Raw genomic sequence first — 144179 nt, 5'->3', positions numbered from 1 at the left:
TACTAAAATACCAGCATGTGACATTTGCTTGTGGTAACTTCTTATTCTGGAGTGCTATGGACAGTACTATAAACTGAACCCATAAAGCTGTGGAAGAGGATTCTGTACCTGTGAAATGTCTGAGGTGATGTGTGCAAGTGGATGCATGCTGGAGACCTCGCTACCTGGGATCAAGTTCCCAGCTGTGTGATGTTGGTCAAACTGCTTGTGTCCTCAGGGCTTCTCCTCCTGCTATTCAGGTGAGTAGCAATAATTGCTACCTCATCTCCTTGCTCTGAGGATTAAGAGGTTTAGCATATCAGACATTTCTCAGTGTCTGGCAGATAGTAGGGTTATTCGTGTGAGCTCTGGTTAAATGGTCTCTTCATTCTCATTGGTTTTGAAGAGAATGAAATGAAGATGAAACGAATAATAAGATCAGTCTACACTGATATGAAAACCAAGCATGATCAGGCTAAACCTCTGAAAGAAACCAGTCTCAATAACTGTACCTCAAGAAACAGGGTGGCGTGGGAGCAGAGATTGGAACTTGTGTACCATCCCCACAAGACAAGAGTGATGACTTGCACTGACAAGCTGAGGGAATGCAGGACCTCAGGAGAGGAGAATGTGTTAGGGTGAAGTGATTTTTGGAAGGGTTGTAGGGTCTAATAAATCCTTCCTCAACATTTGCCTTCCCTCTATAGTATGAATTCATGTACCCAGTATAGACGATTAATCAAAATTCACTTCTGTAAGAACTGGATGGAGGTGGGGGGAGGGAAAGAAAAAAAGTGAGAGAGAGAGGAGGAAAAGGAGAGATGGCAGGGGAAAGAGAACACAAGAGGAGAAAGGACACACATACATGCACACACATACATGCACACACACACACACGGGGTGGCTGCCATTTGTCCAACCAATAGACCACTGTGCTTCTATTAACAGAGGCCAAATGTTCAGCAAAATACAGTCAGGAAATCCTGCAGCTGCTGTTCAAATAGTACCTTATCCTGTGAGGAGGAGTTCATTTGCTAAGATCTCCCTTTCCTTGGCAGAGGCTGAACTAAATGCTCATGGACAATGTGTCTTGAAGTTTTTCACTATGAGCCTTGATGTTTTATCAAGAAGCCACAGTATTTCTTCTTCCTTTTTTAAAATTTAAGTTAGAAACAAGCTTGCTTCACATGTCAATCCCAGGTCCCTCTCCTTCGCCTACTCCCCACCCTCCCACCAAAGGCCCCCAGTACCCCACCCAATCTCCACTCCGATCCCTAGGGAGGGTGAGGCCCTCCATGGAGGATCTCCAGAGTCTGTCATTTCATCTAGAGCAGGGCCTAGGCCCTTCCCCAAGAGTCCAGGCTGAGAGAGCATCCCCCATTGTGGGATGGGCAGCCAAAGTCCATTTGTATGCCAGCGATAAATACTACCCAAGGCCCCATAGATTACCTAGGCCTCCTCACTGACACCCACATTCAGGGGTCTGGATCATTGCCTCTGAAGAATTTCTTCACCACTAGCTTCAGATTCTTAAAGGATCAAGTCTAATTCAGTTGTTTCCCTAACTACATCTTACTAACCAACAAAATGCACAGCTGTATGATTTATCTTTGCAATGGATAATGGACATTGAAATAAGCATATGTGTGTGTAATTCTCTATATAATTAATTTTAATAAGCATTCTGAAAGATATGTCTTGTTTCTTACTCATAGGTGGGAAAAGAGATATACTAGAAATAAGAAAATTATAAAATATTATCTACAAAATGGGACCTTCAATACATAGGACTGTAGAATTGGAACTCATCATCTTTTGTTTGTTTTCTGACTAGTCTGAATGTACTCTACTGATGCTCTTGGTGTGGGAATAGTTTAATGCTGCTATGAAACTTAGCTCCAGAGAAAAGAGGGAATCAGCAATGGCCAGGGTACAGTAATCCAGTAACCAAACACCACAAAGGAACTGGCTGAACCCCAAAGTTAGAAATGACTAATATCTTGGATTGGATCACACTGCTGGACAAGTAGGTGCCCCTTCCTCTGGCCAACCAGGGTGATGCCGGGGCCAGCACAACCCTTCCCCCACATCTCAGAGCCACACTTGCTTTCATACTAAAAGGAAACTAGGGTGTCAGGAATGAAACAGAATTTGAGCCTTGGCATCAGACATTGCTAGGTTTTGTATTCCAAACTGTGTTAAAAAATAGCTGAAGCAATCTACCAGGTTCCTATTTTATGTAAAGTACATATGCATGTAAGAAAGTTCACATGTGTTGACATCAACAATAATGGAAAATACCAGCATGGTATGAAGAAAAGACCTCTTGCTGTCACTTGCAAATGACCATGAATGAGAAGGTGGGAAGGGAAGTGTCACAGGGCAGGCTCTGTTGCTATTTGGCAGACTTCAGAATAGTGTTCTTTGACCAACTTCTGGTTCTTGTCCTTAAAGATAAATTTAGGCTCAAATAACCAGGCAGTAGCATTGGAACTGAAGAAGTGGCTGCTTGTGTGGAAAAGCATAGGAGGGTGATCCATGGACCAGAACAGCCAACCATGGGTAGAATTCCTTCCTGAAGATACCAGGACCACTGTGTCTCTCCCCCAGAATTTTATAGAGGGAAGTCATTTAAAGAGACATCTTTTGGTTATTCGCTACAGGACTCCAGTGCTTATCTTAACCCAAAAGTCAGCTTCCCATCCAACGAAACCAAGAGGCAGTGTGGCAGAGACTGGAAGGAGGTGGCATCGTCTCCAGCAGTCTAAATGTGTGAACAAATTCAGAATGTGGAGAATGGTTGAACACTTGCCCAAGTTGTCATCCCATCACCAATGTCGTAGAAAACTGATGTCATAGTGGGCAAGTTTTGTTCTGTGGTACAGCTTAGTTAGATACTGGATCAGAAAAAAGGAGATTATAAAATAGCCAAAATATAGGCTCCATGGAGGTTGAATACTTGGGAGATTCTGGACTTCTACAATGATTTTGAAATATTTATGTGTATCTAATAAAACATCTTGGGGATAGGACTCTGGTCTAAACACAATATTCACTTATGCTGCATACATGGAATTTCATGAAATGCAATTGCATAATGTGGAATTTTGCATCTGCATTGTGATACTGGGGCTTAACTTGTTTTGGACTCTGAGGTGCTCTGCATTTTTAGATGAGGGATGTTCAGCTTGTACTGTATAATGGCACAGACTTTGTGTTAAGTTTCTCCAGTGGTACTGATGCTGTGGTTGTGGAGAAGGATGGCTGTATTCTTGGGAAATAACCATTAAGATATTCCACAGTGAGGTCTTACAGTTACAACTTGCTGTCAAATTGTTCAGAGGGGAAAATAGCTTGGAGTCTATAGAGAAACACAGCAAAAATATTAACAGCGTGTGGATCTAAGTGAAAAGAATGCTGGTGCATCATGGGACTGTTATTTCAGTGTTATTAAAGGTCTGAAAATTTCCAAACATCTGTGACAGCACCTTTTTATTTGTCCTCCTCCTCCTCCTCCTCCTCCTCCTCCTCCTCCTCCTCCTTCTCCTCCTCCTCCTCATTATCTTCATCATCATCGTTCCTCTCTATGCACGGGTGCGTGTATATGGAGGCTAACTTCTTTGGTTTCTTCCCACCTTGTCTTTTGATATACAGTTTCTCACTTAGGCCAATGAGCTGAAGGGTTCCACCATCAGTGCTTCTCAGTGCTGGGGTCACAGGTACCCACAACCACACTGGCTCTTCTGTGGGGGCCAAGTATCTGAACTTATGCTTGGAAGAAAAGCCTTCTATGAACTAAATCATTTCCTCAGTGAAATGCATCTCTGTGAAATGCCAAGTGCAAAACTCATCTAATAGATCAGCAGGTATCCATTTGTGTTTCAGGACAAGTGTCTAATCTTGCCGTGTCTTATCTACTCTTTAGTTGCATTTAGTCTTTTTGTGAGAAATGGTTAGCCCCGTATATTCAGCACACTGAAACTGTTATACTTTTAAATAGTGAATTTGGCCCAGCGGTGGTGGCACATGCCTTTAATCCCAGTACTCAGGAGGCAAAGGCAGGCGGATTTCTGTGAGTTCGAAGACAGTCTGGTCTACAGAGCTAGTTATAGGACAACTAGGGCTGTTACACAGAGAAGTTCTGTCTTGAAAAACCAAAATTAAAAAAAAAAGTGAATTTGATTTTGAATGAATTTTAATCAATTTTTAATGAATTTTACTTCCATGCATACCATTTTAAATGAAGTACACTTCGACAAGTTATCCTTTAGAAGGTACAAACTTTTTTTCTTTGTCACACTCTCTTTTGAAAATTTGCATTTCCAAATTTCTTTCAGGGGATGGTGGTGTCTAAATGCATGGTGCTCATGCTTTCCTTGCAAACAGCCACTAGATGGCAGTGCTTCAGAACGTTGCTCAGTTGGGAAGGAAGAGCAGCAACCCTGACCAAGAAGGCGTCATTGGCAGAGAGAGGTTAGCTGATATGATACTGTCTGTGCTTATTATTCCAAAGCTTTGGAATGAAAACTTGGAAGATGGACTGAGGAAATAGTGATCTGAGTTGTCCTTGTTATAATCGCTCGCCTAGAACACCCAGTTTCTAGAAGCAGTTGTCTCTTGGAACTCGTATTTTCCTGCCTGTCCAACACAGTTTTTCTGCATCTGTCCGCGTTGTTGCGCATGAGTGCACTGACTTTATCTGACATTTATGTCTGTTACCATGGGCCATTAAACTGATTACTTGTCAAATTTAAAGTCTCTTTATGACTTAAACTGTAAACACACGGTAATACATATTCTTCCTTTTTAATGTATCTACAGAGTTGCAGATTTGTGGGTGTCTCTCTTATGCTTTGATTAATGCTCAAAATCAAAGTAAAATGTTCTTTGTTTCTAATCATGAAGTATGTTCTAATATCCATAGCCATCAATGTTAATATTGGGCATTCACACTCTAAAAGAAAATTCCAGGGTGTCTGTGACAAAGCAAAGCAACATGACTTCAGTCCTGAGTCCTCTCAAGACTGAATTCCAGAGGAATCTAATGGAAATAAAACTCGATGACTCTGTGGCTGTCTTTGGATAATCTTCAAAGGGAGGCTATAGATCATCGTAAATGTCTGAGAGAGTTCAGTGCTGGTGAAGCCGAACCATTGCCCGAAGGCAGTTAGCAGGCAGTTACGGGGCCTTCTCCTGAGTGTGGCCTCTTTCCCATCAATCTACTCACAGTCTTGCCTCCAGTGTGGCTTGGGAGCGGCTCTTTCCAAGGCCGCACTGCAAGCTGATGTCGGGAGAAGCATTGTTTGGGTTCTCTTCCTTGGACAGCTTCCAGATAATTCTTCCCCAAATGGTAAGATCCTTGGGCACGTATATTTGAAGGATTATCTTTTTTAGCATAGTGTGACCTTTCCGTTATCCAGAGCTCAATGAATTGCCAATGTTTACCTTCCACTTGGTGAAACCACAGACTGGATGGACCCCTTGTTCTCTCATCAGGTCACCCGAGAGAACAGCTTTCCACTGTGTGAAAATGCGGAGGTGTACTTGGAAACTTGGGCTTGGACTGCTACCGATCAGCTCAGCTCATCACAATCAGCCGTGGAGGTTAGCTTGGGTCTGGTCCTTTCAGAACTAGAGGTTTTTTTTTTTTTTTAGGATAACAGATGAGGTGAAAACAGTGTTTTTAGTGGTCTGGAGAACGTGAAACACAGTGCAAAAGCAGCTGCTTTCATTTCAGTGGGACTTCATGCCAACCCTGCTGACTGAGGTGAGTTCTGTTTTGTAAACCAGAGTGATACCAAACTTGTAACTTCCCTGAACTGCCTGAGTCATGGTTTCCCAGTGCTGGCTGATAGATGATTGTCTCATTCCCTTCTTAACATGTTTACAGCTCTGTGTTTGTACATACAGCAACTCTGGGCATCGTCTTGTGTGTCCTTCTTGCAGTCTTGATGTCTATAGAGACAAGTCATTGGCACATTTTCATTAAGAACAGGGTGTCATAGAGTACCATTGGGTGGTTTGGGGTGACTTCTATCTGTGTTGCCTCACTCATGACTCTGAAAACACAAGGGTGAATGTGACTTTATCTGTAACAGACTTACAAAGGCCCAGGAAAATATGACGGGAACTTTTTCCAAATGGGGTTCTATGAGCCTGCTTCTAGATACCATGGCATTTGATTCATGTCATGAAGAATACACTGCATTTTAAAATTCACCTTTGGTATGGTGGAAATTTAGCCAGAAGTAGCTGTAAGACCACAAGGAAGGAGATGAGATGGTGTGTGGGAAGTTTTGATTGTCAGTATTCCTGATGAACACAGGTTAGAGGGTTGGGTGACTGGGCTGGAAGCACAAGGTATGAAAAAAAAACCTCAGGGAATTAGTTTGAGGCTCATGTTAAGATGGCCAGGCAGACTGTGCTAAGGGCTGTCTGTAAGTATTTGTCATTATCTGAAGAGCATGAATTGGACCTGTCTGAATGACTAGCAGTCGTGAGACACTCAATGAGTTGCACACAGTATACTAGTGTGGCTACGCGTTATTCCTTTCCTTTTCCAGTTCTGTGGAATAGACAGGATCACCAGTCTTTCTGAGATAGAAACACAGAGGATTTGGGTGATTTACTAAAGGCCTCTCACATACATAGAACCAGAAACTCTGTGGAAACTGAGCTCACACCCAGGAGACCAGGCTGCCAAAGGCAAGCTCAAAACCAGCACCCTATTTAGGGCCAATACTGAAGTAGAGAAGTCCTGAAGGGAGCAGACTGCCAATCTCAATCTCTGAGTACTCATGTGACAGGAAATCCTCAAGAGAGACATGGAAACACAAGAAGCAGATGAAGAATACAAGAAGGATACAAGAGCATCTAGCCTTGATAGTGAAGCAGGAGTCTGCTATTCATATGTCCCAGTTACAGATCCCCTTGCATTCCCTCTGCATCCTCCCTACACTGCTCCTGTGTGCTAAGCTGGTCTCTTCAGTGCTCTAGGTGAGACACCCCCAGGCAGAGTCAAGGGAGGATGACATTTTTCTTTTTTTTATTAAAAATTTTATTTTTAAATTTAAATTCAAATTAGAAACAAGGTTGCTTCACATGTCAATCTCACATCCCTCTCCCTTTCCCTTCCCTCCTCCCACCCCCTCCCACCACCCACCCAATACCCCCTCCTTTCCCCAGGGAGGGTGAGTTCTTCCATGGGGGTGTCCATAGTCTGTCATTTCATCCAGGACAGGGCCTAGAACCTCCCCCCCAAGAGTCCAGGGTGAGAGTTCATCTCTCATTGTGGGATGGGCACCCAATGTCCATTTGTATGTCAGGAATAAATACTGGTCAACTACCCAAGGCCCCATAGATTGCCTAGGCCTCCTCACTGACACCCCCATCCAGGGGGTCTTGATCAGCCCCATGCTGGATTCCCAGGCATCAGCCTGGGATTCAAGAGCTAACCCTTGTCAGGTCAGCTGTTTCTGGGGGGTTAAACCAGCCCAGTCTTAATCCCTTTGGTCATCAGTCCTCCCTCTCTGTTACTGGCTTTCTTGAGTCCAGCTCAGTGCTTAGCCATGGGAGTCTGCCTCTGCCTCCATCAGCTACTGAATGAAGGTTCTGTTTCCCTGAGTCTCTCGCCATGGGATTGTACGCTGGCACTCCCCAGATCTATGTCTAAAATCCATCTATGAGAGAATACATGCCATGTTTCTCTTTTTGTGACTGGGTTACCTCACTCAGGATGGTTTCTTCTAGTGTCATCCATTTGCCTGCAAATCTCAGGATTCCATTGTTTTTTTTCTGCTGAATAGTACTCCATTGTGTAAATGTACCACATTTTCTCTATACACTCTTCGGTTGAGGGACATCTAGATTGCTCCCAAGTTCTGGCTATTGCAAATAATGCTGCTATGAACATAGTGGAACAGAAATCCTTGTTGTATGAATGGGCATCTTTTGGATATATGCCTAAGAGTGGAGTTGCTGGATCTTGTGGTAGGTTAATTCCCATGTTTCTGAGGAATCTCCACCCTGATTTCCAAAGTGGCTGAACAAGTTGGCACTCCCACCAGAATGGAGGAGTGTTCCCCTTTTACCACATCCTCTCCAGCATAAATTGTCATTGGTGTTTTTAATTTAACCATTCTGACAGGAGTGAGATGGTATCTAAGAGTTGTTTTGATTTGCGTTTCCCAGATGGCTAAGGATGTTGAGCACTTTCTCAAGTGCCTCTCAGCCATTTTAGACTTCTCTATTGAAAATTCTCTATTTAGTTCTGCAGCCTACTTTTTAATTGGATCCTTTGGTGATTTGGAAACTTGCTTCTTGAGTTCTTTGTAAGTTTTGGAGATCAACCCTCTGTCAGATGTGGGGTTAGTGAATATTTTTTCCCATTCTGTGCATTGCCTTTTTGTCTTGCTGACTGTGTCCTTTGCCTTACAGAAGCTTCTCAGTTTCAGGAGGTCCCATCTATTAATTGTTGAACTCACTGTCAGTGCTACTGGTGTTATGTTCAGGAAGCTGTCTCCTGTACCAATTCATTCAAGGGTACCACCCACTTTCTCTTCTAAGAGGTTCAGTGTGGCTGGATTTATGTTGAGGTCTTTGATCCATTTGACTTAAGTTTTGTGCATGGCGATAAACATGGATCGATCCGCATTCTTCTACATGCCAGCCTCCAGTTATGCCAGCACCATTTGTTGAAGATGCTTTGTTTATTCCATTGTATATTTTTGGCTTCTTTGTCAAAGATCAGATGTTCATACGTGTGTGGGTTATTATCAGTGTTTTCACTTCGATTCCATTGGTCTACCTGTCTATTTTTGTGCCAAGCTGTTTTCAGATCTATAGCTCTATAATAGAGCTTGAAGTCAGGGATGGTGATGCCTCCGGATGTTGCCTTGGTGAACAGGGTTGTTTTGGTTATCCTGGGTCTATTGTTTTTCCGTACAAATTTGATTATTGTTCTTTCAAGGTCTGTGAAGAATTGTGCTGGGATTTTAATGGGGATTGCATTGAATCTGTAGATTGCTTTTGGCAGGACTGCCATTTTTACTACATTGATCCTACCTATCCAAGAGCATGGGAGATCTTTCCATTTTCTGAGGGCTACTTTAATTTCTTTCTTTAAAGATTCAAAGTTCTTGCGATACAGGTCTTTCACTTGTTTGGTTAGCGTTACCCCAAGGTATTTTATGTTGTTTGTGGTAATTGTAAAGGGTGATGTTTCTCTGATTTCTTTTTCAGCCCTTTTATCATCTGTATATAGTAGAGCTACTGATTTTCTTGAGTTGATCCTGTAGCCTGCCACTTTGCTGAAGGTGTTAATCAGCTGTAAGAGTTCCCTGGTAGAGTTCTTTGGGTCATTGATGTAAACTATCATATCATCTGCAAATATTGAAAGTTTAACCTCTTCTTTCCCAATTTGTATGCCCTTGATCCCCTTTTGTTGTTGTATGGCTCTGGCTAGAACTTCAAGTACAATGTTGAAAAGGTATGGAGAGAGTGGACAGCCTTGTCTTGTTCCTGATTTTAGAGGATTTACGTTGAGTTTCTGTCCATTTAGTTTGATGTTGGCTGTTGGTTTACTGTATATAGCTTTCATTATGTTTAAGTATGTCCCTGTTATCCCAGATCTCTCCAAGACCTTTATCATGAAGGGGTGTTGGATTTTGTCAAAGGCTTTTTCAGCATCTAGTGAGATGATCATGTGATTTTTGTTTTTCAGCTTGTTTATATGGTGGATTACGTTGATGGATTTTCGTATTTTGAACCATCCCTGCATCTTTAGGATGAAACCTACTTGATCGTGGTGAATGATTGTTTTGATGTGTTCTTGGATCCGATTTGCCAGTATTTTATTGAGTATTTTTGCATCAATGTTCATGAGGGATATTGGTCTGAAGTTCTCTTTCTTAGTTGTGTCTTTGTGTGTTTTGGGGATCAAGGTTATTGAAGCCTCGTAGAAAGAATTTGGCAAAGACCCTTCTGCTTCTATTGTGTAGAATACTTTGAGAAGAATTGGTATAAGCTGTTCTTTGAATGTCTGGTAGAATTCTGCACTGAGGCCATCTGGACCTGGGCTTCTTTTGGTTGGGAGACTTTTGATGACTGCTTCTATTTCCATAGGGGTTATAGGTCTATTTAAATTGCTTATCTGTTCTTGATTTAATTTTGGCAAGTGATAGCTATCCAGGAAGTCCTCCATTTCCTTTAAATTTTCGAATTTTGTGGAGTACAAGTTTTCAAAGTATGACCTGATGATTCTCTGAATTTCCTCAGAGTCCGTTGTTATGTTCCCCTTTTCATTTCTGATTTTGTTAATTTGCATGTTCACACTCTGCTGTTTGGTAAGTTTGGACAAAGGTTTGTTTACCTTGTTGATTTTCTCAAAGAACCAACTATTCGTTGCATTGATTCTTTGTACTGTTTTCCTAGTTTCTACTTTATTGATTTCAGCCCCCAATTTGATTATTTCCTGGTGTCTACTCCTCCTGGGGGAGTTTGCTTCTTTGTGTTCTAGAGCTTTCAGCTGTGCTGTTAATTCTCTAGTGTAACTATTCTCCAGTTTCTTCATGTGAGCACTTAGTTCTATGAACTTTCCCTGTAGCACTGCTTTCAAAGTGTCCCATAGGTTCACGTATGTTGTGTCTTCATTCTCATCGAATTCTAGGAAGTCTTTATTTTCTTTTTTTATTTCTTCTTTGACCCAGGAATGGCGCAGTTGTGCATTATTCAATTTCCATGAGTTTGTAGGTTTTCTGCAATTTGTGTTGTTGTTGTATTCTAATTTTAAAGCATGGTGGTCTGATAAGATGCATGGAGTTATTCCAATTTGTTTGAAGCTGCTGAGGTTTGATATGTTGCCAAGTATGTGGTCGATTTTTGAGAAGGTTCTATGTGGTAGTGAGAGGAACGTATATTCTTTTTTATGTGGGTGAAATGCTCTATAGATGTCTGTTAATCCCAGTTGTGTCATTACTTCTATTAGACCCTTTGCTTCTTTGTTGAGTTTCTGTCTGGTATTCCTGTCTAGTGGTGAGAGTGGTGTGTTGAAATCTCCCACTATAAGTGTGTGGGGCTTTATATGTGATTTAAGTTTTAGTAATGTTTCTTTTACGAATATGGATGCCTTTGTATTTGGGGCATAGATGTTCAGGATAGACACTTCATCTTGTTGGTTTCGCCTGTGATGAGTATGTAATGAGCTCCTTCATCTCTTTTGATTGATTTTATTTTAAAGTCTAATTTGTTAGATATTAGGATTGCTACCCCTGATTGTTTCTTGGGTCCATTTTTGGAAAATTTTTTCCCAACCTTTAACTCTGAGGTAATGTCTGTCTTTGAGGGTGAGGTGTGTTTCTTGTATGCAGCAGAAGGATGGGTTCTGTCTTCGAATCCATTCTGCTAGCCTGTGTCTTTTTTTTGTGAGTTAAGGCCATTAATGTTGAGGGATATTAATGACCATTGACTGCTCATTCTTCTTTGATTTGGAATGGTTGTTGTTGGTGGAGTTATGTGTGGAATTTCACCCCTTTGTTCTTTTGGCTGTTGGTAGAAAGAGATTCTCTAATGCCTATGATTTCTGGTTGTAGTTAACTTCCTTGGGTTGGATTTTTCCTTCCAAAACTTTCTGTAGGGCTGGGTTAGTGGATACATATTGCTTGAATCTAGTTTTGTCAAGGAATATCTTGTTTTCTCCAGGATGACATTTTTCACATCTTAACCCACGGGTTGCTGTATCAGTTTTCTGGGATCTGTATTATTTTACTAAATCAATTTCTCATGATTATTACTTCATAATCATTCTTTTGTATACTGGCTTTGCTTTTTAATCACAGGAGAGACTTCATATTTATCCCAGAGTTTTAATGTTTTTAGAAAAGACCTGAAAACCAGAAAGAAAATAAAAATGCTATTTCTTTTAGCTTGGGAAGTTGATATTTTCCACTTAGAACCATCAGTTTGTAATTTGTGGCTCATCCATCACCCAGGACCACACAGCTTCCTTCTTTGCCAAGGTTTGCTCTCATGTAATATAGTCACAGGAAAAACACCTCTCACGATAAATTTTTGTGACAGAAGTTGTGCTCAGAACATTTAATTATGTGTTCATTTGTGTCTCACTTTATTGAATTAGCCTAGCTTTGAGAATTGATATCATTGTGACAGTACTGGCAATGACATGTCATTGGTTCATAGGACTTTTTGCTCATTTTTGTTTACTTTTTTGAGACCATGATTTAATTACAAGCTTTAATTACAAGCTCTTCCCCTTCTCTTTCCTGCCTCCAAACACTCCTATATTCCCCTCCCCACTCTTCTTCAAATTCATAGACTCTTTCTTCATTGTTATTATATTTGTATGTATATTCCTGAATGTGACCTGTTGAGTCTATATAATGTTGCTTATAGGTATATTTTCAAGGCTGAACTGTTGGGCACAGGACAACCAGTTGGTACATTCTTCCTGGGGAAGACTACATCTCCCACTCCCAGGTTTACTTAGCTGTCTGTAGTTCTTTGTGTAAGACTGAGGGCTTGTTAGCTTTTCTCTGTCTAGTTTGGCATGCTAGTTGGTGTCACCTTTGTTGAGCTCATGTTTGAGTGGCCATGTTGGGAATACTTTACACGTATAGCTTCTGATGCTACTGAGAGACACAATCTCATAGCAAATTCCCTGATGCTGTGGTTCTTACACTCTTTCCATCCATTCTTCTGCAATATTAGCAGATTCTTATGTATAGGATTTTCTGTAGATGTGTCCATTGGGATTGGGTTCCACAACTCTGGGTGGTCTCCTGTTGTGGAAATATGTACCACACTCCCACTTGTCTGTGGTTATGAAGACAGATGTTTATAGAAAGTTGTTAAAGACTTTCTGGTTTAGTAAATTAGTGGATATATTGTCTCTTCTAGTAATCACGATTTCACTGGCACTGAATAATTATGTTTTAGTACCAAGCATGGTATCCCTCTTGCTGAGGGTCTCTTAAGTCTGTGAGAGAGCTATTGAGTTTTTGCCTTCTAACTCATTGGAAACTATCCAGAGAAAACAGAAAGTCCAATAATGTAAATACACTTGACACTAATAATTTCTGAGATAATAGAAAGTGTCATGAAATTATATGGCTACATGGTGTGATGAAAAGGGGTTACTGTTCATCAAGTATATAGATGTAACTAGTCTTGTACCAGTAACCTGCTTGTAAACTATATTAATGCAATGGTGGCCCAAATCCTATGGGAGTAACCAGTCACTCTTTGACTGGATTGAAGGCCCAAGCTATGATCTAAAACTCATACCTGACATTGCTAAAGTAGTCAAGGACTGGAGACTAGATAGGTCATAGGCCTATGGGAAAACCTAATATTATTATTCTCTTAAAGGAACATAGCAACATAGTGACTCCTAATGATACTGCTACACCTGTAATCCAGGGAAACAATGAAGCCTCTTTAGAGAAGTTTCCTCTTTTAGTAGATGATAATTAACACAAGGACTCACAATTGAAAAATATGCAGAGAATAAGAGAATTTGGAGCACCCATTCCTAAATGGGAAGTCTTCAAATTCCTCTCCTTAAGGCTCAGGAATCTATGAAGAAGAGGAGTCCAAAAGACTGTAAGAGCCAGAGTTGGTTATAACTTCAAGGAAACAGCCTCATCCAGATACAACAGGATGGATGGCCATGCAAACTCACAGAGTCCATGGTAGCATGCACAAGATTGATACAGATTCAAGTCAGACAAAATTACAGGACTGAGAAGGGGGAGTAGATATGTCATCCCACATAACCAAGGATCTATACCCAGTGAGAAAGGAAAAATCAGTTTTCATCAATAGAGTATCTCTGGATACTTGATAGAGTAAACCACACCCCATGGCAGACCTCATGTCTATGAGTGGTCACCACAATACAGATGCTCATGTTTTGCTTTATTTTTTTGGTGGATTTTTAAATTTTGTTTTGTTTTGGCATTTCTTATTATGCTGATCTTTTACTTGTTTATTTTTATTTTCAATTTTTGGGTTGTGTTTTGAGGGGAGAGAAAGGCAGAGACATAGAATTGGGTGGATAGGGAGATGGGGAGGCTATGGAAGGAGGTGTAGGAATGGAAGAACATGATCAAAATGTATTGCATAAACGTTTTAAACAGCTGGGCTTTGGTGGAAACACCTTTAATCCCAGCACTCGGGAGGCAGAGGCAGGCAGATCTCTGTGAGTTTCAGGCCAGCCTGGCCTACAGAGTGAGTTTCAGGACAGTCTCCAAAACAATACAGAGAAACCCTGTCTCAAAAAACCAAAAAAAAAGTTTTAAACAAAAATTTAAAAATGAAAAGAGGTTTAAATTGTTCTTGAATAGGTGCCTTATGGAAAGTTGGGAAAAATAGAGGAATTGGGCAGTTGGCACTAGACAAGCCTGTAGGTGACTGAATTGATAAAGAATGTTAATTGAGCATTTCTTTAGTGACAGTCATTCTATCTCACTGCTGTTACATCTGCCTATGTGATAGAAGAGAGATTTTTCCCAGTTTTGAGAAATCATTGATGGCATTACACAATCAGTAAGATCCTGATTTGGGGCCTATGGAGATGGCTCAGTGGGTAAAGTGTTGTCTGTGCCAGCATGAGGACCCAAGTTTGATATACCCAGCATGCATGTAAAGGCCAATCAAGGTAATATGTATTTCCATCTGTAGATGGTGGAGCAAGGTAATCCTAGAGCTGGAGAGGCAGAGACAAAACCTTTTTTGGCTGGACAGTCTAGATGAATTTACACATTCCATGTTTAGTGACATACCTTGTCTCAGAATATAAGGTTAAGAATGACCAAGGAAGATGCCCAACTTTGATCTCTGGCAGCCATGTGTAGGCATGGACACTCACACACTCACATACACTTTTCTACATGGACGTACACTTCCCCATGGAGATCCAGGTCTTTTTTGTTTGTCACCAAGCTTTATTTCCTTGAGTGACTGACAGCAGCACTCACATTTACTAGTGTAACAAGGTCCTTAGCTTTAGACAGGGTTTTATCTCTCATTTTAACCCCACTGCCTCTCAGTGAAGCATGAGAAAATGATGTTACCATGCTGCAAGGAAAATCCAAAGGTCAAAACGTTCTGTGGGCATTGGTGTTTGCCTTGGATTCTTCCTGAATCCTAAGACTGCTCACAGAACCCAGGGATTGATGGTTATGGTCTTGGCAAGAGTGAACTGACATGCCTCACTCTTTCTACCTAACCCATAGAGATAAAGCCATGTAGCCTTTTATTTACATAAGTGTGTTGTGAACACAGTCAACACTTTTCTTGAGTCATTGTAGTTGGCTTCCATTTCTGTATCTATGGTTTCCCTAACTGTGGGCCTAAAACATGGGAACAGTATGTTGTTATTTCTAATGTGTACCATGTAATTAAAGCCATTACAGTTGCACGGTACTTAGCATGTGTAGACAATTTTTATTTCCTAAGGAATATACTATTATGCAGTGCAACAGCCATTTACATAGCATTTATATTTTGTCACTTATGATAGTCTAGAGACTAGTTAAAATACACAGGAGGATTGCCTAGTTTATATGAAAATGCCACCATTTTATGCAAGGGACTCCAGCAACTGTGGATTTTGATATGGGGGGTTGTCTTAAACACAATGTCTCTGGAAATTAAGGAGCAATTATCATGTAGAAATAATTGGGTTCAGGAAAAGTCAAATGCTGGAAACAGGACTGGGAGTCACAGAGCTCAGGTTCCTGTTCATCATCAGCCAATTATCTAGAGCTGGTGTCCAGGCCATTCATGAAGTGCCTGAGTGTCAGGTAGTACAGTACATATAGGTTAACTTCTGCATCCTCACTCTCCTTTTCAAGTAACAGCCATGCCTCATCTGATAGGATGGAAACTCATTTTTCTGTTCTTCCCATTGATGGAGCTTCACCAAAGAGGAGGAACCTTTCCATGGACAGACGGTAAGACCTTTTCAATGTTTTCTGCTTTATTGACCCACACAGTCTTTTCGTTTTTCTCAGTTGTTTCCTGTTACATTAGAAGTTGAGTGCAGTGTGACTTGATGCTGGCAGTGTTGATGGCTTCACAGATAGAGATAGGGAAATAGAAGCTGCTTGAAGAGTACCACACAAAAGGAAAGCTGAGCCTGGAAGAGAATGGTTGCATGTAGAGATTAGTGTTCTCTTGTGCTTATCTAATTCACTAATGATGCAGGACAGTTGTTCACTGTGTCATATTCCCTTTGCTCTGATACCTGTTCTCTTTTCTATCCCGTGAACATTTACAGGAAAAGAGCATCATTTTAAGAATTTGTTTTTCTTCCTATTTTCCATTTCAGGATAGTCACTTTTATCCCTGAGCTCCAAAGAAAGGGTCCTCACTCTGCTTGTAGTGATGCAGGTAAGTTGCTAAGCAATGTACAGCATCAAAGTTATTACCAAGTGAAGGTACAGAGCCAAAGTAATAAGCTTTGATTGTGTTTGGAGCCTATGACACTCACAGATTATGTTTGCTGGCAAACTCTCTATTAATGAATTGGAACTTCTCAGTTTTCCCTGTAGGGCCCTGTTAGTCTTCTAAGTTAGGCCGATGGTCTTGTAAAGAAGTCTTTTTTAAAAAGCACCTTGAATTACAACAAATTAAGATATCTCAATGACATCAGCTATAACAGTTGTTGCATTTTGCTGAGCAGAGTGCCGGCTCTTCAGTGGATTGCATGACTGACACAGCGGAGGCAGAGCATGGCTTGGACTTTGGAGTTTGATGCACTCATAGTTCTATTCCAGTTAAAACGGTGTCATAATTGATCAGATGTGCCACAAGTGTCTTTTAAAGTTACTATTCTAATTATTGCTGTATATTAGTTATGCAAATCTTCCTCTTCTCCCTTCTCCTCAATATCCTGAAAAGCCCCACCTTTCCTGTGTGCCCTGCCATTCCTGTTCTCTCTCTCCAGTGACCACTATTCTAAAGGTCTATTTAGTGGCATCCACAAACAAGTGAGAACTCACTGTATGTGTCTTTTGGTACTTGAAGTGTTTCACTCAACATTATGTTCTCCAAGTTGCATGCATGTTGCTGCAAATGACAGGATTTAATTCTATTACACCATGTGAATTTGCTGCATTTTAAAATCATTTATCTGCTACAGGGAACATGGGTTGGTTTCATATTTTGCTGATTGTAAAGAATACTATAGTAAATATATGTGAGAATGCATTGTTTTAGTGTAAAATTTTTATGTACATTGACTACACAGCTAGTAGTTGGGGTTGCTGGATGAAGCAGCAGTTCTGTTCCCAGATTTTCTATAATGGCTACACTTACTTACATTCCTACCAATAGTATCACCCAGGAAATTTGCAATTTTCAACTTAGCTGACTTTTTAGAGTTGTCTTTTTTCCTTATTTTCTACACTATTCAAAGAACGGCATTTATTTCAGCATTTGTGACGATTTTATTTCATGACGACAAAGGGAAGAATGAACAGTTCCACCCTAGCTGGCAAGTGTGCTTGGTTATCTAGAGCAATAGGTGCCACACATTGAGAGTTTCCAAATCTCCCCACTTCCTGTTATTTTCAGTGTACCTTATACTAGATAGAGATGATTGATATTTAATAACAAGTCTTAATAAATCTTTATTATTCTAGAAATTAAATTGATAGATTAAAGACATCCCCTAAAAATAAAATGCATGAAAGAAACATTTCAGTGGGTGCCTTGGATCAGGATCTTGTGTTCATCACTAGTCTTGAGATGGCTAGGTGTGTGTGTGCGTGTGCGTGTGTGTGTGTGTGTGTGTGTGTGTACAAGTTCTTGAGTGTATTGGCTGAGAAAGTGACTGAGTATTAGGTTTGTAACATGTAAGTAAAGCTTTGGTCTTAGAGGTGTAAAATATGAAGGATTCACATCTGAAGGTTAGCATTTGTTCTGGCCAGTTTTATGTCAACTAGATACAAGCTAAAGTTATCTGAGGGGACAGGGGTCTCAATTAAGAAAATGACTCAATAAACTGCTATAGATAAACCAGTATATCATTTTCTTAATTAGTGATTCATGGGGGGAGAGCCCAGCTCGTTGTGGGAGTGGCCACCCCTGGCTGGTAATCTTGGGTTCTATAAGAAAGAAGGTTGAAAAGGCAGTGGGGAGCAAGCAAGTAAGCAGCACTCCTCCATGGCCTCTATATCAGCTCCTGCTTCCAGGTTCCCACCTTGCTTGAGTTCCTGCCCTCACTGCTTTTGATGATGAACTGTTATATGGAACTGTGGGTGACATAAATCCTTTCCTCTCCAAGTCTCTTTGGTCATGAAGTTCCATCATAACAATATTAATCTGAACTAAGACAGCATTTAAATTTGAGGGCTGGATTGTCTCAATATATTTAGTTCTGGCTCAGATGTATATTTTCTAAGGGGAAGCTGTGAGAGTTTGGTAGCTTACCTTCCTGTCTCTTGTGTATGGATGGCAGAGGCCTGTATGCCACACCTGGCTGGATAAGGTATATAGTTGGGCTGCATGTGATAGGCCCTTCACCACTCCAGAGCTATTGGAAATTAAAGAAGCTAAAACAGAGTAAAAAGCTTTTTGATGAGTTTGAAATGTTTGCAAATTAAATCATTGGTACTTCAGGCAGATCCTCAACTCTGATGTACTGTGATTGTGTTACCCAAAAATAATCCTACAATTTATCTACAACATCAATTTATCACACGGTAGTTGATATAACTTAGTAATGGAATAGATGCTTATAACAGCCAGATGAAAATATTCTTTCAAAGCTAAGATTATCTCTAGTTGCTTGTACCTACTCATTTGGTAGAGCATTCTCAATTTCAGAATGTTCATCTGAGTGAAGACTGAAGTCATTGGCCTATCAGCCAATTCACTATGGGTCACTTGATGGGAGGTGGAACTGACAGACATCCCAACAACCTCTTCTCAGAGAAACAAAGCCATGGATGATTTCTGATCGGCTGCAGAAGAAAGCCTAGATGAAGTACAAGCTTAATGTGAAGAAGGGAGATGGTCCACAGCACCTTACACTGAAAACCTGTAACCATGTGTAGGTCATGCATAAAGACCACCTGGGGAACCTTGGCATATGTAATACCCAAGGATCTCCCAAGTACATGAGATCTGTGGCTTTTGGAATCAGTTGGACTCGTGCATTTTTACAAAGTTCTCCTGGTAATATTCTCCTACAGTGGGGTTCAAAGATATCCTCTGAGGTGCTTCTAAAAGCTGTTTATGTACCTTCATCCATCTTCATTCTACAGAAACTTGTGTGGTTTCTGTCTGATGGAGGCAAATAAGAAAGACAAATATAAGAGAATAGGGAATTACTAGAAAGATTTTTATTTCCTGGTAGATAGGAACAATCATTTGGAAGTAAATGGGAAATCCATCAGCCCTTTCAATGAGAAATGGATGTAAAAATGAAATCGTATTTTCTAGGTTCATTTCAAGCCCATACCTCCTATGTTCTTACTGTAGCTCTGGTGATTTCTGAACCTAAAGTTGAGTAGAAAGCAACAAAAGAAGTGCTCCTCCCTGGTAGTTAAAGAAGGCTATGGATGGCACTACCATCTCACACTTGGTGACTAAGAGGAGGCTGCAGAAAGACTTGGGTTGACTGGGGATGTTGGTTGCTTCTGCAGCTTAAACTTCGATTTTCTCTCTAGCTCCGGTGACTGTAAAAGCAAAGGCAATCTCTTAACTCCTGCGTCCTCTATGAGTTCCATCATTGTATTCAGTTGTATCAATGTGTTGAGACAGTTAGATTGTATCTGGAAAAACAGGAGGGAAATCAAAATGTAACTAGAGACTTTCTTCTTTGGTTTGAGAGAAGCCTTCCTGCCAGCCTGGTTCCAGAGCCACATCAGTCCCAAATAAACACACAGGAGGCTATATTAATTATGAATCTGTTGGCCTTGCTTGTTTCTTACTGGCTAGCTCTGACTTAAGTATTTATCCCATAATTGTTAATCTAAGTATTTCTCTTACCGGAGAATAGTTCCGGGCTTCCTACCCCATGGCGTTACATCTTGACTCTGTGTTTCTCCTTCCCAGAGTCCTCCTGGACTCCTAGTCTCAAAGAAAAGGCTTCCCTTTACAGTGCACTTTCTGGTCAGTGTTTGATACAACTTGAATCACAGATCCCATGACCTTTTTAGTGCCACTGTGCATCCTATGCCAGGAGGTGGGAGAGTTCAGGAAAGCTGGGTGTGGGAAATTATAGGTCACACTCTCCATCATCTTCTAGCCTCTCACTGTACCAATCTAAACCCTTATCTGCTCCCTCCCAAGTATAATGTGTGTGCATGTGTGTGTGTGTGTGTGTGTGTGTGCACGTGCCAATGAATACATAATCAGAGGAAGAAAATCTTAGAACTTTACACTAGTGACTTTGAAGAAGCATCAGTCATTGTGATGCCGTGTGTAGTAAATAGAAATTCCTGAACTTTTACTTCACAAATCATCACTATTCAAAATAAGCATTCCGTGGCTCTCTTCTGACCTCATTTATGAAGTTGGAATTTTTTAGTTTGTCCATTTCTGAACTCTTCCTCCTCTCCCTTTGGAAATAGTATTTCAACTCAAAAGTCAGCTTTTCAATTACATTTTGCTAATAGTTCATCAGAGGAAGGGAACTGATGTACGTTGAATTTTTTTCTTCCTTGCTCTCAAAGCAAATATGTTGTGGCAACTTAGGCTGCAGGGCACTCACAGCCCACATGTAACTCATTAAGGCTCCATTAAGTGACTTTTATATTGAAGTTGTTTGTGTAGCCAGTGTTTGTATTTCTCTAGCTGATGATTTATCACAAGCTACGGTAGCACTCCCTGTAAGATTCATGCAGGCTGTGGGTTGTGACTCAAGACTTAGCTGTGTTTCTTTATGTCCTGAGACTCAGGTCACCTGGATGGAGCCTATCTGGTTTGCATGGAAGTTTCCTGACTGCTGTTCCAGAAGGAAATGTCCTTGTAAAGGAAAAGTTTGTAACATAATCAGTTCTAAGCACAGGAATTTAAGAGCAAATTAGTGGCTTGCTCTCTTTGTCGGAAGAAGGGAGCTGAAATGCTATGCTATGCTTTCATTTGATGGACTTAGCAGATTTAGAAAAATGCAGTTTACACACACCATTGCAGCTGTAAAGCTCTTATTCACACACATAAATTCTAAGCGCACAGAACAGGGCTTTGAGCCGAGCAGAATGAAGACTGTCTCTTTATAAAATGTTCAAACCAGGTCCCTAAAGGTTAAAGGGCTGGGTCTTCATCCTAGTGGCAGTTGCCAGCTTTCTAAATAGGTAAGACAGAATTTGAAAGTAACTTTTTTCTTCAAAGTCATGTCTTACGTGATGTTCTTAGTTGCCATTTTTAGAAGTTTGAATTCCCCTGGGAATTGGTGTACAGGCCTCAAAGCGGATTCGGGAACACAATTTACTTTTGTCTTGTTTAAATGGACTCCTTATTGATGGGGGAAGTCCTGTGTATATGTCAATAAAGCACTGTTGGCCAATAGGGAATCAAGATAGGTGGGACTAGGAGTCCAGGAGGACCCTGGGAAAGAGAAGCACAGGAGTTGAGATGTAACGCCATGGGGTAGGAAGCCTGGAAACTTCTCTGGTAAGAGAAATACTTAGATTAACAATTATGGAGTAATTACTTAAGTAAGAGCTAGCCAGTAAGAAACAAGCAAGGCCAACAGCTTCATAATTAATATAGCCTCCTGTGTGTTTATTTGGGACTGATGTGGCTCTGGAACCAGGCTGGTGGGAAGGCTTCCCTTTACACCTTATTATAATAATCTCCTGTATTTCAATGTAATTTAAAATCAGTATTAAAGCGTACAGCTTGATGTGTGTCTCGGAGATGCAGTACTTATACTCCATAATTTGTTGTTTGGTTTTGAAAGCTGTAGTGCTTGGTTCTTTATTAGAACCCTTATGTCTTCTTATCCCTGGTTCACAAAAGTGTAGAATGCCAGATTCCCCCACCCTCTCTTGTTGATCAAACTGTTGGGTTGGATTGCTATCTGTTTTACTTCCCAGATTTGTATGGTTGGGAGATTACAGCAAAACTCTGAGATATCTTTACAACCTGTTAATTGATACATGGGTATGGACACTGTCAGAGTCATTTTTGAACTTTCCTAGACAAGGCCCAATCACCACTGTTTTCGAGGGTAAACTGAATCACAGGTGCTGAAGGAATCCTGAAGAGGGCAATGGATCTACTGGAACTGGATCCAGTAGAACATTGAATATCCAGTAGCTTGTAAGTTCCCTGATGTGGGTGCTGGGAGTTGAACCTGGGTTATCTGCAAGAACATTAGTACTCTTAACTGTTAAGCCACCTTTTCAGACACTAAGATGGAAACTGTTATACAATATGAGAAAAAGTAACTGATAATCTTTTCTGTGACAACTGCTATTGATACTTCAGTGTATTTCTCCCATGTGTGTGTCATTCTCTCTCTCTGATCTTTCTCTGTGTTTAGTTCCCTTTGATTCTCCTCTGTTTTTATCCAAATATTAATATTATTTTTCTCTTTTCATTGTTTGTTCAATCTTTCCTATAAAATTATAAAATGAGTATTTCTTCTTGATTTTTTTTTTGGTTTTACGAGACAGGGTTTCTCTGTATTGTTTTGGAGGCTGTCAGACCAGCCCAGTCTCGAACTCACAGATTTCTGCCTGCCTCTGCCTCCCGAGTGCTGGGATTAAATATTTTCTTGAAATTTTTTACTGAGATGTCTTATTGCCTGATAGTTGACTTTTATTTTGGCAGATGGTTAAGTTGATTTTTAAATAATATTATGATGGACACCTTTGTATATTAATATGTAATTGAAGTTGTGTTTCCTCAGCCGTGGCATTACAAGACAAAAAATAATGCCTAATTTTTGTTTCCACTGGTAGCTTTCTCAAATTAATTAATTCCCCTTAGACTTTGTGTTTTGAGATGAGTGATTCAAGTCTTTTGGATACATTTTCAAAAATTATTATTACTTAAATGATTTTTAAATTTAATATATCTTGACCATATTCTTCCCCTTCCCCAAGTCCTTCTAAATACTCTCCCTTCCCCACTCACCCAACTTTGTTATTTATTATAAAAGAAACAAAATCCCAACACAACAACAAAACCTCCCCAAACCAAGAAAACAAAATAAAACTACACCACAAACACACAAACTCATGAACTTGTTACTAACTAAAAGCACATACAAAAAAACCAGGAAATCCACTATATGCTGGTCCACAACTACTGAACGGTCCTGAAGTGTATGCAGTGACACCCTACTGGAGAAAACTGATTTTTCTTTTCCCAGGAGCATATGGTTAGTTCAACTGTTAACTTTTTGGGGGCGTGTTTTGAAAGCATGCCACAGCAGCCTTTGATTTTTCTGAGTTGTCACAGGATTCTTGGTGACTTGGAACTCTCTTTGTATAAAGGCCATGGGCATAGATCTGTCCACACAAGCTTGCGTATTTTATTTACAGTGAACATGGAATGACCAAAAGCCAGTTTACAAATATTTAACTTTCAAAAAATCTTAACGAAACTATCAGAGGTTTGAGTTTGTCATCTTAGGAGGACATAAGACTCTCCAACTGTCTTTTGGTGTCTGATGTAGGATTGTGACCAAAGGCTGCCGGTCTAAGATGCTCTGCACCAACTGTCAGGGGTTTATTCAGACTAAATATTCCAAGAGACCTCTGAGATGAAAACAAGACTCTACAGAACCATTCTCCCCCCCTTTAGACTCATAAGGTTGACAAAACCAGGGACAAATGAGTGATTTTGTTTTCATGTCTGTTTTTGAAAACTTGCCTGTCATGGTCACCAGAAAGTAACTGTGAGCTTAGTGCTGTTCTCTTGTCCAATCAGAGCCTCCCTCCTGATTCTTTCGAGAAGTGAGACATCCATAGCAATGACAGAATGCCCAAGACATTTTCAGTAAATTCATCCCAAGTATTTACATGGATTATAATCACACCACTGTGGTAGCAATGGTTATGCAAAGCGTGGGTGGCCAGTAGTTGGCCCACAGGCTGCCACCACGTCCTCCTAGTGCCAGAGAAGGCATCTCAGTGATTCCCTGAGTCAGCCGCTGAGAATCTTCAGTAGGGAGGGCCAGAACGCTCAACAAAATGTGTTGGAAACTGTTTGCCATTTCTTCCCCAAAGAAGACATAAACAAAGAGATCTTTGTTCATTTTTCAAATCATTTTAAAATTATATTTTACCTAAGCACATATATTTATTCTTATTTAATTTCACACATGTATGCAATGTAATTTGATCATATTCATCCCCATTTCCACTCTTCAACTCCTTCTGGACCTCCTTCCCCAGTGTCCCTTTCCCAATTTCTCGTCTTCTTCACTTTCAATCCTTTAAGTCACTGATTCCACTGTTGCCCATATGTATATGTTTGTAGTCATCCACTGGGGCATGGACAGTCTACAGCGGGCCACATCACTGAACAAAACTGAGTCTCCTTCTCCCACCCACCATTTAATAGCCATTAAATGGGGGGTGAACCCCTCCCCATTATTTTGGGTATGTTTATAGAACAGAATTTGTTGAACCTTATAGCATATCAGTGGCATTTCTCACTCATAGCTCAAGGGTACAGTCCATCATTGCAGAGAAGAATGATTGCAGGGGTTTAAGGAGACAGGTCATGTATCCTCAATCAAGAAGCAGAGATGGATGAATTTTGATGCTTAGCTTACTTTCTCCTTTTTACTCAGTTCAGGACCCCAGCTTATGGAATAGTGCCACTAACATTTACAGTGACTCTTTCCATTCAATCCACTCAGAAGAAATTTTTACAGAGACCTGCTCAGAGTTTATCTATCTGGTAATTCTAGATTCTGTCTCAATGACAACCACCATTAACTATCACATGTGGTAGTCTCATTTTTGTTGAAAAGTAAACACATTGCTTTCCACAGTGATAGCACATTTTTTTTATTCTCACAAATAGTACACAACACTTACTGAGTTTTTACATCCTTGAAGTGCTGGCTACTCTTATGTCAACTTGACATAAGCTAGAACCATCTGAAAGGAGTTAACCTCAATGGAGAAAATGCCTCCATAAGATCCAGCTGTAAATTTGGCCCTGTCATCCAGATGGACTTTGAGAGCCCATTCCACGTGGAGGGATGCTGTCTCTGCCTGGACACATGGGGGAGGGCCTAGGCCCTGCCCCAGATCATGTGACAGACTTTTGAGATCCCCCAACAATGGCCTCACCCTCTTTGGAGAGTGGAGTGGGGATTGGGGAAGGGGTTAGGGGAGGGTTGAAGGGGGACAGGAGAGGAGAGGAGGGAGAGGGAGCTAGGATTAACATGTGAAGCAAACTTGTTCCTAATTTAAATTAAATTAAAAAAATAAATTTAAAAAAGATCCAGCCGTAAGGCATCTTCTTAATTAGTGATCAACGGGGAAGAGCCCATCCCATTGTGGGCGGTGCCATCTCTAGGTTGGTAGTCCTGGGTTCTATAGGAAAGCAGGCTGAGAAAACCATGAGGAGCAAGCCAGTAAGCGGCTCCCCTCCATGGCCTCTGCATCAGCTTCTGCCTCTAGGTTCCTGCCCTAGTTGAATTCCTGTCCTGACTTTCTTCAATGATGAACAGTAATTTGTAAGTAGAAGCCCATTAAACCCTTTTCCTCCCCCAAGTTGCCTTGGTCATGGTGTTTTATCACAGCAATAGTAACCCTAAGTAAGACACTTGCTAACTAATTTTTATATTTTAGAGTCACCATCTGAATTTTCAGTGGTTTCATTGTGGGTTAGATTTGTATTTCACTAATTATTATTAATGTTGAGCATTCTATTTTCTGCACTTACTGGACCACTAGTAAGACGGGTCTTCTCAAGTTATTATTATTTCGCGGGGTACTTGTGTTGTTGAATTTCAGGAGTTCTCTAAGTATTCAGACATATGCCTTGCAAGCATTTCTCTCATCGTGTGGGGTGAGCTCTCACTTGCTGAGTGTTCCTTTGCTGCACAGCTTTAAGTTTCATGCTGTCCCATTTGTCTGTTCTTGTTTCCAATGCTTATGTTTCTTGCCACTATATCCAACAAACCTTTGTATCTTACTTGGGACTTATATTGTTGTGCTAAAACACTAAAAGCAGCTGGGAAAGGACAAGCATTAGTTTATTTCACCTTAGACTTCCATACCACAGCTCATCACCAAGGAGGTCAGGGTAGGAACTTAAGGCACAAGAGCCAGGAGGCAGGACTGACGCAAGGCTGGAGGAGTGCTGCTTACTGTCTTGCTCTTCATGGTCTGCTCAGTCTGCTTTCTAACTACCCAGGACCATCTGTCCAGGGGTAGCACTGCTCCCAGTGAGCTGGGCCCTCCCTTAACAATGATTAAGAAATGCACTACAGACTTGCAAATAGACAAATCTTTTTTATTTTTATTGAAATTAGAAACAAGCTTGCTTCACATGTCAATCCCAGCTTTCTCTCCCTTCCCTCCTCCCTTGTCCTCCCCAAGACCCCAACCCTCCACCCAATTCCCACTGCACTCAAAAGTCTGTTATATCATCCGGGGGAGGGCCTAAGCCCTCCCTCATGTGTCTAGGCTGAGAGAGCATCCCTCCATGTGGAATGGGCTCCCAAAGTCCATTCGTATGCCAGGGTTAAATACTGATCTACTACCCGAGGCCCCATAGATTGCCGAGGCCTCCTCATTGACACCCAAATTTAGGGGTTCTGGATCAGTCAACAGGCAAATCTTAAGGAGGTATTTTCTCAATTGAGAGTCCCTTTTCCCCTATGACTTCAGCTTGTGTCAAATTGGCACAAAAGTCGATAGCATACATTGAAAAAAACCAGAAGGTTTCTATTCTAGGTTTTATATTATATTCCACAGGATTATGTTTTTGCCTTTGCCAGTACTACATAGTTGTGGTCATTTTGTTTTATAATTGTTTTGTGTATGTGTACATATATGTGTATATGCAAATATGTATATAGGTGAAGGCTAGAAGTTGACATAGGTTATCCTCCTAAATTTCTGTTGTTATTGTTATCATCATCATTTTTATTTGAGACAGTATTTTGCTGAACCAGAATTCACCGACTCCTTTAGACTAGCCAGCCCGCAAGCCCCAGGATTTCACCTGTCTCTACCTCTCCAGTACTGGGCTTGCAAGCATGTGCCTCTGAGTCCAGTTTTTTTAGGTGGTGCTGGAAGTTTCCTTCATGCCCATAGGCTTATGTGGCAAGTTACCCACTGATTGAGCCATAAGACCTAATGAGTCTTAGTTTTCAATGCTAAGATTGAACCAAGGGTTTGAGTAAGCTACAACCCTACACCTCTAGGAAGTTTGGAATTATGGTTGCATGAGGTCTCTGCCTTTGTCCTTTGAAAGATTGTTTCAACTTTCACTATGTCAAAACCAGTGCATTATGCCCATAATCTTTATGACCATATCAATCATGATGTATAAGCCACAGCCTCCACATGCATGTACATGTAATCTATGGAACTTCTTCTTACTATTAGCAAAACGGAGAAAATCAAACATGAAGCAAATGCAGTTTGCAAACTGCAGAGAGATACAGTGACCCCATTATCTCCTCCTCTTCCTTCTAACCATTTATCTTTAAACCTAATCCATAGAGTGGCTCTTTTCCATCTCCACATGCCAATATGAAGCATCACAGTAGACTCTCCTGGGTAATGAATAGTCCTCATCAGTTGGAAACCCATGTGACACCATATGTTCAGTTGCACTCTAGAGCTTCTGCCCTGCTGCTCAGGCCAGCCTGCAAAGCTGAACCATGAGTTGGGTAAATGCTGTCTCTCCTTTGTCAGAGAAGTGGCCAGCATTCCTCTCTCACCAGAGGCTGTTGGCAGCTGTGGGATTTGAAGGTGGTCAGGTTTCGCTCTCCTGGGAGACTTGTAGTCTGATGCTGGCTCTCTCTGGTGTGGCAACTTCCAAACAATTGTCATATGTATCCTCATCCCGAAGACTCTGGAAGTTCAGGCCATTACCTGCATAATCACATCTTCTCATGTCATTATCTATATAATCACATCTGAGCTTCATCCAACATTGTTTTCCTCCTGTCTCCCAAACTCTAGTGAAGATGTAGCCCGGGCATCCATAACACTCTCTCAGCTCCCTCTTCAAATGCCATCTAAGGAAATGGAAAACAACTGGAACAAATAAAAACAAAATGGAGCCTTGCAACTTGAGCCTACATAATCCCAACGAATGGTGTCTTCTGTTACACAGGAGGGGAGGAAGGGGCCACACTCCTCTTGGTGTGTTTTATACTCTTGCTTTTCCAAGTGTAGAACTTGTATAGGAACACCTGGGGCTTGTTCGTTATGAAACCACTGAGTGATTGACAGATTTTTCTTCTGCACAGTAAAATTTGAGAAACACATATCAAACACAGAATGGATGGCACCTATGAAATGGACCAGAAGTCTCTACTGAGGTCAGAGAAGGCTCCCACTTTCAGCATGCTGTTATGTATGTCACAGTACAGGACTACAGACAATGAAACAGTGAGGCAGGAAATGCAGAAAAATGAATGAAAAGCTCAGATGAGGTGGCAAGTTAGCAGCAGGCTGGGGCAGATGGGGGAAGCTTGAGAGGCTTGGAGAGCAAGGGCTGCTTCTGCTGGCATCACGCTGGCGTTTGGAGTTTGGGTTGCAGCTGTTTTTCACTTAGAGTCCTGGTTGCATGTCGTTCTTTCCATCTTTCCCTAATTGCTTTTCCTACCCTGTCTTAGTCTCCACTCTCCTGACCTCTGATGCTGCGTCAGCAGCTTGGGCTCTTTATTTGTTTAGTTCCTGTGATTCAGGGACTTCTTTTTGTAAACTTGGTAAACTTTTCCATATTTCCAGTTATATTGTTAGTGGGTTTGGAGCATTTTTTCCATTTATAGAACCCTTGTTGAAACTGTGGAGTCTTGGACCTGTTAACTATTCAGCTATTTGGTTTAAAAATATGGCATATGTGTATGTGTCTCTGTGTGTATGTATTTGAGAGCAAGTTAAAATAATTACAAAAAAAATTTCCCTGAATTAGATCTTGGTTGGGCGAGCTAAATAAAACTGCAATTTGTCGTCGGCTGATGCTCACTCGTTACCACATATTAAGAACATATGCATTTTAACACTTTTGTTTCCTTTAATTTAAACTGACTTATCTGAAAAACTTTGGGCTGGACTTATTTCTGCATGCCATCTGTTACCACGGGATTTTTGACCACTCTGTTTGGCTCGGGCACAGAAAGCACAGTTAATTTCCCCATCACTCTTCTGAGCACAGCTATTAATATTGCCATTTGTCAAGTCAAAGTTGTTTCATTATGTTAACTTTTGGTTAAAAGGTAATCCATTACCTTGGAATTCTTGGTACCCGGAGATACCTAAAGTAAACAAACACCAGTGACTTCTGTTCTGTACACCTCCCTGTTGAGCACTCATCTGTTTAGATGTGGAGCTAGCAAACACTGAAATGTCACAATTTCCACTTTGGTTTTTTTTCCCATTCTCCCATAGTATTGAAGACTAGTCTAAAGCAAAATTATGCAAGTGGTCTTTTGTAATAGAGCCTTCGTATTATAAAATACTTGTAGATAAGAGTGGCAGACATTTCCCGTATTTCCCTCACCGTTTTCTCCTATTGGTAACATTTTGAGGTAATTGTGGCACAGCACAGCTATCACAGAATGATTCCTCGGTGGCATTGCTTCATCACAGTACCAAAACTAGTTTTTTTTTGGGGGGGGGATTCCACTTTGCAGACCTCATTGCGCTGGAGTGCATTCCTCCACAGCTTCCCCTGACTTCAGTAGCTTCTATGTGTTTTCTTCACCTCTGTGGAACTCCGTGGAATGCCTTTCATCTCGTATGCGTCTGTTCTTTTTAATCACTCTTAGCTAAAAATTATGAATTGTTGAGAAGACTAGGATGAAGGTGAAATATCCTTATTGCATCCATAAGGCAGTTGACAGTGAAATATTCTTATTGCATCCATAGGGCTGTTGACAGTGTTTCATGAAGCTCACCATGAAGCAGGTAGCCTTGCTCTACTGCCTAAGGTGGTACCTACCAGGGAGCGTTTCCTTTGTAATATTTGCCCCTTATAACCTACTATTCACACCATGACCCCCTTCCTACTCTGAGTGGAGAGTGGTCCCCTTTCCTGCTTTGATATAGGTCTCAGGTAAACTTCTGGGAATATTATATTCAACTAAGAGATCATGTCAGTATTACTTCCTTTTCGAGGATATTGCAGAACCCAGCATCTTTGTCTGTTTATTTGCTGCTATAGTGGAATATCTGAGAATGGATGATTTGTAGAAAACACAAGTGTATTTCTTATAGTTCTAGAGGCTGAGAAATCCAAGGTTGTCCCAGTCAGTTTATGTCAGCTTGACACAGAGTCATCTGAGAAGGGGGGAGGGGCTGAGTTGAGAAAATGCCTCCCTAAGATCCAGTTGCAGGCAAGCCTGTCGGGTATTTTCTTATTAGTGATTGATGTGGGATCACCCATTCCACTTTCTATAAGAAAACAGATGGAGCAAGCCTTAGTGAGCAAGTCAGTAAGCAGCATCACTCTGTGGCCTCGCAATTCCTATTATGCTTGACTCCTCGTCCCACTCTCTTAGTAATGGGCAATGGGGGGAACATGAGCTGAAATAAACTTGTCCCCATGGCATTTTATCACAGCAACAGAAATCTCAACCAGGATAAAGGTCAAGTGAATTTTATTTGGCAATGACCTTCTTGCTGTGTCATTTGCAGAAGAGTAAGAAAGTGTGCCAGTGAGGAGAGAAGGGCAGGAGGTTCAACTTGTCCTTTCATGAGAACTCATTCTGTAGATAACTAATCCATTCTCCTGGTAATGGCATTAACTCTTAGGGCAGAACATTCATGAACTCATTTTCTCTCACAGATCTCATCTCCCAACAATGCCGCATTGATAATTAGGTTTCCAACACATGAAGCCTGTGATGCATTCAAATGACAGCACCAGCCAATGTCTAACGACAGTTATGGAAGGGAGGATAAGCTTCCTGTTAAACTGATTTCAGCCATCAAGAAGACTGGCAGACAGCTCGGCAAAAGTCTAATCTTTCTTTGGCTTCCAGACAGGCCTGGGAGGCAGGAAAAGAGCAGGGAAGATGGTGCTTTGTTTTCCAGAACGGTCGATGCCATTTCAATTAGTCTGTTGCCTTTTCCTTTTAGTGAAGTGGGCCGTCCTGCTACAGCTAATATCTAATGCTTTCAAAACAATAAGTCATGGCTTGGGGCTTGGTCTAAGTAAAGTCAACTTTCCATTTGAGAGAGAAGCAGGGTGGGGTCTGTGGGTGCAGGATCAGGTTTCCCAGCAGGAAAAGAATGTCTTGGAGATATTTGCCATACATTGTCATTTGATGTTGAGGCAGCGACTCGTTTAGACCCAGACAGTGCTTTGTGCCATGTGCATGGCTGTTTGCTGAGGTGGCTGCTTGCTTTCTGCTGTCCTGTCACCCTTCTTCTTAATTAGTAGGGTAGCTTTCAATCTTGTCTCTCCTGATTTTTCTTTTGCTTGACACTGTAGCAGATGCTTGATGCCCCACACTATGGCCAAAAACATCCCAGAGGCATGTGCTACAAACACTCCACTTCATGCATTTCTCTGCCTGCATGGAACTCTTGAGCAGCAAGGATCAGCCAAAAGGCAAAGCAGTTGGTTCCACACGAATGATGTTTTCCCAATAAAGACTTGGAGTCCATGGATAATCACCCCACCTTCCTTGCCCCTCAGAAGGTACAATCTCATGCCAAGATCTATACTGTCATTATCTAGTAGAATCTTCTTTAATACTGGTATGGTCTATCAGCTTCCCTGGATAAGGCTCTCATACAATAGCTTGTAGCTACATGTAGCCATGGAGCGCTTGACATATGACTAGTGTAAGTGAGATTGCAGTTGTTCAGAGGTTTCCCAGAAGGACTGAGTGACAATTGCCCATTGTGGCCATCTATATATGGTACTATTCCCCTGGCAGACTTTTCTCCCCCCATCTCACTTCCTGACTTTTCTGTACTTCCCATTATTACTTCCCAAATAAACTTTGGGATTAGCACTCCCCCCTTTGTGCAGAGACTGCTTTGAGTGGACTTGAACCCCCAAATTATGGTCACTTTCTCCTAGTTCTCTGTCTCTCATCTAGCATATCTGACCTTTTGTCTCTCCTGCTTTTTTATTTCCTTGCCACTGGTTATACAAATCTCTTCATGGAAGCTTTCCCCTTGAATAGCAGAGGCATAAATATACTGCTATGGTGAGCAAAAACGAATCCTCAGCCGTCGGCTCTCATGCTCAGAGGTAGCCCTCTGAAACGCTGGTGTACCCTAGAGAGGAGACACAGAGAAAAATCCCTTTATCCTCCCTATTTGGTGGCACAATCACCGGAATCCATAGAAATCAAATTATCTGCAACTCTGAGATTTTGCTGGAGGCCAGCTTCGTGTCTTAAAGGGAAAGAAAATGATACACAGAAATATAAATGGCTGTCGTATATGTTTTTTTCAAGGAAGACTAAAGCAGTTCACTTGCTCAGGAAGATGTAATACTTTGTTTCTCACTACCCAGAACTCTCTATTTGCTCAGAACTGAGTCGTGGTGCAGGAGAAATGCTCTCCCAAGTAGGCTCGGCACAGATAAGGTAAGGCTATGGGAGCTTCAAAGCCCCTTGATGCTCTTCACACATGTACCTGCTTTCTAGTCTAGTCAGGTCTCACTGACAAGAGCTTGGTGTTCTGCCTGCAGTAATTTCTGGGTCTATGGATTTCTTTTTCATTTTCTTCTGATCTTCTGAAACAAAGACCTTCTAATTCAAAGCTTTCTATGAAGGTGGTACTGGAAGCTTGAAGGTCAGTGTGGGATGCCTGAATCCCAACATGGGAAGCTTGGCCAGCCAATGAAAAACAACTCCCAGGAAGCATTTTGCTGTTGCCTGAAGGATAATAACAAAATGAACAAAAGATATGTTACTTTTGAAGGAATCTAGGATTTTCTTCCATATTCCTTATTTATTCTGACTCCATGATTGGAAAGAAGTAAGCAAAGTCCTCATTATTCCAAGGTATGACTTTACACGTAGAAAATCCTCAAGAGTGTACAGACAAAATGTAAAAATTAATGAGTATATTCCCAGGTACCTTAAATTCTGTTTATTTATAAAAGCATGCTTTTCTATACCTCAACAGGAAAAAGGGAGAAAATAGGAAATCATTTTTTATTCTTTTCTCTAGACAGAGTTTCTCTATGACTGTGGAGGCTTTCCTCTTGTACACCAGGCTGGTCTCAAACTCACAGAGATCTGCCTGCCTTGGCATCCTGAGTGCTGGGATTAAAGGCGTGTGCCATCACTGCCCAGCAGGAAATCAAATTTAAAGTGTACATTTATATATCTGTTTCCTCTAAATTGAAGTGTTCTCTCTTAAAAGAAACAGGGCAGCCTGTGATATTCAGAAAGGTAGGAAACTCACAAGACTTGGGACATTCATTACAGTTACAGCTGCTGCAAGGCTCCCCCCAAGGTTATATGAATGGTAAACAGTTGCCAGGGAGAGCAAGTTTGCTGGTAGAATTTTCTGAAAATTGGATAGGGAGGTGAAGGGATGCAATTGCTTTTAAGTAATCTATGGGTGAAGTAATTCTTCATCCATTCTTCTGTAAGAGACTTAATTGTTTACCAACCTAGACATGAGCAGGCTCTTTGGTCTCTTAGTGTCCCAGCTAAGACAAACACAAATGATCATTATTCCTCAGGAGAGTTCATCCAACATGTTTTATAGACATAGAAGCATCAAAAACAACAAAGAAGATTTGATAAAATATATGAGAGACCTTTTCAATGAAACCTAAAATAGTATGTAAAGAAATCAAAGATTTTACACAAAGAGTGTTCATCAATTTAATGGTCTGGAAAACTTCATATTATTAAGCCATAATTTTATCTGGAATTTCCATAATATGTAATTTATGTAACATATATTTTCATTTATATATACATTTGAAACACAAAAATGGTTGAAATAACAGATCCATGGGCTTTCCACATAGAGAGAGAGAGAGAGAGAGAGAGAGAGAGTGTGTGTGTGTGTGTGTGTGTGTGTGTGTGTGTGTGTGTGTTTATGAGTGCAGTGCTTGTGAAGACCAGAAGGGGATGTCTGATTCCCTGGAGATAGGGGTACAGACAGCTGTGAGCTGCCTTAGTGTTCTTAAGTGCTCAGCTTTCCCCAGCCCCTATTAATCATTTTGAGACAGAATCTCATGTATCCCAGGCTGGCCTTGAATTCTACATGTAGCCTAAGCTGACTTGACTTCTGATCCTTTTGCCTCAGCTTTCTGAGTTCCGGGATTACAAGCCCTTGCCATCATGCCCAGCTAGATCTCAATTTCTTCAGGTTAGACACTGTAGATTTTTTTTGTTCCTCTGGAAGTGACGAATGGGAGAGAGATAGAGAGCAGAGAGGTGGGGGGAGGGAGGGGGGAAAAAGAGGGGAAACGGAGGGGGTGGGCGAGAGAGGGAGTAAGAGAGAGAGAGAGTGAAAGAGAGAGAGGAAATGAGAGAAAGGAAGATTTTTTCTTATGAGGAATTTATGCTATGCTATGGATGTAACATATTGTTTTTGAAGTTGGTACTGAGTAGCATATCAAATGTGTATACCACTGAACTGAATGAAAGGAAGAACAGATTCCTTTGTCAACTTTAAATCTCTGGTAGAGGCAAGGCTTGGAATAATGTCAGTTTCAATTCTCTCATAGTATAAAGGGAAACATACACCCCATTTACCATTTCAGGGAAAGTCTGACTAAGATACACTTAGACATGGACCCTCAAAAGGATCCTACCACATTTTCATCTGTCAAATCACAGCAGTAGGGGCCTTCGGTAGTAGATCAGTATTTATCCCTGGCATACAAATGGACTTTGGGTGCCCATCCCAAAATGAGAGATACTCTCTCAGCCTGGACTCTTGGGGGAGGGCAGAGGCCCTTCATTGAACGAAATGACAGATGCTGGAGATCCTCCATGGAGGGCCTCACCCTCCCTGGGGAACAGAGAGGTGATTGGGTGGGGGCCTGGAGGGCGGTGGAGGAGGGGAGGGAGAGGGAACTGGGATTGACTTATGAAGCAAGCTTGTTTCTAATTTAAATAAAAAGATTAAAAACAACAAAACAAAACAACACAGTATCTTAGTGTTCTGTGATTTACAATGTTGGTCGAACATTGAGATCACACATGCGCCTGAAAGTCTGTAAACATTGAATGTTCTACACGAGAACTTCTGTATCTCTGGAGCACCCTTCAGTGGACATCCATGAACAAAGTGCTGAGCATTTCTATATTATTAACTTGTTTATGTAGAAAAATCTGTGGATGCTAGGTATGGTGGCACATGCCTTTAAGTTCAACACTCAGGAGGCCAAGGCAAGTAGATCCCTATGAGTTTGAGGTCAGCCTGGTCTGCATAGTGAGTTCCAGGTCAGTCAGAAATATATAGTGCAACCCTGTCTCAGGAAAAAAAGAAGAAATTTGAGGATAGAACAATCATAGTAAGTCTACTATGCTGTCATTTTTATTGGTATATGCTCATTATATATGGTGATGGGTTTCATGAAGGCATTTTCAAACAAGCATATCAGGTCATCTCATCGTGTTCAGCTTCGTCCTGTCTACCCCTGCCCTTTCAGTTGTTAGCTACCTTCATTTACCAGACAGCTTCATTTCTGTTTTTGTGACAGATATTCATAAATTATATATTATATATAATATGTGCACAGATGCACAAAAAATATTCAACCTTTGTCTTTCTGAGTCTGACTTATTTTGCTTAATACGACAACCTGTAGTTGAATTAGTTTTTCTGCAAACATCATGATTTTATTCATTATGGCGAAATCTAACTCCACTGTTATATGTGTACCCCAATCTCCTTCATTTGCATATCTGTAAGGGACACCTAGGCTGCTTACATGACTTGGCTGTTGTGAGCAGTGCTGCAATAAACACATATGCAGTGTGTTGTCTCAGAGTCCTTTGGGTACAGACCCAGGAGAAGTATAAGTGATCCTAGGGTAGTTCTGTATTTTAATTGTCTGAGGGCCCTTGAAATTAATTTCTGTGGTAGCTACAGTAACCTACCAATCATGTTTCCCCTTTCCTAGCCACTCTGGCTAGGGTAAAATGGGATCTCAATTTAGTTTTAGTTTTTACTTCCTTGATGAGTAAACAGGTCCTCCATCTGTTTCAGAATCACCTATACATATCATTAGCTGGTTCACCGCTTAGATAGGTTTTCTGATACTAATTTCTTATGTATTTTTAGGCAGTAGCCTTCTATCCGCAGATGTATCGGTAGGAGGGTCTTCTCCCTTTCGTTAGACTGTCTCTTCATTCAATTATTTGTTTCATTTGCTGCAAAGAAGTTCTTGAATTTCTTGCAACCTGTTATCACTTCATTTTATTTTCTCAGTTACTGGAGTCCTTTTTGGAAAGTCCTTGCCTTGACCTGTATTTGGAAGTGTTTTCTAACAGATTCAGTCTTTTGGTTCTTTCGTTAAGATCTCTGATTTATTTTAAATTGATATTCTTTTTAGAACAAAATGTAAGGCTCTTGAGTGGTTCTGGATATTGCTCCTCTCCTTTTCATCACAGGTAGAGTCTGTCATCAGGGTCCAAATGTTAGTTACGGCTCTCTCTAGTGTCCCTCCTTAGCTCTACCTCAGCCAGTTATACTGCATTTCTCGGAGCGTTTTCTCCCTGGTTTGTTTGTATTTCTTTTCTTCTGTAAACTAATTTCTATTTAAATTAAAAACATTATTTTACATACCAATATTGTTTTTATATGCCAATATTGTTTTTTTATATGCCAAGTTATTTGTAAAGTATTTATATTAGTCATTCATTGATCTATAAGAAAGTTTGGTTCTACTAATATTATTGGAACACTTTGAGGGAGCATTGCGATTGAAATGTCCCCCATGCCACATTTATCTTGCAGGTCCTGTCTAGCCTGTAATGCTGAGCTCTGGTGCAGCCTGGCAACTCCGTCTTTTAAGCCCAAATTTCCTGCATTCACTCCAGTTCTCAGACAGAGCCCAGTTCCTACACCCAGTGCTTTGGTCCAGTCTAAGGAGCCCTGCCCACATTTTCTAATCAATCAGGCTGTAATATAGAATATTGAGAAATCTCAAACTAGCATATGCTGTGATTAATGTGCAGCTCTGAAAATGAAAAAAACAAAGGCAATTCTGATCCCAGGAAATACATACTACCATTTTTGATATTTTGAAAAAGAATGTTCCCCATACCGTCATAGATTTGAATGCTTTGCCATCACAGACCAAGGACCAGGATGTATGGCCTTGTTGGAGGAAGTTTCTGGGAGTGGGCTTTGAGGGTTCAGAAACCCATGCCCATCCCAGAGTCTCTCTTTTCCTGCTGCCTGTGAAATTGGTTGTAGAACTCTCATCCACTTCTCCAGCACCATGTCTGCTTGTATACTGCCATGCTTCCTGCCATGATGATAACGGGATAAACCTCTGAGACTATGAACCTTAATTAACTTCTTTCTTTTATAAGAGTTGCCATGGTCATGGTGTCTCTTCATAGCAATAGCACATTGATTGACTAAGGCACTAATTTAGGCAGATAGGAGAATTACCAGCTCAAAACAATGGAATAAACAAATCACAGTTTGCTATAATTGAGTATACATTATTAGATGAGTATTTAAATGTCAACCCTGACGTAACTTTCTTCAGCAAAGGTATTTATAAAGAGTTTGTGTTGCTTGTATAAAAAGAGCACTTGGTATCATTAAGTAAGTTGAACATCATAAATGACTGAAATAATTGTCAAGTGTCTGTCCAACTCTTATTACATCCATTTGTTTCTAAACTCCTTTCTATACTGACAAGTGAACTTTACACCAAATCCAGCATTCTGAATGAATACCACTTGAACTTCATACCAAATCCTATATTCTGAATGAACAACATGTGAACTGAGGTTTTTTTTTCAAGATTACTTCAAAGTTTACATACACATAAACTGAGACAAAGTCACACATTGTAACTCAAAATCATCCACACTTATTTTTGAGAATGTTCCCATTAAAAAAGGAATAAATATGCAATTCCATTGAATGATTATTGCCCCTAGTTAAGAAACTCTGTGACTTCCAAGTACTGTAGACTATATTAACAAGAATAACTATTTATTGGTTCAAAGGACTATCATTTCTGCTTTAGACTGGGTAAATTGCAAAAACTGTTTCATGAGTTTTGCATAGGTTGGTTTGACCTAAACTTTCTTGAACTCCACTTGTCTCTAAGCTTCAAAGTTTCTTGCTTTTAAAACTTGTTTACTTTCAACAAAATGTGACTACTTTCTTCAAAGTAAACAGGCAGGCTATAAAAAGCCTCATAAGTCATTCCTTGGATTTAGCAAGCTCTCACAAAACAAAAAACCCTAATGGGTTCAGCGTTCCTGATTCAAGGACATGCAGATTGAATTTCCCTTAGAGTACACATGAGCTGAAAAATGAAGGGTGAAAGTTGTTGGCCAATTGTACTTGAGGTTTTGTGGGAATTCAGACCTTTAGAAAGGCACCAGAGATGCCATTCTAGCCTCAGACTCAACTAGGTTTCCTGGGACAGAGTAAGTTCCTCAGTGTCGCAACTGATGCATGTAGGCAGCTTGAGATGTCCCTATACATGTTGTACAAATCTCAGTTAAGGCCAAGGGCAAGTCTATGATGCAAGCTAGATAATTGCTTCCTTTTCATGACCATATCAACAAACATTATGTATTGCCCAAGATGGGAAAGCTTTGTCTTTGATATTGTTACAAGAATAACTAAATCATCATGACCTCCAAGTAGGCAAACGCAGTGCAGGTGACATGTATCCCTAGTTTAAACAGTTTCCCACAATCATACCATCCATAGCTATTTTCGGAAGCAGGGATGCACATAAATAAGTCATTTTCCCAGAGTCACAGCATCGCATAATTATTTGAATGAGACTTTGTAATTTCCCTCAATAGTATGCATACAGGATACCAAGATACACTTTGGTAAGAGGCTCGTAGAACTGACCACATCTTCCTTTGAAATAAGGTCTTTCTTTGTAGGCTGGGCAAATGTTGACTACACCATATAACTCACACTGAGCTTGAACTTGCCGTCTTTCCACCTCAGACTTCTGAGATCACATATTATTTATTTATTTTTAAGTTTCATGCTACATTCCAATCTCAGTTCTCCCTCCCACATCTCCTCCCACCCTCTCCCGTGCCCCCCCCTGCCCACTCCTTGTCCACTCCTCCTCAGAGGTAAGGGCTCCCATGAGGAGTCAACAAAGTCTGGCACATTAAGTTGGGGCAGGGCCAAGCCCCTCTTCCATGCATTTAAGACTGAGCATGGCATCCCTTCATAGGAAATGGGTTCCAACAAGGTAGCTTATGTACCAGGGTTAGATTCTGATCCTACTGCTAGAGGCCCCTCATAGTCCAGTTTCATAACTGTCTCCCACATATGGAGGACCTAGTTCGATTCCATGGACTCTCCACAGCTGTTGGTCTAGAGTACATGAGTTTTCATGAGCTTGGTTCAGCTGTCTGTGTAGATTTCTCTATCATGATCTTGACCTTCCTTGCTCCTGAATCCCTCCTCCCTCTCTTTGACTGGATTCCTGGAGCTCTGCCTGATACTTGGATCTCTGCATCTTGTTCCATCAACTACTTGATGAAAGCTCTATGATGATAGTTGGGTGTTCACCAATCTGCTGAGATCACATTTTTATGACCATCGTCAGTTCATGCTAAAGATAATGGGAAGAGTCGTCCAGTATACAGTATATGTGGGCATGTAAAATGCAACCATCAATGTTAAGATGCAATCAGTTTTCTAGGTGAAACACTTAATGCAGTGATAGTTGTTTTGACTCTGTAAACAGAGATTGCAATGTTATATTCAGGTTGGAATACAATTGTCAAGTGAATGTGTCAAACCCTTTGGGTGTGACACATCATACACTATTCATCCTGATAGGACACTGAGGAATTCCAGGATATCTGTTCAGGGAAGCAGAGTGTATGGGGATATAAAGTATTAAGATGCACCCAGTGCAGTAAAACTATTTTAATGATACAGTCATTATAGTCAACCACTTGTATCACTTTGTATATTTGTTAGAGTCTTCGTTGTTTAGCAGATGGGGACCAGGAATAATTATCCCATCTGAGGGAACTAAGATGGCCTTATCTTTCTTTTTGTCCAGCTGCTACCAAGTGCCTGGCCTGATGGTTTAAAGTCTAGAAAGTTGTAAGGTGAGGTGTGTCTTCTTTCATACAATTTCTTAATAATTTGGGGTGAACTAGGTGAAAATTTCTTTTCAAATCCTCTTATGGCTTCACACCCTTGAGGAAAGACAAGAGATCAGTTTTGAGGACCTGGAGGGAGACAAGAGGTATTTTCACACAAAATGTTTGTTAGGTAACTTGTATAAAACCAGTTTGTGCTGAGATATAAAGGTGACTCTCACATCTCAGTGGCTAAATGCCACTACTGTTTATTTTCTGCCAGTTTGAGAATGGCCTAAGAGCCTGACTCCACATAGCCTTTGCCCCTTCTCTTGTATCGAGCCCACACTTGAAGACAATTATGGCAGAAGGAAAGGAAAAGTGGTGAGAATCCCACTGACGGGTCTGCTCAGATTTTGTGTCAAAAGGCCGAAATGCCAGTAGAGTTGATGCAGTTTTAACTGTGACCAGAGGAGGGTGCTGGGATAATTGTAAACCACCCCAATGCCTAACATACCTTTATAGTCTCTCAATCCATTGGAACCAATGTACTTTTCAATGTTTTTTTTTCATATTCTTTTGTCAGCCAAGAATATGTTATTATTAGAAGTGAAAAACTCTTTGAGGTCAAATGTCAACATTATTCCTAGATATCACGGCTTGTGAGAAATGATGAAGTAATTGACCAGTGGAAGCCATTCTCATCAGTAGAAAAGCTTCCATTTCATTTCAATATTTGGTCCAGTACATTGACATTGTCTTCAAAGAGAAAAAAAATCCCAGGGGAAAATTAGAGCTTTCATGCTTAAATATAAGTTGAAATGAAAGTCATACAATATTTATTTTAGTGACTTGTGAAAGTATTGTTCTAGCCCCCCAGGATTACTTAAGATTAAATATTTATGTTAAATTAAATGTTTATATTTGATTAAATATGATTAAAATGTTTATAAAAGTCATCTTACATACACTTCAGAAATTTCTACTCTGAAATAGATTTAATTCCACCTCAGCTAACTTCAGAGTCTGCAGATTCACTCACCTTTACTTTACACTTTCTTTCTGTTCATCCTCCATTAACTAATAGCTACATTGTTTTCACACTAAATGCCACAATGGCTACAGGGATGTACAGACAATTCAGTGTTCAATTGTAATCACATCATCCAAATAGATAGGGATATAAAGTATTAATATGTACCCAGTGCAGTAAAATTCTTATTTAGTAATACAGTCATCATAGTCAACCACTTTTACCACTTTGTATACTTGTTTGATGCCTATATTGTTATGATAGACCCAGCCAAAAATGTTTAAACAGTAAACTTATAGCTCATCTTGTTCACAAAGAGATGGAAATTTTCATAAATAATCAGTTGAAACCTGAGGTGCGAAAAAGGCAATAGGTTTTTCTTTTTCAGTTTGGAAAAAAATACGGTTATAAACTATAATGGAAGTACACAAAAATTTATTGGGCAAAAGACAGGAATAGTTCCAATACATTTCTATAGCAATGAACAGCTGACATATATTTGAATAATGATTCTGTTTGCATATCTATTCTGGAATCCAATTAAAGTTTTGGGTCAGCAGACAGATTGTAGTGTACTCTTGACTTGTTTAAAATTCAAATGCCGAAGTAGAACATGCTTTCATTTGCTACAACTAAAACAAATGTTTTCTGAGTTTCTATAATGAAATTGATAAGGTCTAAGTCAAGAAGAAGCACAGCGTGTCCTCTCCTGGCTAAACTGTCCAGTTGTCTTTTCTATGGAGTAGAACTCCTACTTGGTAAAAGTGCACAAATGTGCTCATGGTTGGAAGCTCCCTCCTCCACACTCCATCTGCTTCCAGGTTTCATCAAAAAACAACTTGTGCTCATGTACAAGGTTACTGAGCAGAGATTCCTGAAGCGGCGTTTGCAAGGCCTGGAGAAGGTGATAGCAAGTGAATGCAGGGAGCAGAGTAGGCTTGTCTCCAGCAGGGAGCGAGAGGAGGAGGAGCCGCTGTGGGGCTGTTCCCCTTGCATATAGTGCAGTGACCTCAGCAGCACACGTTCTTGATAGCCTGCTGCCTAAGAAAGAGGCAACTGGGCAAAGCAGTGCATAGTATCTGGTTTCCTGACCTCAGACGCTCAGCCGAGCAGCACCTTGTCTTAGCTAAACCATCCAGAAAAGAGAGGGAAGGACGGCTGTGTTGCTGTCATTCAAAAAGACCAAAACAGAGGCTCATAGCAGGGTCTGAGCACCGGACCATGGCCATGGAGAGCAACTGATGGAATATTATATGGAATTCCATTGTTGTTGTTTGTTGTTGTTGTTTTTTTTTTTTTTGGAGGTGGAGAGGGATAAGGTCTCTGTAGCTCTGTCAGGAATTCACTATGTGGACCAGGCTGGCCTCAAACTCACAGAAATCTGCCTGCCTTTGCTTCCCAAGTGCTGGGATTAAAGGCAGGCACCACCATGCCTGGTTTATTACATAGAATTCTAGTGTTGAGTATGTTTGTTCTTAGAACCCCTACTTTTCTTCACCTGTGAAAAGATTCAATTTACAGCAATTCCTGTTTAGTCCTATTGAAGATAACTACATTAAAAAAAGGGTAAAGTTAGGAACTGAAAAGGTAAAGGAAGTTCAGGTCTCTCTCCCACTTTTAAAATGAGTCTTCATGGTGAAGCTACCCTTCCCATGATTATAGAGGTCATAGTAAGATTGCAAAGGTTCTTAGATGGTGGATAATAACCAGCCTGGGCTGTGTACTTTTATATACCTTGGGGTTTGAATTAAACAATTAGGCATAATCATGGGCATTGCAAGAATTTTTAATTCTAAAGCTCTATGTCAGATTCAGAACTAAACTGTGTCACTTCCTCTGCATGGTGGATCAGAGCCCTGGGAAAAGTACAAGGCAGTCACCACCATGGTCCGTGCTGCCCACTTGGGCAGAAGCCCATCTCATCCTACCAGCATCAACACACATCATGAGTTCAGACTGCCATAATATTTATCTACAGCATCTGGAATGTGACAGAGTGAGGTTTGTGCCTTCTTTCAAATCGGATCCATGGCTTGGTTTATTTGAACTGGTACAGGGTAGGAAAAAGCTTTATACAAAAGAACATCTGGAAAGAGACGTACTTGCTTTCCAAGACACTAATGGCACCATAAATCCATGGATTCCATGAAGGGCAGCAGATGTTTCATGGGAATAACATGAAGAAAGGAAGCTGAAAACGCAAATGGAGTTGAAGGACACGGAACTCAGGGTCACACCAGGCTCACATGTGTCTTTTGAGATGTGAAATGAGTTAATGATTTTCTTTGAGGTTCCCAGAGATGGTAAGTTGCTACATACCCAACCTAATGCCAGAGTGTCACCTGTTTAACTAATATGATCCTATCCAAAAGGGAGATTGACATTTATGGCTGGCTGGCTCAGGAGTATGGCAGGGGGGGAACATCTTTCTTCTGAGATAGTTTTACCGGGACTGCATGACTGGAAGATTTGGGTTATCTAGAAGTTCTGTAGGGAGAGTAATGGAGGTGAACCTGGAAATGGCTACTCAAGGCTATAAATGACTATAATGTTGCCAAAACCAGTGGGATCATTTGTTTTTGTCTTAAACCTCACTGTTCATCATCACCATTGATTTTCTTTCTAGACTTGGAAAGAAAATGGTTGGGCACAAAATCTGAGTCCCAGGATGTATTCAATGTCATCCACCCTTCTTGCTTTAAAAAAACAAACAAACAAATACCTCTTAAACAAATCATATTTGAAAGTGCTAACTGAAATATTTTTCATTGTCACATTTTTAAATTTCTGACTTTCTTCCAATTCAACCATTGACTTCTATCCCTTAATGGGGGTGGGAATGGAGGTGGGGTGATTAGAATTGTTATAGGAAAAAAAGTGTAAAAGAGAGAGATGTATAGTTTTAAAACTCCAAAATAGATGAATCCTATATCTCTAAGTGTTATTTGAAGGCTATCTTGAGGGCCAATAAGGCAGCTTAGCAGTTAAAAGGGCTTGCCACCAAGTCTAAGGACCCAAGTTTGATTCCTGGGACCCTCAGGGATGAAGAAGAGTACTGAGTCTTGGAAGTTTTTCACCTTCACATGTACCTTCACCATGGAACATGTGTGATGCCACACACAAAATGATGTAGAAAAACGAATCTACATTGAATGTTAATTTTTTTACAGTGGTTATTTCTCTTTCTTTTTAATTTAAATTAGAGACAAGCTTGCTTCATATGTCAATTCCAGCTCCCGCTCCCTCCCCTCCTCCACCGCCTCACCCACCAGGCCCACTAGCCCCCCACCCAATCCCCACTCAGTTCCACAGGGAGAGTGAAGCCCTCCATGGGGGATCTCCAGAGTCTGTCATTTCCTTCAGGGCAGGGCCTAGGCCCTCCCCCAAGAGTCCAGGCTGAGAGAGCATCCCTTATTGTGGGATGAACAGCCAACGTCCATTTGTATGCCAGGGTTAAATACTGATCAACTCAAGGCCCCATTGATTGCCTAGGCCTCCTCACTGACACCCACATTCAGGGGGTCTGGATCAGTCCCATGCTGGACTCCCAGCCATTGGTCTGGGGTCCAAGAGCTCTCCCTTGTTCAGGTCAGCTGTTTCTGTGGGTTTCATCAGCCCACTCTTGACCCATTTGTTCATTAGTCCTCCCTCTCTGTCATTGGATCCCAGGAGTTGAGTTCAGTGTTTATCTGTGGGTGTCTGCCTCTGCTTCCATCAGTCACTGGATGAAGGTTCTGTTTCCCAGACTCTCTGGCAGTGGGATTGTAACCTGGCACTCCCTTGATCCATGTCTAAAATCCATATATGAGTGAGTACATACATATCATGTTAGTCTTTTTGTGACTGAGTTACCTCATCACTCAGGATGGCTTCTTCTAGTGCTGTCTATTTGCCTACAAATGTCAAGATTCCATTGTTTTTCTGCTTAATAGTACTGCATTGTGTAAATGTACCACATTTTTTTCTATCCACTCCTCAGCTGAGGGGCATCTAGGTTACTTCCAGTTTCTGGCTATTACAAATAATGCTGCTATGAACATAGTGGAACAGACATCCTTGCTGTATGAATATGCATCTTTCGGGTATATGCCTAAGAGTGGAATTGCTGGGTCTTGTGGTAGACTGATTCCCATTTTCCTGAGGAATCTCCATACTGATTTCCAAAGTGGCTGTACGAGTTGGCACTCTCACCAGCAGTGGAGGAGTGTTCTCCTTTCTTCATATCCTCTCCAGCATAAATTGTCATTGGTGTTTTTTATTTTAGTCATTCCGACAGTAGTGAGATGGTATCTCAGAGTTGTTTTGATTTGCATTTCCCTGATGGCTAGGGATGTTAAGCACTTTCTTAAGTGTCTCCCAGCCATTGTAAACTCTCTAGTGAGAATTCTCTATTTAATTGGATCCTTTGGTGTTTTGCAGACTTGCTTCTTGAATTCTTTGTAAATTTTGGATATTAGCCCTCTGTCAGATGTGTGGTTAGTGCATATCTTTTTACATTCTCTGGGATGCCTTTTTGTCTTGTTGACTGTGTCCTTTGCCTTATAGAAGTTTCTCAGTTTCAAGAGGTCCCATTTATTAATTGTCGATCTCAGTGTCTGTGCTACTGGAGTTATGTCTCCTGTAACAATTCATTCAAGGGTACCTCCCAATTTCTCTTCTAAGAGGTTCAGTGTGGCTAGATTTATGTTGAAGTTTTTGATTCATTTGGATTTAAGTTTTGTGCATGGCCACAGACATGGATCTATCTGCAGTCTTCTATATGTCAGCATCCAGTTATGCCAGCACCATTTATTGAAGATGATTTCTTTTTCCCAGTGTATAATTTTAGCTTCTTGGTTAAAGATCATGTATGGGTTAATATTGGGGTGTTCAATTTGATTCCATTGGTCTACCTGCCTATTTTTGTGCCAATACCAAACTGTTTTCAGGACTATAGCTCTGTAACAGAGCTTGAAGTCAGGAATGTGATGACTCCGGATGTTGCTTTGTTGAACAGGGTTGTTTTGGCTATTTTTGGTCTTTCGTTTATCCATATATAAAGTTGAGAATTGTTCTTTTAAGATCTGTGAAGAATTGTGCTGGGATTTTAATGGGGATTGGTTAAATTTGTATATTGCTTTTGGTAAGATTGCCATTTTTACTATGTTGATCCTACCTACCCAAGAGCATGGGAGATCTTTCCATTTTCTGGTGTCTTCTTTAATTGCCTTCTTTAAAGACTGAAAATTCTTGCGATACAGGTGTTTCGCTTGTTTGGTTAGAGTTACCCCAAGGTATTTTATGTTGTTTGTGGTTATTGTAAACAGCGATGTTTCTCTGATTTCTTTCTCATCCCTTTTATTGTCTTTAGATTGTAGGGCTACTGATTTTCTTGAGTTGATCTTGTAAGATAAAGTAAATTAATAAAACAAAATTTAAAATTAATGTTTAAAATGTTTGAACTTCCTTTTTGAGAATTTTAAACATGTGTTTTCTGTGTTTACATCATTTTTACCCCTTCCTCTCCAAGTCTTCCTGTGCCATTTTCTTCTGCATCCACCCCTCAAACTCATGTCCTCTTCTTTAATTATTACTGTTACATACACATCTAGATAATACAATCTACCAAGTCTTGTTAATGTATTATTATTAATATATACATATGAAATTTAAGGCTGATCACTTAGGCTTTCATGACCTATCAGAGACTCATCCCTGAAGAAAATCAACTCTATCTCCATCATCAGCCATTGGCTACTTGTAGATCTTCAGTTAGGGATGGGGCACTGCAAACCCTCATCCATGTTGGCATGTCATGACTAGTATGATCTTGTGCTGGCAGCCTTACTGTGAAAGGTCATGGCTGCAGTAGCCGTATCATGTTCAGAAGATGTCTCAAAGCATTCCTCTTTGTCCTCTGGATCTAACCATCTATCCACCCTCTCTTCCATGATGGCTTCTGAGTCTTGAGTGTAGTGTCCAATTTATGGCTAAGCATTCCAGTTCCTTAACCTCTTCACTTGGACCAATGATGGTTCTGCATTTTCACCTTTATCTGCTAAACACAAGAAGCTTCTTTGATGAGGGGTGAGAGCTTCTTAACTACACATATAGGTTACACATATAGAAGGCAGTTGGGTAACTCTATTAATGTAGAAAAACAGTAGTAGTAGGTTGTCCTTTAAGCCCCTTTTCAGCTCCTGGGTCTTGGCTGGATTTATGGTACCAGTGGTGAATTCCTTCCTATTGAGTTATATCTCACTCATATCACTTGTTTACTACACCGTCCTGGCCCCTGAAAAGGGATTTCAGGTTGAAATTCTATACCTACAAGCAGCTAATATATTATTTAAAATCTTTAGAAAGTCTATAGTGGCAGCTAGATTACTTGTTTTTCAACTCACTAATTCACTTATGCATCCATTCATGGATGGCTAGTGAATGCCAGATATTGTCCTGGGCACCCCAGCAAGCATGACAGTGATTCCTCCCACCATGGAGCTTACTTTAATAAAATGAATAGTAAGTATTACTGGAAAATTATGTTGAATATTTGAAGATGATGTAGTAAAAGAGAAAGCATGGTGAGAGGGAAGTTGGGTTTGGAATTTTGTTTTAGTTTGTGTTAGCCCAGTCTGGACGTGAACTTGTGATCCTCAGCTCTATGCCTCAGTTGTTGGGGTTACATGTAGGTGCCATAGCACTCTGTAGCTTTGTAATTTTAAATTGAAATGCCTCAATGGTAGTCTAGACATTATTGACAGTGCACGTTTGAGCAAAAAACTAAAGGAAGTGAGGGCGAGTATTTTAGGGGTACGAAAACAAGGGAAGGAATCACTTCTGTGGATTGAAATCAATTTTTATAATGAATGCTTCCCAAATAGAGTTGATTTTTCTCTCTTTACTTAAATCTCTAATGTTCAGCCAAGGTATCTGTCAACTGATGAAAGGGATTGAGAATACAAATGATGGAATCCTACTACTTGCAACATCTTAGATTAAAATGGAGATTGTTATATTAAATGGGATAAAGCCAGACACATGAAGACAAATGAGGAATGATTTTAACTATGTACAGAATCTAGGAAATTTGACCTCATGGAACTAGAGTTCCATGGAGTAGCTTGGGGACAGGAAGCCATAGAGAGACAGTCAAGGATACAGGGCTGCAGTTCCACAAGAGGAATGAGCTCTGATACTCTTGTTTCACCACAGGGTGGACTGTCATTGATGATATTGTATTGTCTGTCTCCAAACATACAGGAGGGAGGAATTTGAATCTTTTCCTTCAAAGAAATGATAACCATTCCAGGTGATAGGTATATCAAACACATTTATTTGATCGTGGCACAATGAACATCTGTACTGAAACAGCATTCTCTACCACATAATGTACAAAATTTTTATGCACCAATAAAAAATAAAGCAAATTGCAACACTACAAAAATGATTAGATCTTTCCCTTGTCTCTGAATTTCCCCAATAGATCAGGTACTGGGTTTTCTTATTTTTTTTTGTGGTTTCTGTATATCTAGTTTATCATAGAGATGTGCAGTGGAATATGGGTTTTCTTTTGTATTTTAAGAGCAGAAGCTCCATAGTAGGAATAGGGGCTTGGGCTCCATTGTATTCAGAGGGTATCAATAGTTCTTCAGTACAAAGTGCATATTCTTCCTCCATGGATGGCCTTCATGGAAAGTGGCTAGAGTACAGCCATAGACAGGAAAAATTTATATCAAAGGTAAAAGAAAAACCATCAACAGTCCACTGAACCCCACTCATATATCATGACACAGGAACCTTCTCTAGAGAAGTTGAATTGTGCATTATCAAAACAAATTTGATCCAGAATTTGGAATATCAGAGCTACAGAATTTGTTATGTTGGGGAAAAAAACATTTCCTGTTCAGATAGCTATATTGTACTAAAAGACCCCAGGGAGAGCTGATAAAGCATTTAATACCAGAACACGGTATTCCTACGCATACCCTGTGCTCTAACTCTTGGGAGTCAAAGAGGTGGCTTAGAATGTTTATGGTTGGGAGAAGGAGGCACTGAGAATGAACGGCCCTCTTTCAAAGATGCTGACTTTAGAGAAACAGTTCTGTATAAAAGCCGTTTTGTTTCCATCCCTTAAGATGAAGTGGGAATGTCCAGCTCTTGCTAAATTATTGCAGGGACTGTTTTTGTGTGTATTTTCTCTTTTTTTTTCCGCAGTTGTCAACACCAAAGCAAACTATAAAGAAAGTCTTGTCACTCTTGTGGAATGTTGGAGAGAGGCTCGCGATGAACTTTTCCAGGCATGCTAACGGGCCTTGGGGTGAGACTCTGCTGATTGCTTCCTAACAAATTGCTTTCTTTGACTCTTCTGTTCCATGGAAAAGTGGATGTGTCAGCTGCCAGAGGGATTCTGCCCAGCACCAAACCACTGAGCATTAAATTCGGTTTCAAGTTTCCTTTGTAAGTGACATGTGACCTCTTCCAGCAGAGGAAGGGAACTGAAGACAGGACTTGATATCCAGCTACTTTTAATAGAATGCCTAAAGAGCTTGAGACAATGTTTTGGGTCTTCCCCAAAGCAGATCTTGCAATAATAGTTACATAACATAAATATAGAAGCAAAGATGTGGGATAGGGGATTAGTGGAGGGCAGGGGAGGAGGGGAGGCAGATGGAACTTGGATTGACATGTAAAACAAGCTTGTTTCTAATTTAAATAAAAAAATAGAAAAAAACATGTTGAGATGAGGAATGGGAATAGCAATAGAGGGAAAGAGGATGGGGCAGAAATGGGAAGTGGGGGAGGGGATGCACTAAATGTACATGCAAAGCTAAGCTAGCTTGAAAATGTCTTTATGAAGCCTATCACTATATATAATGAATATACACCATTCAAATTTATGTTAACAAGAAAATCTCAAGTAAATTGTTGCTGGAGTAGAAAGTAAATAAAAAACAAAACCTGGTCAGGATTTGGAGAATAAAGAGACTGCAGAATGCTCAGCAGCCCTAAAGGGAACACGTATACCACAACCCCTCTCGCAAGGCTCAGGGATCTTGTGTAAGAGAGAGCATAAAGAGTGTATGCCTAGGTTGCAATACTGGACATGGGTGAGTCTACGGTTTTTCTGGTTTGGTTGTTGACTTTAAAATACAAAACACAGAAAACAAAACTAAAGGAAACAAACAAAAAGAACCACACAACAACAAAAAATAAACTGTCAAGTCTCTGGCTCTTTCCCAGCTCCCTTAAACCTCAAAATGCTTTCAAAGTGAAAAAGGTCCTTGTCCTAAAAAGTCAGGCAAAATGTGTAGGACTTTCTCTTCACACCCTCTAATGATATTATTTTAAAACAGAATATTTCTCTGTTTTCTATGCTTTCTCTAGGCCTCTAGTGATCTTAAAGACACACCCTTAAAATATAGGGCTTCTAAGAATCTTGGGGCCATTGTCTAGCTACAAGCAGTATCCTTATGGGTGTTGGAGAAGGCCTATCTAAAGAATTTTGTGGTTTTGGCTTTTGTCTAGTAGAGGAAACTCCAGTATGATTGATAGAAGATCCACAATGCTTCAGATAATTATATGAAATAAATACTTCAAAAGCGGCCTAAAGATGGCAGACCTACTGCAAAATAAGAGGAGTGTTTTAAAAACCATGAAACATCTATTTATCAGGCTGAGAAAACCACCTACTGCAAACATGGGCTTGTTTTAGTGGGAAAAGAAAGACATCAGAAAGAAAAAGGAGCCAACATCTTTGGGAGATAACCCAGGGGATAGTATTTAGACATAACCAAGAAACATATGCATTTACCAAATTTCAGGATTGCTGGAGGTCAGTGGCTTCCATGTGCACCCGCTTTAACCATTTTTGAATAGAAATGTCTAGTGTGGCCATTATATGCCAGTTCCACCCCTCCACAGAAGGTATATATGTGAGGCAGTTGACAACAATTCAAAGGAAGCCTTTGTCATAACTAAGTCTGATTTAGGAGAATATCATCTACAATTTTAAGCCTAAAACTTGTACTGTGAAATTTGAGGCCTTGAAGAAGATGGTGAATATACTTTGCATTTATGAGGGATATGACTCATAGCCACAGATAGTATTTTAGCAGAATTCATGTGCCAAAGATGATATTGAAAAGTGTCCCTTCCTGTAAGTTTTCAGAACTTTGCTATCTTTGATGGGGGGGGGGATCTTTCCTCTATAATTCAGTGTTTTGGATTTTCTTGACTAAGAGTATGCTGGAGGTGATGATGTACTATGACTTCTTGTGTTTCTGCTTTATTATTCTGTGGTGCTTGCTAATGGTACCCAACCACACATGGGAAGGAAAGTGAAACAGCGTGTGGTGACACTCACAAGTGGAGCATGTGTTTCCCATCTGATTGGGTGATGCTACAGGAGGAGGAGATAAGGCCTCCCTGCCACACCCTGCCAACACCATAGACCCAAGTAATGGGTGATCACTGTAGTTTTAGGCCAGTAGGTTTTGATGAGTTTGGCATTAAAGAAGACACAGATGAAACTCAGTTGTGCCAAAATAATCACCCCACTCCATTCTAGTGTCCAGTGTCAGTCTAATCCTGTTCCCCTGTGTGTCTGTGTGCGGGGTGTATCTTTTAAGAGTGCATTTTATAGACATCAAGTTCTAACCATCCGGGAGCCTTCATCCTGTGACTGATGGAAGCAGAGGCAAACACAAATTAATCACTGAACTGAACCCAAGGAACCCAGTGACAGAGAGAGAGGAGTGATGAGCAAATTGGCAAAGAATGGGCTGGCAAAACCAGCAGAGACAGCTGATCTGAACAGAGGAGAGCTCTTGGACCCCAGACTGACAGTGGGGAGGCCAGCATGGGACTGATCTGGACCCCCCAAATGTGAGTGTCAGCGAGAAGGCCTGGGCAACCTATGGGGCCCTGAGCTGTGGATCAGTGTGTATCCCTGGTATACAAACAGTCTTCGTGTGCCTATAGCACAAAGAGGGATGCTCTCTCAGCCTGGACTCTTAGGGGAGTGCCTGGACCCTACCCAGAGTAAAATGACAGACTCTAGATATCCCCTATGTGGAAGGATTTGGTAATAGGGTGGGAGGGAGGGGGGGAAGGGGAGTGCGGGAGGAGGGGAGGGAGAGGGAACTGGGATTGACATGTAAAACAAGCTATTTAAAATTAAAATAAAAAATGATAAAAAAGAGTGCATTTTAGTTCATGGATTCCATTCTCATTCATCTAGGGTCAGTTTATTTGTAACTCACCGTGTTTGGGATTCACCAGCATCCTTGAAAGAGCTTTGGTCTTCAGTCATATCTGGAAAACTTTGAATAATGCCCATGCTCTAACCTCTTTCTCTCACCACATAGAACTCTAACTATTTTGATATTGGTGAATATCTGTGACTTTATAACAATTGAATGATTATAGTTTCAAGACTTATAATGACATCCAGGCAGTATTTGAAAGACAATGCTTGAATTTTCTTTCCTGATAGACGCAATTCAATTTCCACATATCCTAATATACCACTAAGGTAGTTGTTGATTTTTATTTTAACTTATGTTTTACATTCCCGGAAGTTTGCTTCCTCCACAAATGTATGTGATCACTCTCTGTCATTTCCTTTACTTGATGATATTTTCAAGTCTGGCTTTTCATCTTTACTCTGAAACAGTGGATTTTGCACGTGGTTTGTATTCCTTGGAGAACAAATTGTGGGGAGTCTTTTGAGGTATAGAATGAAGGCAAATTCTTCCAGATAGTATTGAGGTTTGTTTTTGCCAGGTGTCTGGGAAGCATCCCAACCTGGATATCTCTAAATTGAATGTACTATTTGAATGTGTTTATGTGAATTTGAGCAAAGACTCTCTCTCTATAGAGAGAATTAGCTTGTCATTACCATTTGTCTTTCTTTTAATTTTTTTCATCTTTGTCTAATGCCAAAAATGTTTCTTGAAGTCTTCAGAGAGGGTATGTGCACATGATAATTTTTCTTCCAATTAATCATTAGACTGGAAGTGGAACCTTTGGAGTTCTGGCTCTGTGAGAGTAGAGGTCCATTATTAGACCACCCACATTGTCTCTGGTCTACATACTCTAATGAGGACCTGAAAATCACCACTCAAGTTCTCACTTTAGAAATGCCCTTGGGCCAAAATGGTTAAAGTATGTTGCTGTCTGCTGTAGCTTTCAGCTCGAGCTAGATTTTGGTCTCAGATTTTTCTTTCTTCTATTGTTGTTGTTGTTATTATTACTATTATTATTATTTTATGATTTTCACCTAACTGTGTTTTTATGGAGATAACTTTTGTTTTTGTTTTTGTTTTACACTAGCAATTTCAAACATTTTTCCTCCCCTAGAAAACTGAGTTGTTTGCCTCTTATTGGTCTAGCCAACCTGATTGCCAGAAATACCTCATTCCCTGTGGGGCACAGTTCAGCCTTCTAAGTGCTTTCAGGCAAGATGGAAAGCCTTTGGTCCCTGTTCCATGTAGATATTGAAAACATGAGTTTAAGCCAATGACCAGATATGGAACACAGAATAAAGTTTCCCTCATCCACAGAGGAAACAGAGAGATCTGCTTCTACCACCACCCTCCACAGGATGAACTCATTCTGTAAAAAGAATTTTGGATATCAAGAGAATTCATAGCAGAATAATCAGCATTATATCATTTTCTTTTATGCCCGTAGTATGTGTTTTCAGAAAACACAGTTTAAACCCTGTACTAGTAGCCTTTAATGGTCTTCATCTTCTGACTGTAGACTGCAAACGGAGGTTCCCCTAACTGGCCATTCGTTCCTTTGTTTGGATGTTTTCTGTATGCTTTTCAGGGCAACTGTTTGCTGATGACAGCATGGCAGAATAGAAATGGCTGGGAAATTGAGTCTGTTTAGTTTAAATTCATAAAGGGTTTCCAGAAGATAAGATACAAGTAGTAATTTAAAGTACTGTAAAGGAAATGGGATTTGCTTCAGCATATGAATTCAGGGGTTATTTGAAGAAATAGCTAGGTATAATTTTACCTTAATTTCCCCCCTTTCTTCCTTACAATTTTACTTTGTACTCTGGGGTCAGTATTCATGATTTTGAGAAAATGTTAATGTGTATTTTGCAGTCTTCAGTAATACTCAGAAGTTCCCAAGAGTATAATTTCACCAGAAAAAAACCACTGCCCACAAAATTAGAATTCACTAATATATAAAAGGAATCCTATAATGATATTTGGGAGGAACTGCTAATTACCATGAAAATAACTGTAGATGCTCTGGGCTGGAGACAGAAAGGACATCCGTGAGCTCTGTACTGTGTAGCTCACCATTGGCATCCATTCTCCTATGAGCAAAGAAACAATAGGCTGTTTTGTGTGTTGGTTTCCATATGTGGCCACTAACCACTGTAGATTTGGCTGTTACTGGTGGGACTGCAGATGTCGTCTGCACTTGAGAAAGCCTAGTGACCTAGGATGTCATCTTGCATGGGAGCTCTGATTTTGTGGGTGACAACTTCAGCAAACGAGCAAGGTCTTCTCTCCTGAGAAGTCTGATCAAAATAGCCAAGATATAACCAAAAACAACTTGAGCGATACAATGAGAGTCAGATATTTTAAGAAGGCAAAAGAACAGGAGGAATTATGAATTGGCAGAAACCGTGAAGTAGAGCAGTAGTACATAGAGAGGTGCAAAAAACTAACAGTGGGAGACAGACAGAGCTGTGAGTAGCACAGCGACTGACAGACCGACAGATGCTGTTGTGGCCACAGTTTCATGAAGGCTATCTAGCTGTCTATGCAGGGCAGTTCTCTATTGCATTTAAACAATAACTTGATTTGAGGTCTTCTACAGTTCCATATATGTATAAAGTGCATTTTGATTACTGCTACCCCCTACCCTCTCTAGTCTCCTTCCTTTCCCTGTTACCCAACCTCTTACTAGTCTCTTTCCCACATCATCTTTTGTTTGTTGAGACCCACTGAGATTAAATAGATCTGTGCATGTGACCAGGGATTTGGAGCTATCTACTGAACCCTGGTCAGATTCTCAGCCTCTATAGAAATAGATGCAGTGTCTGTTCTCTCCCCAGAGAGATACTAGTTCAGCATTGAAGGGATGAGGCCCCATGATCCATTCCCTGATCCACTGACTGTTAATGGGCCTGTCTTGTGTCTTTAGGCAGCCACAAATGCTTTGAGGTCATGGCTGAATTGAAGACTATTGCATTTTTTAAATGAACTTTTTCATGTATCATGCCAATAAATCCTCATTATTTCAAGAAAGTGCATTTATGGTGTTAATAACTAAAATATACTAATCAAACTTGATCTTAGGGAAAATAGTGACCAAATAGATACTTTTGTAAATGTTTTAGCATTTGTGTAATATATGTGCATATGTGCACCCCCATGCTTTTGCATGTGGACGTCACATTTTGTCAGTGTCTGCTCTGTCAGTCTCTTCCTTATCTCCTCGAAACGAGGTCTCTCACTGAACTTGGAAATGTGGCTCTGGGCTGGCTGTCCAGTAAGCTCCAATGAATACAGGTGCTGGGGATTCTAACTCAGGTCTTTGTGCTCAGGCAGCAAGTGCTCTTGCCCACTGAACCATCTCCCTAGCCTCATTTTTGTAAATCCTGTGAGTGAGTTTGTGAAGGTGGCACAACAGGTTTATAATTTTAGACCCTGTCTTCTTAAAATGTAAACAATGTTAGCTAATGTATGATAGTACATATATCTATATCTATATCAAGGGTTAAATATATAAACATATATAAAGAGAAATGGCAACATCTAAAAATTGCATCTCTAGAAGTTGTTAATTATGGTTGAGTGACACAGAAGCATAAAGCTGTAGGACCCAGTAAGATGTTGGGCTCACTGTGATAAAGGACTCACAATGGTACTGGCTTAGGTGTCAGGGATACTTATCCTATTATAGTTTGATTGTAAAAAGTTTCTTTACGACTTGTGTGTTAAAGTCTAATTCCTTACATCATGGTTCTATTTTGGGAGGTTCTGGAAACTTTAGCAGTTAGAGTCTAGTTAGAGCAAGTTGGTAACTAGAAGTGAGTCTTCGGGATTTTCTTGCATGTAGTTCCTTTTTGTGTTTCATTCTGATTTCTGTTGTCTATGAAATAAATGAATTCCTCTCTCTCATTTGTTCCCATCATCATGGTGTTAAGCCCAAAAGTAGAAGGTTAACTGGCAGTAGATGAATTCTATGAATCAGTAACAAAATAGAACTTCCTCACTTAAATTGTCTTCTCAGATATTTTTGTTAGAGTGATACAAAAATAACTAATCGTTTTTCCCTGAGAGAACTTGAAGTCTTTTAGTGAATTTACTAAAGAAAAGAGCACTGAAAATGTGTAGGGCAATTGTCACAAACAGTTGGATGAGGGTCCTTTTCCCATCTTCCAATGATAAGAATAGCTTCCTTAGTGTTGACAGCTCTCAACATGAGCACCAGAAGACTGTGGTCTAGAATTTCTAACTTCATGGGCTTCTAACTCTGAGAACCAGAGACTTAACAGGTCAAAGGTTTCAAGCTAAGACTTCTACCTCTACATGTGTAGGTCAAAACCCACTCTGGGTCTTTAAATCCAGCACATGCCCTGTGCCAATCAGCAGCTAGTGCTGCAGACTGTTAAGATTTGGATAATAATGCCCCCATAGACTCATACTGAAAGCTTGTGAGTGGCATTAGGAGGTGTGACCTTGTTGGAGGAAGTGAGTCACTAGGGTTTTGAAGTTTTGAGGTTTCCAAAGCAGAAGTCAGGCCCATTCTTTCTTCCTGCTGCCTGCTGATCTTTCAGCTGCCTTTCCAGGAGCATGTCTGTCTGCATGCTGCCATGCTGTCACCAGGACGATAGTGGGCTGCACCTCTGAAATCAGCCCCAACTAAATGTTTTCCTTTACAGGAATTGCCATGGTCATGGTGTCTCTTCATGGCAATAAAACCCCAACTAAGAGATGATTTAAATGTACAATATGCCCCACAGACTCATATATTTGAACACTTGGTCCTGAGCTTGTAGGCAATCTTGAAAGGTTGTAGAAATTTCAAGAGTGAGATCCAGTTAATGGAAGTAAGTTTCCAAAGGAAATGCTGGAGTTACAGCCTGGCTCTCCTGCCTGAGCATGTATTCTATTGCTGTATAAGCGTGCCAGACTCATATTCCTTCCACCACAGTAGTGGCTTGCCATGAACTACATCCTGTGTTTCCTTCCATGATGGGTTGTGCACTCCCAAACCATGAGCCAAAATTCATCTTCCCATAATTGTTTCTACCAGATATTTTGTCACAGTGATGAGAAAAGTGAAATGTAAAATTAGTACTGAGTACGGAGTACTGAGAAACCCAACCACATGGTTCATAGGCCCTTGAGAATGGGTTTCAGGAGATTCGTTTTAAACTGGGGGATAGAATGGACTGTTGTAAGCAAAGCTTGATTCTGGTAGAAATGCAGATAAGCAGAATTTCCATAGAAATGAAGACAGGGAAGCTGAGGTTTGGGAAGGGAATAACGACTTTAGTGCTGATAGGGATGAAGGCTCTTGCCATTACAATCTGGCAAAACTAAAACAAAACCCCAAAAATAAAAAAAGCAAAAGCCCAAACAAAACATTCTGGACACATTCTGCCTGTTTCATGAAACTTTTAAAGAGGATGAATTAAAAAGTAATTTGCTTACTTGTGGAGGAAGGCTCGAGATAGCGTGGCATTTAGGCTGTGGTATGGTTATCTATATTGCCTTTAGTGAGATTTATAGTGAGAACTTTGAGCAGACATCGGAATAAAACGAAGTTTGGTAGGGAAAGGAGTGTGACCAGATTAAACATGCCGAAGAAGAAGAGGCTGTGAGCAAAGCAGTTGGCGACAAAGCAGTGATGATGGTTAAGGGTGTTAGTGTGAGTGACAAGAGTGTTGTGCTATGTACTAGAATCACAAGTAGTGCTCACAGGGAAATGCCACATCCACAGAAAGCTCCGTGGTGGAACTCATTGGAAAAAGAAAATCAATTAAAAGGAGTATGCCTAAAAAGTGTTCTTGAAAAAGAGGGCCCAGTGGTGGAGCCCCGTTACAAGGTTATCCAGGGAAATGTCTCCCGAGTTTACTTGTCCTAGGCCTTGCTCGTCTTTGCATTGGCGCTGAAAAGAGGTCAGGCTGTCATTAGCTGGTAACAGAACATCACTGTCTACATACTGTGGTGTTTGCAGGCATGTAAGATACAAGAGCTATGGAGCCACTGAAACTTGCACCCAGGAAATCACCAAGGCCAGGGAGATTTTCTGTAGGGAGACCTTGACAGGCCAGTGTTTCAAACTGTAAAGGTAAGTCCTATGTTGTAATAAAGACCTCAGGGTATTGAAGATGCCAGGAATGTGTGATGACTGCTTTGAGAACACAGATACTGAGAGGGTTCTGTCCAGATGAGCGGCCTTAGGTGCTACAGGCAGCAGAGCTGTGGGGCATGGTTACCCAAGCTCAAATAATGCCACTATAATTCCTATGTATTTGACACAGAGCTATGGGGTTGTTTTCTCTGATGGGCTTTGGTCTGATATTTTCTGCTATGCTCACATTCATCTTTTTTGGAATTTGGGTGTTTACTCTGTGTCATTTATGTTAAAGGTATGTAACTGAATTAAGAGTTCAGTGTCTTAGAATATATTGAAGTTTAGCGTAGTATTGGGACTGTGAAGACTTAGAACTTTCGAAATTAGACTAGTCAGTTTTTTGCATCATGAGATTACCATGAGCCTATGGGCCAGGGGTAGAATGGTATGGCTTGAATATAAACGATACCTAACATACTCATACACACAAACACAACACTCCAGCTGGTAGCACTGGGAACTGTTTGAACCTTTAAGAAGTGAGTGCTGGCTTCTTGAAGTAGGCCAGTAGGATCGGGCCACGTACAGTGTAGTTCCACGTCTGTCTCGTGTTTTCTGTTTATTTTTCTGCTAAGATATAATTAAGCAGCCTTATGCTCCTGCTGCCACAGAACAGGGTCATTATGAAGTCTTCTTAAACTTGGGGTCAGATACATCCTGTTCTGATGTTTATGCATGTCCTCTGTCACAGTGATGAAGACAATAATGAATACACAGTCTCTGACTGTCAAGTGGGGACCCTCACTTATTAACACCTGGTAGTGGGTAGTGTTTCTTAATTCGCGTAGTAACTGGGATCTACAGATCTCAGGTCTTCAGTCGCTCATCTTCTGAAGTTTTGGCTCCTTGTAGCCTCCTTCCCTACATTGCCCCCACTCTCTTCCCCCTCTCACCTTAATACTTTCGCAGGTCATTTTCCAGTCACCCTCTAGAACACTCCAGCTGCCTCCTGTCTGCTGAACTTGTTGAGACTCTTGCAGCCCTGGACCTTATAACCTTGGGAAGTGCGTTCTAGATGGGTAATAGCTGTTGTTTAGCACTTCGGTCTGGAAGCTCCAGATTTCATCTACTTTGTGTTTCCAGCTCAGCCTGATCCGTTCATGATAAAGACCAGTAGGCAGTACATGCCCATTTAGAAGAAGCCTTCGCTGAGGCCCTAACACTGCACCATAGTGCACCAGAGTGAAGTTCATCTGTATCCTGAAGAGAGTGAGTAATGTTTTCATTTAACTTGTAATTCTCCCCATAACAGCTAGAAAGTACATATGCTCTACTTCCACACATCATGATGCTCACATCTGTGTCAGTCACAGGATTCACACATGTGTCAATCATTGTTCTCAAGTAAATCCCATTTCCTTTCTGTCAATTGTAAGGTGAGTTACTAGGTTTCTCCTCATTCTTCTCTACTCTTGATTGGCAGCTATGGACTGGGGGTTGGAGTGATTTCAGGAGGTCTCAACTGTGGGTAGTTACTGAATATTGTTGTAGAAATGAAATCTCTTGAGCTGAATTCAGGAGTGGCTATAGATGAACCAGGTCCTTGTGTGTGTGTGTGTGTGTGTGTGTGTGTTTGTATACTGTGCTCTGCCTGTATGTATGTCTGCAGGCCAAAAGAAGGAACCAGATCTCGATGCAGATGATTGTGAAGCACCATGTTGTTGCTGGGAATTGAACTCAGGACCTCTGGAAGAGCAGTCAGTGCTCTTAACTGCTGAGTCGTCTCTCCAGCCTTGAGGCATGTTTGCAGCTGGTATTCTCTTCATGATTACTGAGCGTTCAGTGTAGCCAGCCTGCCAGAGTGATAGTCTGTCTAGTTATTAAACAAAGCTGACTTTGTGCTCAAGCTAATGGGACTCAGTGAAGGGTCTGATAGATATTTATCAAATACCTGAGCATGGCAGCTTCCATAGTTTGAAGAGGGAAAATATCACAGAGTACTTATGAAAGGACCTGTTGTAGAATTTACATCTTCATTGGTGCTTAACTAGATGCCATTTCAGAAAGTTGGGTCCTTCTTATTGTTGTCACTGTGAGTCATATATATGTATTCCTCAGGAGACCCATAATCCTTTACAGAGAAGACAGTGAGGAAAGAATGGTATGGTTCTGAAAAACCACCCTAATGTGGTAATAGCAGCTGGAAGCTTAGACAGTGTTGATGGGGGAGGGGAAATCCAAATGAGCACCCCTATCCCTCCCCTGTTTCTTGGCTGCTATGCCATGAACTCGGTCTCTCAGGCATGCCTTCAACTACAATGGACTGAACTCTTTGATGCTGAGAGATAAAACAGTTCTTCCTTCTTTTAAGCTGTTTGTCAGGCAGTTCATCAAGGAAACCCAAAAGTAACCATTATAGCATCATAACAGTGAATTGGCTGAGGACTTGGCTTCCAAGCTATTAATTGGATCATGGAAAACCTCCAGGGAGTACCAGCACATTGTCTGTGTTTGTCTACCATCTCCACTTGAGGAAGGTCTTGGCTTTGTAGACATTTTCATGCTTTCTCACGTCAAATATCACCGAGAGGTCAAGCTTGGTATGCAGTGAAGTTCTCCAGACAAACTTTACGAAGCAAGATCTGAGAGTAATGGATGTGACGTTGCTTCCAGGAAATCACATCCGAGATGCCCTGCCCTCTGCCCTCAGAGGACTCAGCAGTTGCACTGTATCAGGCCTGCTAGTTTCCTGTGACCAAAATCTCCAAAGATTTCAAGCACACACTGTCAGGGACACCAGTTCTTGTAGCTGGCAAGAATTCAGAAGAGAGGGGAAAGAGGTAGTGAGAGAGAGAGAGAGAGAGAGAGAGAGAGAGAGAGAGAGAGAGAGAGAGAGGAGAGAGAGAGAGAGAAACAGAGCACACTACTGGATATAAAGAGAGGCAACATCTCTGTTGCTGGTGAATAACAATCAAAGAAATTAAACAGCCAGTGACTTATTAAAAAGACACCATTGAGTAGTTGCAAATTCTTGGTGCAAAATCCAATTCAATACTGACTGCGCAATCTTGAACGATTAAACTTAATGTTAGTCCAGTTATCTGCAAACACTGGTAAGATAAGAATACGTAATACACAGACTTGTCAAGAAGGTGAAGTGACTTAGAGCATGTGAAACACTTATAAAAGTTTCTACATGGGGCTGTAGAGATGTTTCAGTGGTTTAGAGCATTTATTGTTCTTGTAGTGGGCCATGGTTTAAATCCTAGGACACAAATGGTGGCTCACAGCTGTCCCTAATTATTTTGTCCCAGGGAATCCAACATGCTCTTCTGACCCCCAAAGGTAACTGGGATGATATAGTACATACACATCCATGTGAGCCAAACACCCATACACATAAACAGAATAAACAAATCTTTAAAATTTTAAAAAAAGTTTCCTTTTGATAAATTTGGGATAATCATATCAAGAGCTCATAATTTATTATAGTAAACAGTAGAAACACAAAAGGGAGTGAGTATGGTTATGTTAATTTGAAATATGTTTAAAACAACTAACATAAATCAGCTTTTCAAATGCCATATCCACTTGCCACTGACAGAGTATTTTATTTATTTTTAGTTTTTGGTATTATTGATTGATTGGTTGACTGACTGATGTTTTTGAGACAGGGCATTTCCATCTAGTCTAGTCTAACCTTGTGTTCTAACTGGTTCAATCTCCCAAGTACAGAGAATATAGATTTGCACCCCCATGCTTGACTAAGTCATTAAAAGCAATAAAAGTTTATACTGGATTTCTAAGAGGTCCAAACCCAGAAGTGAAGATGTGGGCATGGCAAAACTCACTCCAGAGATGCTGGGGGAGACTCTTATTTTTGCTTAGGCCAGTTTCTTAGATCAGTGGATCCAGATGTTACATGGCTTGCAGCCTCATTGCTAAAGTCTCTGCCTCCCGGTTCATTCTTCTTTCTTGTCTCTATATTCTTACCACTCTTTCCTTGGGTTTGGTGCTAAATTGAAAAATATATGTGCTGCATTCTTCTTCACAATATGCTTAATTTAATTCAACTTTAAAACTCCTTATTGAACAAGACAATGTACACAGGTTCCAAGGGTTAGGACAAGAATGTGTTTCTCTCTCCCTCCCTCCCTCCCTCCCTCCCTCCCTCCCTCCCTCCCTCCCTCCCTCCCTCCCTCCCTCCCTCCCTCCCTCCCTCCCTCCCTCCCTCCCTCCCTCCCTCCCTCTCTCTCTCTCTCTCTCTCTCTCTCTCTCTCTCTCTCTCTCTCTGTGTCTGTGTGTTTTGTGATGACTACTCTTGGTTGTCAACTTGACACACACACTAAGGAAGAGGGAAGCCCTTAATAAGTTTAGCCTGTGGACATGTCTCTGCAGTATTTTCTTGATTGCTTAGTGATGTAGGAGGGCCTAGCCCACTGGAGCCAGGACCATCTCTAGATAGGTATATAAGGAATATGATCTGGAAGCAAGGCTGTATCTGAAATATGAGCCTGATAACAATCCAGTAAGTATCATTCTTCCACCGCCTCAGCTTTAGTTCCTGCCTCCAGCTTCCTGCGTTGAGATGTCCTATCTTCCTTCAATGATGGAATGTAATCTGTAAGATAAACTATGCCCTTCTCCCCTGCCAAGTTGCTTTTGGTCATGGTGTTTATTATGGCAAAAGAAATTAAAAAAGAAACTAAAACAGTTTTTATGAGATTTTACCTTTCAACCAACTAGTCATTCAACCTACTATACTTATATTTGAGTGTATATACAGTGACACATTGTATAATATTTTGCTCTACAATAGATTGTATTCACATTAACACTTTAAAATTACATGAGAATTTAAGATTCCTCTTGGTTAATGACACAAAAGATACAGTAATGTCGCAGTGTAACAATTACTTATATGTTTATGGTGATGCTATAAATCTATTGCATTGCTGGCTGTTTATCAGTAGAATGCAACCAAGAGGAAGCAATAACTAGTATTTTGGGGTTCTCTGACACCTCTTTGGCCAACAGATGATAGGGAGGTTGTAGGTAGACTTTTCTTTCCTGCCTGTCAGTTCCCAAATAACCAACACTGAGACTTAATATTAATTATAAGTGATCGACCAATAGCTTAGGCGTATTACTAACTAGCTCTTACATTTTAAAGTAATCCATTTTTATTCCTTTACTTGCTGTCACATGGCTTATGGATTGTTACCTAATTTTGTACATATCCTGCTTCTTCCCCATCTGGCTGGTGACTCCTGAGACTCCAGTGACTCTGCCATTCTCTCTCTCAGCATGCTTTCTGCCCCCCAAATCCTGCCTAACTATCGGTCAATCAGCTTTTTATTAACAATGAGAACAACACATTTTCACACTGTACAAAAGAATTATGACATGACAAGGGTGTCCTTCTTCTGAATCCTGAGGGGACACTGAGGCTGGTGCTCAGAGGCTCCCAATACATTTTGTTTAGGCTGCTTTAAGAGAAAAATGTAACAATCAATCTTTATTGCCTTGGATTTCCTATGCATCAAGTTTTACAACCTAAACTAGTGCATAACAGTAATGTTAAGTTATATATTCTTCCATGATTCTGATCAGAATAATGCATATTAAAATGAAACATAAAGTATTACGTTTATGGTTATTGGCTGATAAACGGTGGTGTTTGTAATATTGTTTTTAATCTGGTCAATTGGAGTTGGTGACTTAATCCCTTGGTATTTGTTAAATTCCTGTAAAGTATCCCTCATTTCATCCCCACATGATGCTTTCTGTGCTGTTCAATAAAAGAGAGAGCAAAGCCACTTGTTAGGGACAGACACAGACAGCAGAACAGATTTGTAAGACAGCTTTCAGTCAAGCACAGATCCAGACCCATCAACAGACAGAGAGAACATGAAGGAATGGGATAGTCAAGCTGGGAATCTTTATAGAGAGAACCATTATGGGATTAGGGAGAAACCTGGTTCTAGAGAGACTCCCAGGAATCCACAAGGATGACCCAGCTAAGTGGGTCATCCAGATAACAGATACTACAGGAAGGGGGAAAAGTTTGGTTTTGTAATACTGGTTTTGAGTTTGAGATGCTATTGTTAAACATGGACACAGAGCCCGGAATTCACGTTCAGAGGAGGAAGTGCAGAACTGTTGGAGAACAGTTCTGTTGTCAGGGTTTAGATGGCTTTTAAAGGATAAGGCTCATCAATATTGCTTACATGCCAGACAGATAACAAACAAACAAACAAACAAAAACCCAAGGGAGTGAACTGAGGGTGGAGCCATGTGAGGTACACTTGACAGCTATGGCATTGAGTGTTATGATTACAATGGAAAACATTCCCCACTCTCATGTGTTCAAACAGCTGGTGACACTGTGTGGAGAGGGTACAGATGTTTAATGTGAGGGGGCCTGGTAGGCAGCAGCTGGGTACCAGTGTCAGGTCTTTGGCAGTTCTCATCCAGCCCTGCTTCTGGTCCTGATCTCTGCTTGCTGGTTGGCCAATGTGAAAACAGCTGGTCTACCTCACATTCCTGCTGTCACTGATGGATCATCGATCAGCCATTCCCAATGCCTTGCCCTTCCAGCCATCATGAACTGTGTGCTCTGAAGCCAAGAACTCGAATATACCCCGTCTCCCTTAGCTGGTTCTGTCAGGCCTTACATTAGACTCATGAGTAAAATAACTAACAAATATAACAAACCGGAAAATAGAACAGGTATGAAATAGTGCCTCAAGGAAAATCATTAGAAACTGCATAAGGATTTCACATTGGTTCTTTTAAATCTTCATCACCTTTGACAACATAGTGCCTCTTATAGACATGTTCTCAAACATGTAAAGTTCAATAGTGCAAACTAGATCTAGACTCTTCTTCTTATTGAACTCCACAAAATAGATTTCATTTTTTCTTACATTATGAACACATGTCTTTTCCCTTTGCCCATAATATCCTGAAATGTCACCTCATCTATACATTTTGTGTTTGAAATAACTTTCAACTTGAGGTGATCTAAGAAAACTTCATTAGTTACAGACCTAATTCTGGACTTCATTAAAGCAAAGTTATGCTTTGAAAGTCTGATCAGATAGTATTTGGGGAATGGGTAACTCGTGTTTGGCTTATTATATATTGTCTCACACAACTGCTATTCTAAAATATTATTGGTTAGATAATCAATGAAGTGATGTTGAATCAAAAAGAGTTCACATTCCTTCTGGGTACAGTCATTGTATGGACTTAAATCTGTTCACCACCATAACGCAATTGAAAAAGAAACTGGTAAAAAGTGCTTTACTCCTCCAGTGGAGAGAGTGGCTTCCACAGAATAGCTTCTAGAATATTCAGATAGAAAGGAAGTCAAAACCCAGCAATCTGAAGCCTTTCAGTTTAGATCTAAGTTTGGAGAAGCTAAGTTCTAGGGGAGCTTTGATAGAGCACCTGTGGATCTGACCCCTTTCACAGGGGTCACCTATCAGATATCTACCTTACGATTCATACCAGTAGCAAAATTGCAATTACGAAGTAGCAGTGAGATAATTTTATGGTTGGGGTCACCACAATATAGGAACTGTTAAGGGGTCCAACATTAGAAAGGTTGAGAACTGCTGGCTCAGAGCAGTACAACTGAATGCAGGATTCCCAGAGTGAAAGGGAAGCTTCTGACCCTCGGCTCTGGGTCCCAATCCCAAGAGAACTGAACTGGCTCCCTCATACCACTAATATAACCAAAGTTAGAAGAGAGTGGAAAAGAGAGGACTTGAATAAAATAACTTTCCTGCATGTAAGTTTTTCTAAAAAGCTTTTAATGTACATCCTAGGCAAAGCCCAGGAACCAAGTTCCGTCATTCCTACTTCGGGGATTTCATCCACTCCCCTGCTCCTCTTTTCTCAGATGGAGATAGTACGTGTGTGTTCTTGAATATTAAGTGCAATGACACACAGAATGCATTCAAATAGTGCTTGGTACACAGCAGAGGCTTAGTTAATTACACACACACACACACACACACACACACACACACACACACACACACACACTGGTTCTGTTGCAGATTATCTTATTGTCCTCTGGAAAGGAACTGTGCATCATTGCTATTCCTGAGAGGATGCTCTGTGATTTCCCAGGTGTGGTCAGATTGTGCTAGATCCCAAGCGGTCAATGCCACTTTCATCTTCCTTGATTGCCAATTCTTCAGGCCCTGATGACTCTAAGCCCCATTGGTGCATTCTGTGAAACCCTAACAATATCCAAAGTACTTGTGTGTATGCTGTCAGCAACCTCCAGACCCAAATATTTCAGAAATTAAGCCATTATACACATTGAAAATACATAAAAATACAGCCAGGATTTATTCAAACTAGAATTTTGCAGGTAAACTTCACTGTAAGAAACACGTCTTATACCCAAGTATGAAAACATGTAAATGCACATGGAAAAGAGTATTTGGGACATTTATTTATAAATAATTTGTGAGAAGGCATTGACTCCATTGTTGTTTACTAGTAAAATAATGAAAAAAACTTGCTAGGAGAAATTGCCATTTTCTTCTGAAACTTTTAAATACAGTTCCTGGAAGGATTAAATCTCTGCTCCTCTGAAAATTCTGCTTAACTGCAGTCATATATTTTCTATCCAGGCTTTCTGATTTCTTGTGCAATTTGGTGTTCCTTTCAATGAAGCTGATATCTACATTACCATGATAAAGACATCTCCTATGTAAGTCTCCTGCTCTGGTTTGTTTGATTTTTCAGATGTATGAGCATTCTACTGCTTTCCTCTGTGAAAGAGGCTGGTATCTTATGAAAAACACCACTGGATGTTGGGGAAAGTGCTCCCTGATTCTTATTCAATTTCTCATGTCAGGTTGGAATTGTTGGGTCAACACGATGCTGACATCACAGGCAGCAGCATGGTCTGATGACATCATCTTTCTGAATCTTCAGTTCTCATCTCCAGAAACATTGCTTTTCTCATACTCTTCTCATGTAACATGCTTCCTTAGTATCATTTTATTATTTCCTACTGTCCCCATTCAAAATAAGTTGTTTTGGCTTCGCAGTTTGCAGGCAATTTAAGTCTTTCTTTTACAATACTGGAGATCCAGTTAAGAGCTTAATTCTGGTCTGGTTCAGCTCTGGGAATTAGTGTTGTCTCTGCTTCCACTTCTGGGCAGTCAGCTCCATGTGTCTGTGCTGCCAGGACCCCTCCCTACCCTGCCCACCTTCACTTCTGGTTTCCAGTGGTTTTCAACATTCCTCTTCTTGCTTCCTGGTAGTATATGTTTTCCCCATTAGCTATGCCTTTAAAAGATCAACTCTGTATTCTTGGAACCAAATGCATTATTAATACTATCATCACTTTGAACTGTTGTGTGTATCATATTCTTTTTTATATGTATAACAATAGTGAACAATGAAATTTGGATTATATACATACATTTTAAAAACAGAGCATGTGGGCTGGGCTTTAGCTTTTGCACTCTCCTTGATATGTCAGAAAAGTCACTGAATAACCTCAGTTTCTCATTATAAAATGGGACTACAATACTCTGCTTTTAGAGTGATAATAATTACAAGTGCCAACTGAAAATTACAGGTGAAACTGAGAACGACTTTTGCCTAGTTGTTTCCATGTCCTGTGTGTGTTACTCTTCCTTCTGATGTCTTGTGCAAACTCACCTTTAATCTCAGTGCTAATTTACTCATCTCTCTTTGTTATGGAAGGAAAAGAAAATATATACCACTAGGCATTCAATATCAGAAGTCTAAAGGATGTGACCTAACACTTCATATCAAATGACATTTTCCTAAGGTAATTAGCTTAAAGCACTCATTGCCCAGTGGGAAGGACAATAGATGTGTTATTTAAAAACTGTTGCACTGATTTTTGTGTATATACTGACAGAACATAGACAGTGTGAAATGTTTCTCTAATTGATCCACCACTGAGACTGGAAATCATATTTGTTAATTAGCAGAAAGGTGGCACCGGGAGCCATCAAACTTGTTTCCATTTAACTCTTTTAGGTGTTTTCTTCACTGTCCTATCTTCTTTGGAACTGCTGATTTTAGCTCTCCTGTCAGTGGTGTGTTGTTATGAACTTTGCCTTCTATCAGTTTCTTAGAGCTAGAAATAGAATATTAACCACTTTAAGACCACTACTCTTGTGAAAATACTGTTACATATAATTTTTTTTTTTTTACGAGACAGGGTTTCTCTGTATTGTTTTGGAGGCTATCGGTCCAGCCCGGCCTCGAACTCACAGAGATCCGCCTGCCTCTGCCTCCCGAGTGCTGGGATTAAAGGCGTGCGCCACCACCGCCCGGCCTGTTACATATAATTTGACTATGTTAAAGTTAAGACCTTTCTTTTTGTTTAGACAGAAAAGAGGAGATGATTATTTGTCAATAAAGCACTGTTGGCCAATAGGGAACCAAGAGAGGTGGGACTAGGAGTCCAGGAGGACTCTGGGAAGGAGACTCAAGATGTAACGCCATGAGGTAGGAAGCCCGGAAACTTCTCCAGTAAGAGAAATACTTAGATTAGCAATTATGGGGTAATTACTTAAGTCAGAGCTAGCCAGTAAGAAACAAGCAAGGCCAACAGCTTCATAATTAATACTGCGTCTTGTGTGTTATTTGGGGACTACAATGCGGCAGAGCCCAGGCAACCGGCAGGGAAAAACCAAGCCACTGGCAAGGAAAAGCCTCCCTTTACAGAAAGCTATCATCACATAGTAGGCATGATACCTACCTAGCATACCTGATTTTGAAAAGCTACATTAGTTTTTCTGTCCTCAGACAGAAGTCTTATACCACAGAAATGTTACTTTTTGAGTGCAATTAGCCTCCAAGATCCTAGTATCAGTACTCAAATAGAAATAATGTGGGGATTCAAATTTGTAACTAAAGGACTCTCCTTCTGTTTTTATACTTCAATTGATGTATAAATAATGATTTGGCAAGGGCACTGCCAGGTGCAGAGCCATGAGGGAGATTTTTATCTCTTGATAATGGACTGTTAATTATTTCAATTCTTTTCAACACTGGGTGACACATGAAAGAACGGGAAGATGTAGGAAGTTGAATTTCATTTGTATCTTGATATAATAAAGGATTGTGCTATTCTTAAATCCTTTAGCTCTAGTAGATGAACCACAGTGTCAGGAAAAGCACAAGACCCTGATTTTTTCCCCACCTTTAAAACTTTATTTAAATTAGAAGCAAGCTTGCTTAACATGTCAATCCTAGCTCTCTGACCCTCCCCTCCTCCCCCGATGCTCCCCACTAACCTCCTCTCTCCAGTCCCCCACCCCATTCCCCCTCTGATCCCCTGGGAGGGTGAGGCCCTCCATGGGGAATCTTCAAAGTCTGTCATATTATCCCGGGCAGGGCTTAGGCCCTCCCGCTTGTGTCCAGGCTGAGACAGTATCGCTCCATGTGATTTTTATCAGGGACCAGTTCTACTTAGTCCACTACAATGGCTAAGTCTTCTTCTAGTTATTGAGACTTTTAAGCAGAGCAGAGAGATGATGAGCAGGTTTTTCTTCTCTGCTGGGGTGTTGTTCACATGCTTTCAGAATGGACCTGATCACATGATCTGTGTCAAAAGATGATTTTTTCTCTTTCTTTCTTTCTTTCTTTCTTTCTTTCTTTCTTTCTTTCTTTCTTTCTTTCTTTCTTTTGTGCTTAGAGGCTCCTTAAAGTGACAACTGAGCCATTGTTACACTTCACTCAAGAGTTTTGTCAAACTGCTTTAGATTTCCTTAATGGAGATCATTCCAGGCCACAACTCAAGAGCTTGACTAATAGCAGAAAATCAGAAGCCGTGCTTTTCAAAAAGCAGAAAAACAATAAGAAGTTTTATGACCATCCATGGTGAGTCAACCTCGGTAGTATGAGCAGAGGCTGGACTTAGGATATCCCCAGGTAAGGCAAGAGATGGCACAGAGATATAGATTACCTGGAATATCCCTGTTTCCCAGGAAAGAGAAATACACTGAGAAAGAAGAAGGCATTTGCTTGCTCCTGTTCCCCCAGAGGGTAGGGCCAGATGGGAGTCTCACCACTTGCTGGGAGCACTTCAGATGCCTACATCTGCCCTCGATGGGGAGCACTTCAGATGCCTACATCTGTCCTCAATGGGGAGCACTTCAGATGCCTACATCTGCCTTCGATGGGGAGCACTTCTGATGCCTACATCTGTCCTCGATGGGCAGCACTTCTGATGCCTACATCTGTCCTCGATGGGCAGCACTTCTGATGCCTACATCTGTCCTCGATGGGGAGAACTTTTGATGCCTCCCCACCATGTTTATCCCTGCTGCACATTGCAAGGAAGTCATACAATCTTTTTTAAGCGTTATCTATCTTGCTATTTTAAGATAAGCTAGCATGCTCTTTCAGTTATTGTGTTTTCTTTAGAGGAAAAGGAGTCAGAATTGAGGTTTGCTTGTAACTAAAGAATTTTGTCTTCCTGCCATTCCCAGATATGCAGATGCTGATTTGCATACAAATTTTAATCACCTTGTAGGACTTAGAGGTGGAATGTGTGCCTGTGTTTCTGACAGTCCTATTCTAAAGGAAATTGCACTAAACCACTGAAGACTAGAGTTCCACTGAGACTTCTAGAGTATTCTAAGTGAGGGCATTTTCATGGCTATTAAATGCCAAACAGAATTTTACTTTCACCAAGATTTCTTTCAGCTCCATGTTTTAACAGGTTTCCTGGAATGCATTCAGTGTTTAAAATTCCATTCGTGTCTTGCCTTTCATGTGTATGCTTTTTAAAATACTTTCAGAATTATATTATAGACTGAGTCATTCTAAAAAGCACAAAATGATAGGGATTGATTTTGCCTTTCCCACTCAAATTGATAGGTTGAAGCTCTTGTCCCTAATATGACTGTGTCTGGAGACAGGGTTTTTATGACATAACTAAGGTGAGACAGATCTTTAGTGGGACCTTAATCCTACAAGAAGATGATGAAAACACTGGGAGTGGGTATTAAAAAAGGCAAGGTCCTGTGGTGATGTAGCAGGGCAGCTACAAGCCATGGAGAGCAGCCACAATAGAAATTTGCCCTGTGTAGACCACATTCTAGGACTGTCAACCTCCAGAATTATGAGAATTAAATTTTTGTTGTTTAGGGGAAGCTCATGGACCCTAGACTGACAGCTGGGAAGCCAGCATAGGACTGACCCAGACCCCCTGAACATGGGTGTCAGTTAGGAAAAACTAGGCAATTTATGGGGCTGCTGGCGCTGGCAGTGGATTGTCGCACCTGCTGTGCAGCCTACATCCGAGAATGTAGCGAGGTGGTCGGGATAGATGACACAGAGACCAGTCGGTTGCTTTAAGAAAACTTTATGCTCCCCAAGTCGGCTTAGGAGAACTACCAAGAAAAAAACGCTTCCCTTTTTAAGGACTTCTGCCATCCATCTACATACAATTCTTCCCAGACTTCTCACCCTCCTTGCTGGTGGTTTAATCTCCAGAATCGGGGAGAAACCGCAGGGAGCAGGAAGAGGCATCTAGCCATAGGGGGGATCAAAGTTTTTCAGTGAGCAAGCCCTTAACGGAGCCCTATCAAGAGCTTTATGGCACTGAATTGTTTTCAGTAAGCATTATCTCGCAGTTGCCTGCTCCCAGGCCTAAGGGGAGTGGGTCTCTGTTCAAGGTCTGGTGTCCCCACAGTGGATCAGTATTTATCCCTAGTGTACAAATGGACTTTGGGAGCCCATTCCCCACAGAGGGAGCTCTCTCAGCCTAGACACTTGGGGAAGAGTCTAGGCCCTGCTCCCAGTGATATGACAGACTTTGAAGATCCCCCATGGAAGGCCTCACCCTCCCTGGAGAGCAGAAAGGGGATAGGATAAGGGGGCAGGGGAGGATGGAAGGGGGAAGGAACTGGGATTGACATGTAAAACAAGCTTGTTTCTAATTTAAATAATAAGCAGGAAAACAAATTTTGTTGTGTAAGCCTCCAGTTTGTGATATTTTGCTATGTCAGTCTTGAGAACCGAATCCAAGTAATAACACAATTTAAAAAAGAACACAGGAAACAGTAAGGCAAGTTGGAGGTCTGTTGGTGAGTGTGGAAAATGGCCATACTTTTATGCAGTTCTACTATTCTTGTATCCTAGACACTGACCTGCATGAGTCATCTTTACCACCACGTCTCCTCCTTTTGACTTCTAAAGCACTGATAAGCAGGAAACACTGGAAAGTGATGGAGAAAGATATGAGGGTGTTTGAAACATTGCCTAGTTCAGAAACACCATCACAGGTCACCTTCACCTGGGTGGCTGTCCTCCTTTACAGGAAGGGCCTGGCACTAGCAGGTGGTCCTGTCTACTAGATACCCACCTCTGAGTTCTCACATGAGCCAGTTCGCTCCATCTTCTCAGACACCTCCCACCCCTGCCAACAAAGTACCAAGTTTTGTTGTTTCCTTTCTTTAGCTGCTTTCTCAGTGTCCCTCTTATTAAATTCTCCTCAAATTCTGATCACCTGAGAGTACTCCTATTTCCCTGCCAGGATCTTGATGGAAGATGTAATATGAAGTCCATTTCATGGCAGAGGAGAAGTCAACTTGCTATTCGTATAATAGGAGGTGGTGGTAGTAGGGAGGGGGATGTATGTGTATTAATATTTATTCATTGCTTTTTAGGCTGAAATTAAAGGTTACTTCAAGGTCAGGCAGGACAGTTTCATGTTTCATGTGGCCTCAAATCTGTCCTCGGAAACAGAGCATGTATCTGGCTTCTCAAAGTATTTGTATCTGTGAGGAGTTTTGTGGTGGACTCTTAGTAATGCTGTACAATGAAAATCATGGCATGCATCAGACAAGGGTCTATTTTCCTATTAAGGGAGCAGAATATTTCTGCACCCCATAATTCCATGTTGGTCGTGTGGCAATAGCATGTGACATAAGTGATGATGGGTGAGCCTTTGCTGGACTATTCTACTTTGCTAGGGGCAGAGCACGGCCAAAATTTCCTATTGTCTCTGCTATTCCAAACAGGCTAGCAAACCACAGCTAATCCCAATCAACCTTGCAGCTAAAGACCCAGTGAACACAATTAAGTCCAGTTAGCACTTGCTTAGTTTAGAAGAGTCATCTAGATTAGCTCAGTCCAAATTATAAAAGTTTATGAGTCGAGCTCAATAAGTGACTTTGCTAAACTATAGATTTTGGAATGGTTTGCTAAACATTTGACAGATTGTTATAGTTCATCAAGTCTAAAGCCCTTCCATTCTTACTGTAGGAGCCATATTTTCATATTTACAAAAACGTATCTGGAGTTCCTGAGACTATTTCTACATTCCAGATAGGAGCTAATGGAGGAAGGCGCATTGAGCTTTACAAATGAGATGTACAAAGAATGTGGCCAGCCCGAGAATGAGCAACTCCCGACAATCTCATTTGCTACCTCTATCTGCAGAAGAGACTAAGAAGTGTCTATTGCTGAGCATGTCACAGCTGGCTTTGCAAAAGAGAAACAGGAATGTTGGTATAAGGTAGCAGCAGCTGGAAATTTTAGGCACTTGATTGTGATATTAGGGCAGCATATTTCTGAGTTCTTTGATAGTACCGTTTTCTGCTACATAGAACTTACTATATGACTAGGGTGTACACATATGACTCCTTAAAAATGAGCCTAGTGATTTCTCTGGATTTGTTCCCATTTGCCCTCACATCTGTCCTGAGGGATATGACTATGAAAACTGATTGAACTTTCAAACTGTTTTCTATCCTGCTGGGCGTTTACAACAAAGAAACAGGCAAATGTCACGGGCACTCTTCTGAGACCAAACAGCATTGTGAATAAGGCTGGTGGAGAGAGACAGTTTACGTGAGGGAGCAAGGCAGGGAGTCATTATTCAGCTTAGGTTTTATGTTGCACTTGCAAAGCCTGGTGCATGAGTGATCCAAAGAAAATATGGATATGATCCACCCTGGGTTAAATTCATGTAAAGTATCAATGGCAAATAAAACTAGACATAAGTGTACTGTGCTGACTTCATGATTATCCCAAGGTGTCTAAGAAAATAAGGTGATATTGCATGTCAACCTCCATTTTATGTCCAGAACTATTTAAGATGATTTAGAACAGCAATTTTGAAATTATACGATGGGGAGGAATTTTCTCACAGTTCCACCTGGCCACTGTCATGGCCACTGTGCTTATGGCAGTAGGAACCAGTGTCTCACAGACTCACCACAGGAGTCCCGTTGCTCTTGGACCCGTTGATGCTAAAGACAAGGTATGTCCTCCAAGCACAGACATGGAGACGGTGACAACAGACTGGTTTAATGAAGAAGTAAAAAGACTCCCAAATCTGAATGAATCCCCTAGTTCACAGGTCTCTGTTGAGGAGTATGTTGCCCCTGGGGCATTCTGGGGAGTCTTCCACTCTTTGGCCTCTTCAATTGTCCTGAGAAATTCTCCAAGCAGAGTCACAGATCCTTATTCTGAAATGGCATAGGTAGGAAAGGGTATGTAACAGGATGATGGGAGGGAGTAGAAGAACCTACAGCTGCTGATGCTGTGTGTCATGTAAATTAGCCCTGGAGACAGCAGAGAATATGAAGGGTTTTTCAAAGAGTTTTGCACTGAAAGTTTACACTGACTGCAGCTATAAAGGATGGGCACAAGTAGAACTTGAGAGAAGGGAACCCAGTGCTCTACGTGAAGTTGGTGGAATCAGAAATGACATTGGAAGTTGGTTCCTGGAGTTTCAGAACAAGACAGCCTGTCTGGAATAGAGAGCTCACAGTGTGTGGCTCTAGGAAGCTTCTTGCTGTTATTGATTGGACATACATCACAAAAGAACTATAAATAACAAAAACGGTAATTTCTGTTACACTGTGAACACTATTTTCAGCATAGTTTTATGTAACATATACAAAACTAGTCCATGGCTTTCAAATACATGAAATTTCAAGTGGAAATGTTTTTCTATATTGACTTAAACCGACACTCCATTCAACCTTGGGAAATTCTCTCACATTCTAGTCCTAGGCTACAATATTTGGATATAAGTGCATTTATTTGCCTTGACTGTACTTTGATCTCCACGCTCATGGACTTTTTAGAAGCAGCTGTCTCTGATGTTCTGTTTCCAGCTTGGGCATAGGAATTTTTATCCTGTTGAAAATATTTTATAATTTTTCTCACTTCAGCCTCTGTGGCATCTTCAAGCTGGCTGTGAAACCGTGGTCTAATCCCACTGTTGTTGTGCCAGCAATGTCTCCATTCAACACCTTCTAAACCCCAGGCAGGATGCTCAGATTTTTCACGTCTATGATGACACAGATCTTAGGGGGTCTTGGAACTTTCTGCCTTTACCTTTAGGATTCAAAATCTCAAAACAAGAAACTCCACAATCAAAATACAATGAGGTCTGTCTTTATGGTTATAAGCAAAGGAGTCTTAGCTGGCGTTTCTAAACTATTTATCAGCATTCAAAACAACAGGTTTCCTTAGGGCAGTTTTAAACATATTTAGTTTTGGTTAATTTTCTTCTATTCACTCCTATGCCCTTAACCACATCCTTGTCTCTGCTGTACCCCTTTGCCCCAGTATTTTCCCTTCCATTTTTGTGTCACATGTGTTTTGTATCATGACTCTCTCCACTCAATCCCCTAACACATCTTTTATCCCCTGTCAAGGGTTCCTTTATAGTTTCTAGGCATGTATCCAAACTTATTCCCACATAAGTGCATGTATAACAATTAGAACATAAGATTTTCATATGAAAGTCCATGTGCCATTTGTCTTTCTGATGTTGGGTTATCTCACTTAGTATGCTTTACAGTTCCATCCATGTTTCTGCAAGTTTCATCTCTTTTTGTGCCTGAGTACAATTCCATTATATGCACAATCCACATTTTCATTATCCATTGATTAGTTGATGGTCACTAGGTTGGTTTCATTTCCTCACTATTATAAAAAGAACAGAAACAAGTATGGATGTGCAAAGCGTCTCTGTGTTGCATATAGAATTCTTTGGGTATATGCCTAGGAGTGGTATAACTTGATCCTATTGAGCTCTCCTTTTATTTTTTCAAGATTCCTTAGGGACTATACCAATTGACACTTCCAATAGTAGTGAATAAAGGTTCCTCTCTCCTCACATCTTTTCCAACATTTATTTTTAAAAAAATTATAGCTATTCTGACTGGAATGAGATAGGATTTCAGAGTAATTTCACTGATGACTAAGGGTTTTGAACATTTAAACACTTTGGACATTTGTATTTCTTCTTTTGAGAACTGTCTTTTAGGTTCATCAACCTATTTGTGGATTGGCAATTTTGTTTTGGGAAGTTTTCTTTTTGTGGTTCTTTATAAAACCTAGATATTAAACCCCAGTCTAAAGTATAACAGAACTGGAAAAAAATTTAAATCCTTATGGAAATACAAAATAACACTGATAGTGCAATACCAAGTAGAAAGAACACAGTAAGAACTCTTTCATTTTCTGAATTCAGTTTATCTATCTATAGTAACAAAGAGACATAATGCTAGCACAAAAACACACTTGTAGACCAATCGACCATAGTAAAGGATCTATAGGTAAGTTCACACAGATATGAATACATATTTTTGACAATGTTGTCAGATAAATGATTCAGCTTTCTCAGTAGCTTCTGACTGCTAGAGACTGAGAAGTCACTGGTTTTTTACCTCTCCAATCTGCAGATGACCTCCAGTTTTACAATACAGAACAATACATTCCCTCTTATAATCATATATATTATGTTTCTTCTGTTTCTCTAAACAACATCAGCTAATGCTAATTAAACAGATTAAGTGAGTATTTAGAATATATCTAAGAGTATAGTGTTTATTAGTCGCACATTGTCTACCTTCATGGTTATAATATCTAAAATAGTGGATGTAGTCATTTAAATTTGTATTGAATATCAACTGAAGGTCTTTGCAAAACTTTCAGTATGATTAAGAAAATAGCCTTCCTTTTGTTTGATTTTTCTGACAAGGCCTAATTAGATGTGTACTTTACACTGGCTTCAAACTCACAATACTGCCTTACACTCTCAAGCACTGGAATTACAGGAGTGAATCACCATGCTTACCTGAGAAAGTAACATTTTGAATGTGATGGAATGTCAAAAAATGGGGAAAGGATGAAGTTTGAAGAGGTTTCTTCAGTAATTTATAGATGAGACCATGAGCATGAAGACTAGAAAATGGCCTGGCAATGTAGCTCAGTTGGTAAAGTGCTTGCCTAGTGTGTTAGTTACTTTTCTATTGCTGTGACATAATACCATGACAAGACAACATATAGAAGAAAACATCTATTGGATTTTATGGTTCCACAAGCTTAGAATCCACTGGGTAGAGGCAGTGAGCTGCAGGCCTGGTGACTGTAACAGAAGCTTAGGGCTCCCATCTGAAAACACAAACAGGAAGCATAGGGCACACACTGGGAATGGCACAAGCATTTTGAACTCTGAAAGCCTATCTCCAGTGACATATTTCATCCAATAAAATCATCTCATTCAAACCACCAAACCTAAACATGCACCAAGTCCTATGTCCCAGCCTCAGCACTTCATAAACCCATCATGGTGGCTCACTCCTGTGATCCTAGAAACTCAAGGGCATCCTCAGCTACACAGTGAAGTCCAGACCATCATGGCATGTTGAGAAGAGACAAAGCTTACGCATCTCCTCTTCCTATTCCCTGGCTGATTCATAAATGTGTTTGTTTCTCCTCCAATAATTATCACACAAAATACTTCATGAAGCAGTTAAAACCCAGCAATCTTGGCATCACACCCTGAGCATTATATCCTTCTCATGGAGTTTAGGATCAAACAGCCAATGGCATGAACCCTTTGTAGTGTTGGATGAAATTATTTTAAATTTAGTGGGTATGCTTTAGATAAGTTTATGAGTTTATGTTATTAATATTACCTGTACTAGAATGTGATTTTTAAAAAAATATTTCCATTTATAACAAGCTTACCCATTTTTCATAAGGTTAATTTCTGTATATTTTATATTGACTATTTCTATTATGAATGGGATCATTCCACAGTGTTATTTAACTTGATATTGCTAATATAAAACTATAAATTTGTTGTATTTATCAAATATTTGGTCATATAATGTTAATAGACTTTGTGGATTTCCACAACTTTTACTGTTTCTAGATGGGTTTTCTAGATAGATAAAATATACTTCATAGTATTTATAAATAATTATTTAAAAAGCATAGCTTTGTTGCCCCAAGCCAGAAAACAGTGACTGGAAACAAAATGTTAAATACAACAGTACTTTAAAGCCTTAAACTTTTATAGCAAGTGTTACAGGTCTGATGGAACTTAAACAATTAATGATGTAATATTTCAGTTTATGGCTTTGGATTATTGTGCTGAACTTAAGGACTATGGTTGTGTTTTTGAAATTATACTTCCAAGGCCAGTCACTCCTCTGAAAGAAAACTCATCATGGATGGGACGTGACTGAATTCCACAGGACGCCAGTGTCTTCACAGGGGGAGACTCATCAGTGAATGACACATGGTTGAATGGTTCATTTCCAGGACCTTTGGCTCCTGAAGATGCAACCCTGCTATATTTGAAAATGTCTCCTTTGAGAGAACAGCATACTGAGCAGCTTGCACTATCAAAGCAGCAGTAAATACATCATAGAATTGTCATTAAAGAGGTTTAGGAGTTTATTTGCTGTGTGTCCTTATTTCAAGCTTGGGTGTATGATTCATATGGTCCACTTTTATTTCTTGCCATGTACTCCATAAAATGACATCATCAAAGACCATCTGAGAATAATTAGGATTGTGTCACTACTTGGATTCTGAAAGGGAACAAATAGGCACATCGGCAGGAAATGCAATTGGAGGCAGTGCTAGGCAAACACCAAACATGGAAGACACAGTTCTTTACAGAGCACCTGAAGGGGAGCCATGAGCTCCAAGGGACAATTGAGCCCACTGGGGAGTACTAACGCTTGCCAGGAAATGAAGCAGGTGTTCAGACTTAAAAAAAAAAAGTTGATTGTTAGACTGGGGCTGGGATTTAAGTCCCACAATGCAGAGCAAGAGGATTTCATAATTTCTAATCAAAATCCCCAAGCTGATGTGGAATGGATAAGTGAAACACTTTTGGCTGATTGGTATCTGCCTTTATTTTGCCAAGGACACACTTTAGTGGTAATCCTGTACAATTGCAAACCTCAAGGCATCCAAGAATCTTTACACTGTGGACTCTAGCTCTTTAAATCTCTCCCTTGGCTTGAGCTAGTATCCCCTGACTAGGACAGTGACAATTGAGAACAGAGCTATGGCTATGAATCTACACAATGCGGTCTCTGGAAGGAAAGGCAAAAGCATGCATCTGAGAGAAACTGGCACATCCGAGTTAAGATAAAAAGATGGAAAATGTAGTGGAACAAACAAACGTGAAGAGCGAAGATAAGAGATGGGAATATACGAAACTGAGTTAATGATACTATGTGAAATACAAGGTGACCCAGTCGCACACTAAGCAGGTATTCCCAAATCTTTTGATGGTGTTTGTAAACTCTACTTTCCTCATCTACTGGTTCAAATTCATGCCTTGCTCGTGGGTGGACAACAAAATCTGTTGAGTAGATAGGGAACTCCATGCTCCTTGCAAATGCTTTTGGCATCTCTTCCTTGAAAGGTGCTATGGTTTGAATAACTCCCCCCGCCACCCTGTTCACCCTTAGAAAACTGTGGTGATTTGAGTGAGAAATACCCACTGTAGTCTTAAACATTTGAATACTTAGTCCCCAGGTAGCTGCACTGTGTGGGGAGTTTTAGATGGTATAGCCATCTAAAGAAGAAGTTTGTCACTGGGGATGGGCTTTGAGATTCGGAAGTCTTTCCTGGTTCCAGTTTGGTCTCTCTGCTTTGTGCTTTAGACGTGAGCTCTTAGCTTTCTGTTCTTGATGCCATGCCTTCAGTCTAACGTCATGCTGTTCCCACTGTTATGGACTCTAACTCATTGGAATCAAGACAAAATAAACTTCCTTTTGCAAACTGCATTGGTTGTGGCATCTTATCCCAAGAACAGCAAAGTAAGTGAGACAGAAACTCACTGTCCAGTATCAGTGTTTGGTGACAGGGCCTAAGCCGGGGTGGTTAAGATATTAAGACTCTGGGTTCATAAGACACATTTCTAATCCTTCCAATCATTCTGCTATGTATTTTCCGCTGTGAGGTGTTCTGTCGTAGCAACAGAAAACAACTATGGCAACCAGATATTCATTTGTTGCTTTGAAGCAACACTTTTAATACTCTTCATGTGATATTCATGTCAAAAGAGTGGAATTAGTTATAATTAGATAAAACCTCAAAACCTTTGTTATCTAGATGTTAAAACAGTATCTTCTGGTAAGCCAACCATTTGTGTTATTTGCATATGTTGGCAAATCTAATGAAAAATTATATAGTAATATCTGATACTCCATAATGAGGATCTATGTTTTCCAAGGGCTTTTTTTCAGCAATAGTGATTAAATAGTACTACATATAAAATATGGCCATAGCAAATTTGTTATAAATATTTAAATTTTAAATTAATACAAAATTTTATGTGTAATTCTTAATTTTCAGAGAATTCAGAAATGTCTGATTGAGGATGGAAGTTTTGTGAAAGATATATATGATAATGCAATATATAAATCATATATACACACATATGTCTATATATGTATATACATATACAAACATACACATACATATATATGAACACACATTGAGATACACACAATTCAAAGAAGTTATATGCCTTAGCAACAAATATTGCAATCGAGGGATATACTTTATGATCAGATCAATAAGACTTCCTCCGACCTTGAAAATTACAAGAAGAAAGTTGCAGTGGGGAGAGTTGGCTACTGGTTTCTGTGGCTTTCAAAATTCTTCCAGGCCTATGTGGGTCTGGTACCAGCGAGGAAGAGAGGCCAGATTCAATTTTGATGACATTAAGAGCATATTTTAGCAAAAATTAGTGATGATTATACAAGGTTCTAAACACTTCCCACATACCAATCAACACCAGAGCTGAAAGAAGATGTGTAATTAATGCCACTACAGCCAGATGACACAGCCAAGCTCTTTGTCACCCATAAAAGGAGTGCCGGCGCTGCTGCGCTATTGTTGCTTGCTATGCTCTATGTAAATATTTGTTTTCCATAAAAAGACCCATATGGAACAAAAATGCTCTATTTACTTTTGAAAGCCTTCTGGCATGCCTCTAGGATAAGCAGTAAAGAGGGAATCTTCAAGCTAAAGTCACAGGGCATTTGTAAGGGAATTTTGTGGACACAAGGAATGGTGTTCATTTTGTAAGTGGACAGGGACTGCTCATGACTGACACACTTCAATTTAGAAGTGTAAACTTTCTATTGAATTGCCCATTACCACTTCTTCTTGAAGGAAAAATTGGTTCTTTTCTGGAAACTATTTCTTGGTTAGTGATCATTCTTCTCTACTAATTTATTTCTTCTTTGCCAGAGGCATGAGAGAGACCAGAGAACACAAAGGAGGCTCATGTCTTTCCTTAGTCTTTTCCAGTGGTGATCTAAAGAAGAGTGGCTCCTTACTCTCAGATAGTCAAACCAAGGAGATCCCTGCCCAAGGACTACCTCCACTTCAGTATGATGGCTAAGCCACCACAGGAATTAACAAGGCTGGCAAGCCTGCAAAGCAGCAGTGAGCCAGGAGTGTGTCCCACCTCTTCTGGGACCTGACTACTGATATCTGCAAGGCTAACTAGGGAGAAGTGTTGTGTATCTTGTGTTTGCCTAGGATGGCATTTTGATCTTCCATCTAATTTAATGATATAGCTTTTCCATATTTTATGTTTCCTTTTTTAAAATTTAAGTTAGAAACAAGTTTGTTTCACATGTCAATCCCAGTTCCCTCTTCCTCCTCCTCCCCTTCTAACCAACCCTTCCCCCCAGGCCCCCCTGTACCACACCCCATCTCCACTCTGATCCCCAGGTAGACTGAGGCCTCCAAGGTGGTTCTCCAGAGTCTGTCATGTCATCCAGGGTAAGGTCTTAGCCCTCCTTCAAGAGTCCAGACTAAGAGAGCATCCCTCATTGTGGGATGGGCATTCAAAGTCTATTTGTACGCCAAGGATAAATAATACTCAAGGGCCCATACATTACCTAGGCCTCCTCACTGACACCCACATTCATTGGGTCTGAGTCAGTTCCATGCTTTCCACACAGCCATCAATATGGAATCCAAGAGCTCCCCCTTGTTCAGGTCAACTGTTTCTGTGGGTTAAACCAGCCCAGCCTTTACTACTTTTCCCATTAGTTCTCCCTTTCTGACACTGGATTCTAGGAGTTCAGTTCAGTGTTTAGCTGTGGGTGTCTGCCTCTGATTTCATCAGTTGCTGGATGAAGGTTCTGTTTCTCAGACTCTCTGGCAGTGGGATTCTTATGCTGGCACTCCCCTGATTCATGTCTAAAATCCATATATGAGTGAGTGCATACCATGTTTGTCTTTTTGTGACTGGGTTACCTCACCCAGGATGGTTTCTTCTAGTGCTATCCATTTGCCTGCAAATTTCAAGATTCCATTTTTTTCCCGCTGAATAATATTCCATTGTGTAAATGTACCACATTTTTTTCTATCCACTCTTCAGTTGAGGGGCATCTAGGTTGCTTCCAGGTTCTGGCTATTACAAATAATGATGCTATGAACATAGTAGAACAAACATCCTTGATGTATGAATGTGCATCTTTTGGATATATGCCTAAGAGTGGAATTGCTGGGTCTTGTGGTAGACTGATTCCCATTTTCCTGAGGAATTTCCATACTGATTTCCAAAGTGGCTGTACGAGTTGGCACTCCCACCAGCAGTGAAGGAGTGTTCCCTATTCTCCACATCCTCTCCAGCATGAACTTTCTTTGGAGTTTTTGATTTTAGCCATTCTGACAGGAGTAAGATGGTATCTCAGAGTTGTTTTGATTTGCATTTCCCTTATGGTTAGGGATGTTGAGCACTTTCTTAAGTGTCTCTCAGCCATTTTAGTCTCCTCTTTTGAGAATTCTTTAGTTCTGTACCCCATTTTTTGATTGGATTCTTTGGTGTTTTGGAGACTTGCTTCTTGAGTTCTTTGTAAATTTTGGAGATCAGCCCTCTGTCAGATGTGGGGTTAGTGAATATCCTTTCCTATTCTGTGGGCTGCGATTTTGTCTTGCTGACTGTGTCCTTTGCCTTAGAGTAGCTTCTCAGTTTCAGGAGGTCCCATTCATTAATTGTCGATCTTAGTGTCTGTGCTACTGGAGTTATGTTCAGGAAGCAATCTCCTGTACCAATTCATTCAAGGGTGCCTCCCACTTTCTCTTTAACAGGTTCAGTGTGGCTGGATTTATGTTGAGGTCTTTGATCCATTTGGACTTAAGTTTTGTGCATGGCGATAAACATGGATTAATCCGCATTCTTCTACATGCCAGCATCCAGTTATGCCAGCACCATTTGTTGAAGATGCTTTCTTTTTTCCATTGTAAATATTAGCTTCTTTGTGAAAAATCAGGTGCTCATATGTGTATGGGTTAATGTCGGGGTGTTCAGTTGATTCTAATGGTCTATCTGTCTATTTTTGTGCCAATACCAAACTGTTTTCAGGACTATAGATCTTGAAGTCAGGGATCGTGATGCCTCCGGATGTTGCCTTGTTGAACAGGGTTGTTTTGGCTATCTTTGGTCTTCTTTTTTTCCATATAAAGTTGAGAATTGCTCTTTCAAAGTCTGTGAAAATTTGTGCTGGGATTTTAATGGGTATTGCATTGAATCTGTAGCTTGCTTTCAGCAAGATAGTCATTTTTACTATGTTGATCCTACTTATCCAAGAGCATGGGAGATCTTTCCATTTTCTTCTATCTTCTTTAATTTCTTTCTTTAAAGACTAAAAGTTCTTGCGACACAAGTCTTTCACTTGTTTGGATAGAGTTACCTCAAAGTATTTTATGTTGTTTGTGGCAATTGTAAAGGGGTATTTTTTCTGATTTCTTTCTCAGCCCTTTTATCATCTGTATACAGTAGGGCTACTGATTTTCTTGAGTTGATCTTGTAGCCTGCCACTTTGCTGAAGGTGTTTATCAGCTCTAGGAGTTCCCTGGTAGAGTTTTTTGCGTCACTTATGTAAACTATCATATCATCTGCCAATAGTGAAAGTTTGACCTCTTCCTTTGCAATTCGTATCCCCTTGATCTCCTTTTGTTGTTATATTGCTCTAGCTAGAACTTGAAGTACAATATTGAAGGGTTATGGGGAGAGTGGACAGCATTGTCTTGTTCTGATTTTAGAGGAATCACATTAAGTTTCTGTCCATTTATTTTGATGTTGGCTGTTGGTTTGCTGTATATACCTTTTATTATGCTAAGGTAAGTTCCTGTTTTCCTGGATGTCTCCAAGACCTTGATTATGAAGTGGTGTTGGATTCTGTCAAAGGCTTTGCAGCATCTAGTGAGGTGATCATGTGACATTTTGGATTTTGTCAAAGGCTTTGCAGCATCTAGTGAGGTGATCATGTGACATTTGTTTTTCAGCTTGTTTATATAGTGGATTACATTGATGGATTTTTGAGTCTTGAACCATCCCTGCATCCCTGGGATGAAGCCTACTTGGTCATGGTGGGTGAACTTTCTAATGTGTTCTTGGGTCTGATTTACCAGTATTTTTGCATCAGTGTTCATGAGGGATAATGGTCTGAAGTTCTCTTTCTTAGTTGTGTCTTTGTGTGGCTTGGGTATCAAGGTTATTGAAATGTCGTAGAAATAGTTTGGCTAAGCCCTTATATACTTCTATTGCATGGAATACTGTGAGAAGAATTGGTATAAGCTGTTCTTTGAATTTCTGGTAAATTTCTTCACTGAGGCCATCTGGCCCTGGGCTTTTTTGGTTGGGAGACTTTTGATGACTGCTTCTATTTCCTTAGGGGCTATAGGACTATTTAATTTGCTTATCTGTTCTTTATTTAATTTTGGCAAGTAATATGTATCCAGAAAACTGTACATTTCCTTTAGATTTTCAAATTTTGTGGAGTACAGGTTTTCAAAGTATGACCTGATGATTCTCTGGATTTCCTCAGTGTCCGTTGTTATGTCCCCCTTTTCATTTCTGCTCTTGTTAATTTCCATATTCATACTCTGTCCTTTTGTAAGTTTGGATAAAGCTTTGTTTATCCTGTTGATTTTCTCCAAGAACCAACTCATCGTTACATTGATTTTTTTTGTCTTGTTTTTCTACTTTCAGCTTTATTGATTTCAGCCCTCAATTTGATTATTTCCTGGCATCTACTGCTCCTGGGTGAGTTTGCTTCTTTGTGTTTTAGAGCTTTCAATTGTGCTGCTAATTCTCTAATGTAACTATTATCCAGTTACTTCATGTGGGCACTTAATGGTATGAACTTCCCTTGTAGCGCTGCTTTCAAAGTATCCCATAAATTTGGTATGTTGTGTCTTCATTCTTATTGAATTCTAGAAGTCTTTAATTTCTTTTTTATTTCTTCTTTGACCCAGGAATGTTGCAATTGTGCATTATTTAATATGTATGAGTTTGTAAGATTTCTGCAATTTGTGTTGTTGTTGACTTCTATTTTTAATGGATGGTGGTCAGATAAGTTTCATGGAGTTATTTCAAGGTTTGATATGTTTCCAAGTATGTGGTCAGTTTTTGGGAAGGTTGCATGTGGGGCTGAGAAGAAGGTATATTCTTTTTCATTTGGATGGAATGTTCTATAGATGTCTGTTAGTCCCAATTGGGCCATTACTTCTATTAGTTCCTTTGTTTCTTTGTTTAGTTTCTGTCTGGTAGTCCTTTCTAGTGGTGAGAGTGGGGTGTTGAAGTCTTCCACTAAAAGTGTGTGGGGCTTTATGTGTGAGTTGAGTTTTAGTAATATTTCTTTTATGAATGTGAATGCCTCTGTATTTGGGGCATAGATGTTCAGAATTGAAACTTCATCTTGGTGCATTTCTCCTGTGATAAGTATGAAATGCCCTCCTTCATCTCTTTTGATTGATTTTAGTTTAAAATCTAATTTGTTAGATATTAGGATTGTTACCCCTGCTTGTTTTTTGGGTCCATTTGATTGGAAAACCTTTTCCCAACCATTAACTCTGAGGTAATGACTGTCTTTGGGACTGAGGTGTGTTTCTTGTATGCAGCAGAAGGATGGGTACTGTTTTTGAATCCATTCTGTTACCCTGTGTCTTTTTATGTGTGAGTTAAGACCATTAATATTGAGGTATATTAATGACCATTGATTGCTCATTCTTATTTGTTTTGGAATGGTTGATAGTGGTGGAATTATATGTGGATTTCCGCCTCTTTTCTTTTGGCTGTTGGTAAGGTGGGATTATCTAATGCCCAACTCCCTTGGGTTGGAGTTTTCCTTCCAGAACTTTCTGTAGGGCTGGGTTAGTGGATATGTATTGTTTAAATCTGGGTTTTTCATGGAATATCTTGTTTTCTCCATCTATAGTGATTGAAAGCTTTTCTGGGTATAACAGTCTGGGCTGTCATTTGTGGTCTCTTAGTGTTGGTAGAATATCTATCCAGGACCTTCTGGCTTTCAGAGTTTCCATGGAGAAGTCAGGTGTGATTCTGATAGGTTTGCCTTTGTATGTTATTTGGCCTTTTTCCTTTGCTGTTCTTAATATTTGTTCTTTATTCTGTATGTTTGGGGTTTTTACTATTATGTGGAGAGGGGACTTCCTTTTATGGTATACTCTATTTGATTTTCTGTAGGCTTTCTTTACTTTGATTGGCATGTTTTTCTTTAAGTTGGGAAAGTTTTCTTCTATGACTTTGTTGAATATGTTTTCTGCCCCTTTGAGGTGGTTTTCTTTGCCTTCATCTATACCTATTTTTTCTAGGTGTGGTCTATTCACTTTGTCCCTTATTTCCTGGATATTTTGTGTTAGGGATTTGTTGGATTTAAGATTTTCTTTGGTTGAATCTATTCCCCTAATGCATCTTCAATACCTGAGATTCTCTCTTCCATCTCTTGTATTCTGCTGGGTATGCTTGCATCTTTAGTACCCAACTATTTGCCCAGCTTTTCTATTTCTTGCATTCCTTCAGACAGCATTTTTGTTTTTTTAAAAAATTTTTCTCTATTTCAGCTTTAACCCTTGCACTGTTTGAATTGTTTCTTGCAATTTTTGCTTTGTCTTTTCCTCTCTTTCTTGCATTTGTTGGATTTTTTGGTTTATCTTTTCTTCCATTTCTTGCATTTTTTTGAATTGTTTTTTCATCCATTTCTTGCATTTTTGGTTGGTGTTTTCTTCCACATCTCTAAGGGATTTTCTCATATCCTCTTCTAGGGCCTCCTATTTTATGAAGTTGTTTTTAAGGTCTTTTTCATTTGCTTCATCTGCAATGGGCTGTTCAAGTCTTGTGTGTGTAGATTCTCTAGTTTCTGGTGTCATATTGGTTTTCATTTGCTGGGTGTGTTTTTATTTTTCTCATTCCCATCATTTCTTCCTGTGGGTGCAACAGGAGTCTCTCCTCTGCTGGCTGGTACGTGACTACAGTTCCTTTTCAGTGGGTGGGAAGCAGGTCCAATACCCTGGTGGAGGCCATCCTAGTATCAGGACCTTGGCAGTCTCTGGGTAGGCTGGACCCTTGCCTGTCACTTTGGATGGAGAATGGGACTTGGACACTGGCAGTCTCTCGGTGGGCTGGCTCCTGCCAGTATTGGGACTGCAGTGTGCAGTACCCTGTCCTCTGCTAGTTGTGTGCCCAGGCCTATCTAGCCCCATGGGTGGAGAAAGGGACTATGGTGCAAGCAGTCTCTGGGCAGGCTGAATCCTGTCAGGCTGGGATCTGCTGTGGTCTCCAGTGGTTCTGCTCAGGGCACTGGAAAGCAGGCTGGAAACAGACCTACCCTACGCTTACCTTGCCTGTCCTATGGGTGGCGAATTGGACTTGGAAGCTGGCAGTCTCTGGGCGGGCTGAATCTCGTCTGGGGCTTGGATCCGGATCTGGTGTGTGCAGTCCTCAGGTCTACTGTGGTTCTGCTCAGGGCACTGGAAGTTAGGCTAGCCTCATCTCACCTGTCCTGTGGGTGGCGAATGAGATTTGGAAGCTGGCAGTCTCTGGGTAGGCTGAATCCCTTCGGGCTGGGATCCAGATCCACACTGCACAGACCTCAGGTCTCTGGTGGTTCTATCATATTCTTCTCAATCTGGTTTACTCTGGTAAGCTCATTTAGTTATAAAGTTCTTGACTCACATGTGGGCACTCCCATATCTATGAATATTTACATAATTAATGACTATTAAAAGTTTTTACATTTGTATTTTTGTTCTTTAGGAAAAACAGTATGTGTATTCTATTTCATATGTTACTTAGAACTTCTAATTTATAAATGTATAAATTAAAGTGTGTGTATGTGTACATATGTATGTATGTTTGAGTGTGAGCATAGGTAAAGGTCATGAAACTAGAAAGAGAACCATGAAAGAGGAAAAGGGATTTTGAGGCAAACAGTGGGGCACTAGAATACAGGTGAAGTAGAAGTGGAAGGGTGCATTACATTGATAGATTTTCTAATGTTGAACCATCCCTGCATTCCTGAGATGAAGCCTACTTGATCATGGTGGATGATTTTGCTGATGTGTTCTTGAATCTGGTTTGCGAGTACTTTATTGAGTATTTTTGCATCGATGTTCATGAGGGAAATTGGTCTATAGTTCTCTTTCTTAGTTGTGTCTTTGTGTGGCTTGGGTAGCCTTGTAAAAAGAGTTTGGCAGTGAGCCTCCTGCTTCTATTGTGTGGAATACTTTGAGGATTATTGGAGTTAGCTCTTCTTTGAATTTCTGGTAGAATTCTGTACTGAAGCCATCTGAGCCAGGGCTTTTTTTTTTTTGTTTTGTTTTGTTTGGGAGACTTTTGATGACTGCTTCTATTTCATTAGGGGTTATAGGTCTGTTTAGATTGTTTATCTGCTCTTGATTTAGTTTTGGCAAGTGATATCTATCCAGGAATTGTCCACTTCCTTTATATTTTCGAATTTTGTGGAGTACAGATATTCAAAGTATGCCCTGATGAGTCTCTGGATTTCCTCAGGGTCCATTGTTATGTCCCCTTTTTCATTTCTGATTTTGTTAATTAGCATGCTCTCTCTCTGTCTTTTGGTTAGTTTGGACAGAGGTTTGTCTATATTGTTGATTTTTCTCATAGAACCAACTCTTTGTTTCATTGATTCTTCTCAATGTTTTCCTGGTTTCTACTTGAGCCACCATATAAACAAACTGTGAAAGAAAAACCACATGATCATCTCACTAGATGCTGAAAAAGCCTTTGACAAAATCCAGCTCCCCTTCATGATAAAGGTCCTAGAGAGATCACGGATAACAGGAACATACCTGAATATAATAAAAGCAATATACAGTAAACCAACAGCTAACATCAAACTAAATGGAGAGAAACTCAAAGCAATTCCTCTAAAATCAGGAACAAGACAAGGCTGTCCACTCTCTCCATATCTCTTCAATATTGTACTTGAAGTTCTAGCTACAGCAATAAGGCAACAAAAGGAGATAAAGGGGATACAAATAGGAAAAGAAGAAGTCAAACTTTCACTATTTGCAGATGATATGATAGTTTACATAAGTGACCCGAAAAACTCCACAAGGGAACTCCTAGAGCTGATAAACACCTTCAGCAATGTGGTAGGATACAAGGTAATCTAAAAAAAAATCAGTGGCCCTATTATATACAGATGATGAAGTGACTGAGAAAGAAAGCAGAGAAACATCACCCTTTACAATAGCCATAAACAGCATCAAATATCTGGGAATAATGTTAACCAAGGAAGTGAAAGACCTGTATATCAAGAACTTTGCGTCTTTAAAGAAAGAAATCAAAGAAGAAACCAGATAATGGAAAGATCTCCCATGCTCTTGGATTGGTAGGATCAACATAATAAAAATGTCAATCTTGCCAAAAGCAGTCTACAGATTCAATGCAATCCCTATCAAAATTACATCACAATTCTTCAAGGACCTGGAAAGAACATTAATCAACTTTATATGGAAAAACAAAAGGTCCAGGATAGCCAAAACAACCCTATACAATAAAGGAACATCAGGAGGCATCACCATACCTGACTTCAAGCTCTATTATAGATCTATAGTCCTGAAAACAGCTTGGTATTGGCACAAAAATAGGCAGGTAGACCAATGGAACCAAATTGAAAACCCTGATTTTAACCCACACACCTATGAACACTTGATTTTTGACAAAGAAGCTAAAACTCTACAATGGAAAAAAGAAAGCATCTTCAACAAATGGTGCTGACATAACTGGGTACTGGTATGCAGAAGACTGCAGACAGATTCATGTTTATTGCCTTGTACAAAACTTAAATCCAAATGGATCAAAGATCTCAACATACATCCAGCCACACTGAAACTTTTAGAAGAGAAAGTGGGAGATACTCTTCAACGAGTTGGTACAGGAGACCACTTCCTGAACATAACACCAGTGGCACAAACACTGAGATCGACAATTAACAAATGGGACCTCCTGAAACTAAAAAGCTTCTGTAAGGCAAAGGACACAGTCAACAAGACAAAAAGGCAGTCCACAGAATGGGAAAAGATATTCACTAACCCCACATCTGCCAGAGGGCTAATCTACAAAATTTACAAAGAACTCAAGAAGCAAGTCTCCAAAACACCAAAGGAACCAATTAAAAGGTGGGGTACAGAAATAAATAGAGAATTCTCAATAGAGGACTCTAAAATGGCCAAGAGACACTTAATAAAGTGCTCAACATGCTTAGCCATCAGGGAAATGCAAATCAAAACAACTCTGAGATACCATCTTACTACTGTCAGAATGGCTAAAATCAAAAACACTGAATACAATTTATGCTGGAGAGGATGTCGAGAGAGGGGAACACTCCTCCACTGCTGGTGGGAGTGCCAACTCGTACAGCCACTTTGGAAAGCAGTATGGAGATTCCTCAGGAAAATGGGAATCAATCTACCATAAGACCCAGCAATTCCACTCTTAGGCATATATCCAAAGGAGGCAAATTCATAAAAAAAGGGCATCTGCTCCACTATGTTCATAGCATCATTATTTGTAATAGCCAGAACCTGGAAGCAACCTAGATGCCCCTCAACTGAAGAGTGGATAGAGAAAATGTGGTACATTTACACAATGGAGTATTACTCAGCAGAAAAAAATAATGGAATCTTGAAATTCGCCGGTAAGTGGATAGCACTGGATGAAACCATCCTGAGTGAGGTAACCCAGTTGCAAAAAGACAAACATGGTATGTACTCACTCATATATGGATTTTAGACATGGATCAGCATAGTGCCAGTCTGCACTTCCACTGATAGAGAGTCTGGGAAACAGGAAAGAACCTAAAAGATATGCATAGTACCCAAGAGAAGAGGAATGAGGCAAGATCCTCTGAATGGATGGGGAACACGGCGAGGGGTGGGGGGGAGTGGGAGCTAGGAAGAAGAGAGGGGGAGAAGAGGAAGAGAGAGTAGGTCATGGGGGAACAGGAAGTTTGAGTGGGAGGGAGTAGAATAGGGGGATGAGGGAATCATAGGTTAGAAGACAGATCAGGCTCCAGTGTGACCTCTAGTGATCTAAAGGGATGACACCAATTGGCAAGCTAAGCAATAGTGGGGCGCCCACCTCGAATGCCCATTCCTGATAATGAACTTGATGTCTATAACCATCCGGGAGCCTTCATCCAGTGACTGATGGAAACAGAGGCAAACACCCACAATTAAACACTGAATTGAACCCAAGGAACCCAGTGACAGAGAGAGAGGAGTGATGAGCAAATTGGCAAAGAATGGGCTGGCAAAGCCAGCAGAGACAGCTGATCTGAACAGGGGAGAGCTCTTGGACCCCAGACCGACAGTGGGGAGGCCAGCATGGGACTGATCCGGACCCCCGAATGTGAGTGTCAGTGAGGAGGCCTGGGCAACCTATGGGGCCCTGAGCTGTGGATCAGTGTTTATTCCTGGAATACAAACAGACATCGTGTGCCCATAGCACAAAGAGGGATGCTCTCCTAGCCTGGACTCTTAGGGGAGTGCCTGGACCCTACCCTGAGTGAAATGACAAACTCTAGAGATCCCCTATGTGGAAGGAATTGGCAATAGGATGGGAGGCTGGGGGGAAATATGGGGTGTGGGAGGAGGGGAGGGAACTGGGATTGGCATGTAAAACAAGCTATTTAAAATTAAAATAAAAAAAAAAAGAAGTGGAAGGATGCAAGGGATGCTGGGAATGGGAGGAGAAGAGATGGGAACAAAAACATGACTAGGTTTTGTATGGCAATCTTACAATAAAACCTGTTAATTTTTATGCTAACTTAAAAAATAAACTAACAAAATCATTTTCCTCAGACACAGACAGACAGACAGACAGACACACACACACACACACACACACACACACACACACACACGATTTTCTATGTAGCCTAGGCTGGCCTGGAACTCACTGTGCTCTTCCTGCCTGAATTCTCTCAAGAGATGGGATTACAGGGTAGTGCCTCCCCTATACTGCCCTCCTCTGGAACACTAAGTATACCGATTGACCCAAACTAAAGACCAACACCAAAATCCTATTTATGTATTTTACTATTCTGTAAAGCTTGCAAATTTTTACTCTTTCTTCTTCATGTCTCCATGTAAGTTCTCTCTCTTTCATAACACTCATTGCTTCAAGGCATCTCTGGGTCTTTTCCCCATGACCCTACAAATATGTGGAATATGATGGACAGATAACTCCAGGATGGGGGAAATGCTGTCTGCAAGAATGAGGACTTGAGTTTGGATCCCTTGCACCCATGTAAGGAACTGGGGGTGGCAGCATTACCTGGCCGCTTAGTGCTGTGGATGAAGACAGGCAGATCTGCAGAGCCCACTGGACAGCTAGTATAGCTAATCTGTGAATGTTAGCTTCAGTGAGTGATTCAGTCTCAGAACATCATATGGAGATCAACAAAAAAGACACCTGATCCCACTGTTAGGAGTCCCACCTTAACACAAAGGGACACGCTTAGTCCTACCCCAACTTAATATGCCATGCTTTGTAGATACCCATGGGAGGTCTACCCTCTCTCTGAACAGAAACACAAGGAGCAGATGCAGGTAGCGGGGCAGAGGGAGACTAGAGGAAGAAATGGGAGGAGAAGATGAAGGGAAATTATGGGATGTAAAATAAATGAAAAGATAATTAGTAATAAAAAGACACCTGATATTCTCAAACTCTTGTCTCCACACACATATATCACACAAGAATACACATATGTGTAAATTCCCCAGGCATAAGCATAATAAATTAAAAATTAAATAAAGGTCAGAACAGAAATAAATGACAAGAGCATAAAATTGGAAGAAGATGGGTAGTGTAGATGGAGGGTTTGACCTTGATAGAAACAGACAGACATTCCCAAGAGGAGGTAGCAAGCCAAGTGCATGCAATAAGACATTAGTACATTTGGGGAAGAAATGGAGGTGTTTCTATCGCTCTTACAGCATTTGGTTTCTCTGTTCTATGGGAGAATTTGGGAACCTTAGGGACATCAAGATTTTTACAAAGAGCAGTTTGTTGAGCAGTTGAATTAAGGTAGGTGCTTCAAGGGCTCAAAGGCTGAGATGTTCAGGAATATCCTGGGTTCAGGGATTTATCCTTTCAGAGACAGTATTTCCTCCAGCCCTGTGCTACCCCAGCCTGAGTCCCAGTCCCCCCCCCCAGGACCCCCGACAGAAATCTCAAGGCAGCGTAAGCAGAGAGGTGAACAAGATCATAACAGACAGGTTGACTGATTAAGGAGTTGTATTAAGTATAGCTTTAAAAACATTTTATTCTTCTGCAAACGTACAGACGGCGGTTTTCCCAGCGGGCCCAGCACTGTCACTTGGGTACATGCCCTAGGACTGTGTAATTGGCAACACACTGGGGCTGCATGTAAATAATCCCAGTTCCCAGGGAACCAAAATTTTCAAGATCTGCTCTTGAGCTTTTGTCATTTCCCTTCATTACCGTTTGTAAAAATCTCCCAAACAAAGGAAGGAATTCTCCACCCAGTGATGTTTTCCTGGCTTGTTTTGGCCTCTGCTTTTTCACACATTCTCTCGCCGCAGATTCCTGTTGGTGTTGAGCAAAGAATGACTTAACTGGACCACCTCCACGGCAGAAACAAGGCAAGCCTGTGTCTGAAGGCGATTAAGATCGAAGAAAGCTAGACATAAGCCGCGTGCTTCCTCAGGGGGAGGATCCTAGGGATTTTCACAGGGGACTCAGCATGAACTTCTGCCAGGGCACCCACCCAAGGAGCATCTAGGAACGGGATATCGTATGTGGAATACAGAGAGTAGCTCTCCATCTTTTCAGATCTTCAAATTGCCCCAGATTTGTCAGTAACATTTACAACTTGGCTCTGGATCCGGAGGGTGATTGTCTTGATTAGATCTTCTACTGAAGTGAAAAGACCGGGGCAACTCTTATAAAGGAAAACATTCTCTGGACCTGGCTTGCATTTCAGAAGTTTAGTTCATTACTGGCATGGTGGGAAGTATGGTGGCATGCAGGCAGACTTGGTGCAGCAGAAGGAGCCCAGAGTTATTCATCTGGATCAGCAGGCAGCAGGAAGATAGAGACACTGGGCTTGGCTTGAACTCCCGCACTTCAAATCCCAGTGACACTTTTCTTCCATCAGGGCCACACCTACTTCAACAAGGCCACCCCTCCTATTAGTGCAGGTCTCTATGAGCCTATGGGGGCATTTTCACTCAAACCACTTTGCTACTCAGTAAACCGTCTACCACTCACCAACGTACAGGTTACATTTCTTAATATCTGATAATAACACACACCTACTTTCTCCTAATTTCACTGTCTCTATAAGCATTTGATTAAGCTACAGTGTACATACAAGATCCCCCAACAAAGTTTCTCTCAGTCCTCTTTACGCCTCCCTTCAGCACTCTCATTCTCCACTTCCAATGATCAATTCCACCATTATTGTACATGGCCTTATCACCTCTCATATCTTAATCATCTTGAAGTCCCCAGATTTAAGCACATAACTCAGCAGTAACCGTCTTCTAGTATCCTATTTCATTCATAATCCCATATTTCATCCTTCTCACCAGGATACAGAATTCCCAATCATAATCTGTTCCCCTGTCCATATTTATTTGCATGCTGTCATCTCCTCTACAGTTTGAGTCACACATTTCGTCACAACAGCCTCCTTGCAGCAAGTGCACTTAACTTTTTGGCCTCTCTCCTTCTATTCATACTAAAAAGACAAAAACTAAACTAAAAATAACATAGAGGAAAAGTGCAACCCCCTATTTTGTCCCTGAATCAGAGCAAAAGAATGGCACATATGAGATACAAATGTGTCTGGTCTCATATTTAGTGTTGCGAGTCTCAACAGATAACATAGATAATAACCCGCCTCATTTCCCTTGTGATTGCCTAGGTGTCCTTTGTTCTGCTCTTAGGAACTGGTTCCATCCTTCCACCATGGGATCTGGGATCTGGTTCAGTTCATCATGTTTGCTTGCCAAGCACTTCTAGGTGCTGGGCTGTCTGTCCAGCCCTCTCTGTTTTGAAGGAAAACTTTCGCATCGTATAAAGTTCCCAGCTGATCGATTTGTTTCTTTCTGCACTTTACACTTATTTCCTTGTCTTCTGCTAACAACACATTGTTAATGATGGGTGGATAGATGCTTGCCTTATGGTGCCGCTTTCTTCTGTGGCTTTCATAGATGTCACTCATAGTTTTTTAGCATTCAGCAGAATGAGGACAGTCTCTGGGGCTTCCTCTCTGGAGTTCACTGAGATTTTAAATGTGCATGTTTCCTCACATTTGGCAACTTGAGGGTAATTATTTCTTTAAATAAATCCATCGCCTCTTCTTCTCTCCCCCTAATACTCACACAGCACGTGTATTGATACAGTTGACTATGTCTCACAAGTCAAGTAAAATTATTTCTATTTATCTTTTTTGAAAAGTATATTTTAAATTAAACTCTATTACTTCCTATTTTCACCCCCCCTGTGTGTCCCCTTCTTCCAAGCCTTCCCGTGCTCCCCAAATCCAAAGATTTTTCTTTATTGTTACATATATGTTATATATAATCCTCATATATAATGTATATAGCATATATAATATATTCACAATTATATAAATGCAACCTGATGTGTCTGCTTTTGATTGTGTGTATATGATGTCAGTGCTGAGAATGTTATATTGGATAACAAATTGGAGATTAATCCCTGACTAATTCTCTCTCAGTAGTCATTAGATGCCTGTAGTTCTTTTTTTATGGGTTGGACCCACTGAGACTTCCCCCTTTACTCATTAACATGTCATTGATACTGTCACTGTCCATTTCTAGGAGAGACAGTCTCATAGCAGACTTCCTGGTTCCTCAGCTCTTATATGCTTTCTGACCCACCTTCTGCCATGTACTCTGAGTGCAGAATTTTGTTTCATTGAAAGTGAGCTTCCAATGATCTATTATTGATCTCTGCATTGCATTTAGTTGTGGTTTTCTATAATAATCTACATTTCCTGTAAAGAGAGACTTCTTTGATGAGGGAGTGAGCTATACTTAGCTGGAGGTATAGGAATAAGTTTTAGAATGTTGTTGGGAATTAATATAGTCCAGAAATGTGGTAGTGATAGGTTCTCTTCTAAGATCAGTGACTCACCAGTCCTGGGGAGTTGGCTAGATTTCTAGAATAGTCACAATCTCTCTCCTGCTGATTGAGGGTTATGTGCAATTAGACAGCAGGTGGTTATCAACAATAGATGAGTGCCACTATTGCACTTTTAAGGGCATGTTGCCATGGTGGCTAGTGCTGTGTTTTGTAGGCGTTGCAGCTAGATTGGACTATTGATTACTTCCCCCTCTTGGCAGCTTGCATAGTAGTTTCTGGACTATGAAAGCTAGACCACAGAAAGGACACTTTCAGGTTAGATCAGACTCACATCATGTAAGTTCTGTGTGGTATCTTCAGCAATAAGGATGTACCTTTAACCTTGGAGAAGCAGTGGAGGGCAACAGCAACAGTTGGAGGGCACTTGGATTACCCTGACCAACAATTTGAATGAAAGATTCTCAACCTGGTATTGGATTTTTTATTAGACAGTTTATAGCTCTTATGGAATGTATTGATAACCTACACATGTATTTATGTATATGTACCCAAATACATATATACATATTTGCTTTTGAAAATAGGGCATTTGAAAAAAAGTTATCACCTTTATACTCACTGTAAATTGACTCTGACAGAGAATTTCTATGCAGGTACCCAGCCTGAAGAGTCAGGCTTTTGAAATAATTTCAGGCAAACATCTTTCATGAGTTTGTGCACATACTTTTCCCAATTTCTCTATGTAAGTGACTGCTTTTTTTCCCTAAAATGTTTCACTCATGGTTGTGTGTATGGGTGTACCTTGTTGCTATATTTATTTTTCAACCAGTAATGTTGTATTACAGGCAATTTTGAGTTTATGATCTTTTTGTGTTTTCCAGAAGCTGTTTTTAGTGCTTCATGTGGCCTTCCCTAGCTTGGGATTCAAGTCACTTTGGGATGTTTTAAACTGTAAGTTAGAGCACACAGAATATTCCTTCTGATAGTTCATAAATGGGTTTAGACATTGCAACTTTGATTCATTGCTTTGCTAGAAGGTAATTGGAGGACAAACCCCTAGTTCACCAAGACCATGGCAGGGAGGAGCTGGGGCGAGAACAATTATGTCATACATTTCCTGGTCATTTGAGCAAGGCTTTTCCTTGATTGGGAATTTGCATTTTCCCTCTAAATCTCTGACTGATTTCCAGAGTGCACGGAAAGTTGTTTCAGGCACTTGTCAGCTGTTTATTTATTTATTTATTTTTCATGCAGGAAGGGGGCTGGAACCCTGTGCTTTATCATTTTGTAGACACCAACCAACCTCACCCTCTTATAGTACAATGAAAACATGGTCAAAATCACATGGCGCTGTCAACTGACTTGTCATGCAGCTCTAAGCTATCCTATGAACTATGACTGATAAGCAGCACACCAACTGGCCACTGTGGTACCTATATTTGTTTATATGCTATCCTATAAGAGCTTCTGGGCATGGAGGTGATGTGTCTCAAGATGCCTTCCTCTGCTAGGCTAGACTTTGTAGTTTCCCACTTAATATTTACTGCCGTTTTTTTTTTTTTGTTAAAGATGAAGAGATTAGACAAAGTTGGCTGCCATGTAATTGTCCCTTTGACCTTTCTGTGAACACAGGAAGTAGGCCCATCAGATCAGATTTATGTCAATTTACAAATGAGAGTGGATTATGGCGTTGCAGAGGAATTAACTTTTGATTGAGGTGACCCAGAAAGGGAAGCTGTTTCACTGGAGACCTTCTGCTCCTGGCAATTGGCTTTTAATGACTAATTTCCTTTCATGTCAGTTCACTAGGTGGTTGGGTTCAGGCATCTTTTATCCACCTCTGATGCCAGAGAGTAGAAGCAAGAGAAAGTGTAGACACTAATTAAACTGGTTTTTGTGGCAGGGAATTGAGAATGCTAAGGAATGTGAGAAGTGGAAGGGAACATTCCATGCTGCTAAATAATGGATCAACTAAGCAATTAAGCTCTTGACCTTGAGGTTTCCTTATTACAGAACAGTTCTTACTGGTAAGACTTATAAAATGACTGTGGATATAGGCTCATTAGAGATACTCAACGCTGATAACATTTGTTATAAGCCTGTATTTCTCTGGTTTTAGACAGTTGGGTTACTCCTTTCTTGCATGTTCATATTCTGAAAGTAAACAAGCCAGTAACTGGGGTAGCAAGATGGCTTAGCAGGTAAGGACATTTGCTATAAATACTGATGGCTGGATTTGATCCCAGGACTTCTACAGAGGAAGCGGGACTGACTGTCAAGTTTTCCTCTAACCTCTGAATGTATATCTTCTCACTCCATCCACAAACAAGTAAGTAAACAAGTGTAAAACCAAACCAAACCTAGTCATTTTAAAGTTCATTAGAAAACTGATAGATTAATTCAAACTTTTGCATTTGTATTCTTTTTTTCGTTCTTTTATATGTAGAGTACATTGTCATGGCAGTCATGGGACTCTTTCTTTTTGTGACTTAAAGAAAAATTTCACAGTGATTTTATAGTGATAATTTATAGTATGGGGTGTTTAGATAATGTTTGTGCTTAAAGAAGACCAAGAATCATTACATCTAAAACATGTGCTAAGTGGTGAGGCTTTACTTAGACTCTACTGAGACTTATCCTCTGTGAGATTTATAGGAAATAAAGGGACACACAAAATAGCAGGAAGACAGTCTATGGAATGAAGTAGTAATTAGCATAATAATCCCTGAGGAAAACAAAACAAAACAAAAAAGGTGCTAGATGTAAATATCTCCAGGGTGCTCTTGCTTAGACATACTTCTAGATGGAATGAGGGTTTTCTTTTTCTGATCACTAACATGTTCTGGGAGGAAGGAGGAGTAGATAGACTAGAGACTGGAGAAAGCACATGAATTTCTCTATTTTCCAATAAGTTTTTGGAATAGAAATTTCAGAGCTATGCTCTAGTCATTGTGAGAACATTATGAGTCACGAATATATATTTCTTTGGGAATGCTTTTTAAAACCATTTCATGGATAAAAAAATAAATGTCATTCCACTTCAGTCATGGTGATGACCCAGGGTTAAAATAAAATTTTCTTCATTTGAAATGAATCTTGAACCACACGTAGGTGTTGGCAGATTGCAAGAGTTGGAGTGTCAGTTTCAGGATGAACCATGTTAACCCTACCCATCTTTTGAAGAGAAAATGTTTTATTTTCATATCCCAGAGAACAGACACTTTGCATTGGTGAACATGGTCATCACCATAGTAATAAAAACACAGCACACATTACAGTGGAATAATAATGTTAAATTGCTAAGACTGTCTATTCTACTTTGCAAGTGATCTTTAGAGTGGGGTGCTGCACTCCTGACTCTGAGTACTTTCTGCTAGCCTCATTGGATAAATTTTCACCTTTGATGAAATCAATGCAAGTGTTCTTTAAAAGTCTGTTAGTGTCTTTGAAATTCAAGGTCATCAGAAGGTTTAGAAATAAGTTGCCCTTGATCAGGAGAGGACTTTCCTCAGGCCTGGAAAGTGAAGATTTCCCACCTCCTTCATCAGACAGACCACCATATTGCAAATAAGAAGAACTTAAAAGACTAATGATGTGGACATAGATTTCACCCCCAAGTTTCTATACCAAGCTCCCCAGATGAATGTTATACCAACTGATCTTTCGCTAATAATTAGCTTTAAAATTTTTCTATCTAGAGCCAGAACCATCTGCCCTACAGAGTTTTCCTGTTTCTTGTGTGAAGTTTAGTGGTTCTGTCCCTCGTAGTCAGGAAAGCGGTGTAGGAAACGCAGTGACATTTTACAGCTCCCAGGTGAGTTGTTTCAAAATGAGAAGGTTACACTCAGGAAACTCCCCGGTGAGAACCTTGACTTGGATGCTGTACAATCTTTGATCTCACTCCTTGGTGCTCAGCATGAGGAGGGGCTGTTCCTGGCTCCTGCTGGCTTAGCTATGTTTACAGCTATAGCACTATTTTCACACCCATGCTTGACTCAGCCTCTCAGCTGGTCCCTCAGCCTTGAAGGCAAAGTCTTTGTGGTAGGAGATGTGTGAGGGACAGGGGCTGACCTAAGAGATTAGCTTGAAGTATGGGGTTGGAGGCAAAAGCATCCACAAAATTCAGACCAGGGGGTGGGGGGACCTCTTGTCTTCCAGCCAGCTCCCGGGGCTTTCAGTATACCTGCCTAGAGTTTGTCTTCTGAATTTTGAGCTAAAATAAGCAAAACCCACAGCTCAATAAAATAGAAAAGAAAACCTGGCAACAGTGAACCTGTTCTTAAGATGATAAATAATGAAATGTATTTAAATTGAAGAACTCCAGGAGGTGTTTGAAATGATTGTAGGATGCCCGCAGGTCTACTTGTAAAACCTAAACCTGTTTCAATGATATATTACTGAAATGTGAAAAATGGTGAGATGGACTCAAAGTAATGCCAAGAAATGATATATTTTTAACAGCAAGTCAAGTAATGCCTTCAGCTTTTGTTTATATGTGGTTGACTTACAATAGCTTTGTCGGTATTGAAATATGAAGCAGCTCAGAGATGCCAACTGGAGACAGAAATCCTGTCCAAGAGGAAAAGAGGTTTAATCGTTCTCAGTGCCCAAGCAGAGTCATGGACACCGGAGAATGGAAGGTCTGATGCTCAACCTCACATTAAGATGAATGATCTTTTGGAAATGGGGAGAAGGCTGTTTTGTGTGGGTTCATTGTTGTAAGTTAGTAGAAGAGCCAGAATTTTCTAAATGATATCCTATATGTATGCAATGATGTGTAGAAACCATGGCTTCAGTTGGGTGGTTATCTTTTAAATACATTCATGGCTCTGTTGATTTTAAAGTTTGGAAAATTCTTAACACAAGAAAATATGCCTAATGGGGAGAGGAGTGGAAGAAACTTCTAGAATGTTTTTAAATGTAACATGAAGAGAAGAATATGGTGTTTTTTCACCAAAGCCATTTCTTCAGCTTCAGGGAATGTATTAATAGCATCTTACCATACTGATTTAAGTTTCCTTCACTAATGTTAAATGGCACTGGCCCTTTAGGCTTAGTCTTAGAATTTCTAGTGTCAGCTTTTGAATGCTCTTTAAATTGTTTCCAATGCTTTGTGCACCACTTCATGTACTCATTCCTTTGTTCTTGCCTGTCCTCAGACACACATATTACTGTGCTTGCACATGAAACGAAGATCATCCCAGACTACCCACTTGCTTAGGAGTTCAATACCATAAACTGCTAATATGCATAGAAATAAAATAGAGGAATAAACTCTGCACTAAAATGATTTCCCAGCAAATGAAAATGGGAATGAATGCTGTGACTAGGTTGAAAGATTTGGGGAGGTAGAGAAAGGAAGGGAGGAACAGGGGAAAGAAGGATAAGGTGGGGATGGAGGGGGGGGACGCAGAGGAATATGGGGGGAGGAGGAATGGAAGGAGAGAGGAGGGGAGAAAGAGGAGGAAAAAGAAAAAAATCTGTTCTTAAGTCTTCCAAAGCTACACACTGGTAGTTGCTCAACCGATAACTTGCTGAATGAATCCCACTACAAAAGATGCAGACTCTTAAATCGGGGCGTTTGGACTTGCAGTTGGGGTGAACTGAACCCAGACTGTTTTGACAGAAGGCTGAGCCCAGTGTGAACTTCTCTTTCCACCCTCCACCCATTTGCAGTACCTTGCAGGCAGCTTCAAGGTCCTCCGCCGCTTCTGCTTCGTTTCGTTTCCCCCCACTCTGCACAGTGCCGTCTTAAGTCACTGTTTCCCAAGGAAGATTAATTTTCAATTTTCACATTTACCCCAGGTGGAGCCCTTAATCTGCTACACTGAGTGAGTAGAAAAATTCAGCAACATTGTGCAGACTTTTAAATTTCAAGACTTGGAGCCCAGTGGAAGTTTGACCATCAGGAAAAAAGGCCAAGTCACCGCCATGTTCTTTCACGCATGCGCACACTTAGCAGCAGCCTTACACATAAACTGCTTTGCAGCTCACTCCCGAGTTTAAACTCAGACCAGTTTGCATAAAGCTGAGAATGTAAGGAAAGAAAGGAGGTCAAATTCTACAACTCGTAGCATCTTCGTCTTGTTTAAATATTTCCTCCTGTTGTGGGCCTCGATGTCTCTGACTTATTCTCCAAAGAAGCTTCTTTTTCTTTTTGTACAATAAAGTGACTTTCCCGCATGTAATTTTTTTTTGTAAGATAAAGTGACTTTTCCTCAGCACTGTTATGTTTAAAACTTGGCAGAAGTTTTAAACCTTCTTTGAAGAAGGTTGTTGAAATTCATTCAAAAAGCATTTTAATTGACTCATCCTTGGAAAAGCAATTATTCCTCATAGTATACTCAGTGACCTTAGGTTTATTGGATTTCTACTAAGTACATCTTAATATAAAGAATTTAAATTCACCCTATTTTCTCCTATTGAAGCCAACTGAAGATAATAGGAGGTAGCCAATCTTTTGCTATTGGATTAATTTAGGTACACTCATACATATATATTTATACACATATGCATATTTATATGCATACACATGCTTAAATGTAATTGTTATGTAATAGCTGCTATACATCAGCATAGCGGTTGAATCAGGGTTGGCAACATGATTTAAAGGAGGGCATTTCTGTTCCAAGAGAGTTCTGCTTTGGCATCATCTTTACTTTGTTTCATGTTGCTGTGATAAAGCATTCTGACCAAAATTAACATGGAGAGGAAAAGGTTTATTTTAGCTTACAGGTTACAGTCCATCATCAAGGGAAGTCAGGGCAGGAACTCAGGGCAGGAACCTGGAAACAGGAACTGAAACAGTGGTCTTAGAGCACTGGTCCCTACTGGCTTGGTCTCTTGCTTGCTCAGCCTGCTCTCTTATACAGCCCAGAACCCCTTGCTTAGGGATGTCACTGCCCACGGAGTGCTGGGTCCTCCCATATCAACCAGCAATGAGGAATACATCTCCCAGAAATGTGTGTCCACACACCAATTGATGGATGTATTCCTCAAGTTGATAACTCCCTCAGATATCTCTGGACTAGGTCAACATGATGCTTGAAGCCAACTAGGAGAGTCTTTCTAATCATGTTAGTGTTCTCTTTCTCAGTCCAAAGGAACTCACCATGTTGTCTGCCATATTGTACCTTATCTATCCTCAGAAATTCTTTAAACTTCCCGCTCTGTCATCCTGTATTCACTATCAGTTATTCCTGAACTTTTGGTTATGCTCGCCCGCCAGCATGCTGACTTCATCTCACTGACTTAACAGTTTTGAATTTTGAACTGTACTTTTGCACTGGTTCCAAGTGAAAGAGGAACGGCTTGTTTTAATATAGGAAGAGAAGCCTGGGCACGAGGCACATACTCTGGAGGCTAGCCTAGAGAGGAGCAAGTGGCACCACAGAGAAACAGCACATTATTGGAGACTCTCAGGTTTCACTGGTTTGTTCTTGGTGCTCGTCTGGTTGTTGCTTTTACTTTTTCACACTCTTATTCCCAACTCTTCATGACCATCATCTGGCCTTTCTTGTCACTGTCACTTGCTTTCTTAGGGTAGAGTCTGGAGGGTCTCTGCTCTTCTCTTCTTCATCCGTCTTCATGACTCTTCTTGTTTCACCTCACTCTTCAGACATGGGATTCCCAAGGACAGGAAATCTCCTCTTTGCCATTGTATATCCATTCTCATTGTCAACTACTGCCAATGTGTGTTGGCATGCAATCATTCTTTTCGTCTCTATCTCCCCACTATGCTCAACCGGCACATTTCCAGTTTCCTAATGACAGATTGAACTTATGCTTTTCTCAGACAAATTATACTGATTGGCTTACTAACACTTTATTTTTATTTTAATTCTTTATTAATTATTTTTTCATTTATTTTACATCTCCCTTGCAGTTTCTCCTCCTTCCTCCCCCAAGTCCCTTCCTCTGTCTCCCTGAAGCCCCCATTCCCATCCACTCCTCCTCTGTTACTGTTAAGACAGGGGCAGAGCTCAACAACTAGCATTGGCTCATAGGAGCTCTCAGGCCCTGAGCTGACAGCTAGGGAGCCTGCATGGGACTGATCTAGGCACTCTACATATGTGTGGCAGTTGTGTAGCTTGGTCTGTCTGTGGGGCTCCCAGCAGTGATATCAGGACCTGTCCCTACAGCTTGAGCTGGTTTTTGGGAACCTACTCCCCATACTGGGTTGCCTTGCCCAGCCTTAATGGAAAGGGGGGAGCTTAGTCTTACCTCAACTTGATATGCCAAGCTCACTAGCATTTTACCTCTCCCTCCCCAAATCTGTGTGTTTGCCTGCCTTAACTATCTCAGATAATAAGGGTTTCCCTCTATTATCCTTTATGTCCCCATTTCTTAGACCTGCTACTTCATAGAATTGGTCAGAAGTTTCTTGGTGTAGCCTTTATGTCTTCTAAGTATAGGTTCATCATCTACAATAGGAATAACTTCACTCCTCCCTTCCTTATTTCCATTCTCTTCATTTGCGTCTCTCCTGTTATTACTCTAGATGGTGATTTAAGTCTCTTTGAGTTAGGTAGAATGGTGTCTGTCATCCTGCCTATTCAGCTTTTCCCTAATCTGTGCAATGTTCACCATTCTGTATGCAGCCTCTGATGTGTTGGAATATGATCCCCTACCTTTTTTTTTTTTGCTTGTTTCTTCATGGATTTTCTTAAGAAGGGATTTGGGAGTTTGTCAAATATTCTATCTATATGGAGATGATCATGTAACTTTTTTCCTTGGTTCAATTTCTGTGCTGTTTTATATTTCCTGGTTTGTGTATTCAAGGCCATTCCATGCAGCCTTTAAGTGAAAAACCAACTTTATCATAGATATGTGACATGTTTAATGTATTCAGTTTGGTTTGTATGTATTCCAATGAGAAATTTTGTCTCCAAATTTGCCAAGGAAATTGTTTTATAGCTTTCTTTTTGTTGTGCTTTTAAGTAGCTTTTGTATCAAAGTAATTCTGACGTATAAAGTAAGTATGGATGGCTACTTCCCTTTATAGCTTATGGGATAATTTGAGAAACATTGGAATTAGTCCTTTAAAAACATGACAACATTCAGTGAATTTGAGTGAATCTGTCTGGTAATCAGCTTTTGTTTGTTGCATGAAATTTTATGACTGCCTTGTTCTTATATTTTTGGTTGTGAGCCTAACCTTTAATGTCTGAGCCATCCCTTCAGCCTGACTGCACTATTTTAGTTACTTGTTTTGTTAAGATTTTCTATGTCTTACTTATTTAATTTTGGCATATCATGTGTATCTAGAAAATTACCCAATCCTAGCTATTCTAATTTATACTAAAATATTCAAAACATTCCCTAACGATCCCTTGGATTTCAATATTATCTGTTATAATATTTTCTTTTTGTCTCTAGTTCTTTTAATTTGGTTCTTCTCTCAATTTCTTTTGGTTAGCTTATTTAAGGGCTTGCCAATCTTTTTAGAGAAACAACTCTTTGTTTCCTAAGTTATTTTTAGGGTATGTTGGGAATGGATAGAATCAAGATAGATTTCATACATGTATGAAATTATCAAAAATAAATAAAAAGTTATTTGTATTATTTTAAAACTCCATTTTATTAACTTCAGTGTTGACACTTGTCTTCTTTTCCCCTGCTAATTTTTGGGTTAGCCTGTTCTTGTTTACTTAAGATCCTGAGATGGTTCATTGGGTTACATACTGGAGATCTGATTTTTTTTTTACATGTAGATACTTATAGCACTAATGCTGTCCCTTAAAACTGTTTTTGCCACACTGTATGGATTTGTATAAATTGTATTTCCATTTTAATATGCTTCCAGGAAGTTTCACCATCCCAGTTTCTTCCACAATCCATTCACTCAAAAATATATTTTTCTATGTATTTCTTTATTTCTAACATGTTTTTACTTTTTCTTGCTGTTGGAGTCTAGCTTCTCTCCATTATAATATGATAAAATACAAGAAATTATTTCAATTTTTTATTTTTGTTAAAATTGATTTTTTTTTACCTAAAATGCTACCAATTTTGGAGAAAGTTCTAAGAGCTTGTGAAAAAAAATGTGTATTATACAGTTGCTTAATAGAACATTTTGTAGATATATGCCTGTTTATTTGGCCTGTAGTATAGCTTAACTATGAAGTTTATTCATTAATCTTTTGTCTGGATAGCATACCCATTAGTGATAGTGAGATGTTAAGTCATCTGTTAATATTGTATTTGGGTGTCTTTGCCCTTTCATGTCAAAAAGGGTTTGTTTTATGAAATTAGGCACAGCAATTCCTGGTGTACATATGCTTATAAAAGTTACTATCCCTGTGATACATTGTTTCCTTTACCAACATGCAAGCCAGTTCTTCTGATTAATTTCGTTTTGAAGTGTGCTTTATTGGAGAAGAGTATAGATATCCCTGCTTCTGGATTCTGTTTTCCTGGAATGTATTGAATGTTTTTCATCCTTTCAGGCTCTATGTGAACTTGCTTGTGAGTCTTGTTTCTCATACGCAGCGAACACCTGGGTCATAATTCTCAAACCAATGAGCCATTCTATAGCTTTCCATTGGAGAATTAAGGCCATTAACCCTAAAAAATATATTGGAAAGATACACACTGAGCCCTGACATTTGTTGTGTTTCTGATGTTTGATTCTTTACTAGTTTTTATTTGATCATCTACTTTCTGTGGTATCCCTTGTTTCCTATGTTTTCACAGTGGCTATCCTTCTCTTCAGTGTATAGGATCTAGGCATCATGTAATGTTGGCTTAGTGGTGATGAATTTCTTTAGCTTGTGCTCTTTCCCAGGAGGTTTTATTTCTTCTTTGATTCTGAGAGATAACCGTTCTGGGATAGTTATTGAGATTCATGGTAACTTTTGTACAGGACTTAAAACGCACCATTTCAAAACCTCCTGGCCCTTCTAGCTCCTGTGGAGAAATCTGCTATTCTGAAGTGTTTGCCTTGAGGAGTGTGTTTGTGCTTCCTCCTCTTGCAATTTTCAGTGTTCTTATGTTGCCTTACATCCTTGGCAATTTAATTCTAGTATTTAATTTTCCAATATTTACTTTCTGCTCAGGTCTATTTGAAGATCTAAGTATCTTCTGGACCTGGGTTCCATACTTGGATAAGTTTTTTGCTATTATTTATGTTTAGTTTTTAAGCCTCGAGTCGGCCTCTCAGGAACTTGTACACTAAAGATATGCAAGTTTGGTCATTTAACTATGCCTCACAAGTTTTGGATGTTATGTTTATCAGCCTTACTTTGTTGTCTTTACTGCTGTGAGAATGTTCAAATTTGTTAACTTTGTCTTCAAGCCATGAGATGCTCCCTTCCACTAGCATTTAGTTCCTACTGAGATTTTTATTTTGTGCATAGATTTTTGTTTTATTTATTTTTTTCAAATCTGTATGCCTTTTATGAACTTTTGATCTATATTGTGTATTTTATTATGGAATTGCTTGGTTTTTGTTTTCATTTCATTGGAAGGTGCTGGCCTTTTTAATATCAGTTTGGTATTATTTACCCAGCTGTTAGTCAACTTCATTATTTTTAGAGTTAGTTTTTAAAGAACGATGAGATTTTGGAGGAGTCATGTTGCCTTATTTCATGTTTTCCTTGTTTTTTTTTTATGGAGTTAGTACGGTTCGATACAATCTATACTGTGTATCAGCCCAAGTTTTCCAATTTCTCTGTAGTCCCATAGAAGTGGGATACTTCTAGAAGATTGGGAACATGTACTTAGAGAAGAAAAGTATATGCAGCATCCCTCTGACCTCCAATTTGTTCATTCTGGAAAAGGATGGGAGCAGCCTGTGCTGCAGTTGCTTATAGCTGTGTTGTCCCAGTCTTTCAGCTTTTCTCTCTGCTGTTGCTATAAGAATAAATACCCCCCTCCCCACATGCTAATTTGGAGCATGGTGGTTGGCTTGGGGTTTTTCCTCTTCTTTATTCTCTGAGTTGAGGTATTCATTGAAGTTTGTGTGGTTGTGGGTTGTATATAAAACTCTGTGTGCTAACTCTTAGCTGGGCTGGAAGTACAGCTCAGCATCAAAATATCTGTACCAATGTCCTGAAAATGTTGTGCTCAACTCTAGCACCATGTAATAAGGGGGAAAAAAACAAACAAGCAATAGTCAGTAACTGCAACAATAACAGCAAGCCTGATACAGAAATAAAGTAAAAACCAGAAACAATTACACATTTTGATACTCTAAAAATAGTGATGAATAAATGAATGTCAGAAATAAAACAATAGTAAATTTTTAGAATGATGACACAGAAAGAAAAGAAACTTTGGAGAGAAACCATGAGGAGTAGAAGTTGAGTGACAAGGGGGTTAGAGAGGATCTGGCAGGTGTTAGTTGAGGTAGAAACATGATCAATATTTATCATATGAAAAGCATTTTAAGTAATTAAAAAAGAATATAAGGAAAGTGCAAATATTTAAAAGGTGAGGATATAGAAATCAGAAGAAATGTGGAAAGTGAAGGCCATAATCATGAAAGAATTTAACCTTGTGTCCTGCTCCTTCTCTCTTAGCTCTTTTTTTTATTTGTGAATGCCAAAGAACAGCCATAAGGAGATTTGATATTCTCCTTGGACCTCAGGGCTCTGTAGTGTAGTAGTGTTTTAGGTGCAACATATCTGACATATGCTGTCTGAGATGCTATGCTATTGTGTCTTCTGATGTTGGTACAACAAAGGTCAAGGCAGCAACTAGAAGTTAATCATTCATTTGATCTGTTTTCACTCAATAAATGTCAGACACATTTTTAAAAAATCCCCTTTTTCTTCATTGGTTGTGGTGATGGTGATGATGATGGTGTTGGTGGTGGTGGTATGACAAACCTGTTCTAAACGGGTGAAGTTACTGGTTGGAGAACCAGATTTGGCTATGCATTTATCTTTTGAAAGTACATACACTGTAAAATGATATGAATTTTTGCTTAGTGAGGATGCACTTGAGTTTGAAGAGAGATTTAGCGTCTTTAAGCCTGATAGATGATACAGCAATAAGCAACAGCATCCTTCTCAAGGGATCACAGGAGCTGTTCTGCTGGGTCATAGTCCTTTAAAGTAAAGCAAGTTGTTTGTGAGAAAAAGTTGTTAGAAAATGTGCTAACCTCTCTCTCTTAAAAAAGAAAGAAAAAACTTCAAAAATCAGACTCTAATTACAGATATCTTTTCCAGATTGAACCACCACTAATTTAACCAAAAACATGTGTGTGTAACAAAAGACCTCATAAAAGGGACATTTGAGGTTTCACATGGATTTCTGCAAAAGACAAACACAGTAAAATCACAGAGTTGGCTGATGGACGCTTTGCCTTACTAAAGCTATAAAATTTTTATTGAATCCTTGGGGCTTATAAGATCCATTCATCCTTTAAGAGAAACTAAAGGTCTTAATCCACACAGGGTCTTTCCATTGCTTACCAGAAGAGTAAATCCTCCCACCTTGAACAGCAACATCTAGGTTTCTGGAACTCCATGTGAGATCTCCTCTGAACTCCCTATAAAATGTGTTGTAGACGTGTTTGTTATCTCTGTTTCATGGTTATGACCTGAGAAGACATTGAGAATATAGAGGTAGAGTTATCTCATGGTATGTCCTGCTAGAAAACAGTCTGTTTTCAACTCTCATCTCAGAAAGACATCTCGTAGTGTCAAGAATACTAAATAGTTACCAAAACAGTTGATTCATATTTAGGGTGGATGAACTCAAGTCTGGACCTGGGAGAGCATTTATCACCAGGAGGTATGACACACTGTGATACATTCCAAAGCCCCAGGGAAAATGCTTGTGTGGTGGTACTGAGAAAAATTATTCAGTCAGTTGAATTCAATAAACATTTCCTTTTTCCTGGTGAAGTCTAGTCACACTTCCATTTCCTTTGTCTTTTCCCATAAACTGTTAACAAGAAACATTTCAGGGGTTGAGCAGATTGAGGTACTAGATCAAGACCTTGTAGGCCATCAGCTAGCAGAGATAGATAGGCAGTGTCTTGTTATATTACCCAATGGGAAGAGGGTCATTGTCATGACAAATGTCTATAGGATGCTGAAACACTATAACTGAAGAGGAGAATGGGAAGCCTATTGTCAAACAATCACTCAAGTCTTTTATATATTGTAGATGCCTAGGGAAGATACATAACCCTAGCTCTGAGCACAGTGAAGTCTTACAAAACAGAAAGGAACACTATCCTTTTGCTTTGTAACAGCTTTGTTGGAGTGTAATCGAAAAAGTGTGTGTTTAAGGTACACAGTATAAGGCTTGGCATGTATATACAAGCCTAGTGTGGGCTTTTCAGTCAGGTTTACAGTACCAGGCATGGACTCCCAGCTGTGAATGGGGCCTCAAATCCAAACTTTTATGACCTGTAGTTCTCATGCTATGCCTTTGATCACCAGCAATGATTCATGTTATGGATATGTGGCATTTGATAGTGATTTGACACAATTTTCATTCTGACTCTTTTACGCTGATAATGAAAGTAAATGTGAAGCTACTGTCTCATAACAACATTATCCATAAGCACAAATTACTATGAAGGACAATATCATTTGTGATAAATATTTTAGTAACAAGCAACTGAGAAATAGTTAAGCAAGGTGGCAGAGTAATTCAGGGCCACAAAGATGTTTCTAATATTGTTTTTTTTCAAACAAAGTTAAATATTGACCAAAAAACTGTTGGAACTTTAATAGCCGGTCTTAAACCAGAAAGAATGCCCACTTCTTGGTCAAATATTTATAAAAGTGGTAGCTGGGGAAAATACTCATAGGTTTAAGCTAAATCTGGACCCCTAGCCAGAAGCTGTAGAAAGAAAGGATTGCTGTCATCAAAAGATAATGAATACCTGAAGAGATCTAGACTAGTGACAACAAGAATTGGTTTCATTTAATCAGGGAACTGAACTATTGAAACCAGAGCAGATATTAAAAAGTAAAATATAAGGACATTTTGGGCCTTATCCCTCACAAGTTCACTAATTTCACTCAACTGCCTGGTGTGTCTAACTTGTGAATGTTTAACTCTTTACTGTATTTTTCTTATGTGATGTCACAGTTTAAGAATATGGATTTTACTCAACTGCTTAGCCTGACCTTCCAAGTTTTGTGGAGTTGTTGTTAGAATGTGAAAATATTTTAATTATTTATATCATATTGTTTTGAGTCATGCTTTTAGAATGTGCTTTTACATTTCTCAGAATTGAAAGCAGGGTTCCATTAGTTCTGTGTTTAATGTGAGTTTCTGATTCAATATCATCACCAGTAGCTATGATTGTGGTCATGAACATACTCACAGTTTGGACATTATTATCGTGGAACTTATGGCTGAATATGTGGTTAGTGTTGTACCAAGATAAAGACACCTTGTGACAGAGCTCATGTGGAGTTTTATTTTAATTAGAGGAAAGTGAATGGGAAAAGGGGGCAGGGGAGGGAGACAGGCCTCTGAACACAGGAGCAGCTGGAGAGAAAAGAGAGGCAGTAGGGGAGTGAAGGAGAGACAAAGAGACAGGCAGAGAAGTAGAGAGAAAGAGAAATGAATGGGAGGTGGGCAGGAAACTTTTAAAAGGGAACGTAGGAATGTGCACAGGTAGTGCTCTTAGTGACTGCAGCTGAGGGTGTATCCTGTCAGAACCCCAAGGGCAGGGCAGTACAAATGCTTAAATACTAACAGTTGGAATTCATAAAAGAATCCATGTGGATGTGGCAAGCATGTGTACTCTCTAATATGGACTGTTCTTTAGCTCAAGCTCTCCCTCTTTCTTAGTTTTCCTTTCTTCTATAGCTGCCTTTTATTTTGTATGTGTTATCAGTTAATTCCTAGGAGGTATGATAAATTTTCCTATTAAGCTATTCTTATGTTTTCTTTATTGGTTTGAATTTATTTTATTTGCTTGGTGTGTGTGTGTGTGTGTGTGTGTGTGTGTGTGTGTAAGTAGCTGCAGAGAATTTTAGCTGACCTAGCTTAAAAAATATCTCTTAAATTTCAGACATACAAGGAAGCACAATAAGGTAGAATTTACCATAACAAAGCCATGTTCAGGTTTTAGTGGTTGAGTGGTCTTGAGTAAGTCTATACAGAATTTTGTGTCTCAATTTCTCAAGTTGTAAAATTAAGGAGTGGTCTCAAAATTTTCTTTAAGTTTTTGTAACTACTCTATACTGTGTTGTAAAGAGTAGAGATGGAAGGTGACTTCTGAAAAATACCCTCCCATTTTCATTCATGACAGTGAGGAATGGTCTTGGCAAACAAATATTTACACCAGGAATGACTTTATTTGTAAGTACAGAAAACCCAAATTTGTGTTTTTGACACACATTTTTTTGTCTCTCCTGAGTCCTAGCTAAATGGCCCAGGTTAAGGTTCATATAAGTGGCTCACATATGCCACCAGTTCCCAGGATCCTTCTACCTTTTTTCTTTGCCATTTTTAAGAAGAAGTCTTTGTTCTCATTATAGCAAGGTTGTAGCTATGCTGCTGAACATTTTTCATCAATTGTAGGAAGTAAAGGAATGTTAAAGATGTAAAATGTGTCATAGTGTGTCAAGTGTGTACAAAAGGCTTGTGGAACATCATTCCTGTTCATTTCCATGAGTATGCATGTGTCTGAAACTGTCCTATGGCTGTTTCTGTCTATCTGTGCTGTGGCTTGTATTTCAGCTTTGTGCATTTCCAGCTAGATAAGCAATCTATTGGGCCTTGGGTAGTAGATCAGTATTTATCCCTGGCATTCAAATGGACTTTGGGTACCCATCCAACAATGAGAGATGTACTCTCACCCTGGACTCTTGGGGGAGGGTCTAGGCCCTGTCCTGGATGAAATGATGGACTATGGACACCCCCACGGAGGGCCTCACCCTCCCTGAGGAAATGAGGGAGTATGGGGGGGGTTGGTGGGAGGGTGTGGGAGGAGGGGAAGGGAGAGGGGACTGGGATTGTCATGTGAAGCAACCTTGTTTCTAATTGAAACTTAAATTTAAAAATAAAAAATAAAAAAGGGAACAATATTTGAATTGAAATCATTGATAAACATGTGGTCTTCATAAAAAATAGACTGACACGTAAGTAGCTAAACTACAACAAAACATCCCAAAACAAGAGGCAAATTCAGAAAGGGAATTTCACAACTGAAGAGTTGTGCTTTTTTGAAGGTAATCTGAGTTTCTTTTGCCCTGCATTTTAATAAGCTCTGATTTTTCTTTGAGACAAAGCAAGATGACCACATCTTTGTTCTATGGACATATATATGAGGGAAGATATATAAATAGATATAGAAAAATACAGATATAGATATGGATGTGGATGTAGATAGGTAAATAAAGGATGTAGATAGATTGAAAAATAAATTATAGAGATGATAAAGAGAGAGATTCATAGAGTTAATATGGTCATGTTCTACATTCTTAAGCAATTACTGTTAGTGTTCAGGTATCTGTACTGCCCTGGCCTTGGGGTTATGACAGGATACATCCTCAGCTGCTGCCACAAAGAGTACCACCTTTGCATATTCACTATGTTCCCTTTTAAAAGGGCCATTCCTATGCCCCCTCCCATTCTATTCTCTCTCTCCCTCTTTCTGTTCCCCCCTCTCTGTTTCTCTCTCTCTCTGCACCTCTCTTTCCTCTTTCCCACTGCTACTGTCCCTGGAGACCAGTATACCCCCTCCTTTTCCCTTAATAAAAACCCTTCTGTTTAAACTCTGTTGCATGGCATCTTTCTCCCTCAAGCAGCTTAAAAAACAGTTACAACTATCCTATGTTCTTAACAATAGTCAAATAGCTTGTATACATGGAATGGATGCTGTCTATAAACTGAGGTTATTCTTTGGACTTTCCTTGCATAGGATAGCAGCTATATGAATTCTCTACCAATTGTTTTATTTTCTCTATGATATGCATTCCTATTTGTGCACTTGGCTCTAAATACTTGATAATTAAGGTATACTACTAGCCTGCCTATTAAGTTAATCAACTATGGTATTATAAAATAAAATCATTTGAGGTCGGAGATCACAAGGCCTAGACTCATATGTTTTCCTCTACTAATATCATTAACTGTATCATCTGTCAGTGTATTCTGGATAACTTCATTAGCTGCCTTCATGAGTGTTCTAAGCAACAGTGGAGTGAAGTTCATAAAAAAGTTTTCTATATTTATGGAAATTAATATTGGCAAAGAAATAACTATATTATTCTCATTCTAATCTGGAAGGGATATACAAGTCCCTACAAAGACCATCTGTATGTGTAGGAGAGCTAGAAAGGGCAACTCAGATAAGGTAATCCTTGAACAAGGGTATTTCAGGACATTTAAGATTCTCTAGGATAAGAAGGGAGAGAAGATAATTCATGATGAAGACGAATTATTAATTCAGGACTCTAAAATCCAATGCATCAGGGAGGTGTTAATGTATAGAAAGAAGGCTGAACAAGGAAACACAGACACCAAGAAGTTTTTATGATTGATCAAGGAGATACATTTTGCTCCATGAAGACACCTTGAAAGCTGAGCAAGAGGAAAAAGAAAAAAAATCATGTTCTGATGTATCCATTGGGACTGGGCTCCACAACTCTGCAATTTTTTTATTGGTTGCGATTTTCTGTGATTTCCTTGTGTTGCAAAAAAGAAGTTTCCTTATATATGGTATAAGAACCAATTTTTTTAATGTAGTTAAGGATTATGCTGGTCTAGTAAAGTGATAGTTGTAATTTTCCAATAGCCATAATTTCACTCACACTGAGAAGGTGTCTAAGTTTCCCATAGCAGGCATTATTTTACTCTTGTACAACTCCAGGACTTAAGGCTTAGGTATCAATATGGAAGAGAGGACAGACAGAGCATAAGAACCAGGGGATGAAGGAATTTACTGTGAGGCTGTGTCTCCTAATGCCAGAAGATACACACGTAAGATACTCACCAACATGACTGCATAAACAATGACAACAGCAATAGACATGCCAAAGTAGACACGGGAAAGCCCGAGAAACCTCAGCTCCACACAAAGAACTATAGGCAACCAAAATTTTTTCAAAAATGAAGAAATACTCTTCCTCAGGGATGAGCACATTGGTTGGTAGTATAATGGCAACCAGTCAGCCCTGAAATCATACATAAAAGAAACATACAGACAGAACTAGCTTTATTTGTGTGTGTGTACGTGTTTATGCATATACACATATACAGGTGCATATATGTATGTAACAACAATTAATAAAAAAAGAGACATGGATTTGAAAGAGAGCAAGATGGGGTATACAGGAGGGTTTAGAGGGAGGAAAGGAAATAGGGCAATACATAATTATAATTGCAAAAAATAAAAGGAATAATTTTACTTTCTTTGCTGTATCTCTTTTTTATTCAGCATTTTAAAATTTATTTTACATAACCCACAGTTTCCCCTCCTTCCTCTCCCCCATTCCCTCCCATGCTTCCCTTTTACTCCCACCCACTTCCATTCCTCAGTCTCCTTTCAGGTGGGGTAAGGCCTCCCATAGGAATCAACAAAGCATGGTATGTCAAATTGAGGCTGAACCAATCTCCCCCCCACCCCCGCATCAAAACTGAACAAGGCATTCCACCATAGGGAATAGGTTCCAAAGAGCCAGCTCCTGCATCAGGGATAGGTTCTGGTCCTATTGCTATGAGCCCCACAAAAGACCAAGCTACACAATTGTCACCTAGATGCAGAAGGCCTAGGATGGTCCCATGCTGGCTCCATAGCTGTCTGTCCAGAGTTGGGTGAGCTCCCATAAGCTCAGGTCAGCTGTCTGTGGGTTTTCCCATCATGATCTTGACCCCCCTCATATAATCCCTTCATCCTCTCTTCAACTTGACTCTGGGAGCTTAGCACAGTGCTTGGCTGTGGATCTCTGCATCTGCTTCCATCAGGTATTGGATGAAGACTCCATGATGTCAATTAGGGTAGTCACTAATCTGATCACAGGGATAGGCCAGTTTAGGCATCCTCTGCACTATTGCTAGGAGTATTAGATGGGGTCATCCTTGTGGATTCATGGGCGTTTCCCTGCTCTAAGTTTCTCCCTATTTCCACTCTATAAGTGGATATTAGATGTAAAGCAAAGGATAACCAGGTTGCAATCCTCAGCTCCAATGAAGCGAGGTAACAAGGAGTGATGCATGGATCTCCCTGGGAAGAGGAAATAGATGAGACGTCCTGGGTGAACTTGGGGGTAGAGGGGATGTGATGGGGGAATGGGAACATGAGGGATCAGGGTGATTGCAGAGGAGTGGGAAGGAGGGGAGAGTAATGAAAATGAAATGATTTTTAAAAAGTGTATATGCAATAGTATTGAGAGGAATGGACTGGAAGAGACATGAAGCCAGTGAGCTTCAAACTGGACAACATAAAATGGTGAAGGCTAACACCATGAGTATCTGAGGGGAAGGTGATAGCATGATTATCTGAGGAGTGTGATAGGCTCAACTTTCATTAATTAGATGAGCAAACAGATAGGAAAGCAACTAATACTTAAGTTATGAGCTTAACATGATTAGCTGGATGGTCTTACCATATTTTAAGGTATAGAATTTAGGATATAATCAGACTGAAATAAATAACCAAGAGAGAAGCTTAAACACTGTGAACCTGGCAGACAATGGAGTTGAATGGAGGTAGATGACCTAAGTTGAGATTTTCACACAGGCCATGTGTTTCTTCTTATTTAGGCAATTGTTCATCAGATATTTAGTACTAATGGACCAAGCACTGGGACAGGCAGAGAAAATAAAAGAATTAAGAATTCTTACACCAAATTTATTGACCAACTAAAATAGTTTTATACCTATGTATATTGAATGAAACTATAACAAGTCAAGATAAAGGTAAATACAGAGCGTAAAGGATGAAATGTGTATTTAGTTTTTGGAAGGAAATCCCAGAAATGTAGCAATTTTGATTTAACCCTACCGTGAAGATGATTGGTGAGTCCATGGTCACTGTTAAGACTGCACAGGAAAATAGGTAAAATTAGAAGAGAACCAAATGCTACCCATGAATCATCAACATACCTGAGATAGGAAAGTTGAGATAGGGTGGTACTTAATGTTGGGGGAGGAGTTAGTGTGTTTTGCAGATGATTAGGATTCCTTTCTCTCCTCTGCCTGTGATATATGAATGATATTATGGAACTTATTTGGACTCCTTAAGGAAATGACTATGCTTTGGATATACAGTATTCTCCAAAGATTCATGTGGTAGAGGAAGAGATAATGGATCAATTTTAAAAGTGTGATGATAAGGGTATCAATGAATTAGTGATGTGGGGTAAGTTACTTTTCATGATTTCAGTTTGCTATGCAGTGACACTAAGTAATAATCTGGACCTCTAGGAAACTGGTTATTTTTCTGCTTCTCTACCAAGATGTATTATAGTCAAGTGGCTGGTTTCATGCTGTTCACACAACCTGCCAATAGCAATAGACTCATAAGCCAAATAAATCATTCTAAAGTACAAAGCCTTGGATATCTTAGTGTGTCAGTGGCAAATGGACCAAATTAGATATTTTATCATTTGAAAACAGGGTAACTTTGTGAGATTTTATATCACAATATTGAAGGAATCAGACAAATAATGTTTACATATAGAAAGCATTTGGTATACTACATTATTTATAAAATGTTTTAAAATTTCAGTGATATTGGAAAAAGGAAGTTTCAAGATGTGAATAAACACAGTCCTGCCTTAGAACCTAGGAAACAATTTTAAAATAGAAGTCAGCAGTTATCCATGCCAGATATACAGATGGTTTAACATACAGAGGAATAAAAACTGCTGTGACTTGGGAAATGGGAGGCCTTTGGTGACTTTATTGGAACTAGTTTCCAAGGTCTGCTGGGACCAGATTACAGTGGTTTTAAAAGTGAATGGTTAGTGACTTGGAGAGAGCAATATACAATTATTCATCATAAATGTTTGTGTTGTAAAGAGAAAAGGAACACAGAGCCTGCACTCTGTTTTCCTTTCGTGATGATAAAAATTGTTTTCCTTGTGGATAACAGAAAATCAAGCAAGAAACAAATGGTGGGAAGACAGGAAAGATGATATAGTTGCTGGATTGAGGTCTAGGAGACTATGGGAGAGATGATTACTGGAGCATCTGTGGCTGAGAGTGTTTAGAAGAGGATGTAAGTAAGCCAGGATGAGGACTTCATCACAGGACACTCTACATGCTCTCTCAGGGGGCACTCACATGGGTGGCTCCTGCCTCCTTGAAGTCAAGCAGGTGGTTTCCATGGATGAAGCTGGTTTGCCTTAGCACATATGTAGTTGTTATGTAACAAATGGAATTTATCCAGAACTGAAATGCTTGGTCCCCTCTAACCCAGCTGGTTGGACCATGTTGAATATGAAGGACAGGGTGGTGATATGTTTCAATTTTTCAAAAGAAGCTTGGATTTTGTGTGAGGCATCCTGGCTTTTATTTTGGTTCACATGGGGAAAGGATAAGCCCTAGCCTAGAAAAAACCCATCTGTATGCCAGACTTGGTCTAGGGACTACCAGATTGCAATCACTGTTATGAAAAAAAGAGACTATAGAGGTGGAAGTGATAAACACCATGCATGAAATAGAAGCAGATACTGCATTAGGTTGGTACAGAAAACTTCACTCACTGAATCAGGAAGGCAAATGCACAGGGACTCCTCTCAAAGATCAGCAGAAGATGGGATAGCAAGATGGCTGGGTGGATAAAGGCTCCTATTACTAAAGCTGATGACTTTAGTTAGGTGCCTGGGACCTACACGGTGGAAGGAGAAAACAACCTTCCTCAGGTTGTCCTATGTGTGCTTTGGCGTTTATGTAATCATCTACACATGTGCACAATAAAAATAATTTGAAAAACAAAAGTCAGATGACTGACTGTTTATTGTTCTACATGGAGACAACAAAAGAAAGAAGAGGGACAAGGGTATCCTTCAGAGGGGGTGTTTCCGGTTTCCTTCTTTCCCTGATACCTGTGTGGCTGGATATCCCTGAAAACTCACACACTCCATACATTTCAAACACATGTAGCATCTTCCTTCACCATTACTGGTTTGCTTTGCTTCTTCATTTCTGTTTCCTTGCTTCAGTGCCTCAAGGGGAGCCTCAGCAAATGGAACTTGTTTGAATTCTAATGGAATAAAGAGAATCCAATCCAACTTCTTCTTGCTTCACTTTGTCCTTTCCTGATGAAAAGGATGGTGGTCTTCTATATTTTAAAATGGAGCTTTATTTCATTTGTGTTGTAATCTCTTTGGCCCAGTGTCTGACCTGGAAATAATGGAAAGTTTACATATTGAAAGAAGCATTTTTAGATTAGTTCATGTTTTGTTTGGAAAATGTATGGCTCTGCCTGGAGATAGCACAGTAAGGCAGTTCCTTTATGGTGTGGCAGGAATATTGTGGCATTTCCTAAACAAAATAGCTTCATGGGTTCTTGGATAGACTGTGTCTGGAGGAAACCTGCAAAAAGTTGTTTTGTAAACTTCACGGAAACTTGAGATAAAGAATGTCATTTTTGGCTTCAACTGCAGACCCTGACTTAGTGAGTACCATGAGTGTATTTAAAAAGATTTCGGAAGGAAACACTTAATCCTCTGTATGTTGAATTTATGTGTAAATCTTTAATAAGAAAGGTTTGGTTTTTAGCAGATTTTTGTCTTTGTAGGTCATTACAATTCCCTCTGTTTTTTAAGGGTACTTCACATGCATCATTAGGAACAAAGATGAAAAGAATACATGAATGGCCCCATTGCCAAAGATCAGCGTGTCACTCCTATAGAGGCCCTCCTTGTAGAATGAATAGATATAATATGTGATGCATAGACATATTTTCTTACTTTTTTCTAGACTTTGGGTTATGCAGCAATTAGATTTTATTAGGCAATTTTTATGTGTGTGAGTGTTTGTCTGAGTGTAGTTGGTGCACGTGTGTTGGTAGAGTCCAGAAGAGGGTGATAGATTCCATGGAACTGGAGTTATAGACAGTTAGGAGCCTTATATGGGTGTTGGGAACTGAAATTGGGTCCTTTGCAAGAGCAGTAAGCTCTCTTAACTCCTGAGTCATCTCTTCAGCCCCAACTAGGCAATTTACAATACTTTAATCTGAAGCAATTAATTGATGTTTCAGTTACTCCATCCAAGTTTTTCTGCTTGCAAATAGTTGAGTCTGTTGTGTTTTCAATTGGCTGCTAAATTCCTTTAACTGTGTACATACAGAAAAGTATTCTCCGAGAGCTACAAGAAGAGACTTAAATCTCTTCTGCAATTTTCTTAGACATTGCTCAATAGAACACTAATATAACTCAAGATATTAAGGTGGCTTGCCAAAGATTTGAATAATCAAGTTGAGGAAACACAGAATTTGGAGATAATGCATATGGGAGTGTCTTAACAGATTGCATTTATTAAGAGTTTTATGAGAAGTTCATCAAGAGAAGAAACGTGTTCAATTTAGTTTGTTTGATCACTCCCCATATTTTGACATTGGGATCGCTTTCTGGTAGTGTTAAGTATTCTACACAAAACTCTTAGAAAATTTCCCCCTGCCATGGTGATAATTCTTAATATATTGTATACAGTAATTCTTAATATATTGTACATCAGATTGCACAATTATGAAGAGAGAAATGTAATAAGAAATTTGGATGTCACTTCCTTTCTGAAGAATGAGCCTTAAGTCTATTTCTCTAAAATATGCAATCATCTTTAAAGTATGTGAAACACATGAGGGTTAGTTGAATGACCTAACAGGACTCTTCCTAATGTTTAATTTTGTGAGCCAAAAGAGACATTGTGCACTTTGGAAAGTGAGGAAATAGATACAACTATTCCTTTGTTGGCCATATTCATGTTGTCTGTGCCAAATTAAAAGTTCCTAATGATGTATTGCCTTGTCTTCATTCAGAATGGGTTTTATTTTTAACAAAAAAATACAGACCTCAAGCATTGGCAAAAACATGTCTCTTAACATGATTATACATGCCACAGAGTAGTAAAGATTTATGACTTTCCTGGATTGGATACTCCCTATGCCAAGATGATATAGGCTAAACAACAACAACAGCTTCAAAGTTCTGTTCATATTGTCTTCACATATACTGTTCTACCATAGGGAAGTGAAATATGTATAGAAAACCTGTGAATAAACCTGTTGAGAAGTGGCAGGTATACTATATGCCTTTCAAGTATTGTGTTTTCAAAATGTAAAAGTTGAGCTGTTTAACCACAGTCTAATATACATAACTAGGAAATCAGCGTTACATATACATTTTAATGGCAAATTACTTTAAAGTCTATTCTATTTTATCCTGTTTTCTATGTGTATGGGTGTTTTGCCTTTGCATGTATGTCTGTGAACCATGGGAATGCAGTGCTTGTAGGGGCCAAAAGAGGGCTTCTAATCCCTTGGGACTGGAATTACAGATGACTGTGATCTGTGGGAGCTAGGAACTGAGTCTGTGTCCTCTAGAAGAGCAGCCAGTCAACCACTGAGCCATCTCTCCAGTCCTCTAAGTCAGTTTGGATGTCTTTTCAAGTTTGTAAATTACTTTGAGGTTCAGTTTCTCACCATAGGAATGAGAGAAACACAGGACTTAGTAGATATCTAAGGGTAATCATGCCTTCTGCAAACAAAAATTGAAAGAAAAAGAAAGTAAAACATTTTGGCTTCTTACCTTCTGCAAATGATGAGGTCAGCTTGATTTACTGAGCTTGAAAAAAATGAATTCCATAAGTCCATGATTTTAATATCTGTAGAGTACCCAATATGCAAACTCTAAAAGAACACAACAAAAATGGACTATGTGAGACTGCAATGATGATTTCATCAGTAAGGCTCTTTTCTGTGCAAGTGAGGAACTGAGTTTGATTTCCAGAATCCCAGGGATAGAGGGATATCTCAGTGTTTAAAAGCACTTGCTGCTATCCCACAGGTCCAGAGTTTGAATCCAAGAGAATCCACATGGCAGATCACAACTCTGTAACTTTCGTAATTCTGGTTTCAGTATATCCAATGGTCTCTGCAGACATAAAACCCATACATAAAATTAAGAAGAAAATGTAGGCACAGGAGTCCCTGTAACCACAATGCTGGGGAAGTTGAGATAGGTGAATTCTGGAGTTTGTTAGCCATCCAATCTAGGTAAATCTATGAGCCCCAAATTTGGTAAGAGACCATGTCTCAAAATTATAGTGGAAGTAGAGTGAAGAAGTCACTAGAAGACTTCAAGCCTCCACATTCACATGTATGAATGTATACCTGAAAACACACATGTGTGCTTAGACACATACATCCTGTGTGTGTGAGAGAGAGAGAGAGAGAGAGAGAGAGAGAGAGAGAGAGAGAGAGAGAAAGAGAGAGAGAGAGACTGAGAAATAACTAGAGGAGGAGGGAGAGGATTATTTCTGGGTTTATCAATTGGATATTGTTGAGCGTGGGTTGTGGAAATCCAGAGTTTCTTATATAATTATAATTCTAAGCTATGGTCGGCTCATCAGAAATGCTTCCACATAAGCACTCCTGCCAAGCTTATAGCTGATCGATTCATCTTGTATAGCCCTAGCTGACCTTGAACTTACAGAGATGAGCTTGCCTCCATTTCCTTGGAATGGTGGTGTTAAAGGCATGCACCACCATAACCAGCTTTTAAATTTTGTTTTATTTATTCCACCCTTGAAATATGAATGCATCAGGTTATTTAGGAATGTTGTGTCCACATACTTAAAGACATTAGAAGAGGAACCTTTATTGGACTATGATATTGATACTAAGTCTGTAGAGGACAGATTCTCTGGGCTTCATTCATTTGATCCAATAACCTCTTCTGCTAGTGTCTCTCCCATTCTTAATCTTTATGAATGGGGACACCTGAGACACTCAAGTGACTCTTAACAGAGAAAGGTGTATGAGTTTGGTAAATGTCTCTGTTAATGGGGTTATAAAGCTTTTCTTACATTATTATCTTTATAGAACAGAGTATTTGGTGCCTTCTGAAACGATGTGGTTGGTGAGAAAACTGGAATGCTCAGAGAAGTCTATGTTTCTAACATGCTTTCTTATCTTTTCATGGGATTACAGAAAAATCTACATTTTCCTGAACATTTGGTGTTGGGGGCTCTGAAATTGGATGAGGACAATACATGGAAGTGATATATGTCACTTCACAGCTTAGCTTTTAATGACTTCTATCAGGAGTGGCTTAGGTTCCTGGAACATGCATCACAGACCTAAACTCCCTCACTGTCCTGGGTCATCAGTTCACATGTTTATCTGTTGCAAAACCTGCCTTCATTATATGGAATAGCAAACTCCAAAAACAGTAAAATAAACTGGCAGTCAAGCGTTTTCCTCAAGTCTGGTCCTCTTGAATATTTTCACGTTGGTTGACTTCGTTCATAATGGAACACAAGTGTTCACAGCCCCTTGCACACTTACCAATAGTCTGGGAATGTGGTGTCATATGGGAATGCTCATTAATACTCAGAACAATTGTGCCAGTGGGCCAGGAGTTGTCACTCCATCTACCTCAATGAAAACACTACTCACAGACAGATTTTTTCTTTCTATTTTTATGCTTTGGCCCGAGGAATTTTGTAAATGTACATTGTGTGTTGATTCCTGGCACCTACAAACCAGTCCTGGAGAGATGATCATCTTGGACAGTTTAGGTAAGGCTAGTGAACTTTCACAGTTCCAAGGCACTCACTCGTAACACACAAGAAGGTCTGTCTTGAGCATCCGTATCAGTCAGCCTCACCTGGAGCTAGTCTGTTCACCAACGTTTTTGTAGGACAAAAGAAAATTGAGTCATATAAAGATATTTCAAGACATGGGTAGGTTTCCTGCAGTGTGGATGAGTGCTCTTGGGTCAAGTGGCCATGTGACCACGGGAAGAGACTGTGGTGAACCTCACTAGTGACAGGTGGGAGAGTGGCTTGGGTGGAAGCTGCAGTGGCCTTGCGGCTGGCAAGTCTGCTGACAGGTCTTTACCTAACAGCTGATAGACGTGTGAGCAAGCTTACCTCAGGAGTCTGTCTTTGAGGACTCTGATATGGAAGGTGGGGGATAAGAATTTCTGCCTTCTTCCCTCACATGGTTGTGTTAAATTGTAAATAGAAAACATGCATGAACAGACTGATTACGTGTGATACCAGTGTGGTATTATGGCTAATTTAGGATCATTAGTGAAGTGCCATAAAACAAACTTGAAAAAAACACAAATGTGCACATGTTTAATTTCCTAGATAGATACAATGTAGCAAGGCTATAAAAATGGGAAAGTTTCCCACACCCCCACACCAGGGATCACCCTTCTTGACGCTGTGGCATCCAACTCCTTTGGGGATTCTAACCTGCAAGTTGGAAGCACTAGTTTTGGGTCTGAATAAACCAGCTCTTTTAGATTGGGAAAATCGATAGTTTTTTTTTCCTGGAGAAATTTTCAAAGAGGGGAAAAAGCACTCCTATACAGACAAAAGTCACATGATACAGATCATACAGTTTCCCTTGAGCTGCATTTAATTAGAAATTGCTGGAAGTATTTGGCATGCAGGCAGCTGCTGTCAGATCTGCACAGTGTTTCCCAGGCTTGGAACAGCTGTATGTAGTTTTATTTCTCTTTCCAACTAGACCTATGTAGAAACCTGTTATGTTCTGGCATGGCTTCGCAGTTATCCTCATGAGCTAATCAGATCAGCTTAGAGAATACATGAAAAAGACTTGAGTATCTTATATCTAAATAATCCTTTGCCCTTATTTTGGCGAAACGTTCTGGGTGTGCTCTCAGTGTGAGCTTGTGAAAAGTTTAGTAGGAAAAATATTCTAAGGGCTGGGGAGGTAGCTGAGTCCACAAAATACTAACTTCACAAGCAACGTGGACCTGAATTGGAGTCCCTGCTCCCTGTGTAGAAGGATGTGGTTTTGTGCCTCTGTAATGTTAGATCTGGGGTAGTAGATGTAGGAGGTCCACTGGGGTTCACAGGTCAGCTGGTCTTGCCCAATAGATAAGCTTCTAGCTCAATGAGAGACCCTGTTTTAAAAATAGGGTGTACAACTCTCACCCTGGACTCTTGGGGGAGGGTCTAGGCCCTGCCCTACATGAAATGACAGACTATGGACACCCCCATGGAGGGCCTCACCCTCCCTGGGGAAATGAGGAGATATTGGGGGGGTTGGTGGGAGGGCACAGGAGGAGGAGAGGGAAGGGAGAGGGACCTGGAATTGACTTGTGAAGCAACCTCATTTCTAATTTAAATTTAAATTTAAATTTAAAAAGTAGGGTGCACAATGAGAGAACAAAACACCTGAAATAAACTGCTGGTCTCCATTTTGCATGATTACACACCTACATATACAGCACTTTCCCCCATGCACTCACATGAACTTGTGGGTACAAAATCATCATATATGATATTGACACACACACACACACACAATTAAAAAGGTCACTAAATACTTCAACATATTCTTGAGTGGTTGAATAGGTCTATTCAACTTTCAGTTGCAATGTTTGAATGCACTTAGACTCATACGAGCTATCACATTCTTATCTAGGTATTTAGAATGTGATATTAAATACAATATAGTGGAGGAGAAAGAAGTCTTTGAATCTGTACTTACTGAAAATTCAGATGTCCAGGGACATGATAGTTCTTGCCTTACACCACCACCTTGCAAAACAGTGGGTCATCATGGTTCTAAGAGGGGAAAGGATGTTTCTCCACATTGCGTAGTCACTAAGAGGGAAAACAAACTCTAAGCACATGCTTCACTCATGATCAATAATGTCATTTAGTCACACACATGGAGATTCAGAATGTGCACATGTGTGAGAATAGGACCTTCTCTGAAGGTTTATGGCCACTATGCTCTGCGTCTATAGGAGTGACACCAACTGTGGCCATTTAAGTCTTCTACCCCAAGAGCAACTCTAAATATGAATGAAAAGGTTAAAGAACCATTTTTTATCTCTCTTGAGTTTGGACAAAGTATACGATCTCTTGAGAAGGGGTTGTTCAAGGAAACAAATGGGACTTTGTTCAGGCATATTAGGTAATGACCCTATTCTCAGGGCTATTCTGAGGTTTTGTCTGTTTCTTTCATTGTCCACCTTTGGCAGGGTCCCCTGTAGTTCAGGCTGGCATCAAACATCTATAGTTCAAAGGGTTGAAAGGTATCCTTGAACCCCCAGTCTTTAAACCCACCTTTTTTTGTGTGATGGGATCACAGAGGTGGAGTGTGCCTGGTAATATTTTTGTGTCTTTTTATTTTGACATTGTTGGGGAATGGATCCAGGTGCTCACATATGCTAGGCCCTCACTCTACCACTGAGCTCCCATCCAAGCATGACTAGGTGCTCTTCATATCCCCCTCTCTTACTGTAGTAATTCACCTAGGATAGGAAGGTGTTCACTAAGTCCATCAGTTTGACTGTCCCTGAAGACAGAGTGTGTTTGTTCATTTCAGCTGCTATACTAGAATCATACATGATGTGGCTTACAAATTTACTTCTCACATTTCCAGAGGCTATGAAGTCCAAGACCAAGACAAAATCAGTATCTAGTGAAGTACTGCTTTCTTTCTCAGAGTCCTGAAGGGTTTATTCGGGAGTGGAAGAGTGAGGGAGAAGAGACAGTATGGGAGAGAATAACCAAAACTATGTGTGAAAAGAAATTAGCTAGGTTGTGAACTAGTTAAAAACATTTTTTTTGTTTTTTTGAGACAGGGTTTCTCTGTAGTTTTGGAGCCTGTCCTGAAACTTACTCTGTAGACCAAGCTGGCCACAAACTCACACAGATCTGCTTGCCTCTCCCTTCCAAGTGCTAGGAATAAAGCCCCATGCCACCAACACCTGGTAAAAGAACATAATTTTAAAAGAATTTTTCAACAGAGATACCATATGTGGTAGTTTGAATGTTATTGGCTCCCATAATTTCATAGGGAGTGGCACTATTAGAAGGGGTAGCTTTGTTGGAGTGGGTATGGCCTTGCTGGACTAAGTATATCATCGTGGGGGTGGGCTTTGAGGTTTTCTCTGCTCAGGATACCACCCATTGTATTGTCTCAGTCAACTTCCTGTTGCCTACATACTGTAGGACTCTCAGCTACTTACTCTAGTTCCACATCTGCCTGCATGCCACCATGTGCCGTAACTTGATGATAATTGAATGAACCTCTAAAACTGTAAGTTATCCACATCAATTAAATATTTTACTTTATAAGAATTGCCATGGTTATGGTGTCTCTTCACAGCAATAGAATCCCTAATTAAGAGAATTTGGTACCAGGAGTGGGGTATTGCTGTGACAGACCTAACCATGTTTTTTGTTTGGAGTAATATTGACGTTAGTATGGTGGATTAGAAGATCAGTTGAACATTTTAAGTGCTGCTTAATGGGCCATACTAGTAGGAGCATGGAAGATAGTGGTGCTGAGTGTGATTTGATGAACTATGGGGTGCTCACTTAAGAGATTGCAGAGAAGAATTTTACTATGTTGCCAGAGATTGTTCTCTTGATATTTGGTGAAGAAAGTGGCTGCCTTTTTCCCTTGTTTGAAGAGTCTGCCTGAAGCCAAAGTGAAGAGTTTTGGATTAATTTCATTAGCAGAGAAAATCTCTAAACAGTCTAGTATAGACTCTGTCCTATGGTTACTAGTTTTCATGCTTATAAAGATTTAAAATGAAAAGGAGAAAGCTGAACAGGGTAAATTACAAAATGCAAACTTTTAGGAGAAAAAGAGCACCAGAAAGTGGAATGGAGCTAAGTCTAGTGTTCAAGGAGATAAATGGATTAAGAGATGGAATATATGTAGTAGTGACCTCAGGGGAAGATGCCGCCCAGCTATATTTCCTACCTTGTGAAAAGGAACTAAAGGGAAATTAGAGCTGGGAGTAGTGGGGGATACTTTTAATCTCAGAACTGGAAAGGCAGAGGCTGGCAGATATCTGAGTTTGAGGCTAGCCTGTTCTACAGAGCAAATTTCATGACAAGCAAACTTACGCAGTGAAGGAAGAAAGCTGGTGAAGATGTAATTGAATGAGGGAGGCATGTTCCAACCTCAGTAAGCATCAGAACTTGGCAGCTTTGGACAAGGTGTTCTGGCCTTAGAGTTAAGGATAGATGAAACCAGTTATTGAATTTACCTCAGTGCCTCAAGAAAGCTGTTGAGGCCAGGCATGTGTCAGGGGTGTCCCTAAATGGAAGTCTAGTAGAGTAGTGATTGTGTGAGGCTGTGAAGTTGAAGCCCAGATTGCTTTAGAGAACCCAAGATGTTAGAGATGCCAGAGTCATGGGATACCTGTTGAGGAGATCTGCTAACAGTGAGTGGAACCAGCCCAACAGAAAGAATTGTGTTTCTGTCAACAAAGTTGAAAGGAGTTGGAAATCTGAAGAGCATTTTGACAACAGATGTGGAGATGCAGAGTTTGGAGTTTACCCAGCTGGTTTTCAGTCTTGCTTTGGTTGAACATTATCCCTGTGGATAGAATGTAAAACCTGGAGGATGATGAAGGATGCTATTAAACCCTGACCTCTGGACATGTAAAGCCACTGCACTTATGAACTCACAACTGATATGGTCACTCACACAAGATCTCGACAAGATGGGAACCATCAACATCTGCCATGGATCTCCTGAGGCCCTAGTATTCTTCCCTGTTACAGAGGAAGTATTTGTAGACTATGGTTGTTAGAGGAGAAGAGTGGCTTAGCTACTGTTAAGTAGCTTATGCTCTGGTCAAGGACTCCTCACCCAAGCTCCTGAGTGCAACATTAGTTTAACAACTATAAAAACAAAACAGATAAGACACAAAAATAGAAGAGGAACTTGTTAGGAAGAAGATAATGTTCAGCAGGAGTGGGGGTGGAATGAGAGAGGGTAACAGTGTAGAAAATGACCAAAATACATTATATACATGCATGAAAAACTAACTCATTTTAGGGAAGTGTTTACTTGGTCTGCAGGGTTGTCAGTTGAAGGAGCAATTAGATGTCAAGTGAACAGGAAAAGTGAGCAACTGCAGTTGCCTGAGATTGAGAACAGATTTGAGACAAGCACCAGACAAGGAAATGAAGGAGAGATAGTAGTATTTCCAGGGAATATGACATTCTTGAGGGTTTCTCAGTCTTGCGTATTCTGAGTTGACTAGAGGTTATATGTACACACAGTGGAGTTCATGGCACCCACACTTCTCTGGCAGATGGACCTGGGCACAGGGGCAGCGGAGCTGGAAAGAGGTAGACCCTGGCCACCTCCTTGAAGTCTCTTATATACATTCCCCAGGTCTACAGACTCCAACCAGTATACAGTGGTGTGTTAGTGCTAAGATTCGATAAGCATTGTTTTCTCTGAGGTCATGCAAAAACTTTACCCTCCAAATCATAATCATAATGCCAATGGTATGAACAGGATGACACTATGTCTATAGTTGGAGTCTTTGGAAAGTTATTTGAATTAGAAAAGGATATTGGCCAGGGCATAGCTTCCCATATAGATGAGTTTATAGATGATGGAGAAAGCTTTAAGCGGAGCTTGGTGAGCTATTGTGCTAGGAGCTCAGAAGAGTGGAACATTGCTGAAGATGTTGATGGAGAAGTCTAGGCTCAGAGGTTTCACAGGAGAACCAGAATTCTGCTCAGAATCAGACTAGAGGCCATTCATGTTACAAGCTGGAAAAGAACTTGGCCATGTTCTGCTCATGTTCTAAAAGTTTAAATGAGGCTGAATTCAAAAGTGTTTCTCATTAGGACAGCCTTCCAAAATGCCGTGATCCTCCTCCTCTGGATTCATAAATGTCCAGTTTCCAGGCGTGTGTGTTGTAGTGAGGCCTGAGGACCAGCAGTGGCCAATGAAGTGTGAATTTAACTGTTTAATTCCAAGATCAATAGCTTTCATAATGCCTTTTCTCTCCCAAATGTGCAACATTTGAAAACTAGCCGTGCCATCAGCCTGACTCACTGACCCATTTATACAGGACCTGAGGTGACTGCCAACTTCTGTTCTATACAGGGTGAAGGAGACCTCTCCCTCCCCTCTCTCTGTTTCTCCTTCCCTCACCTCTTTCTTCTGTACCCCTTCCCAATCTTATAATTTGTGTGTATTTGCTTTGGGACACTAGGTTTTGGAATTTATTGTTACTAAATCATTTCTCCCTGCAAACTGAAGTTTCTGCAGAGGTGAGTAAGCAGAACTCCTCACTTATGGAAACACGTTATGCTCAGAAATATTACTGGAAACAGGGGAAGAAGAGAGTTTTTGGTTCATGCTTCATCAATTAAAGTAACATGCTTCAGGTCAGAGAAATAAATATTTTATGTAAAATTAAATAGCAGTATTTGGATCCAGCTTTCTCATAAGGCCAACTTGGAGATTCTGCCAAATTCACACTCATGGAATTAATTGACTGTATGACTTTCAACACAAGGTATCAAAGATGTCCACATTAGCAAGCCATGCTAGACAAAGCTAACATATGGGTTGTGGTTTTCACAAAGTTTTCTAAGAAATGAACTGCTTAAGATAAGTTTACTGCATGTGAGAGTAGAGGTGGAAAAACACACAAATTAGTACAGCTCTTGGTATTTATTTCTTCAAATTCTATACCCAGCAATACAGAAAAACAGATTTTTGCTGTTTAGAAGCCAACACTAGAGGCATAATTTGCTTTTGTTTTCAGACTTTTTCCCTCTGAGATCTTGCTATGTAACACAGGTTTTCCTTTAACTTGTTACTGATGAACTTCATCTTTCTATATTCTGATTGCAGATGACCAACCACCACCAGGCCCCACATCAAAATTTTCTATTAATCCTGTGTCACCAATTCCATCCCATAGTCAGGGGAGTGTGACTATTGGGATACCTCCCACATAGACAAAGCTTAGCTTCCTGACAATGAATTGGGAAAGCAGACTGTGCAAGGCTGTCAGAATCCTTTGAAAGTTGTAATTCTCCATGCCTGGAAGAAGATGCAGCAAAGTCCCAGCCCTTGGGACTGCTTTTCCACACAGTTCAAAACAATGGACCCTCCCTTTTTCTTCTTCTCATCATTTATAATTGTTTGTGGATAATTGATAATTGAGCAGGACACATGGCTACTACATGGTAAACCATAAGAAAGATTAATTTGTATCCTGCCATTCTGCTGAAGGGAGGTTCAAAATGGAAATAAGATATAAAAATGGTTATGAGTACACCTGCCATGTTAGTCCTTCATGTAAGGGCTTTACAACTTGCCTTTACGGGGAAACACTTGTTTGGAGAAGCTGTCTAGAGACACTACAGATGTGTCAATAATTACTTGCAGTCATCTCAGCCATGGTCTGCATGCTCAGATCCTTGACAAGCTAGCTATCTTACATCCGTCACGCCTGAGCATGGGAACCCAGGAAACACAGAGTTTATATGACTGTACTCAGGACAAAAATTCTACTTTGATCCTGCCAGACGTAGTGTGAGGCAGGAAGCTTTGTTTCTCCTTGCTGATTGGCACTGGCTGGCATCTGATCACAGTCCAGAACCCTTTAAGTGCTCTTCCCCAAGGAGAGCAATTTTAGCGCCAGCTGCAAAGGCTGAGCTTATCACTTTGAAGACAACAGCATTAAGTCTCCTCTTTGCACATGTGGTGTACTGCAAGTCTTTGAAGGCAACCAGGCTTCAAGAACTGGCAGATGGTGAATTGGAATGACACAGGTGTCTTCTCATCCTGAAATGTGGCTGTCAGGTTTGCATTCATAAGCACCTCTGCTCACTTTTACTTAGCTTCTCTGACTAAGAAGCGAACAACTTTGCTTAGTAGTTGTTTAATGTGACAGCCCCAAATAGGAGATATATTTTTATATCCATATACTTTTATTTTAGTCTAAGAATATACAATATAAAAATATAAACATTTTGGCTGACAATCCAAAAGATTTTTAAGGCCTAAATTTTGTTCTTTATTTTTTTAAAGCCAAGAGTGATTAGAATTTCTATTATTGTGTTTCTGAGACTGGAATTTCACTCATAAAATTGTGCAAATCTTTTGGGTTTTGTTTTTTATAATGATGGTATATTATGACCTTTACTAACTACTGATACTTCAGTCTGCTCTTCAGAAAGTTATATTTATACAAAACCAATCTCAAGCTACCTTCAGTCCAAAGTAAGGTCATGCTGGCCAACCACCAGACCTATAACTACAAAGGGTAAATATTATATCACAAACTGCTCAACTTGAAGGTCATTTGTTCGATGGCTTTAGTTGATAAATAACTACCATACCTTGTTTCTTACAGCACTATGTGAACATTCATTTAAAAGTATATACATAGAGAAAAATCCCCAGCTTTTTTTTATTAATGACCATATTCTGCTTTCCAATAGTTGGGATAGGTACAGGAGGTCTATCTTCAACTCCTCTTGGGACTGGATTCTTGACTCCACACCCAATCATCTATTGAAATCCAAAATCCAAAGGCAGTGAAATTATGAGGTAAGAACTTCAGGTTACTATTAGACCCCAAAGATGGAACTCTCATAAATAACAACAATGGTCATAGGAAACAGACCTCAGAGTGTAAAAGAATGTAAGTTAATGCATCCACTATTAAAATCAATAGGGAGAAGCTTCCAAAAACTACAAATAGAGTTTTTTTGTATGATCTGGCTATACCAAACCTTCAGTATACAACTGAAGAAATAAAGTAGGAATACAACAGACATTCCCAAATGCATATTGTATTTACAGCAGTCAAGTTATAGAACCAGTCTAAGCGCTCATTAACAGATGAATAAAGAGAAGACATATGGCACATATACATAATGGAGTATTATTCATCCATAAACAAGAACAAAATGTTATCATTTAAAGGAAAATAGATGTAACTGGAGATCACTGTGTTACGTTAAATAAGTCAAATTTAGAAACACAACTGTCACATTTGTTTCCCATGTGAAATCTAGAAAAATTTAAAGACATACAGGCAAAGGAGGGACTATTGCTGGCATAAGGGGATCTGTGGAAAGGATGGCAAGACAATGAAGAGGATTTGATCCAAGCCCCATGTTCCATATTATAACAAAATTACCCATCTTGTAAAAGTCATATAAGCTAATAAAAAAAGACAGTTCCCAGAGGGCTCTCTTGCCTCTTCTCTCACATGATGATACAGGAGGAACTGTGAGTTTACATACTGGAAGGGACTCTTACCCAAGCCTGACCACACAGTACCCTCATCTTATTCAGTCTTCAGAACTGTGAGAACTTCACTTCCATTGCTAGCAAGCCACGCAGTCTATTTTGTCACGGCAGCCCAAAGAAACTAAAATAGGACTTGTTTGTAAGGAATACAGAGACACAGAACCAATTAAAGCCTTAAAAACCATCTGTATTATAACTTTACCTCTTATTGTGACAAAGCGCTCTGAAATGGAAAAAACCATTTAAGGAAGGACGAACTTATTTTGGCTCACAGTTAGAGGGTCCAATGCATTGTGGGAGGGAAGCCTACAACCAGGGAGAAGATTGCTGTAACATCAATATTTCTCTGGCCCGGCTATTTGGCTATGGTTTCTTATTAGCTAGTTCTGGCTTAATTATTAATCTATAACTACTAATTTATGTATTTCCACGTGGTCTTATCTTACCGGCGAAATCCCAGGGACCTCTTACTCCTCTGGCATCCTACATCTTGACTGTTCAGCATCTCGGCAGTGAAGAGAGAAGAAGAGAGAACAATTTCCTCTTTGTCTCTTCTTATATTCTGATTCTGTACAGCTACGTCACTCTCTGCCTGTCTGTACAGACCTCCAGACATCTATTGCTAGCTAGTGGCAGTTTCTGCCCAGTTACTTGACTTCCTGGGATCATATGATGATTCCTCTCTGCCTACACATCCCAGAATCATCCTCATGTCCTGGTCCCACCTATCTTGCTGCCCTATTGACCAACAGTGTTTTATTCATCAACCAGTAAGATAAACATATTTACAGAATGACATCTCCCAGCAGATCTCAAAGAATACAGATGCTTGCCTAGGTGTCCCCTTTTTATGCAGAACAACACTTAAGCTAAGGGAATGGTGTAACCAGTAAATGAACGTTTCCTATCCTTACTACTGGTCCCAAATAACTGACACAGAGGCTTAATCTCACTTATAAATGCTCAGCAAATAGCTCAGGCTTGTTGCTAGTTAATTCTTATACATAAATTAACCCATACTTCTATTTATACTTTGCCATGTGGCTCATGGATTGTTCCCTCCTTTTTAATACATCCTGTTTGCTCAGTGGCTGGCTGGCATCTCTCCTGACTCTGCCCTCATTCTTTCCATCATTCTCAGTTTGATTTTCCTGCCTAACTTCCTGCCTGTCAGCTTTCTATTAACCAATGAGAGTAACAATATTCATAGCATAGAAAAGGATTCTTCCATAGCAGCCACCCACTTTTAGCGTAAGCCCTCTCACTTCAGTTAACATAGTCTGGACAATCTCCAACAGCCCAGAAGCTTATCTCTTGGGTGTTACTACATCCTGACCATTTGATAACATTCACTATCTCCTACTATGCCATAGAAACTCACATGAAGCACAGTCACGTGCACAAGAAGGAGAAAGTGCTGAGTCTTCTACCTCTTTAATGCGAAGACCTTTGCTGTCTGCCTGCCGTATCCCCCCACCACTCATCCATGCTCCAGAAACTCCACACCTCACGTCCTCTCTGCTTTTCCCTAGTATCTCATCTCCCTTTCTTTGTGGTTTTTGCTAAATGAGACTGGCATGGGACACTGAGCTCCTATTACCTATAGTCAGTGACCTTTTCATGGAAAGATGAATCCAATTTTCCAGTGCCCCTGAAAATCTTAAGTTTGAGCCCTGTAACTACAGAGCTTATGTTGTAACTCATGTTTGAGTTTCAGTTTTTTATAAATACTAGCTGCAATTTATAGGAGTACAAACATTCTGTATTAAATCACTGTTCATAAGTAGTAAACATATGGACACCTAATTCTTTTTTAATGTGTATTTGGAAAAAGTAAAATAAGTACCTCTGTGACTCTAAAGTAAGCTTTTAAGAGGGTTCAATATATGTTATAAAAAGAGTTCTCTCGCCCCAGTTTGTGTGTAGGCTGACCCTATTGTGCTTCTGTAGCTCACCGGAAGCGTTATGTATGAATATACTTCCTCTCCATTGCTTCAGGTGTCTCAGGGTTGGGGAAGGCCTGTCCCTCACCCTTCCTGTTACTGCTCTTCTGTCTTTACAGTTGAACTGTAGATTATTCTGTTTCAAGAGGAGGAGATAGACTGGGAGCATAGGAATAGGGTGGACATGGTATCAGGTCTACTATGCACAGCAGAGAGGCAGGCTGTAGAGTTACAGGATCATTATGCAGTAAGTCACAAGACACTGTGGGTCAGTGTAGTGGTCTGAATGAGAATGGCCCCCATAACCTTATATACTGGGATTGGTAATTAATGGAATTGTTTTGGAAGGATAAGGAATTGTGGCCTTGGAGAAGGTGTGTCATGGGACATGGGTTTTTATTCCCAGTGCTGTGTCTCTCTCTCCCTTGTGGTTGGGGATCAAGAGGTGTGAACTCTCAGCTGTCCCTTAACTTTGCCATCATTGATTTTTAACCCTCTGAAACTGTAAGCCAAATTAGATTTTATTTTGTTTGTTTTATTTTGTTTTAATACAGGGTTTCTTTGTGTGTAGCCTTGGCTGTCCTGGAACTCACTGTGTAGACCAGGCTGGCCTTGAACTCACAGAAATTCACCTGCTTCTTCCTTCCAAATGCCAAGATTAAAGGCATGCTCTACCGTGCCCAGAGGTCACAGTGTTTTATATCAGCAGTAGAAAAGTAACTAAAACTGCCAGCAACATGAACAAGTTGGATCTGCAGTTTAGATAAATGATTTTTAGCAGAATATACAGACTGTTTGTGGTTATTTTGTAGGGAAGAGAGCAGTTATGATACAATGGGCAGTCAAGTTCAAGCTACATGAGAGCCCTGGAGATGGAGAAGGTACACTCAAAAGATCTTGAGGTGGTTTAGGTAGCTGGTGCCCATGCTGCACCCTAGAGGGTTTTCCAGTGCTCACCGATATCCTTCCTGTTCTCAGGAAACATTCACAGCTTGGAAGAAGATTATGCATGCTAAAATCTAACTCACCTTTTCTGTAACTGGCATCCTTGCCCATTATAACACATTGTTTGTCACTTTCTTCCCTCTCTGTATGCTTTCTAAATCACTGATTGCACATGTATGAGTTGCCATAATGCTTTGAAAGTGAGTCTCATATACAAAATATCAGCTGGCTTTGAGGAAGAGGAAAGAATGTTTTCTTTTACAGTCAAAACACAGCAAGCATTCTCTTTCCAACCAATGAATAGTGAGACACATAAGAGAGAATCTCCCAATTTAAACACTAAATGTAATATACCATGAAAATAATGGGATAGTAATAATTCACTTCAGTTACATTGTTTATCTTACATGTGATCAGCAGAGTGGAAATTGCTGGGTCCATAAATAGTCTCCATATGCTGTCAGACTTCACTCCGTCTAGCAGTCTGCGAATGATTTGCTCACATGAGGCCAATTTTTAAACATTCTGAAGATTTGAGATTTACTCTAACACATGAATTTATCCACTTTTTTGAGATAACACACACAGTTTGCATAATAATGTGAAAATCTATGTATAGATTTGTCTGGAATTATACTTTGTTTACAAAAAGATTAAGCTGTCTAAAAACTAAGTGCAGCTTTTATTCTCATTTTTTTAGTGAACTCCTTGATGCCACCATGGTGGTAAAGAAGTATTTTCATATCCCAAAGTTGAAGCAAAAATTTTAGTTGTAGGCAGATTATCCTAAGTGGTCCTACTAAGAGATGAAATTTTTCTTTCTTCTGATGAGAATTTTGTGGGAAATTTGGAGAAAAAACGAAGTTCAATTTGCATTCATAAAACTTCCATATGGCTACAAAAGGCATGTGCATGTGTGTGTTTTTAAAGTAGCTTGCTCTTTCCCACGATCATAGGAAGAAGATCATGCTTGAAGAATTTTAGTTCACGGCAGTCATGCAGCTGTGCTTTTAACAACACAAAAAATATCATAAGGATTTGTGTATGTGTGTGTGTATGTGTGTGTGTGTGTGTGTGTGTGTGTAGTAATTATTGAAATAAAACAAGGAAAAGATAAAATTGTGTGTGATAAAACAAAAACATTATGTCATTGTAGCAGCAGAAGTTTGGTGACTTCACTACAATTCTAAGGCATGTGTGAAAGTCCTCCGTGTAGGAAATTGTCACCCTTTTCTTCTTTTCAGACACCACGTGTGTGAGTAGGATCAGGCTTTGGAACATCTACACTCTTTTTGTATATTGTTTACTGTTTTTCATTTTTCAATCCACTTATTTTCACACCAACTATGAGAACCATCTGTGACACCAGGGATGAGATGGAGCCCATGAGGAACACATTTTAAGGCTTAGAATGAGCTAGTGAGGCTCTTGCCTTGGGGAGCATAAGGGGATAAAGAGTTCCCTTCGGAGATGTATGCTCAGATCAACTTGCAGGAATCCATGAGTGTGACCTATTTGGCAAAAGTTATTTGCAAATGTAAACAAGAATCTCAAGATGGATTTCAGGTGGTAGCTTTTCTGGTTAAAGAGATATGGAGGGAAACTTGATAGGCACAGGGGGAGAGATCATATAAAGATAGTAGCATGGATCAGGGTACTGCTTGCATAAGCCAAGAAACAAGATCCAGAGTGTGCAAAGGCATATCCACTCCTAGAGATTCTGAAGGGATTGGACTCTGCTGATACCAGATAGACCAGAACCTTGAAGGATTATTTTTGTTGTTTTAAGCTACCTTGTTTGTGCTAATTTGTCGTGGAAGTCCTAATAATATGATATGGTACAGAATTTAAGAAGGCACCATAAAATATCAGAGATCAAAAATAAATGTAATAGTCTACTGTAGTACTTTACTTTGGTATTGAGGATGGAAGGCAGGCATTCTATGCCACACATTCTGTGCTACTCTTTTATACTTCCGGGACTGACACAATATTTTATAAAGACAAAAAGAATTTCCTCAAATCCAATTTATGATGAACAAAACATTAGCATCCTCAATGAAGGTAACATCAATGAAATTCCAGTGTGGTATGCTGGGTTGATGAATATCAGTTGAACGGAACCTAAATAAACTTGTGTTTTAGTATTTTTTGTTTGTTTTCCTTCTTTTAAAAAACCTGCAGAGCGTAGGGTAGAGAGCCAATCCTATTGAAGGAGAAAAAGAAAAACTACAGGATTTTCCATTTCCAAGATACAACCAGTCACCCACCCATGACATCCAGTTTGAATGGCCTGCACTGGAAGACAAAATTTCTGATGTGGAGTAAAATTACAGTGGAGGGCTTCTCTTCTGTCCTGTGAATCTCACATTCTCTGAAAAGTTTAGTAAGAGTCATTTTCTCAATCTGTCATCTACATTTCTCTTGGTTTTTATAGCTTTTTCAACTTCCTGGTTCCATGGATTTGCATATGCCCTTCCAGTACATCTTACAGTTGTCCGCTTGGAGTTGTGACCTCCAAAGCAATCTGGGCACAAACTGAGAAACAGCAGAGTTAGAACTTGGTAAGGTCCTAGTAGTGGCTAGGAAGTCTGCTGTCCTTATTGAGATTGTGTCACTCCTGTTTGGGACTGTGTCTCCCATCTCTGTCAGACAGTCTCATGCAGGCCAAGTTGGCCTCAAACTCACTATGCAGCCAAGAAAGGTGTTGAACTTCTGATCCTTCTACCTCCACTTCCTGAGTACTGAAATTATAGGTACTGGTTTATGAAGAAATGAGGATTGAACTTAGGTTTTTATGCGTGCCATGCACGCACTGTACCAGTTGAACTACATCTTTAAGCTCTGGCCTTCATCTTTCTCACTAAAGAGAATTTGTTCTCTGTAGGAAGCAGAGATGCCACTAGGAGACCTTTTTCTAATCCAGTTGTAACACCAAACACTGAACTGTTGGCATGTTCCAGGCAGTGTGGCAATTTAAAACAACAAGGAGACAGAGGAATGGGATAATGGCTACAGAGAAACAAAAGTATGTAATGATAACCAGCAGATCCCCATGGTCAGCAGACTCACAAGAATACGAGGAAAGGTAGGCAAGGGTGGTTCTGGGATGAGGCTTAGGTGTCTACAGTTTTCTGCAGGGTTCTTTCCACAACTACAGTCTCCTGTACCCTTGATTATTCAAACCACACCAGGATTTTCCATGGACTCACTTTCACTTATGGAGACAAAATTAAACAAGCAAACTGAGAAACGCCTTTCTTATTTAACCTGACTTATAGTGAAGTCAATATATAATCAGGAATATTGATGCTTATTTCCTACTAATAATCAGAAGTATCATCCTGCCACCTTCTTCTATTGTAGCTTCAGGGAAGATAGCAGGTCAGTTATTCTTTAATGCATAATGCAGACTTTTCGATTACTGAGGGTGGCTTAGTTAGAACTTATGAAAACCTGGGGATGCAGCAATTTGCCTGAATGTTGAAGAATATGAAATAGATTACCCATGTATTTGAAAATACATAAACTGAGGTAGGTGCAGTTCATGGGGTCCAGGTCAATATGCCCCGAGGCTGTGATGTTCTGAGACGCTATGTGGGGGCAAGCTGTGTAGAAAGCATCAGACTGTGTGCTTCTGCACTGTGTGGGGTTCACTTTCATCTTTCTCTTTGAGCAGGAAGTAACTTTTTTTTTTGGTGACAAGAGTTTGAAAGTCCATCCTATCACCACAGCCTACAGAAGAATGATGGTCCTTGAGAAGTAACACAGCTGCCAGAGAGCAAGAGCAAGCACAGGTTCCCAGAAAGAGACTTAATGAAGCTCTTGGAAGCTGCAGAGCGTAGGGTTCAGAATGCAGGGGAGCAAGCACACCAGCTCCAGGACTATGCACATAGTATAGGATAAAAGCAAACTCTTCCACTGACATAACTGGCAAAGGTTCAGCCCTTGAGTGATGTGCTTGGAGTGTATGAGGGGGATGTAGTCACTGAGATGTTAGATGTGCTCCAAGGGCTGATGCCCATCCCACACTGCCTTATAAGAGAATGACTTAGAGCGCTCTGATCAGCACAGAGATTCAGCCAACACTCCAAAGTTGTGATTTTCTCTTTCATGGGGAGAGTTACCTCAGAAGACTGAAAAATGAAATCTTTAAGGAGGCCCTTGGGAACACCAAAACTCAGACTCAAGGGTTCTCTAATTCTCATTATTTAAACAAATACTTTCATTCTGTTTTCACCCTCATGCCCTCCATCATTTTACCAGAGTGGGAATTTGAGCTTTGATAATTCAAATTTCTCCAGTTCCAGCTTTCTTCCCTAGACCTATCTGTTTCAATGATCTTGGTGTTACATGTGCTATTCACTCGGCTTGGGGAAGAAGACAGCTTTGCTAGCCCTTGTTCCTATGTCTAGACCTTGGCTACACTGTCCTATCTGGATCTTGGAAAGTCACATTAGGCTGTCCCTGACTCAGTACTCAGCATTGACACACAGCCCCAGCTCTGACCTTCTCTATTATATCTGGGCCATTCCTGGTGTTACACCATGGGACATTCTCTGAAGCTACCTACATACTCTCCCTTGAGTCTTCCTTGTCTGTTCATGCTTCAACCTAGGCAAATGCTATCCTGTATTTGCGTAGAATGGAGTCTTCCATGCTTCGGAACTCTAACAGCAAGCATTATCTTCTCTGCTTCTTTGGATCTCTTTGCGAAGCAGCAACTGAGAGCGTGAACTGATCAGAGTGGTAGAGTTCATGCTCAGTGTTTCATAGACCCACAAGCATCTCATGCTGTCCTATGGCTCCTCCGCCATCCTAACGAGGATGAAGCTTCCTTAGTCTGTAGTAAGGAAGAAGCTGAGAGCATAGAACAAAATATTTCATTTTGCTGTGTTTTGTTTTGTTTTTCTCAACAACATTCTCCTTGTACCTCCACTTTGAGTTTTGAACCTTTAAAGTGAGTAACATCTTCTCTTACATGTCCTCATTTTTGCCGTAGCCCCCTTCTTCAGGGTGCTGGGGCAGAACACCAATTTTGTAAGAAGACCTTGAGCCAGCAAGCAACAATATATTTGATAATATTCCAGAGAGTCAGGGTGCCTCAAAACTATATTTAATTAACTGATTATAGTCTCCACAGAATATGAGGTCAGTTTCTTTTAGTGGATCCCTTTGTTTACCTCTGTGAAGCTCCAGGTTTAGGCAACTTGTCTAGTATCATTATGTAAACATTCCTCTCTGCACGCATTCTGTTAAAATTAAGACCTTTGTATGTTTACAGTAGGAAACAGAAGTGTCTTAGGAAAAGTGCTCCTTCGGAGGCTCTATTCTGTGTTCATAATATTCATGCAAGTAGAACAGAATTTCTCTGATGCCTAATGTCTTTCTTTCTTTAATTTAAATTAGAAACAATCTTGTTTTACATGTCAGCCTAATGTCTTTCAAATATCACGTCCCAGAAGCCATCTCTAAGATGAGTTGCTGGGAACAATACCCAAACTCAAATCTTGAACTGTAAAAAGCTTCTTTTATCTATACGTGTCTAGACAAACCTTGATATTTTAGCTCAAAATTTAATACTGAGCCTGTGCAGTACTTAAGGGGTGCTAGCTGCTCAGCAACTTTGAGCCATTTTTGACTTCTTGATGAAAACAACTTTATTATGGTGACCTTAATTTTTTTATCACTTTCAGGAAACTACACTTTTGAGTAAAATAACCTTTACGCTACAAACAGAAAACAAAAAATCTTTAGAAATGTCTCAGTAATCATTTCAAAGTAATCTCTTGCAGGATTTCCTCATCCTTACAAACTGACAACATAAAACAGTGTCTAGAGCTGGAAATAGCATTCAAAGAAGGAGACAACAGAAACTTTGGGGAAATGCAGCAGCAACAAGTGTCAAGTGAAGGTTATATTTACTACAGCTCCTCACTAAGTATGGGAAGGGTTGATAACTGAGCCCTTTATCTTGTATCTTAATGCCCATCTCTTTCTTCCTTGAGGAGAAACTGCCAAATAGTTCAATGAGAGATGGTCTGATTATCAGAGGCTGCTTAAATATTTGCACCTGTAAAGCCAAAACTGTCCCAGATAAAGGCCAAGTGCTTTGATCCTTTCTGTAAGATTAGGTACCCAAATCAAAATCAGGACGCCATACATTTGACCTGAACGTGTGACTATTTTGAAAGAGGAATGTACTAAATCTGGAATAAGGCAGTTGATTGCTATGCTTTGCTACATAGGGAAGATAGAACTCTGTGTATGATGAGCGACAGAGTGTTGACTGGACATGGAAAATCACCTGCTGATCTCTGTTGTTTATGCTGTCTACTTCCTGTGATGCTTAAATACATCCTATCAGTTGTCACTGTGGGAGTGGAATCTGAGAGACTGCATCATTTGTTCAGGGCCACAGGGAATAACTAATCATCACCCCACACCCTATATTCTCTGTCCATTTCCTTTACTTGATCACTTGTAGCTCAGGCTGCTGTAACAAGTACCACAAGGCAATGACTTAAACAACAGATATGTATTGTCCATGGAGGCTGGAAATCCAAGATGGAGGCACTGGCAAATTGAGCTCCTGGTGAGGCCTCTTACCAACCAGAACAAGTCTGCCCTACTAGTTATGTCTTCACTTGGTAGAGACAGGGTCT

This window comes from Mesocricetus auratus, unplaced genomic scaffold (genome assembly GCF_017639785.1).
Source record: "Mesocricetus auratus isolate SY011 unplaced genomic scaffold, BCM_Maur_2.0 Super-Scaffold_100015, whole genome shotgun sequence".
NCBI classification, from domain to species: domain Eukaryota; kingdom Metazoa; phylum Chordata; class Mammalia; order Rodentia; family Cricetidae; genus Mesocricetus; species Mesocricetus auratus.
Note: the sequence above shows the minus strand (reverse complement) of the source record.